Below are 135975 nucleotides of genomic sequence, written 5' to 3'. Positions count from 1 at the left end.
GAGATCCTATATATGAGAAAAAATAAAAAGGGCTTTCTCGACCGTCATGTTTTCTGTGGTATATAAAACGATAGAAAAACGTTATAGATCCTTCCCCAGATATCCTGCGGGTCCTATGTAGCGGGAGGAAAAATCCTATAGAGCGAGGGAGCTACACATGGGCAAGTCCTGCTATGAATATAACATGAGCAGGAGGAGGAGGAAGCCAGAAATGAATTCTCTTTGCGTTGGGGTGTCGAACCTGGGAGTTCAGGATCTCTGTAACCTAGCGAAAAAAAGAAAAATCTTTTGCAGGTGTGTGTGTGTGTGTGTGTGTGTGTGTGTGTGTGTGTGTGTGTGTGTGTGTGTGTGTGTGTGTATGTGTTTATAACCTCATCAGTAAGGTACAGACCTGCGATCATTATTCAAGCTTTAGCGGAAATTGGTTCATAACAGACAACACAATTGGCCCCAAAACTCGTCCTTCCGTGAAAGCTTAGCCTCAGCCGACGTTGGCAGGTGGTGGCAATATATATATATATATATATATATATATATATATATATATATGATAGTGTAACACATTTACCCCTCACATCATGTGAAAATAGAAAACGTATTATTTAGTGTTGCAACCCTGTAGCAGACATGATAGAAAACGGATGCTTCAGGATTGACTCTTGATTAATTCTTAACCGAAGATCTGGCTTGATTGTATCATTCGTGGCTTCACTGTAAGTAATGTACTTCGTTTATGAATGCAAGTAAATGTTAAACGTACAATTGTAACAGAAAATAAAAAGAAGCCTTTCCACAGACAATTCACCTTCACTACAAAATGCTGAGACAATTATATACGTTGCATTACTTTTCGTATTCAGTTGATCTGTCAGTGAGGTTCATTATTGTCCTCTTTTAGAAGATAATTAGCCAAGACCACATGGACAGTGTGGGCCTGTATGGTCTTAGCGTTATACTGAACCCTTGAAGAAGGTCTTCAACCATTTTACTTTCGAATGGTAGTTAAAACCCGGTCGTTGTCGGCGTTAATGACCCTGGTGGTGGTTGATGATGGGCCTGAATTATCACCATTACCCTGTGAACCACATGGTCTTACTTACGGGTTATTGCTCCCTGAGGTTCAACCAACAGCGTTGTTCCCAGAGGCTCAACCAGTAAGGTTCAGGATCATGGTTGTTCCAAGGATCACCCAGGAACTCCCAATGATTGGTCGACACACACAAAAAAAATGATGCTATAAACGAAGCTCCTTGAGAGTCAAGATTTCTCGTAACCACAGTTAAGACGTCAATAAGGAGACGAGACCTGGACCTGGAGGATCGAGTCTTATGGTGGACCTGGAGTAAGACCTGGAGACCAGGACACCAGCAAGAAGACGAGACCTAAATTTGGAGACTCTTATCAAACATGATATGATTACAAGCACTGGACTCACGTCTGGGATGACTTGTTGGTTCCCTGAGGGAGAGGGAGAGGAAAATGGAACGAGAGGAGAGAAGATGGGATGAGGGTTATGACTGCCCCCCAGACTTTAATCTCCAGAAAGAAGGGAGAGAAAGAGAGAGAAAAGTATTTGAAAATGTGGTGAATTAGCCTGATAGGTTCAGAAATCTAGAGAGAGGAAGGAATATACAAGACATCGTCTCCACATCTGATATAGAGAGTATGAAAAAACATGGCATAAAGGTTTATAAGAAAGAAAGAATTACATCTGCAGTAACTACAGTGGATGTTTTTTTCTGCAATGTCTTTACGAGTTGGAAGGTAAGGAGGCGTTGCATCCACAACTAATGTGCTGTAATTACACTAATGAACTCATCATCAAATCTCATCTTCATTTCGTGTCATGAATAGAAAATCATTTTCATTTTATGATGGTGTCATTACCCTTGTTACTAGTGAAGGTAAGGATTACCAAACTGCAAGAGGACCTCGAAGATTATGACTTGAGGAGGACGTACTGAAGGTAACACTCGAAGATGACCTAAAGTCAGTAGCACTCAACAACCACTAACCTTGAGTAGTCGAAGGAGAGGACGATCAATGGGAAGCATTACTCGAGGACGACCTTCAAGAGGCCCATACTTGAGAACCACCTTCAGGAGGTGATACTCGAGAACGACCTAAAGGTCGTCGTACAGTGCTCGAAAACCACTATCTCTCATAAATGAAAGGGCGAACAGCGGAAGGCAGTATTCAAGGACGACCTTCAGAAAGTTAGGACAGTACTGGAGAACCACTTTCAGGAAGCAGTTCAGTACTGGAGGAGGACCACCTCTAACCCGAAGAAGGTGCAGATGAGGAGGACGAGTGGGAGGAAGTACTGGAGGACCAACAGTGACATTGTGCAGCTCCAGCGAAGTGATTCTTGTGGCCACATCTCGGCAGAGGAAACAATATATATATATATATATATATATATATATATATATATATATATATATATATATATATATATATATATATATATATATATATATATATATATATATATATATTTATAGATAGATAGATAGATAGATAGATAGATACATAGATAGATAGAGAGATAGAGAGATAGATAGATAGAGATAGATATATACCGCGGGGGAAAAGTAACCCTTAAGCAAGGCTGTGTCATGGGGAGAAGAATCTCGTAACGGAACTTCTCACTCCAAAGGAGTCTACATTTCCTTACTGCTGGATGCAGCGCAGCCTGGCGATTGGAGGAGCCATCACAAAGGTCATGTATAACACAGGACTCTTCTATAGCACTTTGTCCTGGGATAATCATAAACGAGTAAGTTTAAACAAACGAAAAAAAGAAAAATTTCGAGGTAGTGAAACATGGCTGGCCGGCACCGTAGAGTTTTGCGGCGTCTCGATAGAAAACGGGAATTTCTTCGGAGTTTGGCACATCTCACTGGATGGGATGGTTTAATTAAGGTGAACTTTTACTGCACCTATGAAGATTCTTCAACATTTACCTCTGTATCAAATTTGCTCAGTAGAAATTATGAATATGTCTTATTCTATCTTATTTTTTCTGTATGTTAAGATTTTTTTTTTTATACTGAAAAGAACCTCACTTGTGAGGTGCTAAGTGTTGGATGATTTACCATCTGAACTTTCTGCGATAAACTCTCTCTCTCTCTCTCTCTCTCTCTCTCTCTCTCTCTCTCTCTCTCTCTCTCTCTCTCTCTCTCTCTCTCCTGTAGTTCTCCACACACACACATACACACACACATCCTGAGTCTCCATCTCTTCACCCCTCTCCCACCACCAAAACCATCCCTCCTCCCCCTTTCTCCTCCTCTCTGACGACCCAATTCGAGACGAACATTCAAATGAGCATTTTCAACCCATGTCGCCTGTTTGCCCTGACTACAACGACTGATTGAACTTCTCTTTTCTTGGCGAATGAACCGTCTTTCGGACGGAGCTTGACTGTACCCAGAGGAGAGAGAGAGAGAGAGAGAGAGAGAGAGAGAGAGAGAGAGAGAGAGAGAGAGAGAGAGAGAGAGACCCTTAAGAGCTGTTCTTGCTTCTGGCTAATCAGGTTTAAGAATAGAGACAATATCGACAACGAGCCAGGAACTCAAGGGAAAAACTCTGTTTATTCACATGGCCGTGACCCCGAACCCCCACCTCCACACCCCACCCCTCCACACACACACACACACACACACACACACACACACACACACACACACACATACACGTGAGTCAACACGGGCTTGCTCTGAGTCTGGACCTGCGTGGGTTCGAATCCTTGGCACAACAGTTGGCCCACACACAACCCAGGTGTTCATCCTCCTCTCGGGGCCGGTCGATACATGAGTACCTGACTTAGGTTGTTGGTGGGTGTGTGTGTGTGAGTCTGTGTGTGTGTGTGTGTGTGTGTGTGTGTGTGTGTGTGTGTGTGTGTCAATATACACATAAGATTAAAGACATGTGTGTTTTACACGAGTGTAAAACTCTTTCCCCGTAACAAAAAAAAAAGAAAGAAAAAAGAATTGTAATCAGAAAAAGACAGACATTCATGTCGCGTCTACAGAACACTTCCATCTCACAAATTACCTTTTCACAGTAGGGACCTGAAAATGTTCGTCCTGTAATATCAAGCAAGATGGTTCTCTTCTCCTACAATAGGAATTACATTACCGAGATAGAATTACACTCGTAGAAAAGATATATGTTCAAACTAGATTATGTCACAATTACAATCACAAAGGCACCTGGAATACGAGAGAAATTCGTATAGATCCTTAAAAGATTCTTCAGATACCTTATACGGATATCTTCGGATAATTATAGTTGATATCATGTGTATTTTTCAACATAGATATCCACACAGGTATGTATATTAATGTGCCTACATACATACGTTGGTTAACTGGACCTCACGATGTCAGGGAAAACTATTTCGTTTTGAGAGACTTTAGATTCCTGGTAACGCGTCTGACGTCATCATCATTATGGCTCTTATCTTTCTTATCCTATTATCCAGGAAGCTGTCAGTCAGTCGCCATGTGTTGTATCCTCTCTCTCTCTCTCTCTCTCTCTCTCTCTCTCTCTCTCTCTCTCTCTCTCTCTCTCTCTCTCTCTCTCTCTCTGTATATATATATATATATATATATATATATATATATATATATATATATATATATATATATATATATATATATATATATATTCTCTTTAAAGGTGTACGAAAACATTCCTAGCATACACGAGGGAAAAATGTCACTTGGATAACATCTTAGCGCAGGATCCGATTCCCTTCGGACTCCGTGTTAATCTTAAGGATACATCTCCGTGAACCCGATAACTTCCCGCCTCTCACACGGTGGAATTAATACATTTTTCAACGCATGTAAACACTTCATATTCTCACTCCTCTCGTGACTGATGTAACATACGCCTGCGGGGGGGAAAGAGCGAGAGTAGACCCGTTTAAATTGAAAACATCTGGTATGAATATTCATCGGATTTTCAGAATAATAAAGTAAATTTTTCCTCTTACTTTAACGCCCTGAGAATTCCCGAACGACCGTGAATCTCTCGTGGAGACTTGAATGTGGGTTGGGGTTAAAAGGGTTCGGACGAAAGAGCAGAATATATGGTGAACGTGAATGAGGCCAGAGAAGAGGCGTGGGAGAAGAGGCGTGGGTGAAGAGGCACGTGGGGAAGCCAGGTTGAGGATGGCGAGGGGTGGGAGTGGTGGAGGGTGAGGAAACTTAGAGGAGTACTGAGGGAAGCAGTGTTGACACAGAGGCTGCTATAACATTCACACCACAAACATACAACCTCTCCATCTGACACGCAACACTTAACAACACAACCACTCGTTCATGACAGCTCCATGTTTTTCTGAAGTGAACGTAAAGTGCTGGTTCTGTCTTTATAGTAAGAATCTCGTCGTAAATATTTCTGAGTAAGTATGAGTCCACGGGGAATATATATATATATATATATATATATATATATATATATATATATATATATATATATATATATATATATATATATATATATATATATATATATATATATATATATATTTCAATCTGTCTCGCAAATGTTGTTGATGAATCTCTAACAACGGGTTGTAATTGTGAACAGTGAGCCACCCAACACTGGACGGTTGTTGGAGAGAGAGGTTCTTTTCTTGACATGATGGAGCTATTGAGTTTTTCATCTTGCCTCCGTCTGTCTATCTCTATCAGCCATTCCTCCATTCAACCATCCGTTCGTCCATGAAGCATTGTTTCAGTGTTATGTCAAGGTTCAGTTCTCTGGGTCATAAGGTGCTCAGAAATACGTATCTTCCACTTTATTTCCTGACGAACAGCTTGGGTTTGGGATTTTCGCTTCGCACTGGAGCGGTTTGCTAAGTCTTCGTTAACAAGATTCAGAATATCTAAGCCCCCCAAAGAAAACTAATGAATGAAGCGCTTCCACTCCCCCCATTGACTTCATAATCTGATTCCAATTTTTCTTCAAGGATTCATTCAACATCAAAACTCATGAAACAATATTTCGAAACTAAGTTTAAAGTGAGACAGAGCTTCGGCACTCCATTTCGCGTCAAACAGACTTTCGAGACCGTTTCAAATGAAGCTTCGTTGACACTGGGCGTTACGAGAGAGGCGGATTCGAAACTTCGCGGGACAGTACTTCAAACGTCCAAGGCTGCAAGTGGTTCATCTAAGGTTCTCTGAGTCTTATTCTTCCTGAGTTTATAGTTATTTTGTGAATATATATTGGTCATTACAACATAGGCCAATAACTTCCAACCTCTTACCATCTAATTACAAGATTCGTTTAACTTTAACATCCAGTTTATCCTAGGGAAGAGAACTTACTTGTGACCTTTGATTGGAAGTTTGGAAGTGTTCTTGTAAACTTAGGATTGTTGCTGTTCGAGAGTTCTTACCTTTTTGTATCTCAGCTAAACAAGCCAAGCCACGAGAGCTTCACTAACCTAGCAGTGGCACACGGCTTGAAATATCGAGGTTCTGTTGCCGAGTTGCAGGTAAGCGAGCCTCGTGGTGATGTGGACCATCACTTGCTTTGAGAAGGTTGAGGAAAAGGAATATATAGCTTGGAGGGTGACATTATAGCTTGGAGGGTGACATTATAGCTTGGAGGGTGACAGTTTAGCTTGGAGGGTGACATTATAGCTTGGAGGGTGACATTATAGCTTGGAGGGTGACAGTTTAGCTTGGAGGGTGACAGTATAGCTTGGAGGGTGACATTATAGCTTGGAAGGTGACAGTTTAGCTTGGAGGGTGACAGTATAGCTTGGAGGGTGACAGTTTAGCTTGGAGAGTGACAGCAAAGCTTCCTACTTGATGATGGAATTGTTGATCTAATCTTCCATCTAATGTTGTTTAGAATACCAGTTAGTTTTAGAATTTCCTGTCGGGCTCTTGTGTTGGTTTGCCTTGATAAACTAGGTAAAAAAATGTAACTATAAGCCAGAGCACTCAGCATGAAGGGGACGTATAGGTGTTGTGAAGATCATGTATAGATCATTATACAATAGGGTTTGTCGTAAGACTTACTGAATGGAATATGTTTTCAAGCCACGATTTCGTCAAATATATAAAAATGGTAAGTGGAAAGACAGCATCAGGGTAGACATGCTTGTTCGTATACGACTGAATTGCTTCTCTGAGATCACCTTTCCCAGCCTAGTATTTAAGTCCACTCCATCAGATATGAATCGATCTGAAACTATATCCCTCAGGCATATACGAGTTACACTTTCTCGTCTGCAGTCTGGATATAACATTACAAACAACCGATTCACCTTATTACAAAGCTCCTCATACTTACTATGTAACTACCTTAGCGATAGCACAGAACATTGCCTCCGAAGTTATGATAATGTTACCTCATTAAAGATATATACGTTGACCTCTGACCTCGCCCAGAGGATGTGGCCAAACTTTCTGAACTCTGCGGAAACCCATCAGAAAATCCTGGGGCAGGAACGGAATATGTGTGTGTGTGTGTGTGTGTGTGTGTGTGTGTGTGTGTGTGTGTGTGTGTGTGTGTGTGTGTGTGTGTGTTCAAAAACCAAACGTTTAACAATGGTTTACATACATTATGTAATCACATTCCCAAACCTTCCACTCCATAAAGACCGTCATTGGAACTTAAATTCGTTTCATGTTTGTCCCGACAGTAAAGTATTAGTAAACGTATTAGAATAACCTGATAGAGGATGGGGAAGACATAGTCGACCAGTAACTCCATTTGTTAAGGGAAAGAGTAACAAGATCAAGTGAGAAAATTGCTTTACAGAGCCACAAAGGAGATCCAACCGTCCTTAATCGGTTTATAGTGTGTAATGAAGACTTTCACAGTCATTATGCCTCTATGCCTATTGTTCACGAAGTATTGAAGTAATTATGGTGTATCGGGAAACACGATTTAAATCTGAGAAATATTTTGTATCACTTTGACATCACAATCAGAGAGTAGTTTTATGGAACATATTCGATAAAAAACTATATTGTTTTCACTGTAAAATGAATCTATATTCGCTGTAGTTCATTTGATTATCAATTGTTAAAAATATGAATGAATAACAGATAGTAAAGAACGTTATTTCACTGCAGTGTATTTCATCATCAGATATTAGAAATAGAGACGGCCATGAGATAATTAAAAACCTGCATTTTGCGATCCATTTAATCATGAGACATTCAAAATACCTGGGCAATGTCCCGCCTACGTTCCCAGCTGGGCTATGGCCTTATCTCGGCTATGAACGCCCCCTGAACGGTCCACTATAGCCACTTGCTGTCAGAATTGAACGTTAGTAAAGTCGTGGAGATGTTTACGATGCGAAAATCTATTCAGAAACTGCAATTACAAAATGGCTCAGAAGCTGTGAAGGCAGTTACTGAATCCTTTTGGGAAATATCTCTTACGGAAAGTATTCAATATCGAGAGACGGTGGCAGAGAGACATAATGGTTTTGAGAGATAGTGGGGAGAACAGAGGATGAGGAGAGATAGTGGGGAGAACAGAGGATGAGGAGAGATAAGAAAGAGGATGAGATAGATATACACAGAAGAAGTAGCACATTATGTTTAATTTTTCCATTTGATCACTCAAGAATTATTTCTTCTTTCCACCAGTAAAAGTAAGCTAATTCGAAGCAACTTCTGAAATTATGTGGCTCAAAGTAATTGTTAAAGTAAACGCATTCAAATGAATTGTTGTATGAAATTGAGACAAAGAAATTGTTTATCATTATTGTTATTATCATTACTATAATTATCATTATTATTATTATCATAATTATTATTATTATTATCATTATTATTATTATCATTATTATTATTATCATTATCATTATCATTATTATTATTATCATTATCAACATTAGAAATATTAAAGAGAACATTTTATGTTCTACTTTCCTTGCTTATATCATCTCTCATTACTCGAAATAACTGGATGAGAACACATTATTCCCTGCTGTGATGTGGCATTATTGGTTTCCATTATGAAAATCCGAATTAGGTAAAAGTACGAAAAATACTTGTATATGAAATGGTTACACACACACACACACACACACACACACACACACACACACACACACACACAACAGAAGTGCTAGAAATCGCTAGAAGTGGATCTAGAGCACATACCGAAGACACCGGAGGTCTGTACTAGTGAGAATATGGAAGCCAGAGAGGACGTGAGGTGGAGAACATAACTAGAACTGTGATGAAACACAACAGGAAGATAAACAACCGAAGGATCAGCTGCGCATGGATGATATACATGTAGGACAAGACTAACAAAAGCCAAGGGCATGATTCTAATGACGGAAGATCACTGGACGGCGGAAATGATTAGAGAACAAACCACAAGAGTTCCTTAGAAAGGTTCTTTAATGAAGATAGGCAGAAGGAGGTGAGTGTAGCCACAAAGAAGTGGCTTAACCAGCCAGAGACAAGGAGGGTCATGGCCCCGTGTGGTACAATGGATTAAGATGATTAGAACGTCCAAGACGGCTGTCATGTGGCAGTAGAAATGCAGGTATCTAGACGAGGTGGAAGACAAAGGTAAAGGACGCTGCGTGACTGCAGGAGATAATAGGAAGGTGGGTTAGTATGGAAATAAGGGAAGCCGTGTAAAGGGGAGATAATCAGAATGAGTCTTTTGTGCTCAAGAAAACCATCTTCCAAACAGGGTGGAGAGAGAGGGAGGCCAGAGAGAGAGAGAGAGAGAGAGAGAGAGAGAGAGAGAGAGAGAGAGAGAGAGGGAGAGGCAGGTCCGGGTAGTTGCTGAGGCACTGAACACGACAGATGAAAGGTGTAGAAGTGCAGGACACCAGGAGGGTTGGGGGAATACAAGCACGACACTAGGGGTAGCCAAGGGGTCTTCGAAAGGGGCAAATAGACTTGGCAGAAAAGAGGAGATTCAAAGGATCGTTTCTGATAGATGTTCGAAACCTTCATCGAACACTTCATTGCTGTTGCTTCGACTTCCTTCCCATTTTCTATGGGGGAGACCTTGAGACTCGATGTCCGTTGTAGATAGAGGGGGGAGGGAGATCCTTTCTATTGAAATAGATGTAGATAGACACAACACGTTGATCATCCTTAAACACTGTGTTGCTATAAGAATCATAGCCTCTGCCAGATACAACATCTGAGTGTGGGAGCGTTCTGCTAACTCGAGGAAGATTGACGAACGTTTTCTATTATCTGCAGGAGAAGAGGAGGAGGGTGTGTCCTTGCATCTACAAGGCGGGACGTGAGTGTTGCCTAATAGCTACCACAAGGAGCGTAGGTGTGTCAACAAACGCCCCAGGAGGAGGCGTGGGTGTGTCCCATTACTGTAGAGAAGGGCGTGGGCGTGTCCGATTAGCTACAGCCGTGCGTGAGCGTGTGCTGTTTTGCTACAACGTGGGCGTAGGCGTGGACGTGGGCGTGTCTTATTAGCCACCTGGGAAGAGTCCCTCAGGTGATGGACAGTACCAAACTCATTATTGACAAATTTCTGAGACGAAGATAACTCTCTCTCTCTCTCTCTCTCTCTCTCTCTCTCTCTCTCTCTCTCTCTCTCTCTCTCTCTCTCTCTCTCCATATTTCTTCCTCTATCTAACTGTGTTCATGTGTATGTGTGTGTGATTAAATGATGATACGAGCACATTCCTCAACATACATAGTACAAACACCAAAGCATTATCAAATGTTCATACAAAGCTGTCGTCTATAAGTAACTTTATATGTACAAACAAACGCAAATAGGACAACCCATACACGCATATACACGCTTGTTCACTGTCTATGTGATCAGTTTGGTTTAGAAACCCAAAGGTTGCGATCAGGTCACCCATCACTCTTCTCTCTTCCAAGATGGGTATGATACATCTAAAGCCTCTTGCCTTTCCCTTTGTGTGTATGTGTGTGTGTGTGTGTGTGTGTGTGCGTGTGTGCGTGTGTGTGTGTGTGTGTGTGTGTGTGTGTGTAGGAGACGGGTCAACACGAGTGTAAAACTCTCTCCCCGTAAAACATAAGTAATCACAAATAGTAATCACAAGTTGTAATCACAAATAGTAATCACAAGTTGTAATCACAAATAGTAATCACATACATACGTTCATGAAATACTGAAGTCATGGATGTTTAGTTTAATCCCCCAATGCGGGCGAAATCCTGTAATCTCTCTCGTCATGATTAACTTTGTAATCACATCAGCGTTCATCCTCACTTCACTGTGAGCAAAACTTTGGTAATATTCTCACTATCTTTTTATTTACATTACTTTTTCTTACTTAAGGAATCTCTTCTGATTCCCTCAGTTAAGCAAGTGACTTTAACTCCCAATATCCAAATCTCTTGCTCTGCCGGAATCACTTTACGTTCAGTTTGCTCGTCTTCCTCCGTTTCATTTTTCTTTCCTCTAATCTCATGTGCATCCAATCACCTTCGTCCCACACCTCATATTTTCAGTATCATCTGCACCCAATCGTACGCTACCAATCTCTGCCTATCCGCAATTCATACCTCCAATACCCAGTCACTAATCTAAACCCATGATTGTTTAATCTGAGTCTCTTTTCCAATCACTTAAACCACACCTAATATTCTCCCATGTCAATTACCTCCCCAGCATCTTGGTGAAGTAATGGCTAAATAAATACGTAAATCAGTGTATTGGCTCATCTCGTCACAGATAATACAGTAGCGTTACAATCTTTCCCTCCAGAGATGAAGTAACCTGATGCAAATAATGTAACGAGAGAATTCGGTGCGACTGTAGAATTATGTGTAATGTACATGTGATTATCAGCTCGCGTCATCTGGGTAGGGGGCAGGGGGGGATTAGGGAGGTCAGAAGCACCACCTGCACTACACCCTCACCCTCACTGAACGACGTAGTCCTCCTTACACCCTCACGTTCACTGACCTACATCCTCACTACACCCTCACCTTCGCCACACTGCCTGCGTCTCTACCACACCAGCAGGAAACACTGGGTTGCCGCTACCACCGCCACGAGATGGTTACGGCCGTCTAGACTGACCCCCTGTCACACAGAGCAACGTGACCATGTAACGTGGCCAGTAGTGCTGTGTGTGCGCACCTCAGAGACCCAGGTGGTATGACATGATCGCTGACCGAGGTGAGCGTCAGGGGTCGTCGTGCTGCTGGTCCACCGGCCACAGTAGCGATCACTATAGCCAGCGATCGTTGTTGTGCCGCCCGTGTTGACGTCCCTGTAGCCAGGCCATATGTCTGTGTGTACGTTGACCATCTTCCCTCGCCCACATGATCTTATCTTATCAACGTTCTTATCATCATTTATTGATAAGTTTCACAACGTTACCGTCAATAATTACAACAATAATCAATTACTTTCCCAATACGATCCAGTACAATTCCCGTCGCTTGATGATCAAACTGCTTGTTAGCAGACCTGTGCCAACATACACACAAGTAGCCTCAGTATTGGCCAGACTCTGGTGGTGACAACAACGCTCATTCTCACTCTCTTACCCCCTGACTTACCGTGTGACTTACCGTGTGGCTTGGCTTACCGTGTTACCGTGCGACTTACCGTGTTACCGTGTGACGTACCGTGTTACCGAGTTATTGACTGTGTCACCACGTGACTACGTTACCATGTGAGTGACTATATTATCATGTGACTGACTCTAACATGTGTGAAGTGAATCTATCAAAGTGTTGTGGCCGGCAGCAATATCCACGTTACAACAGTGTGTTGATATCTGGCCAGAACTCTCGTACAAAAGTGATATTTTGTTCAGAAAAAAAGAGTCTCATGAAATACGAAATATATTGGAAGCATTCACGTACGTTGTAGATGTAAACAAACATAATATGGAAACGGAGATCAAGTGATTTGTTGATGTTTGTAAAGTTAGTGAGGCATATTGCGATAAGTTGGGTATGACTTTAACCTTCAGTTTTGTGTGTGGTCAGTGAATGATACAGTGAATGTATTGGTATATAATCACTATACATATATTGACCGGTGACCAATACTTGAGAAAAGTGAGAAAAATGATAATAGTGAAAAGGTAATGAAACATTGTGATATATAGCAATGATAATGACTTCTGTGCATTACGAATATTATCATCATATACAGAACTTAAATATTATGTAACTGATTGTGATAATTTGTAAAGTGAACAATTACCTGTGTCTGACCTCTCGTTAGTGATGACCTCTCGACCCTACACCCTCCACAAGGTAAGTGACGTAATGACTACCCATCATCATCATTAACCTGTCTGGTCATAATTAAAGGTCATGTGTTGTTTGGCAATCATGGGTCAACTGGTCGTTAGTTAGTTAGTCAGGTGTCGATAGATGTTTGCCTTTAACGGTTCCAGTGTTGATAGATGTTTGGCTCTAATGGTTTGGGTGATTACAGGTCATATAACAACATGAGACAAGATAACACACCACCTGGGCGTCTGGTCCACACTAGACACACACCACCTGGTCGTCTGGTCCATACTAGACACACACCACCTGGTCGTCTGGTCCACACTAGACACACACCACCTGGTCGTCTGGTCCATACTAGACACACACCACCTGGTCGTCTGGTCCACACTAGACACACACCACCTGGTCGTCTGGTCCACACCAGACACACACCACCTGGTCGTCCCCCGTCACTGAACTGGCTCATGACGCAACGCAGCCGGCGGGGTAACCCAACACGACACGACCGGCAGTCCGGTCTGGTAATGTTTGGCGACCGTAATTAACACAAGACTGAACGCGGCTCTTTCTAAATCGTGACATAGTTTAGAATTTGACGGGAATATAGAAATGGCTGGTTTGATATACTGTGAGTCATAGCTGTCCCTTTCTTCGTTGACTGACGGATGATGATAAATTGATATTCATAATACATTCTTCATTTTCGTGCACAAACTTAAGAAGATGATTCTCCTTCCATAATTATTTTGTTAGCCTTAGATGTAATATTGATAATCGTTAATTACAAATTGTTTCCTTATGATTGACTGCAGTTAGCTATATCATATGCCTCTTTTTAATATTCTAATATGACTGTTCCTATTTAGATTGTATAATATATATTCAAGGCTCACTGCATCTCATTTATGTTACTCGCTTTGCATGTGAATATATTCCGTTATTCCTCGTGTTATTCTTACGTTCCCACAAACCAGGTTGGTTACAATGGGAATTCAAACAGCAGAAGACTATGATGTCCTTGCGAGGTGGTTTGTCACAGTGGAAGACATTACAACCCCAGAGACTAGTGTAGGAGTGGGGCATACTGCCTCTTGTTATGTGGTGTAACAATATTCTCTCTCGACATATCAGTCATGTTTGTATATATGTGAGAGGCTTTGTAATCCTTAACTACAAACCTTCCTCGTTAAGCTACATTTTCTCTTTACATACAAAGGATCTAATCATTTTCTTTTAAGCAGACACTGAATACAAGTGATCAAACATCATCGGTTCTCTATAGCACAGCTCTTTTGCTTCCTTCACACGTCTTATGTTTCTACTATTAGCCAGCTACGTTGTCCAACACACACGTGCGCTTCATTCTTCATTCATCATACCCCCTGAATTCCTTTATGGCGGAACACACCTGCTATCTTCGGGTTTCTTTCATGATATACTTCAAAGGTGTTATTCCCACGTTCTCTAATTAAAAAGGGGTGGATGATCCTCTCAACGTGAGGAATTTAATTACGAAAATCGTGTATTTTCAGCCATGTCGCATAGAAATCGTCCTCCTGGTATGGATTATTTGCTATGTTAAACACGAATTACTGCGTTAAACCCGAGATATTTGCCATGTTAAACTCGAAATACTGCCTTAAACCCGAGATATTTGCTATGTTAAACTCGAAATACTGCGTTAAACTCGAGATATTTGCTATGTTAAACACGAAATACTGCGTTAAACCCGAGATATTTGCTATGTTGAACTCGAAATACTGCGTTAAACTCGAGATATTTGCTATGTTAAACTCGAAACATTCACTGCGTTAAAGTCGAGATGTTTGCTATGTTAAACTCGAAGTAGGTGGTATGTTAGACTCTGAGTATTCGCTGTGTTGAACTCGAATTATTTCCCTGGTGGAACTCGAAGTGTTCACTATGTTAAACTCGAAATACTTTCTGTGTTAACCTCGAAGTATTTCGTATCTTAATCTCCATACCTGTATTTGAGATTGAATTATCTTATTCACATAAAACTTAAATTACTTTTCTTATATATTTCTAAAGTAGTTCATCTGTCTTGTTACATTTCCATGCAAAAGAGACGGAAAATAATTCCGTCATGTTTGTCTAGTGACAGAACAGAAGCGAGATGGATATGACAGAGAGATGCTGGGTTGAAATGATATCATGTCTTCAAAAAGACGTGTGATGTGTGACACCACATCTTATGAACCTCCAACTTTTATATACTTACAGGTACATGAGGTACAGACTTACACGCATACATGATTCACGCACAGAACGTCATGCGTGCTTACAGACATAACCTAAGACACACACACACACACACACACACACACACAAACACACAAACACACACACACACACACACACACACACACAAACAAACACACACGATGTGTGGGTACAGGCTTAGGTTAGGGTGTGTGTGTGTGTGTGTGTGTGTGTGTGTGTGTGTGTGTGTGTGTGTGTGTGTGTGGTTGTGTGTCTGTGTCTGTGTGTGTGTGTGACATATTCGAGGTCAAGACACGAAAACCAAGTATCGAATCCCATCCAGATGATATTCCCTATCGAACTCTGACCCCAGCCAAAGTGGTAGTCTCCCCCAGCCAGACAATTACCGCTAATGAGGTAGTTTAGGTTAGGTTAGATAGACAGACAACCCCCCCCAACCCCACTAACACCCCCCTACCCCCACCCCTCTCCCCCTGTGAAACTTCTGTGATTCGTAATTGATGAATTAATCATTAACTCGCCACATCCGCAGCCTAGCAAGATGTGGAGTCAGTAGTGTTGACCCTGAGGTGAGCAGAGTGGCTGACGGCTCGGTAATTTGAACATTCCTTGAAAAACTAGTTTTTTTTTTTGTTTTCTCCTGTATTGTGGTTGTTCATGGCTTCCCCTGAGCCCTGAGGGCTGGCTGGTTGGGTAATTAAATCCTAGCAATGTTTAAGAGAGAGAAAGTTTATAACGTAATCTTTTGAGAAATACATTTGAATTAAAGGGATTGGATCTTTTTTTCTTGTCTTTTCTTTTAGACTCGGAAACCTCGTACAATTGACTCTCTCGATCCTTGAAGGTTTCCACTTCCCGTCTAACGGGATCTCATTCAATGTGGCTTATACTCTCCAGGATTGGAAATTTTCTGGCCTAATAGCTCAGCACGTGGCCGGCAGGAGGGAGAGAGAGAGAGAAAGAGAGAGAGAGAGAGAGAGAGAGAGAGAGAGAGAGAGAGAGAGAGAGAGAGAGAGAGATGTGTTCTGGGATGAGAGAGAGTCAAAGGCTGCGGTACATATAAACATGTGACGGAAAAAAAATTATTTGAAAAAAATAAAAGGATAGTAAAAGGATGAGAGAAAGTAACATTCTCACAATGTTACTGGAACGCACACACACACACACACACACACACACACGTAATGCGTTGTCAGAAATCGTGTTAAACACAGTTTCAACTTGTCTTCACTTTGCCTCCAACAAACACAACTCGTACTTTTCGAGCAGGGAGCAGAGCGCTGCCCTTCATGCTGGCGTCAGGTCAACATCTGACCATTTCTCGTCGTTTTCCTGAACCAATTTATTCCTAAAACAAATCATGAAAAATACAATTATTTCGAACCAAAAGTAATGGATTTTGTTATTGTCTTTATCTCAGTATTTCCTTTGTGACTTTGTACCATAAGTTTAACACGTCTGTAAGTGGGGGAGCGACCCTTTTTGTAAATTGCCTAAAGGAATGGTAAAGCCAAAATGAATTAGGTTGTAAAACGTCTATAATTTGTTCGTCCATTTTTTAAACTAGCGTAAAGGAACGATGGAAATGAGTGTTCATTTGGGTAGCATGTTGTTGTTGCTCAACGTAAACATCCAGTTAGCAGTGAAGATGTCGACAGAGGTCATAAGGAGGGATGAATAAATGTAAAATGTAAAACACGAAGAACGGGAGGCAGGAAATGCACTAACTTGAATAGGAAATGAGGCAGGTTTTGTGAGAGATCTCGTGGCACTCGCTGTGTGAGGTCTTGAGGCATTATGAGAGGTCTTGAGGCATTATGAGAAGTCTTCAAGCATTATGAGAAGTCTTGAGGCATTATGAGAGGTCTTGAGGCATTATGAGAAGTCTTCAAGCATTATGAGAAGTCTTGAGGCATTATGAGAGGTCTTGAGGCATTATGAGAAGTCTTGAGGCATTATGAGAGGTCTTGAGGGATTATGAGAAGTCTTGATGCATTATGAGAAGTCTTGATGCATTATGAGAAGTCTTGAAGCATTATGAGGAAACTGTAATTTACGTCGTGTTTCTTTGGTCCTTCTATATTTAGGATGATTAATCATAACATTTCAAGGGGAAGTTGTAGGTTGTGGAGAAATGTAACAATTTTCGTATTCGTTTGCATTGCTATGACTTAGCTATGGCATAGAAGCAAGTCCGATAGATTGATGTTAAAGTATCTTCTGTCAAATTTGTCATAATCTATTGTCTCGAGTTATTTAATGACTCTTTATTGTAGAAATATCTTGTTTAAGATAAAATACATTTTTTCCCAGTTACATGTTTTCGAATACACATGACTTCATGGCAAAGATTTGTCTTTTCTACATTAAATCAATATTCATTAAAGTGACAGTGAAACATGAGCTATTGTCTTGCTATTCATCTGTCAGAGTGAATCATATTCAGTATGATCTTTTCTCAAATACACCTCGTATGTATGTATGTATGTGTGTATAGCCAGCGCTTTAAAGTGCCTTGTATATTTCACCTTATATTTGGAAACTAAAACAACATCATTTGTTAGAGCAACATACGAAATGCGATTCCATGGAGGAAATATGCCCGACATTTTGTTTAACATTCTGCAAAGATTAGCGAGTTGAAATGGTGAAAGCGACATGCAAAATTTCCCTTCACGATGCCTGATTAAAAGCCGCTGTTGGCCTGTGTGCGTCGGTCGAACATGAGGCACAAGTTAAAACTAGAAGTTTGCACATCACGTCTCGAGATGTGTATCTGCACTTCTTGGAATGAACTGGTAAAAATATTGAGGAAACAAACGTGCATCTGGGAGTACGTGGGAAGGACAGATGATAGAAGACATGGTGGTCTGTAACGAGGTTATCTACTGGAGGACAGTACATAGGAAGACCAGGTAACAGAAGACTTTATGGTCTATGACGAGGTTATCTGCTGCAGTAGAATAACAGCGTCTTAACCTCGTAATGTCTATACATGGAGCAAGACTGTAAACAGAAGGCTCCTCCCCACCCAGTACAAGAAATGGCGTTAAGATAGTAAAGCCGATGGCTTCTCCCTATCTGCCACCATAATGGAAACATGATGGTAAAGTAGAACGCTTAATGAAATATCTTTTCATGTAATGATAAGATCCAGAGATTGAACCTATGAACATTCTCAGTCGTCAGTTGATCACTGTTCTTCAGCGATGGCCAGATAAAGTTGACTGATGTAGAGACAGAGGAAAGTAGAAGTAACCCAGAACTTAGAAAGATATTTACTCGTAAGGTGGGGAAGCTATGATGGAAGCACTGCGTCTGTTGTCATGCACTCAATTTCCTGGACAGTATTCGCGAACGACGTTCTCAAGGTTCCTGGGCGATATATTGAGGCCAGAGTAAATATTAACGTTGCCAAAAAAAAAAAAAAAAAAAAAAAATTCCGGAGAGATCAGACACAGACCAAACCAAACATTGAACTTTCACGGTGAATTTTGTTTCATCATTGAAATGTCAAACTGTTTCGGATAAAAACATTTTTTTGTCGTTATGTTTAGACAAAGAACCACTTCAAGAGAAAGACCTTGAGGCAGGAGGTCTGCAAAGTTGCAGACGATAAATAAAACGATTCTTGTGAGAGACACATCAACAATAAACTACACGTCTTTGACTCGACGATCAAAAGTTATCAATAGTTTGTTGTTTTTATCATCTTTTTGTTTTGCTTATTTGGGCGGGGGAAACCTTCGTGATGGAGTCGTGGCTCCAGTTCCTCTGATCAGGTCTGTGATGTCTGTGATTACAGTAGTACAACTGTAGAAATATGTAGTGTCTACGTCGTCTTACTGGTTAAGAGTTGAGATTCATAAACTACAAAAACAAAATTGAGAAAACGTGTATCAGAAAGCCACTTTACGAGGCTCTGGGTTGTGAAAACAACGTGACACACGAGTTGGTGAGGATCTTGGATAATATGAAGGCGAGGAGAGATTCATGGAACTGTATACATTGTTTGTAGAATCGTGGAGAACGAAGATGATTGGATGTATACAATACTAGAGGAGATGACTGTGTCTGTACCTGATGTGTTGCGTGTGTGTGTGTGTGTGTGTGTGTGTGTGTTGCATGATGGGTGGAGAGCATGACAGTTCTGTTGGTTAACGTGTCAGTGTACCAAGTGACTTGTTATGTATCACTGTTTCAGTTAGTTGTGCAGAATTTTTGTTAATATTTTGTTACAGTGAAGTTGATGAGATGCGATAGATGAGGCGCTTCCGTTTTCACAGAATCTCATAATTCACACATAACAATTAACATAAAGCATTTTCAAGTTTTATAGAAAAGTTTTTTCCTGTCTACTTACAGGTATAGAGACATTGCTGTTATACAGATGGAAGTTTTTTCTTGTGTATAGAAAAGTTTTTATCTTTTACGTGGGATCTTTTCCTCGCCTGTATTGAGCCTTTTCTCCACGTAGAGAATATCAGTCAGTCATAAATGATATAGTAAAAAGATCTTCTCCAGCATATAGATTACTGATACTTGTTGCAATACTATTAAGAGATTCCATTTCCGATGCTATCACGAGTTTGGGAAGAGAAAAACAGGATCGGATTCCTTTGAAAATCCTGTCGTGCTCGAATAGAGTTCAACTCCACCTCTCCCGCCTCTTGCTGTGTATGTCAAGCATCACATATGTCAACACTGACTCGTGTCGAAGATTTATTCGAACATTCTGTTGCTGCTTTCGAAAGCATCGCCTCTCCAGGCACACATTCCTATCAGCTTTGACTGATTTAGTGTCAATTTTCGATTACATATGCGATTTATCCCATGATAGACGGACGCGTCTGAGGTCAATGAGATACGCGCACATTTCAGTTTCATTGGGTCGTCAGTTGGATTCATAAACAAATGAAACGTTTCATTCGGTGAGTCGATGTGTCTCGCAAACCTTCCGAATCCACGATAATTCGCCGGGAGTGGAGTCGGCAGAATAAGAGGATGATCGACTGGCGCATATTGTCTACGATGTAGACATATTTTCATTTAGTCGAGGCAACGCAGAACCCTCATCCATCCCTCTGGTAAAACGAACGCACTCCGACAGAGAAACATGTTTTCCCTGAGGCAGCATGAGGTGATGTGGCCACCATGCCAGGGTACAGGGGAAGAAAATAAGGGTTTCTCTTGAGGGGAACAAAAGAAGGGAAGTTCTGCTGGGAGACATGCGACACATTCCGCATACAGAAGACAGACGAGTTATGTTGTAGAAGGTAATATGTAGCCACACACATGATGGTTCCTTCCGTGCTTCCCAAGACGAACGATGGCCCGTCCTGTTGACCACTGTTACATGACGTCACTAACCAAACATGACGTCACTAACCATCCACCTCCATTGTGTAGTGAGCCGCTAGAAATACGTTCTCTCTCTCTCTCTCTCTCTCTCTCTCTCTCTCTCTCTCTCTCTCTCTCTCTCTCTCTCTCTCTCTCTCTCTCTCTCTGTATGTATGTATGTATGTGGCTCACTGAACACCACATGATATACACAACATCAGTAGTTTGTCTTAACTGCCCACGTATTTTGATTGTTTGTGATACACGTCTAAGTGGTTTATACTGAGAGAATTGGGTGATTTTACATAAGTAGTAAAGACTTTGATTAACTAATCTACATGTATGGGTATTAGAAATTGTAAAAAATATATCTCTTACTTACTCGAGAGTACACAGTCTCTATATTTTCCTAAATGATTCGTTTGGCCACGTAATGATTCTCCTATTCCTTCGACTTCGTTCTACCTCTAACACTTAACTCCACTTTCGTAACTCTAGATCCATAGATGAATGACTCTTGTCGACGGGTTCACTTCCGTCGTTCGCACATTATAATGACGATGTTTAACCAGGTAGATGTTTATAAGTCGTCGTGTAGAACTGTATGTATATTACTGTTCACTGTCGAACCCGTTTCGTTAAATGAATCATTGTGTGTTGTTCTCTCTATCTTTTCTCTCTTCTCTCTTGTGCTCCTTCACACATGACTTCTGTCTCGAGGAGCACCTTTTGCTGAGTCACACTTCGACACTTGTATCAGCCCACAACACAAGGTGTTCTCTGGCCCTTTCGATTCGAATGTAACCTTAGACCGTCGAGTGTTGATGGATGGGAGGTGCGGGGCGGGTCGTGAGGTCTGGGGGTAGGGGAAGGGTCGTGTTCTGGTCGCATCTTCTGTAACGAGGTCACAGGCAGTCCACCAGGTCATAGGGAGGTCGATGACCTCTCTCACCCCAACCTGCAGCGGGAGTGTTCGGCGACGGAGTTCCCTGGGAGAGGGGCTGGCTCTCCCTCCCTCTCACACACTCCCCCTGCCTCCAGCTCTCACCCAAACTCCACACACACACACACACACACACACACACACACACATAGCAGCAGCCAGCCACAAGCAACACCCTTCCTGCCAACATTCAGTGGGACCACGACTCTGCTGGTCTGTTTACACTAGTAGTAGGAGGGAGTGGATGACGGGGAGAGGAGTCCCCTGTGAATGAAGAAGGTTTCCTGACTACAACATTGATGTGTGCCAGGTGAATGCGAGGGGCAGGACAACCAGGACGTTCATACTTACTGGATCGAGTTGTTTGGTGCGGTAAACTAGAGTTTTATGATATTGCTTTACGGGAGACTGTGTTAGCCTGGCGGGAGCTATGATGTCCTAGCTTATTCTGGCATATTAAAGATAACTGTAGATGAAACTATAGATAAGGTTGTTGTTGACTGACTGGAGGGACGGGTTTTGAGAATCGAAGACTTGGGAAAGGCTTTGTGAATGAGTTGTTAGTGAGTGTTGTCTGTAGGGACGGGTTGTGGGAGCTGTTGTTTGACTGGGTCAGTGTTGGGACGATTTGTGGAGAACGATCAGTGAGGAAAAAATAAGATGATAGAAGAAATGCAGCGAAACATTAAGGATAATGCCAGGTACGTCATCAATGCTTTATGAAACCTGCCACCTGGCATTTAACATGGTCTATCAAGACTCGACTTTATCTTAACCTATCAAAACCTACGTAGCCTTCGGCGTCTTGCTCAACCAGGAGCAAGCCTATCGCATTTCACTATATCAGGCAAGAAACTATCGGCTTAAAACGATATACTATGCAGTCAGTTACAGGAAACTGATATTGGAAATGTGATTTTACAAAGGATAGGAAACGTACATAAAGGCTTGTGACGACGGTTCTTAGCGTGCAGATGAGAAAATCATTTACACACAAGTTGCCCAGAGAAGCAACCCAACAACCCAAAAAGTTCTGTCATATAGCGAGGAGAAATAAAATGTTTTCTGTTGGATTACCTGTCATAATCTGTTGATGTCCTGGCCACAGAAAGTTATTATGTTTACCAGGCAAGAAGTATTCCATCCAAAGGGCCTTCCTAGAGGAAAAAAAAATGAACGAGAGTGGAATTAGTGGCCATTTTTTAATCATCAGATATGATGGAACAGATGATTGAAAGCGGAAGTTATCAAAGACAGCCACGTTGAAGGATTGTGACATGAATGTTGATGACGTCCTCCTTGGCTTTCAAGCTTCATAGGTAGAGTCTTCGATTTCAGGTCTAAGAAACTAATCCTTCCTCCTCATACTACACTGGTGTGTCCCCACCATGAATGCTGTGTTCGTCTTTGTTCAGCCTCCTTGAAAGAATGATATGAGCAAGTTGGAGAGAAAAAGTATTGGAGCTGCCAAGATGATATCCTGGACTGGGAAATATATCTTTATGAGACCTAAGTAAACAGACTTATTTGGTTTAGAAAAGATATGGTCAAGGGAAGATTTGATATAGGTTTACGAAACCGTCAAAGTCATAAATAATTTAAATCTAAACAGCTTTTTGAATGCTATATTTGTGTGATTTCACTCGTAAAGATGTTAGATACAAACTCGTGGACGATCTTCTTACTTCGAATGAGGCAAACAAATTGTTAAAGTGTGAGCTGCTTTATCTCGACCTCGCTGGTTGGGAGGCCTCCAGCTGTGCTGACCGTATAGCAAAGATTACTTTGAATGGAGGTCTTGCATCCCATTTGCCAGATCTTTCTTCCCACGACCATGGTTTGCTCGCTCCTGTTTCTGACGTCTGGCGTATCAGGGACGGTCGCTTATCGAGCATTAAAACTCTGCTCTTCCCCTGAATTCCACTCTGCTTTCATTTTTCCTCAGATTCACGACAAAGCCTGTTCTTGGTAAAGTTAAGCTCACCTTCAGAAAAATAAAAGTCTATTGGTTTGAATTCCTCTTCTACCGACAGATTTCTCTGTTCCTTACCCAGAATTCAACTTCTCTCCATGTCCACCGACCTGACCAGTCTGCAGCTAACTCTGCAAATGATGAGGCGTTCTCTGTGGTATATCAGTTTCCTCTGTTGAGTGATTCCACGTCTAATCCTCCTTCCTGGTTTCCTTTTACTGGTTCTATCTCCACATCCCACGTTTTCTTCCTGCAGGGTCTTCTGAGTGCTTTCCCATCTCTAGATGGATGAGCAATGTGGCCCAGATGGCACAACTCCTCGAGACTTAAAGGAATGTGTTCCTCTCAGCTTTTACCGACCGTTCCTTGCTCGCCTATTTCGTCTCTTGTCTTTAAACCTCCTTTGTGGCCCAGGTGGCGGGAAGGGCGCCTTACCTGGGGATTCGAACCCTACCCGTAGTCCTGATCGATGAACGTGGCCAGCTTCCTGAGAGCCGCAGGAGCACCATAAACATAGAAGGGACTCCCGGACCAGGAGCGTAGGTGTTGATGTATGCCCACTGAAGACAACCATATTGAGAGACAACAGAAGCCTTTCAACGTCGTGAGTACCACATTATTTAGACACATTCTTCCCCCGAGCCACCGGTGATGCTGATGATAGTCCAGCTAACTCACGAGATCCTTCACCTCTCATCTCCCCTCATTTGGGTGACCTTGGAGGCAAAGTGATACGCAATCTGCCTGTGCAATTAGCGGTGATTTCCCGGTTCATCTAGCGCAGAGTTAGAGCTCTTACGGTCGAGTTACGTCTTCCGAGATATATGAGGGGCAGTGAGGTGACTCATTACCTCATTGCCTCACAGTAGGGCGAGGTGACATGATGAACTGTTCCTGTTTCATAGACCGCAGACAGATGACTGACTCATCAGACAAGGCATCCGAAGGAGATCAAACTCTCCTGAAACCACGAGAGATGCTGATGCCATACTCATATAGATTCACTTAAGATCATTCACGTCCACATTTCATATTCCTGGCTGATAACCCCATCAGCGAGGCGTCTCAGTTGACTTGACCCGAATTCTCGGAATATATTGCCAAATGAATCGACTTAATCCTGTAATTTGGAGTCTTGGCAGATGATTCATTCTGTGAGGATTAATATCATGTTCAATATATATATATATATATATATATATATATATATATATATATATATATATATATATATATATATATATATATGGCTTAAGTTTAATCAAACATGAACGTCAAGCTAATTGGACGTATGTTGTGTCCTGAGGAGCGAGCATGTACGGAGGCGTCAGTGAGCAGGTCTTCCTCCCGTTAGCATTAGGTTGGATCAGGTGGTCTGGGTGTCCGGGACGGCCGTTCACATCCACATCACTTGCCTCACACGTTACCTTGTGCTCAGAGCTCGACACTCCACCACAACTCTCACATCAGGCTCACTCCTGCTCCCTCCATCCTCTCTACTTTTGTGTTAAAACAAATAATTGTTGGAGTGTGAGGGGTGAGTGTCGCCCTCCGCCTCGTGTTCCAATATTGTGCACATCTGGAGGTCGAGGGGGGATGGGGGGGTGGGGGGGAATGTGGCATTACCCTTCCTCCTGATCTAATCATTTCCATCCAGATTTTGAGAGGAGACGCAATATCGTCTCGTCGTCTCGGTCATACGATGGACAGGATCTTGAGCTTCCAACATTGCGTCTGGAGGAAGATGTGATGAATGACCTGAGAATTTATTGAAAGATCCGCATCTGTGAGGAAGGAAAGTATTGGACGTTTGGCTGTGACCGTCTGACTATAACATACCCCCCACCCCCACCCCACCCCCAGGACTGCCAACATTACTCTCTCTCTCTCTCTCTCATAGTGTGGGCCCTTAGCCGTCTGTCTCAGTGTCAGGACTTTTAAAGCGTCTGTCGTCAGGTGTGAGGTGAGGCACCACTGTGTGAGGTGAGGCACCACTGTGTGAGGTGAGGCACCACTGTGTGAGGTGAGGCACCACTGTGTGAGGTGAGGCACCACTGTGTAAGGTGAGGCACCACTGTGTGAGGTGAGGCACCACTGTGTGAGGTGAGGCACCACTGTGTGAGGTGAGGTGGCCACCATCACCACGTCGTCAGTCATCATGGTGTCCAGGTGATGAAACCCGTTCTTAACTGAGCATCGTCATTGGCCTCAGGTATTCCGCTGGCTGGTTGTGCTCTGTCAAGAAGATTCTGTTTTTTCTTTGTTGATTTTTATGAGTTAAATATTTTGTGTCTGATATTTCTCCACTTTTGAGGAGGAGGAGGAGGAGGAAGAAGATGGTGAGGGAGAGGGTTATGACCACGATGATTCAGATGAGAGGAGTGAGAGAGAGTGGCTGATTCTACAGTGAGATTACGTATCCAGTAACTTGAAAGGGAAAACATTTTCCCTCCATATTTGCAGGACAAGGATTAACGCTGGGATAATCTACGTGGAATGATGATTGCATCTTAGAGACTGATGACGTGTCGTAAACATTTACATAAGTAAACAAATTACTTGAATAAGTCTAAGTACTTAATGATGAATGAGTTAGTTGTAGTAAGCTCCAGTGGATCTGTAGAAGCGAAGCTTGCGTGTCATCATGTGTTCCTCAACGTCGCTCACCACAGCTGGTAACAGAGGCGCCTTACAAGGGGGAGGCCCACAGCCGCACACGGCCATGAGAGGAGCCACCCGCCGAGGAGGTCATGAGAAGAGCCTACAAGTGCGCGGGTCATCAGTAGATGGAGGAGCAGCAACCTCATCCTCCACCAGGTGAGGAGGAGGTTGGTCAAGGGGGAGGCAGATGTTGGCATGGCTTGCTCTCACACGAGGCCAGTGTACTCCTTCCAGGTGGCCAGGCATTCCTTCCAGACGAGATCCTTTCCCTTTCATGAGAACATTCCTTCCAGCAGGTCATCCCTGAGGTACAAAAAGCACTGTAAAAGTGTATTTGCCTTGCGGCGAGGGTTCGATACCCACATATTCCAATCCATTTACTACAAGTGAACTAACAAGGTTGTCCCCCGCCGACCCTGCCAGAGTTGGTGAATAAGACGACGGGTGGCCTGGAACCTGGAGAGTCTGGGAAGATAATCTTTCATGTCTGCTGGATTTCGAGAAATTGTTCACAACTTTTTTTTCAAGTTGTCTTCGTCTAATATCATGCTATGGAGATGTGGTTGTTATGTCCTTCCACTGTTCGAAGCGTTATTGACCACATCATCAAACTGGTTAGGAAAATTAGACGTTATGATTAGATCGCCTCTTAATGGTGAGTACTTAATTGTATCTTAGAGGGAAAGAGATGAAAACTCATGTTTCCTCATCTCTTAACCTTGTATATATGAACCATATCTTTAATCCTGTGTGTATATGCCCACACACACTGTATGTGTTGTGTGTGTGTGTGTGTGTGTGTGTGTGTGTGTGAGAGAGAGAGAGAGAGAGAGAGAGAGAGAGAGAGAGGAGAGAGAGGGAGGGAGGGAGGGAGGGACGGAGAGAGAGAGAGGGCATAAGTAACATACACAAAATGAAATATAAACATAAGGTTTTCTATATTAAGATTTCGAGATCCAGCTCATTAGGCTCTGCTTTGCAAGTTCTCCTCAGAGAAAAGACCATTGTGTATCAAAGGCTCCGACTAAAGGTAATGGTGTCAGGTTGAGAGAGAGAGAGAGAGAGAGAGAGAGAGGGGGGGGGGGGTTATAAGGTCTCCTGTTTGTATGTGTGTGACTGCTTTTTGTGTGTTTGTGTGTAGGTTTCTATTTGTTTCTGGTGTTGTGTTCGTGTCGCAAGGTTCTCATTACGCTGCCATATTTCCCACAGTTCCCCCACCTTCTCTGCTACCAATCCTCTCGTCTAGCAATGCCCCACATTCCTCTACGTCATCATCTTCACTTCACGTCACACATGCAGGACGTCTGCCTCACTAGCCTTCAGGGGTTTACATCCTCCCACTCAAGGACGTCCAGCAGACACACAAACAGTAGGAGGACAATGCTTGGCCTCACATGTGTACAGCATTTGTATCTATGTATGACTTTACGAGGTGCGAGAGTTGCATTTTTTCCTCCACCTAAACTTCCAGTAAAAGAAGAATGTTTAAGCTTTATTCTACAGCAGTTGTGTATAAAATACCTGGAGCCTCCATTGTTCCAAAGTGTTTAGAAAATTCCTATGGTCTGTGTTGAGAACGTTTCGCCCTGTGTCCTTTCTCCTGGCTCGATGCTTTTTACAAAGGTGTTCACAATGGCCAGTTTTTCTTACCTGGACGGAGAAGGTCCTTTTGTCCAGCAGGAGGGTAAGGCGGCCTCCCTGCAGGAGCTTTGATCCTTCCTCCTCTGGAGTGACTCAAGTTGGTCGAACACTTGACGGCCAGGAATGGTCAAGTATCAGTCTCATATTATCACATATCGTCCACACGGACCCGTTGGTGTGTGTGTGTGTGTGTGTGTGTGTGTGTGTGTGTGTGTGTGTGTGTGGTGGCCGCCTACATGTATGTTTCATCTCATGGTAATATCCAGGTCTTCCTCATCCTCCTACCTCCAGGGAGATTAATGCTTTCAGATGCACCAGCAAGTTGGCTCAGACGAAGGTGAATCTTGTTGAGGTCGTCCCAAATCCTGGCGAGCAACGCTGCTGTTGTCCTGAGAGATGTGGAGGCTAGATCTGTGTTCCCTAGCAGTTCGATGTCCAATATATACCTCGTGAAGGTTCCAGAGAAACTGGATGTTCCAGGTATATGAACCAAGAGGCAAATAAGACTGAAAGAAAGATGAATGTACACCATCCATCTTACAGAACGGGTAAAAGAGGGACGACTGTCTCATCCAAATATCGTCTGGACCAGACGACCCCAGAACTAACATTATGACACCGAGTCCCTCCGGCGTCCGCAATCCAGATTCCCCCGAGCCACTGTGACACTCCAGAGGGACGCCACAGCAGAGAGAGCTGAGGCATAGTTGCCTTTGAATATATAGCGCGAGACGAGATTAGATTCACACGGGATAGGGGCGCTAAAACGTAAACAACAGCTTGTTTATGACTCTGTTGCCATGTTTAGGTAGAGAGTTGTGAGTCATAGTGTACGTACGGTCGGTGTGAGGGAAGTAGATGACCATGTTACTGGTCCTCGATGACAACAAACTAAGTACTTAAGTCAGGTTCTAAACCTTCCCGGATCTCTCTGTTGATTCTACTAACAAAAATGATTCCGGGTAATATATTCAATTGAAAGGATTTCCCTCCGCGTCAGCGCCGGCCTTCAACAACCTGTGTTTGGTGAGGGCTTAGTAACGAGTAGGAAGTGGGGACTCACAGGGCGGAACCAACACAAGAACAGGAGTAAAGTTGTTCCTTTTATAGAAAACAGAAGAGATTATGAGGCCTCAGGGGTATAGTGAGCTCAGTGTGGAGGATGTGAGTGTGGCGTGTGCTGGTTGTGGCTCGGGAGGATAGGAAGAGATGGGGAGATCACGTGGAGTCGGGATAGGGGATGGGACGTGATGATGAGGTTGGTGATGGTGTGTTTGTAGAGGAAGGTAGAGAAGTAACACCAGTCAAGGGTAGGGAAATGTTATCAGATTTTTATATGAATGTATGTTTTGGTGGAGTGAGAGGAAGGAAGGGGATGCTATAGGTGCACACACACACACACACACACACACCATCATCCTTGATCTTTCCCGCACTCTACTAACACATAAAGTTTACTTGGAAACATAATGAACATTTGCTCACCCTCGGCTGCCAGTCTCCTCCCCGTTTCCCTCTTCTCCTGCGTCTCTCTCATCTCGGCTCCTCGCCACCTTCTTCCGGTCGGCCACATCTCATCACTTATTCTTTTCCTAAGACGTCGCAAGTAATAGTCCCCAACAGTTTCTTTTTCTTTCTGTTGGAAGTACATATCATCAGGATGCGTCAGATCAGATGATATACTTCTTTAGTAACCTTTTCTCTCCTACATTCCTACAGCATCGGGCGCGTTTTCCCTCATACAAGATCCTTATTTCCCAGCTCTTTGCCATGTACCACTAAACCATCGGTCATTCTCTACTACATTGCTCACCGTCTGGCATCAACGTGACAATATTATTTCCGGCTTTTCTGCAGAGTCGGTGGGGCTGATCCGTCGTCTTCTTGCCCCATTTGGTGACTCCAGTTCTTTGTCATCTAACTATATTCTTTGCCTTTCTTCCTCTCTTCCCTTAGTCTATCACGTTTGATGAATACCTCACCTATTCCCACCTTGTTTGTACGTGTGTGTTTGTTTGTACGTGTGTGTGTGTGTGTGTGTGTGTGTTCGCTTTCTTACAGAATAATATCATGATATCCGACATTTGGGCGTCAGTCGCTGCTAACATTTGGACGTGAGGTCAACAATATTGGATTCCCCAGCGACACGAGTGAAGGCAGAGGCGGCTGACTTGGAAAGGCAGGTTGGTCTACGACGCCCCTGACGGGGACTAAGTGTTTCACACGCTCAGGAGGAGTCAGTAACCTTCATGAGGACGAGATTCGATTTGGCCGTGTGTATCCGCCCGGGAAGGTTGCTGTGGGAGGGTTTGATCTGAGAGGGCTGCTGTGTAAGGTTGCTGTGGTGGGATTGATGTGGGAGGGGTTGCTGTGGGAGGGTTTGATCTGAGAGGGCTGCTGTGGTGGGATTGATGTGGGGGGAGTTGCTGTGGGAGGGTTGCTGTGGGAGGGGTTGCTGTGGGTACAGATTTCAGAAGAACGAGCTGTGGACTATGAGAAGCCATCCTGGGATTCTGCAACACCTCCAGCAGGAGAGAGATGAGACCTGACCAGGTCCTAGGACCTCCGAATGGACCGACTTGCTTGAACAGGTCTTGAGAACTCCTTGTGAACCGACCGGTTTGACCAGGTCCTGGGACCTGTGTCTGGACCGATGGTACATAACATAGCCAGATGACGCAAGACCTGCTGCTCCACGACGAGACGACCCCCAGAAGGATAATAACAGTCTCTTACAACATTCCTTCCCTGTCTTGACGGAGGGAGACAAGGATGATACGTACAGCAGTAGGGTATTGTCTGTTCCCTGGACTGATAGAGCGATCGTCTTCTTCAGTGCCATTGTGGTATAGGACAATACCTTCAATAAGGACTTCAAGATAGCGCTGCATACCTTGGTTATTATTAGGTCATGACGGCTGGTATTCCTAATATTAGGTTTAGCTGTATTGGACCATTTAGATGTTGGGTTTATAACATGGTCAGGTAGGGGTTGAGGGTGAGCAGGATGACTGGATGAGAATTCTGCTGTTCGGGGGAGGATGGGAGTCGTGTGTGTGTGTGTGTGTGTGGGTTGATTTAGCTGTGTTGACGTGTTTCTGGTTTTTGTCTCGTTTCCTTTTGTAGGTGTATCTACTCTCTCTCTCTCTCTCTCTCTCTCTCTCTCTCTCTCTCTCTCTCTCTCTCTCTCTCTCTCTCTCTCTCTCGTGGTATGTGCCTCTCCATCGTGATGAACATTTACTGCTGATCTACAAAACAAGACGTGGAGGAGACTCCCCAGGAAGCAGAGGCTAGAGTGAAGGATCGTTGCTATGACGACCAGGGTCTTCCAGGCCCATCCTGCTGGCTTATACAGATTGCTTGCCTAGGCATTACTCTTACATTACTGGCTGGAGACATTGCTTGTGCAAGCATCACTCTTACCTTACTGGCTGGAGACATTGCTTGCCCAAGCATCGCTCTTTACTTTCTAAAAAAAAAAAAAAAAAAAAAAAAAAATTCTCTTCGTTTCTGTTCTCGTCTTTATCATTTTGTCTCTACTATCCTGTCTTCCTCTATAGTGGCGGGTGGGGAGGAGCAATATCCCCCTCCAGCCCTCCTGCCTCAACCTCATCCTCAAAAGCACAAAAACTTCCTTCACAAACTTGCCTCCCAACCACCACTCCCGCTCGCGAGCTTACCGGACCTGGTGCAGCCGAACATCTCTCCTGGCTGAGGAGATGACCAATCCCTCCAGAATCCTCCTCCATAATAAAGGAGTGTGTGTGTGTGTGTGTGTGTGTGTGTGTGTCAGTTGCACGCCTATTCTGTCGTGAGCTGCGGTGCTTTCGTCTGTCTGTTAGTCTATATTTCTGTCTTTCTGTCTGTTTGTCTGTCTATCTATGGGAAAAGTTACATTGCCAGACGAATGTCATGAACCCTGCAGTGGACGAATGAGGCGTAATGATGATAGCCCAGCGATAAAGATGAGGGTATAATGAACACAAGGGTGCAGTGAATATGAGGGTATAGTGGACATAGTGAACACAAGGGTGCAGTGAATATGAGAGTATAGTGAAGGCCATAGTGAAAGTGTGGTGAATATAACGGACGCAACAGTGAAAAGAAGGATAAATTGAAGAAATGGGTGTAGTGAAGATGTAGTTTACTGAAGATAAGGGTACTGTGAAGATGGCATTTGACCTTACCCCTAAAAATGCTTTAAGCTTAAGTCAAGGTCATTGCACTAAGCTTAGGTTCAATCTTGAGTTAAGGCCGGCTTATTACGCTTAGGGATGATAATGTTTATGTGCGCAAGAAAAGAAATTTCACTTTGCATAACGGGAACTACACTGCATTTATACAATAAAACCTACAAATCTAAGTCATCAGTAATCCATAAAAAGAACATATTAATCAAAAGGATTAATGAATTCAGGCACCGATCAAATATCGCTTAACGAGGTTATATAAGTTGAACTCATCCCTAAAAACAAATATCAGATGATGAAACTAGATTTTAAAACAACAAATTGGTTTGAATCTGGATGGCGTAAATGAAATCATAAATAACACACCTCACGGCCTGCCATTAATCAGAGGCAGCTCGTTCTGATCAAACGACCTCTAACACTAAACCTATGTGTACCATAGTTTTGTTAAACTATATTATTAATCATATACTATACAGGACGTAAATGACCCGTGACACAACACGGGTAGCGCAAGGAAACAGACGAAAGAAACGGCCCAACCCACCCCCATACACATGTATATACATACGTCCACACACGCAAATATACATACCTACACAGCTTTCCATGGTTTACCCCAGACGCTTCACATGCCCCGATTCAATCCACTGACAGCACGTCAACCCCAGTATACCACATCGCTCCAATTCACACTATTCCTTGCCCTCCTTTCACCCTCCTGCATGTTCAGGCCCCGATCACACAAAATCTTTTTCACTCCATCTTTCCACCTCCAATTTGGTCTCCCTCTTCTCCTCATTCCCTCCACCTCCGACACATATATCCTCTTGGGCAATCTTTCCTCACTCATTCTCTCCATGTGCCCAAACCATTTCAAAACACCCTGTTCTGCTCTCTCAACCACGCTCTTTTTATTTCCACATATATATATATATATATATATATACATATATAAATATACTCATTATACTTAGTTGCTGTCTCCCGCGTTAGCGGGGTAGCGTAAGGAAACAGACGAAAGAATGGCCCAACCCTACCACATACACGTGTATATACATAAATGCCTATGTCCATTTGTACTGTAGAGGGAGTGAGACCCCATCTCTTGTACTGTAAGTGGGAGGGAGTTCTGTGCCTGTGGGGCCCCAGTCTTTTTAACTTTCTCCGTTATCATACAGCTTTTTCTCAAATTCATCACTTAAGCATATATCATTTCCATTCATCTACAATTTTGATATTGCAAGAGTACTTCTCCAGATCCTCTCCCACATGAAGCTCTGATTTGTGAATGGTTTTAATGATTGGTTAACAGTTCCTGAAGTATTTCATCTGGTTGACATACTGGCCATGTACATCAGTCCACTAATTGTGTGTACCATAGTAATGCACACCACCATAAATAAAAAAAGCCCTAGGGAGGAAGGCAAGATCTTTCATTGCTGTAGTTACTAGTTTTCTTCTTTGGCTTCTGCCTTTCCCCTCCCTCCTTTACCCTTTTTCCCTACCTGTGGGCATCCTTCAGTTGTGGATTTTCATATTTCTTTCTCTCTCTCCAATATACTCATCGTCCATCACCGCACTATTGTCTCCACATCATGTCTTCTCCCCCTTCCTTCACCACCCTTTCTTACCTCTTTGATACTCTAGTATTTCAAGATAATGTAGATTTATCATAGTTGACCTGATTAAGTTTCTTCAAAGTTCTTTCCTTCCAAAATGGAAAGTTGGGAAACTATCAAAGAAACTATATTCACATAATACTTGGGTTTATCTGTGCATCATAAGATTTGAAACATTAATCAGAGGATCTAGTCTCTGTAGTTTTAATATGAAGTGTCTCCTCAACAGATCTGATGTCTGTGCAAAAGTAATAGAACAGAGGGAGTGTGGCCTCTTCCGCTTGGTAACATACCTCAGACTCTAGTATTTTCACACTAAATTTGTTTGACTGCCACAAACACATGTCCATGCTTCATCACTCCAGGTTGCCTTCATGATAAATACAAGGGGTAAAAGAATACATAAAGGAAAGAATGGTTACAGAACTTTATTCAGCTTTTAAACACAAACAACAGCAGTGTGCAAATGATTCCATTATCGGTCAAGTTAACTTTTTCTCTCTCTCCTCCTTGAGGCTCAGAAATCACAGTATGTTCAGTGAGACTTTAGACTAAAAAAACCTATACTGAATGTTATGCTGATTGACTAGACCAATTCTATCTTCATTCTCTCGGAGCTGTAACTCCAGGTCATTGTATACAGTAGAAGCATAATCAAGTAACTAAGCCACACTTCAGCTAAGTTAAAAGTTTTGCTCATCTTTTCCTTCTGATCATGTGCTGTATTGTGTTTGGAAATCCTCCCTTATGTTTTACCTTTCCAATAGAAGGAACAGAGAAGGGTGCCAAGGGAGGATTTTCTCCCAACACTCAATCATCTGCTCTAGACGCTACCTTGCTAATGCGGGAAATGGGGAATGTGAAAATATATATTTTCATACATACATACATATTTGCTATATATATATATATATATATATATATATATATATATATATATATATATATATATATATATTTTTTTTTTTTTTTTTTTTTTTTTTTTTTTCATACTATTCGCCATTTCCCGCATTAGCGAGGTAGCGCTAAGAACAGAGGACTGGGCCTTTGAGGGAATATCCTCACCTGGCCCCCTTCTCTGTTCCTTCTTTTGGAAAAAAAAAAAAACCATATATATTTTTTTTTTTTCTATACATATTCATTCCCCACATTAGCGAGGTACGTTAAGAACAGAGAACTGAGCCTTAGGGGGAATATCCTTACTTGGCCCCCTCCTCTGTTCCTTCTTTTGGAAAACTAAAAGAACGGGAGGGGAGGATTTGCAGCTCCCTGCTCCCTCCCCTTTCAGTCACCTTCTACGACACGCAGGAAACACATGGGAAGCATTCTTTCTCCCCTATCCCCAGGGATACATATACTCATTCTATTATACATAATCACTTTTTCCTGCATCAGCGAGGTAGTGCCAGGAAACAGACAAAGAATAGCCTATCCACTTATATACACATATATATATATATATACACTCAAAGGGAAAAAAATCCCTACTACTTTAACCTTTGGGAATAATCTTAAGGAAAGGAAAGACTGGAACAAGAGCCTTGACTCTTAATTTCAAGGATAAGAGGATTCTCAAAAGGGACAAAATGTGTACCAAATGGGACCTGAGGAGACCTAGGAGAATCAAAAGCTAATTATATGATGTAAATTGAGTTCGTAGCCTGTATATGAAGACTACATAATTTACTAGGAGTAGGTAGGCTACATTGGTATACAGTGTGTGGATTGTAAATAAGTGGATGGTAGTGGTGGTGTGTTAAGTGGGTCACTGTGGTGTGTGGGGGTGTGGTAGTTGGGTGGTAATAATATCTGGTGTGGTAGATAAGGATTGAACCATGCAGTTATATCCCTGCCCTTTTGACTAACACCACCACTTCCAATTTCCCCTACCCCTCCAAACTAACCCCACCCCACCACAGTAAGTCCATCGAACCATTCCAATGCCCCCAACCCCTCCTTAACTATGCCAAATTTTCATATATACAATCCTTTGCCATTGAAGAGTTGAAAAAGAAAAAGAAAAACCAAAATAGTTTTCTCAGTTACACAAATGGAGAGTTGACAGCAGGAGTGTGCCTCCAGCAAAATCTTGCTCCTCACTGCCTCTGAAATCTCAAGAATTAAACAGATCAAAGACAGAATGCCTGGAATGTTTACAGAATTGTTTTGCTCTAGGTGTGCATATGTTAATAAAGAATACCATATGTGAGACTGATGAATGTTGGACACAATCAATGGCAATAGTTCCAACAGTCTGTTGAACCAGTGACAATACAGATCTCATATTTCAAATGTGATTATTACTGTAATCATCCTAGAATGGCAACTTTCTTTACATTATAACCATATAACTCAACATGGTTCCAATTTTGATCTTTCATTATCTACTCAAGTACAATAAACAGATATTAATAGTCCTGAACACCATTAGTCCCAAGAATCTTATTCAACAATGAAAAAGCAGGCTTCATTCAAATTATATATGAAATCTAATTTTAGAGGAAAAAAAATGGCACTTTCTGTACTTCAAAGTCCAGAAGCCTCTCATTATATTTCAGATTCCAGAGAAAACAAAAAATTATCTGAAAACACAGAGCTGTGCTAAATGGGAAAGCATCTGACTGACTTCACTTACCATGGGCATTACACATGACAGCTAGAATGTATGTGAGTGAATGAGACCATTTCTTCATCTGTTCCTGGTGCTACCTTGCTAATGCAGGAAACAAACAAATATGAATAAAAAACTTAGAAATGTACTTATTGGAAAGCTCAGTAACAAAAACTACTGCATTACACATCATTTCTTCTTATGAAATACTACAATAACAGCGAAGTAAGCTGTTACTTTCTCTTAACAAACTCATTTGTCCAAGTTAATTTTGTTCCTTCAACTTCAACTTTTTCGTAGTACCATTTGCGATTTATTCTGAAATGAGAAAAAATTTAGCAGTAGTATAAGCAAATGCTTGCATAAATATTCAGTCTGGTTATCCTAATTGTGCTGAATACCAGAGAAACTGTACAATGATCTCAGTTTACCATATTAAAAAACCATACTTAAAAGCATAACTTTCAGAGACATTATCAGAAAAAAAATTTCAATAAAATATTAAACTGAAAATTTAAAATACATTACTGTTGTAAATACTTTACATGGATGGTACTGCTGTAGATTTTCTTAAAAAAAGGGATCATTGTGCTGATGATTGGTTAGTTGGGATTTTCAATTTATATGGATCAGAGTAAGATGCCTGAGGACTGGCAAAATGCATGTATAGTGTCACTGTATAAAAGCCAGGGTAACAAAGGTGAATATTTGCCCTATAGAGATATGACTGCTAAGCATACCTGGTATGTTTTACACCAGAGAGGTGACTGAAGCAGTGAAAGACTGGAAAGACTATGGTTTCAGGAGTGGTAAAGGATGTATGGATCAGGTTTTAGTTGCACAAGTTCTTCATTTTCATATACAATGCTGGGTACCCTATACTTATCAATTATACCCTCAACAGGTAGATCACCTTTTCTTTCGTTACAATTGCCTATCACTGGGGCTCCATCCCTCACATTAAAACTCCTGACATCTTACCCAGCTCCTCCAAACACTAGCCTGTCTTCCTCACTCCTTAGTTTCTAGGTGCATAAGCACTAACAATCATCCACCTATTGTAATCCATTTTCTTTTCTACTCATAACAAGTCTGGGGCTCATTTTCTTACACCCTTTCACACATTCCTTCAACTCCTCCTTTAGCAGAAGCACTACCCTTTCCTTAGTTTTGCCCTCACACTAACTTCTGACTTTACCCCTCAGACATTCTTAAAGCATTCTTCCCGTATCCTCGAGCTTATTTTCACTAAGAGCTGGAAAATTCTGGTACCTCTTCTCAACCATACTACTTATCTCCCCCTTATGCTCATCCTGGATGCACTGTCTCACATTCAAAGATCCCAGCCTGAGGCTTTAAGGATGATAACACTCCTCACTTGGTATCTTCTGTTCCAAGTTCCAGAAACTGAAATACAAAGGAAGGGTTTCCTGCATCCCTTTCCAGCCCCTTTTAATCATCTATGACAAACAGGGAAAACATGTGAAATATTCTTTCTCCACTATCATTATCATTATTACTATTATCATATTATCATTAAAATTATTATCACTATGATCTTTCTTTATATTCTTATCACTATTACATCCATAAACACACACATGCATGCTGACTTGTTGAAAATGGGCAGAAACCATGCTGTTTAAATGATACTGAGATGCAATACTGTAAATAGAATTAAAAGGTCCCAGGATACAATGCCATATCTACATAGTTGGATTTCTGGTTGCATATTTTTGTAATTCTGAGGGTTTTAATATTTTCCTTTCAAAAGACACAACCTCTCTCTGGAATATCACATCCTAAATCACTCAGTTTCCACTCCACCTCTTAGCAATCTGTGTCAATACTCTTCCTAAGCTGACAGCAATGCAGAATCATATATGATATTCTATTTCAAAGAGTAAGACTAGGTGAGGTTGGACGAGGCCAATGATATAAGTAGAGGTCGATCTAATTCCTACCAGATGTACTGTCTTCTTCAGGCTATGTAAACCTAGGAAAATACATTGTGCATATCACACATGTAAAAATTTCACTAAATGTAAAAATTTCACTAAAAATGTTACAAGCACCAAAGTCGAATCTACAATATAAGAATATGCAAACATGTACAGCAACTATAGTGTCTGAATGAGTTTAGTTGATTGAAGTATAAACTTTTCGTACCTGCATTCAGTACCACATTTCCCAGAACCACATTTTGGGCAAGGATAGTGGCACCCAGGACAGTCACTTTGCAGGCAATCACAAAGATTTTTGCCAGAGCCTACAATTGAGCCATCAGCTCCATGAAAGTATGGCTGTGCCTGGTTTTTGGTTCTGAAAGATTGAAATGCTGGTATCATAGAATATCATAAAAAGCAACACTAGATTAATCATGCAAGGATGGATGGTGTGATAGCAATCTTAACTGTAGTAAGTGTTAAAACTAAAACAAAATAGGGACTGAAATGAATAACGAGACACATCAAACAGGGATAAGTGGAGAGACTTTTGCTGTGACCACCAACTTCATGGGAGTTCCTGAAGGGAATGGGCATTAGAGATATAGATACATACATATACAGACAAATAATCATTTTCAAATTCATCAAACCCATCTGGGAAAATACTTTTCATAACACATGTACTTGAGTCAACCTGCAATAATGAAAACTGAGTAAATACTAAAAGACTGAGAGGTAATGAATTTCATTTTCTTGTGCTGTTGTTAAAATATTCCCACAGCTTACCCTTCTATGCTGCTCTTTAAACATTCATAAAACTAACCTTCCCGTGCTGCTAAAGTACTGAACTTTCTTTTTCTTCCGTCTGACTCTTTCACTAGTTTTGGGATTGAAGTTCTCCATGAATTTCAACTGATGATTGAGCTGTAATTCCTCCATCAATGATGACACAGCCTAAAAGTAAGTAAGACTGAGTATATGATCTTATACAAACAGCATCAACTAAGACATTTTCAATGCACATGTTCTTAGAATTAATCATATACTGTTTGGTATGGCAAGGACAACAGAACAGCTGAAATAAACAAGCATTCACTTTTTCAATGATATTATCAGGGTAATACCTAACATCTCAAGTAGAGAAAAAATACAGAATAGACAAGGGATGTGTTGCAAAATGGTAAGAACGTGCCACTGTGTATGTGCACAATCACTCCAAAAACAATCTACAGCTTCTCCAGAGACTTGACAGGAAAATAATTTCAGTACTATCGTAAATCCCTAGACAGCAATACTGTTTTCTGTGTTCATCCACATAAGTGTAAAAAATATAAGAATTTTAAAAGATTTTCCTTTGTGAAATCAGATATTCGCATATAGAAGTACAAAAAATACACAAATACAGCATGATAATTCTCAAAAACATCATTTATCTACCTTAGTTTTGAGATGCTGGATTGGGAGTAAAATGCAGTAGAACTCGATGTTGGCAAATTTAGTGGGTGTTTCCTCACACAAAGATGAAAACGGTGAACATGGTGGTCTGATCTGAGCTTCCTATCACTTTTTGTCACTTTACACAGATTTCTCAAACAGGCAAAGCATTGGTGGTACAGTGAATAATATTTACACTAAGCCACACTTACATAAGTTCATCATACATTCTACTTTTATACAAACTACAAACTACATTATTCTATACAATGCTCTTGTTTATATATAAAGGATGGTGTTACTGGTTTTAGTACTTGCCGTCAGAGTGAAGGTCTCTGGTAAGCTTCTGGTTTCCCACATTATATATTTGTAACACTCCATAAAGCATCTCTATCAACCCTATAATGTGCTGTACCTAGATCCATAATCAAGAAACAAATCCTCCTATTTCACTCAGTACTTCCCATACACATTCTTCAAAGGAAATACCAGATCCACACATCCTCATGCACTCCTGAAGCCATATTGTTCCTGCCTGATCTGATAATATTTGCATGTGACCACTCTTTCAATCACCATTCTTCAATAAACTTACCAGACAGGCTCCACAAACTTATACCTCCTTAATTTGAACATTAACTTTTGTTCCCCTTGCCTTTGTACAAAGGCATTTTACTGCCATTCTACCCAGAATTTTGTAAGAATTCTTAAGATGTAAAGATAAATCTAAAGATGTTGACATACCCCTATATGTCTCATGATGAAAAAGGGTTTTGTCTCATTTTATGCTAATACCATCTCGAACAAGTCAGTCGTCTGCCTACAATCTCTGTCCAGAAAATGACTCTAGTTTCCAGTAAATGACTATACATACTCGTTCATCAGGGTCAGCATCAGATTTTGCACCCTTCTTGCCTTTCTTCTGTTTTGTTCGATTACTCTGGGTTTCAGAACTTACAGTGGAGGTACCCTCAGATGCACTTGATTCTGGCACACCCTGCCGTAAAAGAAAAACAACTTATATTATTCACTTCTATAAAGTGTGAGGGTCTACAATAATCCTAATGACTGATGGTCTCTATGTGCATCTGTGGACATTTTCCTTTCTAATGCCTAGCTTCTGTGCTGTGAAATCTTACAAGGATATTGGTCTAGGTAAAAACTAAAGCATATATATATATGGAGTGGAAAGATGGAGTGAAAAAGATTTTGAGTGATCGGGGCCTGAACATGCAGGAGGGTGAAAGGTGTGCAAGGAATAGAGTGAATTGGAACAATGTGGTATACCGGGGTCGACGTGCTGTCAATGGATTGAGCCAGGGCATGTGATGTGTTGGGGTAAACTATGGAAAGTTCTGTGGGGCCTGGATGTGGAAAGGGAGCTGTGGTTTCAGTACATTATTACATGACAGCTAGAGACTGAGTGTGAACGAATGGGGCCTTTGCTGTCATTCTACTAGCGCTACCTCGCACACATAAGGGGGGAGGGGGTAGTTATTTCATGTGTGGCGGGGTGGCGATGGGGATGAATAGAGGTAGACAGTATGAATTGTGTACATGTGTATATATGTATATGTCTGTGTATATATATTATTTTATTATTATTATACTTTGTCGCTGTCTCCCGCGTTTGCGAGGTAGCGCAAGGAAACAGACGAAAGAAATGGCCCAACCCACCCCCATACACATGTATATACATACGTCCACACACGCAAATATACATACCTACACAGCTTTCCATGGTTTACCCCAGATGCTTCACATGCCCTGATTCAATCCACTGACAGCACGTCAACCCCGGTATACCACATCGATCCAATTCACTCTATTCCTTGCCCTCCTTTCACCCTCCTGCATGTTCAGGCCCTGATCACTCAAAATCTTTTTCACTCCATCTTTCCACCTCCAATTTGGTCTCCCACTTCTCCTCGTTCCTTCCACCTCCGACACATATATCCTCTTGGTCAATCTTTCCTCACTCATTCTCTCCATGTGCCCAAACCATTTCAAAACACCCTCTTCTGCTCTCTCAACGACGCTCTTTTTATTTCCACACATCTCTCTTACCCTTACGTTACTTACTCGATCAAACCACCTCACACCACACATTGTCCTCAAACATCTCATTTCCAGCACATCCATCCTCCTGCGCACAACTCTATCCATAGCCCACGCCTCGCAACCATACAACATTGTTGGAACCATTATTCCTTCAAACATACCCATTTTTGCTTTCCGAGATAATGTTCTCGACTTTCACACATTCTTCAAGGCTCCCAGGATTTTCGCCCCCTCCCCCACCCTATGATCCACTTCCGCTTCCATGGTTCCATCCGCTGCCAGATCCACTCCCAGATATCTAAAACACTTTACTTCCTCCAGTTTTTCTCCATTCAAACTTACCTCCCAATTGACTTGACCCTCAACCCTACTCTACCTAATAACCTTGCTCTTATTCACATTTACTCTTAAATTTCTTCTTTCACACACTTTACCAAACTCAGTCACCAGCTTCTGCAGTTTCTCACATGAATCAGCCACCAGCGCTGTATCATCAGCGAACAACAACTGACTCACTTCCCAAGCTCTCTCATCCACAACAGACTTCATACTTGCCCCTCTTTCCAAAACTCTTGCATTCACCTCCCTAACAACCCCATCCATAAACAAATTAAACAACCATGGAGACATCACACACCCCTGCCACAAACCTACATTCACTGAGAACCAATCACTCTCCTCTCTTCCTACACGTACACATGCCTTACATCCTCGATAAAAACTTTTCACTGCTTCTAACAACTTGCCTCCCACACCATATATTCTTAATACCGTCCATAGAGCATCTCTATCAACTCTATCATATGCCTTCTCCAGATCCATAAATGCTACATACAAATCCATTTGCTTTTCTAAGTATTTCTCACATACATTCTTCAAAGCAAACACCTGATCCACACATCCTCTACCACTTCTATATATATATATATATATATATATATATATATATATATATATATATATATATATATATATATATATATATTATCCCTGGGGATAGGGGAGAAAGAATACTTCCCACGTATTCCCTGCGTGTCGTAGAAGGCGACTAAAAGGGGAGGGAGCGGGAGGCTAGAAATCCTCCCCTCTTTTTCTTTACCAAAAGAAGGAACAGAGAAGGGGGCCAGGTGAGGATATTCCCTCAAAGGCCCAGTCCTCTGTTCTAAACGCTACCTCGCTAACACAGGAAATTGCGAATAGTTTGAAAGAAAAAAAAAAAAAAAATATATATATATATATATATATATATATATATATATATATATATATATATATATATATCCCTGGGGATAGGGGAGAAAGAATACTTCCCATGTATTCCCTGCGTGTCGTAGAGGTGACTAAAAGGGAAGGGAGCGGGGGGCTGGAAATCCTCCCCTCTCGTTTTTTTTTTTTAATTTTCCAAAAGAAGGAACAGAGAAGAGGGCCAGGTGAGGATATTCCCTCAAAGGCCCAGTCCTCTGTTCTTAACGCTACCTCGCTATCGCGGGAAATGGCGAATAGTATAGTATGGATATATATATGTATATGTTGAGATGTATAGGTATGTATACTTGCGTGTGTGGACGAGTGTGTATATACATGTGTATGTGGGTGGGTTGGGCCATTCTTTCGTCTGTTTCCTTGCGCTACCTCGCTAATGCGGGAGACAGCGACAAAGCAAAATAAATATAAATATAAATATATATTCTATCTATCTATTTATCTATATCTGATGCCCATTTCCTTTAAGAGCTCCCTCAACAGGGTGGCCATGGCAAAATAGTCTCCATAACTGCTGAACTCCAGGCACTGCTTCTTAGCCTGAAGTACCTTACCCTTAAAGGGCTACTGGCATAGGGCAACTCTAGCAGTGCTTTTAGAGGTTTCTGCCTGATGCTCCTACCAACTACTCTACTTCTACTTAATATGTCTATCTAATGTTCCTGCCTAATGCTACCAGCTAATGCTCCCAACTTCTAATTCTACTAACGTTTATTATGCACTCCTTGAAGATACTCCATGTACCCCAAGTAAATGCCTGTACCAGTGATTCAACAAGCCTGATTTGCACCCTCAATGATCTCGATACCAAACAACTCTATAACAACCCAAAAGTCTTTACTAAAGACAACCAAAATAACCTTAGAAAAAATTAATATAAATCCTAAATTCCTGCAAGATTTCAACACAAACATGATAATTGAAAAAGGCAAGATGTACTTACTGGATCATCCACTTCTTCTTCCTCAGCCTCAAATTCCATATCCAAATCTGGTTCATTTGGTTCATCGGTGTCATTTCCTTCCTCACTGCGCAATAATGATTCCACCTCTTCCTTGTCTGTTACATCTACCCAATCATTACCCTTGTAAATTTCTAAGCCAAGTCCTCCACGTTCCTTCTCAGGTACTTCATCTGCAGTTGGTGGCTTACCTGCCATCTTGCTCTGCAAAAATCATAAAGAGTAAACTTAAGAATCAAACACTAGATAATCTAAAGTTCTAAGTTAGCTACAACAGATATGACAGGACAAGATGGTACGCTTAACAACCCATGTTCTCTGATTTTCATTAGTGAACCCTACTGTTTCAGCACTTAAATACAGAGGCCTTACAAGAAAAGAAACAAAGTGAAGAACCCAAATCTAGAGCAGATACTGAGAACAGAGTGCTTTCAAACCAGATAATGAGTGAAATGATATCGAGGTCAATTGCAACAAGAGACATACACGCCTGCAGGGCGAGGGTGGCATCGGGAATGAATGAAGGCACGCAAGTATGAATATGTACATAAGTATATATATATAAATGTCTGTGTATGTGCATGTATATGTGTATATGTTGATAAGTGTATACATATGTATATGTACGTGTATGTGCATTTATGTGTATATGTACATATTTTTTACTATACTTAGTAGCTGTCTCCTGCATTATCAACGTAGCACAAGGAAACAGATGAAAGAATGGCCCAACCCACCCACGTACACATGTATATACATAAACGCCCACACACGCACATGCACATACCTATACAACCAATGTATACATACATATACATACACAGACATATACATATATACATATGTACATATTCATACTTACTGCCTTCATCCATTCCCATCACCACCCTGCCACACATGAAATGGAACCCCTCACCCCCTGTGTGCACACAAGGTAGCGCTAGGAAGACAACAAAGGCCACATTTGTTCACACTCGGTCTCTAGCTGTCATGTGTAATGCCCTAGAACCACAGCGACAAAGTATAATAAATAAATATATGTATATATATTTGTTTTGTAATTTTTTATATTATTCACCATTTCCCGCATTAGCGAGGTAGCATTAAGAACAGAGTACTGAACCTTTGAGGGAATATCCTCACTTGGCCCCCTTTTCTGTTCCTCTTTTGGAAAATCAAAAACGAGAGAGGAGGATTTCCCTTCCCTTTTAGTCACCTTCTACGACATGCAGGAAATATGTGGGAAGTATTCTTTCTCCCCATCCCCAGGGATAATATATATTATATCTATTTATTTATTATACTTTGTCGCTGTCTCCCTTGTGTGTGTGTGTGTATATATATGAGTGGATGGGTCGTTCAAATCAACATTAAGCAATAACAAATAGTCAGAAAGAAAAAATCTTTGTCAATACTTGAATCTAACTAACATTCAGCAATGCCAACCTTAAGGTCTGTAGGAAGGTATCCAACAAGATGATTATATAAACTCATTGGAACAGGACAGCGGCATATGATATGTGCCACCCAGCATGCTTTGCATTTGTTCTTTGGAGTTTCATCTAGCCCAAAACATCTGAAAAAAAGTGATATTTCTGATGTGCATTCAATCAAGACAACCTAATTCATAGGAAGAAACATTCTGTGAGAAAGAAAATCTATGGATATGTTTAATACAGATCCAAGCTCAGGTACTATCATAATGTTTACACAAGACCTTATTCTTCTGGTCAGTAACAGCATGAGAGAAGACAAGAGTACGTGTTTCCTGCTGTCGGTGAAAAATAAAAGAATTACTAACTGATATTAATAATTGAGAAGGTTGTGGCATGCATATGTAATCTACTTAAGGAACAGCAACTTGGCTAGAAGACAATGTATAAACTAAGTGTTTGCTTTGAAGTATTTATGCGAAAAATACTTGGAGAAAGACAGAATTAGTCTTTGGCTTAAATGAAAAGTCACCTTCAGCAAGGTTGTATCACCAGAGTAAAATCTCATCAAAGACCTCCCTCCACAGGATTCCTGGTGTCTTATAACAATATTAATAACAGACCTGAAGAAAGCAGATCAAAGGGTTAACAGAGCTGTCTTTTGGAAGGCATTAAGAGCATAAAATGTAAGAGTAAAGCTTCTAAATGCAGTGATGAGCTTTCACCAGGAGAGATGAGCATGTATGCAAGAATGAAGGGAGGAGGTGAAGTGTTTCCCGGTGAAAAGGTTTGTGCCAAAGATGTGTGATGGTGAAAAACGTAACAAAAAAAATCATCTTGGACCAAGGAACAGGTCTACAGCATGCTGAGTGTGGAAGAAGCCTGGAAGGTGTGACAGCTACTGTTCACATATGACATGGTTTTGAGGGCAGACTCAACAGAGAAACTGCATGCATTAAGGAGAGCATGGACGGAAAAGTAGTGGCTGTTGGAGGAAAGATGGGTACGTTTGAAGGTACTGCCACCCTAAGAGTGTTATGTGGGTATGAGACTTGTGTCTTGAATGTAAAAGATAAAAAGAGGGTTAACATGTTGGATATGACATGCCAGAGAACATCATGTGGCATGAGGTTCATCGATTCCTTGAGATAACTGTGCGTAGTAGTAACTGGAGTCTGATTCACTGAAAGCTGATCATGGTGTGCTACAATGATTTAAAAATATTAAGAGGATGAACAAAAGATGACTGGTCATTAGGATCTACTTATCAAAAGTGGAAGGAATATAGGGAAGGATAAACAGAGAAAGTGAGGAAAGGATGAACTGATTGATTTTGTGATATTTGTAAAGTGCAAGAGCCTAGTTGTTATTCAGCACTCTTAAAATGAAAAAAGATATCTAAATTTTAGTTTCCTTTAAAAGTCAAGAAAATCAACACTATTACAATATACAAAATAGGTATGTATAAATATACGTATAAAGAATTAAATCACATTACTTCTAATCTAAAAAAATAAAAAAGGAAAATTTTCATACCTGCCCCCTTTGTTGCAATTTAAAACCCATGGCTGCTTCTTGAACCGTTGATAAAATTGCCGACATGCTTCACATGCCACAACTCCTGCTATGCGAGTAATTCCTCTGTGAATTGAATAGAACCGTGTTGCCTTGCACACCCCACACTCAACACGTATTCTCTTCATAGCTACCTTCCCCTCTTCTGTACCTGAATAGAAAGTGCCAAAAAATGCATTAGAATCTGAAAACAGAAAACTATATAGAGATCATAAAGATAATCTAAGAAGAGCTGATGCATGGCACTGTCAATTTAACAGCAATAATCTCAAAATTGATAACTCCCCATTATTCTAATAATCTAATATCAAACATATCACCAGCATCACATAATGAAAAAGCATTTTAACAAGATGTGGAAATGATGTCTACTTGACATATACAAGTCTGCATAAAAACATTTTCTGCATATTTTCTCAGGGTGAAGGTGTATGAAAAGAGAGTATTTACCAACCTCCCAGTTGTATGACATTTTGCCAAAAAGCAACACAAAAGTATGCAGCTCATTATGCACCCTGTTCAGTTCAAAATACTGTTACTCTCTTAAACCACACACATAGAATAATATTCTATCTTGGGTTAATCTAGAACAGTTTTTGGCCATGTGCTTAGCTTTTCCTTACACATTTCAGTACTCCTTCCAGATTTAAAATTTCTTTGGGCAAACCATTAAATCTCCATATTTGTTGTAATTCTCCCAAATGTCTTGTTCAGTGCCTTTTAGATGTGTTCAATACTTCTAACAACTTTCCTCCCACACCATATATTCTTAACAATTTCCACAAAGTATCTCAATCAACCCTATAATATGCTGTCTCCAGGTCCATAAACATAAATTCTTCAAAGCAAACACTTGATCCACACATCCTCTATCACTCCAAAGGCCAATCTGTTCCTCCCGTATCTGATGCTCTGAATACGCCATCACACTCTCAATCTCCACTCTCCCATATAAAATACCAGGTACGTTCAATAAACTTATATCTCAGTCATTCAAACATTCGTCTCTGTACCCCTTATCTTTATACAATGGCATTATGCAAGCTTTCCATCCATCCTCAGTTGGTTCACCATAATCAATACATACACTGAAAATCCTAAATAACTTATCAACAGCAGTCTATCTATGTCTTAATGAATTCAAAAACAGTACAGTCCTCTCCAGTTGCTTTCCCACTCTTCATTTTAAGTATGGCTGTCAGTGCCTCTTCTCTTTTCACTCACCATGGCTTTCTTATCTCACTTTCCTCCATATCCTAAATACTCCACATTTGCCATCCTATCATCAAGTACTTTCAATTCTCCTTTAAAATACTTGCTCCATCTCCTCTTCATCACATCACTTCATCCCATTTCTGCCTGCTGCCACTTCCCCATCTGCTCCTTGCATGATGCTCCCATTTGTTCTCTTCTTTCATCACACCATTATTCTCTTTCCAAAACATTTCCTTAAGCTCCTTAAAGTTTGTTGATACGCAGTCACCACAACTTTTATTTGTCCTCTTCTCAGACCATGCACCTTCCACCACTTTCTCTTGTACTAGTTGTAAAGGGCTTGGAAAGGTGCTGGATTTAAAGGATGCTAAGCAGTCTCCATTGCTAGTTAATGAGCACTTATCAAAGCTAAAGGATATCATTATCACATATCTTTATTTATGCATTACAATACATAACACACTCGTAACAATAAAATAACTGTAAAGGATAAAAACAGATTAAGGTAGAGACAAGGAAAACAGGAATGAACCTGCTGCACAGGTCGTAATGGTGGCATCAGATGATGAAAAGCCACTTTTGTGGTTGGGATCTTTAACTTGGCACAGGTAGATGGCACCACCTAGTGAGTGCTACTGGCATCCCTATGACAACCAAAACTTACCAAAATTATGGTTTAAACAAAGACAAAAAAGAAAAAATAAATAAATGAGAGAGTGAATCAGTCATTATTGCGTCTGGGAGGTTTAAACATGAGCGCTGTCAGACAGAAAAACTATCTGGGTTCCTGATGCCATTTTCTGATCAGGAAACTGTTGGCCGATCATGCCAGTTGTTCAAATAATTTTCTAAAACCCTGTGACTCTTGTTGCTTCAGCGGTGAGCTGTAGTAATTTGTATATTGACTTGATCATCATAGCCATAGGGTTAAAAAAAAATTGATTTTAGCCATCATCCTTACGGTAAACATCATAAGATGCTGATGGCCTTTTAATAGTTATTGGCAGATACTAATACAATGGAGCACCTGCTACAGTAATAGTTCATCCTGAGGTATATGGATGACTGAACCTATATACGTATATCAACATGAGGTTGGGAAAGGCATTAATGTGATAAAGTGCAATTACATGATCCTGTTTGTAGGTAGTTTTGTCAAAACCTTCCAATTCACATTGTTTAATAAGGAATTTTTTCATCAAGGACTCAGGTTGTAAAGCTAGGGAAAAGGCTTTCTAGTCAATTTACCCAGCCCAGGATATTCAGTAATCCACACACCAGCATTTTTTTCCAATGAGCATAGATGCTGTTTAATACGTGCATTGGTTATCAAAAAAGATCCAGAGCATATTGTACTTTGAATGAATTGGTGATAAAATATACAAGTCGTTCATGTCTACTTACTGATTAACCTGAGATATGATGGCATTAGCACACCAGGTATACGTATATTAGACTCAGTAGATTCCATGGTTTGTCACGCTAATGCATACAGTTGACAAGCACTGTTCCACCTTATCGGAGGACAACTACTGTAAAGATATGCAAACCTTGTATTCTTTCACAAAATATTCAAGGTAACTTGGTCACTCTTTAAATACAGTAATTTGTTAAATACACAGAAATATGAAAAAAAAGATTCGATAATGACTAGAGCAAACCAGTTTTTTACAATTGAAAATCTTAAACACAAATAAAATCAACTGGAATATTGATAACCTGCTAATGAGAAACACAACAAAGAATGACAATAATAAAGAATAATAGTATTTTCGATGAAATTTACAAAACATTTCTAGACTGGATATTTTGCCTTGTGTAGCATAAAGCATAACAATCACAATAACCTTACCTAATGCGAGATACTTTTTTTAGTCATATGTATCAAATCATTACAAAGTTTTCGTTGGTTTTGTTGATTCCTTATAAATGCTTTATGTATGAATGCGTTAATCAAGCAAATCTTTTCCCTAGTATTCATAACCCTCACCACAGTGTTCTAAATCATGCGCCACATATTATATTCACTACACACGTAATGCCACTGCAAAATAAAATTACTCTGTATCCAAAGCCAGTTTCGATACATAGAATAAGTAACAATTTATCAATCAATTAATGCTGAAAGCTAGTTTTGATGCACAACTAAACTGGCAAACTACCATACCATGTATCATAACCTCGAGCCTAAACTAACCTAACTTCCTTTAAAGTGGTCAAAGCTCATGGAACCGAATTTAATAACTATAATGAATCGCTGCACCTCTAAATCAGTTAAGCACTATGCAAAGATCTAGTTTAAAGGCACCACAGACATTAATTATGAATTTAGATGGAATGCACATTAACAGACTCCCTTTACTTAGCTGAAGTGCTCTCGAATGAGGAACATGATTGGAAATTTAACCCCCCCCTCCCCTCAAGAAGTGACACATAGGCTTTGATGTTCTGGTAAAATGAGAGGTAAAAGTACGTGAAATTCAAGAATAAATTAACCTGTTAAAATTTTACCTAACTTCACTTGGGGGGTCGAGATTTACATTGCTTTAATGTTCAGTATTAGGGTGAAAATACATCACAAACATTGTCATCTTCCTCTTCCTTCCACATATACCAATACTTGGATGCTGCTGGAGGAAATACAATCACAGAATAGTAATTTATCAGTTTATAACGAATACACATGTTCTAAGTTCATAGATTTTGACAAAAGACTATGCTGCCACCTCCTGACACAGATGACAGGACGTGGGTTCTTTATAATACATTATGTCTGCTGGTAAATATACTAAAAACATGAATAAGGTATATGAAATGCTTGCTACAGTTCAAGAGGAAACTGACTTCCTAAGGATTCCTTACAGTCTGTAGGGTTGATAGAGCAGCACAGTACCACGGTAGCTGCTCATCATCCCTCAAAATGAAGTTCTCACAAAGTAGCCTGGCTTTTGCAGGAGAGAACTGTACTGTAAAAGCATTCTATACCAATCGTAACAGAGTATAGGGAATCCATTCGTTCCACTTTCCTCAAAATCCATTACATAGATCATGTACATGCAAGAGGGACGCCGAACAGAACCCATAAGTTAATTTGCTCATAGCATCACACAGGTGATACTATTCACAGACTCTCCAAATGCTAGGATGATGTATGCTGTCAGCCATCCACAAGATCCTTACTTTGTTAAGTAATTATACTTTATTCAATGTTACCATTTGTACCGCATGAGGTAGGTATTTACACTCATGGACCCCCACCTCGAACATCCCAGACCATCACACAACCTCTTAAATTTATGTATGGTGTCTCCAGTAACCACGTCCTACGCCATATCATTCCATTTATCCACCACTCATATACAGTACTATAAGGGTATAACACATGGAGCAATGCCCAAGCATATTACTTTTGCGGTTGTGGTTCACCATCTCTGCAGTGGTACATACAACTTCACGTCTACGTAAATACTGAAAGTTTGTTATTGTTTATGCATTTACAACTGCGGCAACGATCGTCACGTGTTCTTCTAGGATTAAATACCACACAACATTTGATCAATAACATTTTATTAACATTTTATACAAAAGATATGATTTGTAAACAATCAATTATAAATAACAAGTGCTGTCATTTTTCCCCTCTTCCTTAAGATTACCCAGAACGAAAATGCACAGTGCAAAATTATATCTATCATTTATCAAATATACAGAAAAATGGTAAACTTACGATAATCTACATCTTTATTTTCATATCCGGTAGATTTAGTCGTTTTCTGGAGGGGAGGGTAATGATTTATAAAATTGCTTACACTTTATTTCTTAACTTGCTTAACATCTTTATCAAATGACTATGAGTATGTCTCAAAGCTTAACATCTTTATCAAATGACTATGAGTATGTCTCAAAGCATTTCACTATGGAAAAAAGGTGAAGATTGTGATTACACCACAAATTTTGATTATATGATCAAGTTATGTAGGTTATATCATCTGGTTCAGTATCTTGGTGTGTGTGTTATATTGTAACAGCCACAGTTAGAATGTCTCATGGTGCTAAAAGTAGTTTTCTCAGGCTTCAAATTTATATGCAATGCCCAAGCAAATTATGGATCCTACAGGCTGCTGACAACGTACAACCATCAGGCAATTCATATTCTATTGATTTATGCGGCTTGTAAATTGACTTACCAAATTAAGCCTTAAAGGATCTGAGCAAATCGCCTGAAGGATGTATTTTGTCACGTTGGCAGGACTCGTAATTTGCTTGGTACAGTAAAGGATTCTTAAGTCGCCATCAGGCGTCCCTCCTGTATGTGCTATCATTGTTTTTTGAGAAAAGTGGTGTCAAATTATTCCTTACACTCCGCACAGTTGATGATGAGTGCTTTGGTCCCACAAATCCCCTCTACTTCAAAGCCGTGCTTACTACGTGTTGTATACAATTGTACAACAACTCAAAGGCAATGAGATTAGTGAAAGAACGTGATTGCCAGGAGTGAACGTGAGAAAATATGGTAGAGATCAATAGTGGACAAAAAGATCACACTAGAAGCTTATAGTAACGAGTCATCCTTAGGTTACACGATGTTCAAGATAATTTCTATCTTCGTACTGTGATTACGTATGGTAGTAGAAGACATCATGTTGAGATGAGCATGAGTGGTTCCAACACTAACCTTAAGTCTTACTCGATTGCTTGACAGTTGGACAAGCTTACTCCAATAAATGTTAGGTGTCATGTTTGTAACAGTTTCACTTAAGTTTGGCATCAATGTTATATGTTGTAAAATTGTTAGAAGTGGACAAGTGCTAGTATGGGATGTAAGTAATCTGTTATTTGTTTTCATTACAGATATTAGTACGGAATGTAAGCATTTCGTTAGTTGTGTTAGGTTAGTTATATGGATTAGGATCGTTTTCTCTTATTATCAATGAAAACTGATAGTAGAGCCATAGTTTAGGGGTAACTGCTTTAACTTAAGACAGGTATACTAAGATATACTAAGAGAGATTAAAGGTGACCTGCTCCTCAGTTGGAGAGATGTGAATGGAGACAGAGTGATCTTTCTTCAGTAAAAGTGAGGGAGAACAATCACCCTCAGTGTAGAACCGCGTCTCTCTCTTACCCTTTCATTAATCACATCACATATTGTCCTCTAGTATTTCATTCCCAACACATCCACCCTCCTCTGCACATCCTCATCTATGGCACATGCCTCATATCTATATAATATTATTGGAACTACTTTACCCCCAAACATACCTATTTTTGCCTCCTACATAAATCTTTTTTCCACACATTTTCATTGCTCCCAGAACCTTTGCCTCTTCACCCACTCTATATCTCACTTTCACTTCCATTGTTCCATTTGCTGCCATGTCCACTCTAAGGTATATAGAAGACTTCACTTCCTCCAATTTTTTTCCATTCAAACTTACCCCAACTAACCTGTCCTTCAAACTCGCTGAACAGTAATAACCTTACTTTTATTAACATTACTCTCGACTTCCTCCTTTCACACAATCACCTAAACCCAGTCACAAATTTCACCAGTTTTTCTCTTGAATCTGCCACCAGTGCTTGTATCATCAGCAAACAACTGACTCACTTCCCAGATCCCCTCAACTCTGACAGACTGCAGACTCGTCCCTTTCTCCAAGACCGTTGCATTTACCTGCCTCACCACTACATCTAAACAGCCATAGTGACATCACAAATTCCCTACCACAGAGGAACCATCCCTTGGAACCACTCGCTCTCCTTTCTTCCTACCCATACACATGCCTTATACCCTTACTGAAAACTTCTCACTGCTTCTAACAGCTTTCTGCATACACCATATATCCTTAAGACCTTCCACAAGGCATCACTATTAATCCTATCATGCATTTCTCCAGGTCCATAAGTGACACATGCAAATCCATCTCTTTCTCTAATTAATCTTTGCACACATTTTTGATAGCAAACACCTGATCCACTACCACATCTGAAGCCACACTGTTCCTTCCTAGTCGGATGCTCTGTACATGGCTTCATCCTCTCAATCACTGCTGCCCCATAAAACTTACCAGGAAGACTCAACAAACTTATTCCTCAATAACTTTTATTATAGGAGATCAAAGGCAGCATTCTTTCTCCCCAATCCTCAGGCATACAATGTTTAAATTGTATTTTGTATTATTCTTTTCATGGAGTATAAGAACTCAATAATAACAAAATAACCGAGACAGATATACTGAGAGACTGAAGGTGTTCTGCTCCTCATACTCAGTCAGGTAAGCAGATGGTCAGGTGAGAGGTCACATTCATGCTGCATGAGTCAGGTTTGGCTATTGTCAACTCTAATGTAGAGATGTAACCTAAGTTACTGTTAGCTTTCAGTTATCTGTCACATGTCACCAATCCTGGTACTGTAGTGTGATCAGGCCTTGACTTACAACTTTAATATAAGTACAACCTAAGTTACTATATGTTCTTGGTCTACTATGTTTTTGTTGTTCAAATCCTAGCTCTGTATTATGATTAGGTGTGTGCTAGTTGAGTAGTGAATTTGTGTAAACTAGAAAGGAGTAAGAATGATGCTCTTACAATAATGGAACAAGCATTAGAGAGAAGGAAGATACAAAGTAAAGGGAGAGAAAAGACATTACGATTAAACCCTAGAAAAAAAAAGTGAGGCTGAGCTTCACAAATGGGGATGGAGAAGTAGGAAGGAACAGTCATTCATTTGATATGCAATTATGTAGAATTTGTACCTCCTTTTGAAGTGGCCTTGAGTAAATGGTCATTACTTGCCTAAAGGGTATAAAATGGCATAGGTCATGCAATCTAATTATTTGTCTTATTCATGCCTAGCCAATTTGAAATAGTTGAGGTTATGGCTTCATTGTTACAAAGTAAGCTGTTCATGAGCAGAAGCAATAGTTAAAAGCAGCTTTTTTTTTTTTCAAACTAATGAGTCTGGAGTTCTCAGTTCTGAAATTCTTGGAGTTTTGGAAGTTCTTCAACAAATGGACACTGTTTTCTTCTCATGATGAAGTTTAATATGGTTTTGGAAAAGATCTTTTATGCTTCTCCTGGAGTTTCTGAGGCTAAACCCAAACTCACTTTTCTAAAGGAATATATATTTTATGGTACATTTGAAGTGTTTTCATAACATTTTCATAATGGCCATATTAAATGTACACCAGAGTTTTGAATGATTATACAGGGGTCTAGGAATGATACTGAATTGTGTAGTAAGATCTGACTGACTAGTTTTTCCTCCAGTACCAAATATTTGAAATGTCAATAGAACTTCATATGTTACAAAATCAATGTTATACAAATCAGTTGAATTATTGATGAATGAAATTTATTTGTATGTTAACCTCCTCGACTAAACATTCCTCCAATATATCAATAGCAGTTCTACAAAAAAAAATACTTCCTGCAGGTACTAGTAAACTGGAAACACATGCCACCCTCCACTGAAAATTACCATCCTGGGGTTGTATTTGCCAATCGTCGCATTCTCCTGCAAAAGCAGAAAGTTCTTCATGTTAAAAAGCACAATATAAAACAAACACATGCAATGAAGAAAAGTATATACTCAAATCTTGTTTGAAATTAAGTGGTCTTGCTTCAGCAAGGCAGCATCAGGATCAGGAAAAAACAAGCAATGGCCTTATTCGCAAACATCCAATGTCTAGTTTTTACACAATGCAATGGAACCAGAGACTACCATCTACAGCCAAGCCCCACAGGTTACTTCAAGGTTTAACTTGGTTACTTTATATGCTATGATTTGGCCCTGTAAATCACTCCCATACACACAATGGTCCTCCTCATCCTAACTAAAACATACTTCTTGTCCTTAATTTTCAGTCCTGGTACCTTAAAGTCTCCTTCACCACCTCATTGGTTTCCCCAACTTTCATGCTTCTACCACTTCTGACACATAGATGCACTCTGTCAGTCTCTCTTCAATCATCTCCATGTATCCAACTCATTTCAGCATATCCTGAGAGGCCCTTTCAATCAGTCTTCACTCACTATCTCATCTTTCTCTGACAATGTCATTCTTTACACGATCAACTAACTTCACACCACATAATGCTTTCTGGCATTTCACTTCCATCACATCCACCCTCCTCCTTTATTTCTCATTCATGGCCCTACTTTCATCCATAAAACACTATCAAAACTACCTTACTTTTAAACATACCCACCTTTGCCCTTAAAGACAGTAACATTTCCTTCCATATACTTCATAACATGTGTTAATACAGGACCTAAGCTCCATCTTCCAATTAGTAAGTTGTTACTTCTGCCCCACGTCACATCCACTCCTAACTCCCAAAAGCCCTCAGCTTCCTCGGGATTCTCCTCATTTAGATTCACACCAAAACCACCCTGACTCCAGCACCTCATAACTTTACTTCTGTATCGATTTACTTTCAACTTTCTGGACTTTTGTCTAAAGCCTGCCACCAGAGTTTTGTCACTAGCAAACAGCTACTGATTCACTTCCCATGCCCACTTTCCCCCAGCACACTACAGAGCAGCCTTTCCCCAAAACCCATGCATTAATCTCCCTTACCACTTCATCCATAAACAAATCAAAAAGCCATGGTGACATGAAACACCCCTGATGTAGACCCATGTTCATTAGAAATGACTTTCTCTCTTTCAAGTAGTAACTTTTATTCACTCTACATATCCACAGCACCTTCTAAATGGTATCATTTGTCAACCCTAACCACGCTTCCTCTAAACCCATAAATAACGTCAAATAAAATACACTTTCATGTAATTCTCACGTACATTGTTCAGACCATTACTTGGTTTACACATCTCCTACCCCTCCTAAAACCACACTGCTCCTTCCTAGTTAGCTGCTCTGTGCATGCCATTACCCTTTCAATCACCACACTCCCATACAGCTTACCAGCTATGCTGAACGGGCTTACCACTCTATTGCCTGAACATTTCTTTTTGTTCCCCTTGCCTCTGTACAAGGGCAATAGAAATACACTGTCAATTCTCATGCACCTCATCTTGGGCCATATATATATATACGTTAAATACTGTCTAACTAATAAAATCATCACCCCCTTCTTTCAAAACTCACCAGCAATCTCATTCACTCATGACACTTTCCTACATTCAATCTAAAGCAAAGCTTTTACTAACTCTTCTCTTTTCATCATCCTATTTACCACAACTCTGACTTCACAGGCCACCTACTCCCAAGTGCCACATCAGCATCCCTAGCACACAACATAGTCAGCAATCTGTATCATTACTAATCCATCTTTTTTGGGTCTCTATCTGTTAAAACTTCCCCATCAGGGCTCCTCTCTCATTCCCATTCGTTTTCCTGTATTCTTCAAAATGTTCATCTTCCAAAATATCTTCTTATTCTCTCTGAAGTTCATCAACCTTTCTCTTGGACTAAAAGTGTCTCACCAAGGAAGGGTAAACAATTCTGCATTAATACCTTGAAAAATACCAAGACTCCAGCAAGAAATAAGAAACCTACATGGGATACGCACAGACACATTCAAAAGAAAAGGTAATAAATGGCTAAAAACTGTTTCAGTCAAACCTTCAAATGATAATCTGGCAATGAGTATGGTGACAAAGACAAACAGTATAGTTAAGTAAGGTATCTGGTAAGCACTATTTGCTTGCCCTGACTCATGACACCTTTCTCCCTATCACTTACCTAACTTCCTTGCAAAAACCATCTACACATCACCCTTTTCTTTTTCAGTAGTAATCTGCCACTCATTACCCTTTCTCATGCATCTACATCCCACCTTTCAAATTCCATACACTTCCCCAGCACACTTCGCCAACACACTTCAGCACTGCTTCACTAAAAACCTCAAATATGAAAAATAAAAAGTCCATTCCCTCCATAGGACACTTTTGTAAGTTAAAAAAAAAAAAAGCCAGTCTGATTAAGGGAATGACAATTCATTAATTTTACAAGAAATCATATGAAACAAGCATCAAGATCTCCCACCTTGTGTTTCTATCCTGGTCCCTGATTTTCTTCTCCATTTCAGCATCAGTAAGTGTCTCAAGAAAGGGTGACCATTGTTCAGCTTCACTTTGTGACCGAAATGGCACCTCCACACATGGAAGAGGTGATTCACTGCTTTCAAATCAGAATCATTAGTTAAATTTTTCATACTTACATGATGTTTATTAAGGATCTTACCATACCATACCCTTAGAATATATATACAGATACAAGAAACTTTCAACATTCAACTGAGTGAGAGTTCTGGTAAATGGTAAAATGAAAAGAGAGGAGGTTGTAAAAGTGCTGCATGGAAGGAAGTGTGATAAGAGGGCATGGGATTGCAGTTGAGTTTCTTAAGAAAAGGGGTGACAGAGATGTTGACTGGCCATTCAACTGACCTTTTATATGGCCAAATGCAAGGAACCTGGAAACTGGCAGAATGCCCTTATATAAAAAAGGCAACGGGGATAAAAGTGAATACTTGAATTACAAAAGTATAAGAATGATGAAACCATGGGGGCACAAGTGAAAGGGAGTTAATGTTATAGGCGTATTCGGAAGAATGCGGGAAAAGTCAGGGTCTGTTATCACAAAGACAGGGAGGTCTGAAGGTATAGGAGTCCTAATAGTGTTTTATGGAAGTGAGAAGTGATTCTCGGGTCTTGAATGCATAAGAAAGAATATAGACATGATGAAATAAAAAACCTTTGAACTAGATAAAGTGTGAAAAGGTTCAGAGTTAATGTAAACAAAAATAAGTGATGAGGTGATGCAGAGGGTGAAACAAGATGGTGTACATGTACATTTGATTTGGAAGGACCAGTAGAAACAGTACCATCAGCACATCTTGGTTGGCATTCTCAAACAGACTATACTAACCACCACATCTATCTTATACATTAATTCCCATGTGATCAACCCATTACATGCATTATATAATCTTCATGTTCCACTTCCAGCATATCCATCCGTTTCCTTTTCTCTGTATTCAAGGTCCAAGACCAATATCCATAAAAATATATCAGAACTATTTACCTTCAAACATCAATGTTTGCTTTTATGGACACTGAACTTTCCTCCTTCACACCTGCTATTGCAGTTTTGAACCTTAGTCCCCTCTTCCACCCCATAACTTACTCCAACCCCCATGATTCCATCCACTGCCATTTGCCTAAAGGACTCCAGTTCTTCCAGCTCCTCTTCATGTAAATGCACTCCCAACATTCTTTTATGGAAAGATTATTGGTAAAGTTAAAATCAGCTCATGTTACTAATGATCTTTCTGGCAAGCAAACTTTACTGTAATACATCATATACAAAAAAATTTCAAATATGATTTTTGAAGAACAAAACATTACTGATTGTCTTTTATAATGTTGAAATAATAATGACCCAAAGATGTTCAAAACTTTGTCTCACAATTCCTATGCATTTAGACCCATACAAAGAAAAGCTCATAAAACATTTAATAAATATATGACTACATAAAAGACCGTCAAACATTAAACAAACCTAAAGGCATAAGTGCGTTGGTGCCAGAAAAGCTGTCCTCGAATAGAATATGCAATTGCTGTTACAAATTCACCCCCCAGGCCAAGCTCAGAGCATAACTTGGAAGCAAAGTCTTCTGGTGAATTTTCAGGTTCCGACATGTCCCATTCAAACTGATCATTTAGAGATATATTGCCAACATGGATATTCAGCTGCAAAAAAAATTAAGAGAAATTTAGTTGTAATAAAACTAAATCAATTTTCATATTAAGTTTCCTCTTTCCTCAACACAGCATTTTAATCATTTGAGCAACTCACCATCTTCATATTCTTTTGTGCCTTCACTAACACAGCTACTAGACAGCCAAACAATCGACCCTCCTATTAACTTGTTAAGCTGGAACTCTGCTTTCCAGAGGCTGATATTTCAGTGGTGGGGTAAATTCCATTCTTAAATGCAAGTAAATTTTGTGGATGACTCTCATGAGAATATTACAACAGACCTTGGTAACTTTCTACCTACATACTGTGTGATATTTTACCTTATTTACAAAGGAAAGCTACTGAGAAAGTGGCTGCTAGTTGTAATACCATATATGACAAATGAGATGAAACTGCCACAATTTGTATGAATGGTTACGATCAGCTATTTGGTACCTGCTTCTGCAATGCCTTTTATTACCTATGATAATAAGGTCTATGTTAAGCCTTGTCAAAACCTAACCTGATCCATTCACAATGATAAATTTCCAGTATCATAAACTTAACCACTGAACTCAATACACCACATACTGTTTTCATGCATCTCGCTGCCAACACATCAAAATATCATTGACAAAATCTAATCTAAATATCCCTTTTTTTCAGCTAATCTCATACATATCTCCCAAATATCTTACTCACCGGTAAAAGATTCATACAAACTAGCAACACTACAAAATTAATGATACTCATAGTTAGCCACCTGATTATAAAAAATAAAAGTAGCTATTTCTGACAGTAACCAACAATGAAGCAAATAAACTACATGCATACCTTGATAACTATTCTGGTGTCTGAATGATCTGAGATAATAATCTGAGAGGGAAACTGATCAGCTTGCTGCTTAATAGAAGTAGATATGGCTGGAACAAACATTAAGGGATTCAGATCCAGGTCATCACACAGAAGCTCTGCAAACTGTTCTGGACTCACGAGCATCTCTGTGGGAAAGAAATATAAATCTGGATTATAACAGTTTTTTTATCAATACTTGAATGCTGTTTCATGCGTTATGAAGGAAGTGCCAGGAACAGGCAAAGAAAGGCCACACCCACTCACAACCTATTCTCTTGCTATCACTAGCAATCATGTGTTATGCCCTGAAGACCAAAGCTCCCTATCCCCAACCAGGTCCTATAGATCTTTCCATGACTTACCCCAGATGCCTCACATGCCCTGGTTCAGTCCACTGATAGCACATCAATCCCAGTATACCACATCATTCCAATTCACTCAATCCATTGCATGGCCTTCACCACCTTGCATGTTCAGGCCCCGAACACTCAAAATCATTCCCACTCCATCCTCCCATCTCCTTTTTGGTCTCCTTGTTCCTTCCACTTCTGACACTTATATCCTCTCTGTTAACCCATCCTCACTCATTCTCTCCATATGTCCAGACAATTTCAGCACACCCTCTTCAGCCCTCTCAACCACTCTTTTTATTAACACAAATCTCCCTTTCATATACTTGATCAAACCACCTCACACCACATATTGTCGAACATTTAGTTTTCAACACATCCACCCTCCTCCACACAGCCTCATCTATAACCCATGCTATACGAATGCTGAACAAAATCAAACTAGAGATCCACTTGAAATTGGCAGCCTCGAAAATCCAACGAACAAATGACTTAGCATCACAGTAGGCATAATCCCTTGACACACTGAAAGGTTACAATAATATAATGGCCACCAGTAATAGGGTTCTACTAGGGGAAGGGAATTACTAATTTCTAGCCAATGTTTAGGCAGAGTGAACCCCAATTTAGGACAAAAATAATTTAACATGCCTATTACTTCTATTTCAGTGGCCATGAGTGCTTAGCCAACACAAGACACCTGTTGAGGGGAAGCTCATACCTCATATGGGTAACTTGGCTTCCTATGTAAGGGCCTAAATGATTTAAATGTACAGGATACAAATCATGCATCCTTTAAGCTACCTCAATAGAAAAGATGCAGTTACACTGACTTGGCAGTCTGAATGTCTAAGTTTTACATAAAAGAGGGAAACATAAATGTTTCAACTATACACCTGTGTGTACCATGCCATACCATTTTTATTCCATGTAAATGTATCTCGCAGCTTCTGACCCTCAATTTCCATATCCAACCTGATGGGTACCAATTCTTCTCTCTGGCAAGAATTCTCATGGATTTGGGCAGGGTCAAGATCATCATAACTGTGAAAAGCATGAGTTCATGAGGGGTCATGATAATCAATGTAGTCAATCTTAAGTTTTTCAGTTTAATAAGGTGTATCATCTGGTCCTCTTTGCTTAAAATATTTCATATCAAATATCAATGCAATCTCATAGGTTTATCTAACTATTCTCATACAGTTATAGACATCTTCGATGTATGCAAGTATACATCACATTCTAAAGTGGATAAATCAGAAATTTTTGTTTCTTCTACAATAGAGTAGCTCACCACATGGGGAAGGTACGAATCTTCTTAGAGATAATACGATTCCGATTGATTGGTGTCGCTTGAGGCACAGCATCGAGGTGAGATGAGTTAGAAATAGTTGGGACCCACGGGGCTGCAGGTTTCTTCACAGTGCGCTCAGCTCTGAAATAGAAAATTGCAATCAATAAATAGTTCATTCACCATCTTTCTCCCAGTATTTCTCATTCATATTCTTCAGAGAAAACAACTAGCTGACACTTCCTCTACCTCTCTGAAAGTCACACTGCTCCCCTCCTATTAGATCCTCTATGCATACCTCCTCCCTCTCTACCATCACTCTCCCATATACCTTACCAGGTACACTAACCAGACATATACCTTTGTAATTTAAGCATTCATTTTTGTACTCCTTGCCTATACATAAGAGCACTATACATGCATTTTGCCAGTCCTTAGACACCTCATCTTAAGCCAACAAACATGCATAGCCTGAGTGATCAAGTCACAATTATGTCTTACAAAATTCATCTGCAATCCCACATTAACTTCCCTTCTAATATCAATACTATCTATTGTCTCATGAACTTATTCTTCCGTGCAGTTTTATTATCTTTTTTTTCCAAACAGCTAGTTGTAATTTCTCTGAAAACTTTCATCAATATAACTGAAAATCTACACAGGCAGTTATTCATTGTTCTAAAACACTGAATACTCTATGATAAAAATGATACTGACAATTAATTGGGAAATGGCTACAAATAAAAATATAACTTAATTGCACTATAACATTATCTGCCTGAATGAGTCATTTGAAAAACAAAGAGTTTACCTGGCAGCAGCAGCCTCTGGATCCTGCTGCTGACGTACTGATACTGCTTTATATCTATCCTCATTCCCTTCAATGATGTCCTCAACCTCAGATGCTCGTAACAGTGAAATGTTGGATGCTAACACATGCTGAGTCAGGCCTGTATAATAAATATTATACATGATAACTCAAAGCTTTCTTTTAATCTTTTTAATCATCCTAATAATCACAAATCCTGATATGACTCAAAATCAATTAATAAAAAAAAAGAGGAATTGAGTAATTCAAAAGGGTCAAGTCTAGTATGGTCTATATACTTACAGAATCAACCAAATAACTATATATCATTTCTAAGTGAAATACGGTATATCATATACAGAGTACTTTAATAGCCGGTACTCCAGACAAAGTAACTCAAACGAGTAAAAACATGCAAGGGAACTTAATCTGCAACTCACCAAGTTCCATCAACTTCTTTCTTTCATCATTGGTGATTGAGCGCCTGTACATACCAGGAAATTTTTTGTACAATGATCCACGAAACAGTCGCAGATAATTTCCAACCTGAAATAAATCAATATTCATGGATAATACCAAGGACATATCTGTGCTACACAAAGTTTACTGTGTTGTCTGTGCATCATGGCAGACTCTTCGAGAGGACTTTGTTCATTATTGTCATCCATCCACCCATCTGACACTGAAAATGTTGTCCCTCAATCCATCTCTTGGAGTTATACTTTAACCTTCAACTTAACCTTCGTCACAACTTCAGAACTCTGAATCAGACACAGCACTATGGTTTCAATGAAACCCAAGGCAAATGGCTACACCAATAGCCTAAAGGAGACAATTATAACAAAGACTTATGTAAAAACTTAACACTGGAAAGAATACATCACACCCAGGGGAATATAGTTACATCGCACCCAGGGGAATATAGTTAAGGTTTTCACAATGGTGAATCTTATAGTTACATAGAAAATGAGTAAATGTTAAGTTTCTGCACTGAATATGTACACATAATTATGACCCCACTTCATCATTAACTTCTGTACCCCTCCCCATAGTCATTTACTGTACACTTATAAATATGACCCCACTTCGTCATTAGATTTTGAACCCCTCCCCATAGTCATTTATTTATCACTATATAACAGATTAGAAAATAATGATTTAAATCATGCTGCACAAGTCTACCCATATGCATTTCTTCTAAATACATATAATTTCTGTGGTGCCTCTAAAGTCATTTTCAGCTAATAAGTTTTTTCACTGGTTCTCTTTATTTTTATAATTTTCACCTTCATTTATATGAATTGACCCCACACTTTCCACGGTCTTCATACCTAGTCCCACTAAAATCTAGCCATTCATGATCACAGGATATAAAATAATGCTCTACATTATGGTCATTCTCTGTATCAAATTGCGCGTACAGAGTCCACAGATATGCTTCTGCCAAATCCATGTATGGTAACCCTAAAGAGAAATTTTTCTGGAGAAAAAATAGTCAAGATAAGACAGAGGAAAAGTTCAGGTCTCTTCAATTTGATAGCAGCTTTGTTTTAAGAGTAACTCTGTTTTTCAGTGCTAGTCCAGTGTCTAGAAAATGCATAACTGTTACAGAGGATAATTTGTAGCAGTCTTTTACTGAACAATTCCGACGGTTATGTATGTAATTTATGTAATACTAGATAAAACACTAGTAGAAAAATCAACAGAACCTATGAAAACTTCAGTAAACCTCTTCAAATAGCAAAACTGTATGAGTACAAACATATCAACATTGTATGGAGCTGTAAATCAAATGGCTGTTCAGCCTATTATTTGTTTTGTTGTTATTCAGAAGCATTTATGCAATGCTCAGTCATGGGTGCGACTGGTACAATTTGACCAAAATAATGAACACTGACTTAAATCTCAATGATATGACAGTCAGACGATGTTTTCATGGTTTTCGTTGATATTTAAAGGGTATATTACCTACTTTTACATTAAACATACCAAAATTTTCTTTGATACATGTTATATAACTGTGCTATTATTGCCCTAAAGTTGTCCAATAAATCATCATACAATCTTCCTATACAAGTATTAGTATATTCTCTAAACAATACAGTAACTTTATGTAACAAAATCACCAATATCCAAATTTCATAACAATGTAGTTATATTAGACTTTTACTGAATATCAAACATTTACATAAATCTCAACTGCTAAGGAGGTTACAAGAGAATTTCAGAGATTCTGATGATATTGTAAAGAGAATCAGTTAATTACTTGTACATCTATTAACCACACATTTTCCCCACATCTACAGAACTCATTTAGTTTATATCATCCCATACAATAACATGCTCCACACTTTTTATTATATTCTCTAGAAATTACATTAACATTAAAAAAAAGGTCTCAATACAAAGCTTCTCTCAGCGTAAGTGTACAATGAACAATCTGAGCAACGATGCTTACTTGCTTACAAAATAATCACCGGGAACACAGTAAACCATAACTTGTAAACTACAGTTCCATCAAAATGAAAGTACAACTCTAAAAACATAAGAACTAATTTCAAACTTGCACCAAGGTATATTCTTTAAAACAATTCTGATGAACCAATCTGGTGGGGAATATGGCTAGATGACATTCCCTTACCTCCAAGCGACATCCCTGGTCTCTGATATTATACTTCCTTCTACATCAAAAATAACATTACACAAAGCAGCCTCAATGCAAGTTGAATATCTTAGTACCTCAGATCCAATACACCAAAATTCCCCATTTTCTTCTAGCTGAAAGCTAACAGGCTTATCACCGTATGTTTTCGCCATTTTGAATGTAAACAAAGCGGTTCTGTTTATCTTTAGGTAAAGATTACATATGATTTTTTGAAGACTCTAACTTTTTATGTATCTATTCCAAAACCCCATAATACTTTTCTCATTTCTTGATTTTTCGAAATATCGAAGTAAAATTGATAATTCTGCCATATAGAATGTAGAAAACAGCTCCCTTCATAATGCATTATAACCCGGATACATGGTGGCATATTTTGGTCCGTTTGAGTAACAATGCGACAATATATGGCATAGCACCATGATTAACTGATTTCATGATCATATAATGCTAAGGTTTAGAATGTCTCTCAGCAATTCAGTACTACTATACTATAAATATGAAGATCACTTTCAATACTCTCTTTTCTTTCATACATATTCGCAGATTCCCACGTTTGTGAGGTAGCGTCAATAATAAATCATGGAAGACTTCGTTCATTCTCATTCATTGTCATGAGTAATGCAACGAAACCACAGCCCAATATCCCCACATCCAGGTCCCATAGACCTTTCCGTTGTTTCTCCCCGTTGCTTCATGCACCCTTTCAATATAAAATTTCATTCAAAAGAAATGGATTTGAACCTTATCAATCCTTAAATCCTTTGGATGTTTTTGTTTCAACAAAAGATTTTAGTCACACCAAATTATCCCTAGATTACATTTACTCTATTAAGTATCCTTGCCATTTGTCCCCTCTGCCGCCAGTATCTGCTTTATTTTGAAAGTAAATACCTTTCCATTGTTCCAATCAACACTGCTCACACAGTTTGCAAGTTTCTCAGGATCCTTGGTTTCCCTTTCCCTCTAGATTGTTTTGATAACTCATAATTTTTCATGATAACAGAAATCCTGGTGTGGCTGAAAGATCTAAGAGAGATGGAAAAAATTAACCATTGCACCCAAATTTGTTGCATTTCTGAAAGACCTGCATGTCTACCCAAAAATGTTTTCTCCAGAGTCATACAAATGCCACTCTATCCAAGTATTTTTCATGCAAATTCTTCAAAACAATGTTATTTCACAAATCCCTCTACCTTTCTAAAAATGGCATTGATCCTTCCCAATCAGACGTTCAGTGCCTGCAAGCTCACTGTTCCTATTGCCACATTTTAGAGCAGTTGTTAGTAACTAGATACATTTGGTTGTTTCATTATTTTTGTTTCTGTGCATAATCCTTGTGCAATTTATATTTGGCAGGATGTTATATAGTCTCTTACATGATTCTGCTAGGCTCTTAAGTATATTTCATTCTTTTTAGATATACTTTAACTGGTAAGTCAATTGCAGTGTCTTCCAAACGTAAAGTTCTTCGTAAAATTTCTTTACTTTCTTGTAATTTATTGTTAGTATCTTTCCTTCTTTCTAGGGCAAATATTTTAAGATCTTTGTGTTGAAAATGGAGTGGGGGCTGTCAAAAATGGTAGTAACACAACTGATGAGATATTTATTTTTATAATATGTACAAGTTCATTTTATGATGCATAAAAAGAACATTAAATTATTCACAAATCAATTTTTCACCCAAAAGCTACCTTAAAAAATACCTGCAATCAAACAACAAATAATGATGTAACAATGCTAAAATTTACTTACATAAAATGTATCATTTCAAGCAATGATTTATTCACTGTTAACTTGGGGGTCCAGTTTAATATGAATGCTAGCATTTGGATACTTGATGAACGAACATTTATAAAAGCAGCTAACTGAAAAACAATATCAGGTATCAAATAACTATACCAAAATATTAGCAGGGGTGGAAATTCTGAAATTCTATGCTGCATTCTTTAATATAAAAATGCAACAGTGCAAGTATTACCTGAGCATACCTGAAACATGGCTCTTTAGATATAAGTGACAGTAATTGCCATCAAAATAAGCAACTGAATAATCTTTCTTAAAACTTGGGTGAAACCTTAACATTATTTATATATATTTACATACAATGATTGGGAATGAGAAATAACAGCTTCTGTAAAAAAAAAAAAAAAAAAAGTGTCACCCAATAATATTAAAAGCAATCTAGGAAATCTACAGGTTGCACAATCTATTAGCCTCCCTATAACTTCCAGAGCAGCTTCACAGCATTGACGATGCCTACATCTGTGTAGATGAAGTAGCAGAGGCCTCCTAATGTTACGAATGAAAGAACATAGACAGCACCTACTGCCAATTTTGGGATGATCTTCCCAAATATACTAGGACGAACATAGTCTACAACAATAGCCTCAACACCCCTGAAAAAAAAAGAAATCAAAATAATGTACAGAAATAGCCACTGAATTACTTGAAAAGAAAAAATCTTTATCAATCAATCAGACAAACAATCCCAGGACCCCTTTGGCAGAGCTCCTGCAGCTTAGTATATGCTAAGGTTGACTGAGATGCACTGTGGAAGTTGTTACAAATATACAGGAGGAAAACTGCTGGAAGTAGGGAAAGTTTATATCTAGAGAGTAAAGTGTTTGCACAAACAGGGTGAGTGGTTCCAAGTGAATGTGGGTCTGTGGCCGGGGTGTTTTATGTGTTTATGGATGAGGTATGTTAGGTCTGCAGTCTATCAAGAGATGAGGAGATCAGGAGGCGATTCTGTTATTGTCTGTTGATGACATGACTATTGGCAGATTATTGTAAGAAACTGAAAGAGCTGTTGTCTGGCTTTGGAAAAGTTAGCGAAAGGAGAGGGCTCATAGTGTATGTAAATAAAAGAAAGGGTATTACGTTTAACAGTGGAAAGAAACAAGTTAGTTGGAGTACGAGTCTGAATGATAAAAACCTGAAGTGAGTTGCTTCAGATACTTGTGAGTGGATATAGCTGTGAATGGAGCCATGAAAGCTAAGTGAGCCGTAAGGTGGGTGAGGGGACTAATAAGGTCCTAGGAGCATTAAAGAGCATGTGGAAAAAGAGGTTACTTTAAGTGGATTGGTGAGGGGACTAATAAGGTCCTAGGAGCATTAAAGAGCATGTGGAAAAACAGGTTACTTTAAGTGGGTTAAGTTTAGTGGTATAAAAGTTCCATATGAGTTGTATGGATGTGTGGCAGGGTCCCTAGATAAACAAACACACAAGAGGGTGGATGTGTAGGAAATTAGATGCTTGAAGACAATATGAGGAAGGCTGATTGAATAAGAAACGTTATGAAAGAGGGAGGAGTGGTAGTAAGAGGAGTATAAATGAGACCTAAAAATTATAAGCTGAAATGGTTTTGACATATGGATAGGATAAATGAAGAAAGGATGACCAAGAAGGTATATATGTCAGAAGGGGAGGGAACTACGAGAAGAGGAACCCAAGGAGAAAATGGAAGGATAAAGTAAATGATGCTTTGAGTGTTCAGGGCCTGAACATGCAGAGGAGTTTGAGGCATGATTGGGAGAGAGTAAATTTGGGCAATGTGGTATGTAGGGGGTAACATGCTGTCAGTGGGCTGAACCAGAGAATAATAAGCAGTCAGGGAGACCAAAGAAATATCTGTGAGCCCTGATTGTGGACAGGGAGCTTCTGGTTTCAGTGCATTATATATGACAGCTTGAGAGTGGATGTGAGTGATTGAGGCCATTCCTGATCTATTCCTGGCAATGATTGACTATCACAGGAAACTGCAAACTATGAAAATATGTGTAAATATATAAATTTTCATACCTGTATGCATTTCCCATGAAAGCAAGGTAGAAATGGAAACATACGAATAATGGCCTCATTCACTCACATCCACTCTCTAGCCATCATGTACACTGCACCAATAACATTCAAAAGCAGGCACCATTATCTTGTACAGGCAAATTAATGGTTTAAAATTTGACGTTATTTTTTTCATACTATTCGCCATCTCCCCCATTAGTGGGGTAGGATTAAGATCTGAGGACTGAGCCTTTGAGGGAAATCCTCAACTGCCCCATTCTCAGTTCCTTCTTTTGGAAAATTAAAAACGAGAGGGGAAGATTTCTAGGCCCCCGCTCCCTCCCCTTTTAGTCACCATCTACGACACACAGATCAATAAAAATATTCAAGATAGAACATAATTCTATTAGAAAATTCTCTAAAAAAAATTCTTATATCCATATCAACATAGCAAATGAATTATGAATGAGATTCTGCATAAATGATCAAGTTTCAACACATCAAACTCTGTTTCTAAATATAAATATGAAGCAAACTTTATCTAATCAACAACTCTTACCAGTGTGAATGAACAGTCATTGAAAGTGCCAAAAAGTATTCCACAGATGGGGTAGGAAAGGCTACTGCTAATGGGATGGTACCCAAGAGCACAACTGACAGAATACGCTCAGCAGTCCAATGTAAGACATGGTCATGACCAGCTTGTTCAATCTCAGGTGCCGCTCTGGCAACAGGTGACACACTGAAGGGCTTTGTCTGAAAAGGAACAAATAAACTGTCGGTGGTTCACAGAAGTAAAATTTCAGTTTTTCATGGTTTATGCACTATCAAGTATCAATTAATAAAAAGCACAATGAAGGGCTTTGAAGTGGAGCATATAAACTGTTATCATATTAAAAAATTAATTTCCTATAATATATATATATATATATATATATATATATATATATATATATATACCACTACAACAGTATTCATTATTCAAAATGATTAACACATTAACAATTCACCCATAAGAGAAGCAAATATAAGGCATCATAATACTGACGGTCAAATTATCAGAGCATCAACTCAGGCTACATTAATATATGTTCAACACAGAGGCTGTTATTGTTACTTATAACTGTGCCATCTATCTACTCATTCAAAATAGTGCAGAGATTGTTGAAAATATGATTACCAGCTTAATCTCAAGTTGACTAAAAATGTGAAATCAGTATAAAAAACTAAAAAAGAAAAATCTATTCAAAATTGATTACTGCAATCTGTTGGTTTCCATTTCAGTGGATGATAAGCCCACTTCAACTGATTCCTAACCTTTTCCTAGATTCGCAACATCAACAAGAAGCCTTACCTGATATGGAACTAGGGCTCGTGAGGTAACTTGTGTCACTGCTGGGGAAATTATACGAGAGGGAACCAGGTATAATCCATTTAACTTCAATGAACCAAACCGGCTCGCAGGCACACCTGGAAAGAAAAATTGTTAGTAATCTTCCTTTTTTCGTTTCTTCAGAGTCAGATTTCTCATTCTATGTTCATTCCAGTTTCTTTCAATTAACAAACCACAGAAATGAAAAAAATATGGATTGCTTGGACTACCAAAGGTGTGTCAAACAAGTTCTGATCTTCACAGCCCTCCATATCATCTTATTTACTATTACAGGTTTACTTAACAGCTTTACATCTTATCAACACCCCTATAAATCACTTTCAACAAAGTTAAGGCCATTCATCTGAGTTTATTTAACGTCATTATGGAAATGCTGTGGTGACATTGAAGTTAATCATTCATCAATCATAGCAGTGTAGCCAGCCTAAAGGGAAAAATAATCATTAAGCCATCATAAGCAAAATTCGTCTTAGTATCCATTTACTTTTAATGGTATGTCAATCCACCAGAGTTATAAAATTTCTTTGCACCTTTGTGTGTTGTGTGACAGGCAGTGTTATGCCAGGCTATTCTATCCGGTCACTTTCTAAGATTGCGTCATTGGTCAACTGTAAACAAACTGAACCAATATCTACCTAACCCTCCTCCTCTCTAATACCAGTAATCAGATCATACTATAACTCATGGATGAAGCAAGTCCATAAAGTTACATGTCAATCTACACATTAATCACAACTTCCAGAAAGCAGATGACTTACAATTTCTACAAAAGCTTCTTAGAGCTACTTGCGTCGCCATGTTTGTGGAAATATGACCACGGCCGAGGGAGACGTGCCTAAATTTATTACATCTAAAAGGTGAAAGTGATCATAAAAAAATCATATTCCACCAAGAAAAATACATAGATCTTTCAGATATGTGTGATTTAAATCATTTCCGAGTGATACCATACGGTTATAACATTTTAAGAATAAAATTTAGGCATTTCAGTATGACTCTGAGTGATTGATCAGAATGAAATACACGACACTATTAGTTAAATATATCGTTTATATAAATACTACGATTTAATAAATTACACTGCAAATAGTAATTCATAGGCATTGCCATGTTTAACATGGAAATGAAAGTGTCAGTGGGCTCCTGCTGATGAAACGAAACGTTGGTGACGTCACTAATACTATGAACGGAACTCATTGACTGCGAGACTTTCTACAGCATATGCATCATATGGAAAATGAGAACGGAGGAAGGGGATGAAAGATGATATTACAGAATAATGTAACATAAGTATCATATGCTCTCTCTCTCTCTCTCTCTCTCTCTCTCTCTCTCTCTCTCTCTCTCTCTCTCTCTCTCTCTCTCTCTCTCTCTCTCTCTCTCATAAATACTCTAGTCAACGGACCTAGCGACCTTAAGGAATCTGCCAAATCTATCCGGGTTGGCTATTTTCTGTACTACTGCTTGTCAAGCCTCGCGCCACAACAGAACACAACAGAAATATCATTTTCCCCAGAATACCAGCAGAGGAAAAACACAATCTAGGGATACGAGATGGAGTCAGGCGTTTCTTTACCTAATTCCATATCGTATATATCAGTTCATCTGATGTGAATCTCGCAGCTATATTGGGGGAATTCTATTTTTGTCTGGAGGGCAATTGTGCGTGAAGTGCCAGAACTACACCAGGTCGGTACGACAGTAAATGTGTGTAATTCTTTGGACATACGTACACAGGCATGCATACCCGTTTATCATGTGGATTTATGTTTGAATACCTGGAGCGTGTCTGGGTTCTGAAAATACAGGTTAGTGTCTGGGTTCTGAAGATATAGATCAGTGTCCGGGTTCTGAAGATACAGTAACAATGGCTCTTTTGAAGAAAGCTGGCCCAAGTTTGGTCAGCTGGTCAAGGGTGGGTCAGATCCAGACCTTGTGCTATACATGTGTTTCCGTTAACATTTGTTTTTATTGAACAGATACACGATACAAATGATACACAAGTACATGTAAAGACTCTTATAAAACTACTCTAGTCTCAGCTCATTGACAGATAATAGATTAACAATGTTTACATTATCGAACACATCTTACATTCACATTTTGAATAAAGCCTGATTTTAAGCCAGGAACAGAATACACCATCTTTATTCTATATACATTCTAGTTGATAACTTGTTTGTACCAGTTTACCATTCATGCTGCAGTTTTAATCTTAACCCAAACAGTCTATTTGTACTCATCATAAACTGAACCTCTTAACGTAGATTGTACTGTTCTAGTTTTGATCCCTATTAACCAACCTGTATTGTACCTAACAACTAAGAATATAATGTCATTGTCTTAATATTCATAATCCCAATATAATCATAGACTGTAATTGTACCGGAAATCTACTGTATAATGCAATAGCCAGTCTTTTGTATACTTTTGTACAAACTGAAACATATGATAATTGTATAAGGAAGTGAACTGCCAGAAACAGAATATTTTCCAACTTTGCCTAGGAATCTCAATCCAGAAATGAGCTAATCGGTGACACATGACGTATACCACATTATGATGTAGAATGTGACCATAAATATTTGAATGTTTCAACTTAGTTTCAAATATTCATCTTTCCTTATATACGATTGCAGTCTCTACGACACATATACATACATAGTCAAAGAATAAAATCAATCCTTTTGATTCATTTTAGTAACCCGATTCACAGGCTTTAAGCTACAATTCATAATAACAAAAAAAAAAGCCATGCCTCCGACTGGGTCTTTGGATTCGAATTCTGGAAAGAGAAGGGTACATATCAACTTGACATGAAGGAAGGTAATGTTACCTACATCCAAGAAGGTAATGTTACCTACATCCAGGAGGTCATATCAACTTCACATCCAGAAGGTAATGTTAACTTTACGTCGCTAGGAAGATAAAAAGTATAGGTTGCAGCTAAGGAGGGCAGCTGGTCCTGTCTTGCTCAAGGAGGAAAGAGACCTGCAAGCCTAGCCCTGCTGCGATGTGCTTGGCAGACTGGACTGTGGCAGAGTTCGGGTGTTGCTCCTTCGACAAGAACCATAGGATCTCTGTCAGAATCAAATTCATTAGTTTCAGGTCACCTAAGGACATGGCTGTATGACTACTGGCTCTAGGGTTATATCAACTAGCTCTATGGTGAGGCCAGCCCCACAGTAGGATACTGACGAGTAAGAATCTTATGTTGCTGTTACATATTTAGTCTTGGGCATACATTTTGAAGATGAAGTGTTAAGGATCGACTGAGTGATGAAGTAGTCATACCGATGTAGTTCACGTTGTTTTGAAGTTTACAACCTTCAAATGGTCAGGAGTAATTGTTGTAAACTACACAGGTTCCCTGTAGAGGGTCACTGCTCAGTGTGAGGTTGTTTCTCATAATGTAGACATCGATTTTCTTGTTCTTGTAGTAAATAATGATGCTGAGGTGATCTTCATAAATGTTGCAGGTAATGTTCCTATCTACCGTATGAAGAACGTATCATGAATTAAATAATAGATAGATAGTAACACTACTTGCAATATCCCTGAAGATCATCTCATCATCATTGTTTACAATAAGAACAAGAACACAAGTGTCTGCATCATCAGAAACAACCTCACACAGAACAACAATCCACTACAGTCAAGCAAAGTTGTTCCACAAGTACTCCTGCCCAGTCGAAGATTGTGGAGGTTATGTTGCTAAAGCGGTAAAAGCAGGTTGATATAGAAGACCAACGTTGCTTCAAGGTAAACTAAAGTAACTTTATAGCCATAACTTAATCACATGTAACTTCACTCATGTATACCAGGTAGAGAGAACAATACTCACCAGTGTGACCAAAAATGAGAGGTAGGTCTTGACACTGCCAGGCGAGGGCATATGAGGAATAGTCGGTTGCCAGGATAAGGTACTCACCCTGTAAGACTAGCAATACATGCAAACCGTTGTTATATTAATACATTATTATAGTCTCCTTTATACTATGTAGCAAACATACTGATGTTAGAATGTGTTACAAAACTTTCAGGATATTTTAGTGCAAGTGTGTAATTCTTTTGAAGAAGTGAATATGATATACATTCATTATTTGCTAGTGAAACAATCCTTATGTAGTTACTGATCTTGCTTCAAAAACTCAACTCAGATTTTGAGTTGAAAAAAACGTTCATTGATGCATATGTTCAATGCTTGCATATAAAGAGACTCGTGTGATTGTAAAGTTAATTGGAGGTAGGTTTTAAAACTCACAAGGAATGTTGGGCCTCTGGAGCACATAACGTAGTCTCCCTGGCTCCTCGCTGAGGGTTAATCCGTTTTCTATACTAAGAATCTTCTCCGTCCTGATAATGGTAACGAAAGTAAGGTGTTGCATATAATGTAAATATTCTTATTTGTTTTCCAGGGTCTTCATATCTCACGTAAGTGTAAAAGATTTTTGATATTTCTGAATAACCGTGTTAAGATATTGCATGAATAATGAGATATGAATTTTGTCGCATTTATGGTATCAATTGCGTAAATAAATAAACAGAATGAAAGATAAAAAGGTGAGGAAAAAGAGCAGAGAAGGAAAAAGCCACGAAAAAGGCGGAAGAATAAGGGGGGAAAATCTTTTAGAATAAATATTCTAAGAAGAACATGACAACGAATGACTGACAGTCGTTCTTTCCACTCGAGGCGGGTGTAGTAGCCACGGTCAGGGTCGTGTAGGTACACCTCCACCCAGCAGGTTCCCGCCGCTGCTTCGTACGAAACAAAGAACCGCTCAATCTCGTACCACCGGCCCAGGAACTGGAAGCAGAAAAATAAAATTTATGAATCACGGAACACACACAATTGTGCCTCATCATTATCATTATTGTCAATGGAAGTGAGGTTTATGGTATTCTTCCCGTTATTCGGTCGTTATTAAAGGATCGAAATACTGTCTTTATGCTTCGGGGCTTCAGCTCACAGGAACGCGAGACTAGAGTCCAATAAAGTTTATCCCTCAGTGGACAGTTGTCTATCATGCATAATGATGTCACGTTGGGGATGTATAATATCTTATTGATGAAAGCGATGCCATGAGATGGAAGCAAGACGAAGAAAAATGATTTCTTACTCATGTTTTAAGAAATGTTAAGATTTAAGATCACTCAAAATTCTGTTCAGTGACATGGTATTGTTGCGACTAACTTATATGTTTTTGGTTATGACAGTGTTATGCTAATGACACTGTAGTGGTTGTATGTAAGCCGGAGAAGCTTTTGCTGATAGTCTGTAAGTCATGCAGGCTTAAAGACGAAATATCCGCATGAACTCCATGAAAACAGTGAAAGGAACAGAATGACATGTGCACAGTGGTAAGTGAAGGGGACACACTGATAGCGTATGACTCATGAATATACGAAAGGTAGAAAATGGGACTATTGTTGTTTGTTTGAAAGTACCTAGAATTGCTTCAAAGAAAATGATGACAAACAATGAAATTTATGATATAAATGAACGAGAAAATGTCGACGTGTGAGGCACTTCGTCAAGAGAAGAATACAGGGAAAACCTCAAGACTTACAGCTTCAGGGTCGAAGTCTTTCATGGGAGGTATGTTGGGGCAGGTTCCTTTGAACAGCACCTGGGCCCAGGCTGCCTCCCGCCCAACCACCGTCAGCACCAGCAGGAGGGAAGACCACCAGCAGGAAGTTCCTACCATGTTTACTCGGGTGTCTCGGCTACTGGGAAGGGAGAAGGATATAGCGTTCTTACATACTGTATCTATATGTAATATATATCCTGTTATCCTTAACAACAAATTCATGTCACTGTAGTGTATGGAAATCTTGGTTCGCGTTCGAAGCGACATGTGCAATGGGTGTGGCTCTTGAGATTTCACTCGTGTCCACAAGGAAATGCAAGATATAACATTATCACTAATGGCGCCGTTCTCTCACTCTACTGAAAGTTCTTTCACGCACGCCATGTCGTTGTTAACGACATCTTTCACGCACGCTATGTCGTTGTTAACGACATCTTTCACGCACGCCATGTCGTTGTTAACGATATCTTTCGTCATTAGCACAGCGCAATAGTTACACCCGCAACACATCCTTTACCACAGCCTCCTGTGGCCACTCTCGCAGCACAGCACTTTGGCACAATGCCAGATCTAGACAATATCAAAATGTAACAGTTATTGAAATGGTGATACAACAAGTGTTGTAAACAGTTTCATAAACATCATACGCTCACATATAATACAAACTGTCATATGCCACATTATAATGTCTAGCTTGTTATATAATATTGTACAGTGTCATGTATATCATAAACAGTCATATGTAACATTATGAGGTGTAATATAGATTATATTGTGTCATATTCATTAGAAACTGTCATATGAATCATATCAGATTATCATGTACATCGTACAGGGACATGTAGATTATCAAGTAACATGCACACAATTATATAGTCATATAAACTACATTGTCATATGCAAAATGAACGGTAACAATATACATTATAATATGTCCAATACGTTATACGATGTCATACACACTATAGACAGTAACATATACATTACAAAGTGTTATATCCGTTATATATAATTTCATATACAATATGAATTGCCATCTACAACATTTTAAACAAAGTAATCTTTACGTTATAACATAACATTAGTTATCTCTTCCTTATTCCAATATTGCCTGATTGTATATAGTCTATGATTCTTAAATCCATAACGGCAGTCTCGAACATATATGTGAACTTTATGGTACTACTACGTTTTATTATATTCGTCGCTTAACCGATGGCTTTATTCAACTTTTCCTTCGTCAACATCCTAATAATCCAACATTTTGTGTTAACACAGGCGGAGAAAACCAAGAGAGAGTAGTTATTTTTCTCTCCCTGTGACATAAATTGGCCTACGGTCCACGACTTAAATGATATTATGGTATATCAGAAATGTGACTTTGAAACCTGGACCACCTTCCCCCAGCTCGTGTTACCAGATTCATATTAGTCAAATGTGTCATTTACTTGATAATTGATTTACTTGGCAGAATCCGAGTGATAAACAAGCTCTTGATAATTTTTGTATGAACTTGTGAGACGCTGAAATTTTGAGAAAGACAAAGTTTTAATGGTGGTAACAGATAACGTGTTCTCAGGCTAATATTAACCGATACACATTACAATGATTTTCCTGCACTTCTGACGGATTTATTTGTCGCGCATTTTCCTCTCAGTGCAAGAGATTATCAAAACCTCTCTGGAGATTTAAAATGCCCTTGTCAAAACATAGAAAGAAAATAAAAACATGAATAAATAAAATCAAAAATCGCAAGTAACGTATTATTTTCGAGGGCGAGTTTATTTTCCTTCCATTACAAGTCCGTTGCACTTATACACAGCACATCAAAATTCACTCTCAGGACGTCAGAGTACCGCTCACCGCGGACCTGCCACACACGCAGACGGACGCCAACTGCGTCAGTCTTGGAGCAGCGGCTAACCAGAGCGGACGAACTTCAGCTTTCCATAAAAAAATGGGGGCGGTATATGACACCTGTTACGTTCACATATTATTTCGTTCGTTTTCTTATATTTGTAACATTGATAGATCACATTTCCCTGATTTCACATAATGCTGGGAAGTCTATAAACTGATGCTATAATAATTCTAGTGGTTAATCATGAGGAATATAAACTGTCGTGCGTTTATCCCGTAGATAGGGTCAGTGTAGCTATACAGGATACACATAACACCGCTCAGTGTTGGGTTGGCCATCGCTCAGGTGTCCGTGCGCCGGGAGCATACAGATACATATAACCTGATCCAGAAATGTGCGCAGGTCAAGTTTAATCGACGGGAATGGGTTGAAGGGGGGGGGGGGATTTAGAAACACAGTGAACCAATAAGTGTGGAGGATGCGTTTGATGTACATATGTATTAGTTGATACATTTTTTTTTGTTTCTAACATGTAAATGCTTTAGTAAACTGCATGTGCGAATTAAACATCTCCTGTCGGAATACAAGATCTACAGTGACACACACGTTAATACCTCCCGTGCACTAGCATGTGGTGAATGGAAGTGATGACATAGAATCCCTGGTGATAAATACTTTGAAGTGCCTAGTACTTAGTCCCCTAAATTCCCTTTTGACGAATCGAAAATCCCTGGTTGACACTGTACATCTCACGGCGATATACAAACGGACAGTGGCGGTGAATTGTGAACTGCAGAACCGTCTGATTTACCGGAAGCCGATGAAAACGAAACGTGGATGATTCCTCTTATTAGAGAAAAATGACTCATCATAGACCCGCTTGGAATGTTATCGTCAAAGATGCCGATTACAACTCGAGAACACCTGATAATTGTGATTACATCATCGGCCCATGGGAGGGCGTTTGACCCGTTGAACACGACGGAACGACTCTTGAGCATGTTAGAATGATAATATGACGACCCATGAACACGACATTACGGTCACTGAGTAACGGCACGACCATTGGGTATGAGTACGAGCCTTCAGCCCAATCATGACACCCTTAAGCATGACCTTTGAGTAGACTTGAAGGTTTGAATAACATGTTATTCAACCGCTCTCATGTCACTCGGTTCTTGTACGACAGAACTAGGACGGGGTAGCGCCAGAAATGGATGAAGGCAAGCACGTATGAATATGTACACGTGAATATATGTATATTGGAAATTTGTATCGTGCTAAGGAGTTTGTCAACCCTTAGGTAAATGCGACATTGTAACAAAAGTAAGTAGACTCCAGCTACACTGATCATATTTTTCACTACCCACTTTGTAACTTTCCACTGTGAAAGAATTCGTTAAACGTCCGCTACCACTGGTACTGTTCCAGAATACGCTTTTCCACTGTGATGAAAATGTCAATAAAATAAAGAGGTTTCGGTGGTGTTTATGTGGCCGTTTGTATCACCAAGGGATCTAGCTATCTTATCAGCCTCTTCCTCATGACCTAAAGTTACCTACACTTATAGGAAGGAATTAAGTTGTTATTAAAGGGGTTTGAAGGCTTGTACCACGTGATCTGGAACCATCGATCGTTTAAAAGGTTAGCAGCCTTCGTGACGTCGTCTTTTCATTACATTAGTCATGAGGGAAGGAGCCATTTCAGATGGCTTCAGGAGAGCGACGATTGATCCCAGCCCTGCTGAAGCAGCAGGTTTGGTACGAAGTTTGACCCGGTACAACAGTACAGCCCGTGAGCGCAACGTGACCTTTTTCTGACCAGGCTAAGTCAGGTCACCATACCCAAGAATCGTAACGTCGTGCTCATAATTATAATAATAATAATAATAATAATAATAATAATAATAATAATAATAATAAAAATAATGATATAATAATAATGATAATGATAATAATAATTACATATGTTTTAACGCTTTCAGTTAACGGTGTAGTGAATTCCATCTCTAAGTATTATTCATGATGCTCAATGAAGCTGTCTTAGCAGTGTGAACAAGCTCGGATTATATAGTTTATCTGTCCGTCCCTTAACCTTGTGTGTGTGAACCATGTCTTTACACACACACACACACACACACACACACACACACACGACCTTAGCCAAGTACCCATTTAAAGACCAGGCCCAAGGGGGGGGGGTGAACACCTGGGTTAGCTGTGGGCTGATTGCCGCGCCCAAGAATCGAACCCTGGTGGTCATGTGCGTGAATCATGGTTAGCAATGCTACTAGCCACTACCCCTCTCCTCCTCTTATCGCTCCATTCCACATTTGTCTTCAATATCCAAACTCCTCGAACACTGACCCACTCTCGTCTACACAACATGGCTTTAGACCAAATCTCTCCACTATCACAGTACACACACATCTCACGCAGCACAACAACTACAACCATAGCAATTTTGAAAGCAAGAAATCAACAAAGCAATTGACACAGTCTCCTACATCTGACACGAGACACACCACCCTCCATAACAATGTGTGCGTGTGTGTGTGTGTGTGTGTGCTTTACAATGAAGCACACGGATGTTCATCCGCCACACACTCAAAGCAAAATATTTTCACTTGCATTTGTTTTGAAAAAAATGATTACCTTACACTAGATCATATCGACTCATTTAGTTACTGGTCATTCTAACCTGTCCTTGACATTTCTGCGCTATGTGCAATTCCACCTTTCTTCTTACATGCATCAGGTAAAGTCTGTCACAAGACGCGTACGTAGGGAGACAGGCGCACCTAGGGAAACAGGCAACGGCTGATACGCATGGTTATGTAACGCGTTACAGCTACGCAAGCCTGTGGGCGCGCGTACTGGAGCCGTGAGACACGAGCTTTATGGTGTACACAGAAAGAAACATCAAGCACACATACACAATTCATATATATATATATATATATATATATATATATATATATATATATATGAAGGTGAAATCGTGCTTATGTACATATATGAGTGGATGGGCCATTCTTCGTCTGTTTCCTGGCACTACCTCGCTGACGCGGGAAACAACGACTAAACATATATATATATATATATATATATATATATATATATATATATATATATATATATATATATATACCAGGACGGAGATAGTGGACTTCCTTCGTTGAGAATGCACCGCCACAGTCAGTGGATGGAAAGAATGCAGCTTCCTCAAGGTCCTTCTCGCTCCACAGGAGTCCATTTTACCCTAATCCCAGCTAGAGCGGCCATGAGGCTACAGGAGCCTCTAGGGTTGCAAATAAAAAATTCCAACCAGGACATGTGTAATGGGCAAGGTAAACATGTTAGTCAGTGGGGCTTAACTGTGGATGTCTCTGGATTCATTACATACGCAGAATATACACTGTATAATAAGATACACATATATATACACATACAATTACATACAAGTACCACCATTACAAGCCATTCAATTCTAGTGACAGATCACAAGAAGTTGTGACATAACAGGTTTTGGGCCTAAACTGTAAAACAGTAATGAATACACAAGAGTTATCCGGAAAATGGGAGCTATTCTGAATGACCAAAAAGGTTGACTGCAAGTTACTCTCATTTCCACTCATTCCATTGTTACATAAACGTTCTTGAAGTGATCATACGAACAATCGGAAATGACTGGGCGATGAGAACGATATGAAAGGAATCTTACCAGTTACCAAAGGGGGAAGTCCGATTATTCTAGAAAAAATATTTTACGAGGCAGTTTCCAACATCTCGTCATTCACGCATCATAATTACAGAAATTTTGAAATAACAATTTCGTAACAGAGACAAATCTTCCCACATTATTGATCTTGATATATTGTACAGTATTAAAACTAAGGCAATAATTCTTCCCATAAATACTAATGTGATGTAATGTACTGAAACTCAACTACTGAAACATTTTCATATCAAATATCAAGGACGTAAATGCACAGAATCAATCTGTTGCTTAATAAAGAGTTTACTGATTATTCAATAAACTGTGTAACGACCTAATTACTATATTATGATTCGATGAAGTCTTCATAGTGTAGGATTCCTAAACTCCACACAATAGAAAACGGATACCATTACGTCATATGTACCCCTCCCCTTCCTACCATCAGACCAATGGAAAACTAGAATTTACGTGACGTCATATATCCTCTGCTGCACCACACTAAACAAACCCTTGTGATTGGCCACGTGTACCACCCGAGGTTAGTCAGTCTGTTGGGAGCAGAAGAAGACGCATCTTGGTGGTGGGCGGTGACATTCATACATGATACGTGTCCTTTCATACTACATGGTGGTCGCTGTTGCCGGTGGAGCCTAGTGTGTCGCCACGCAGCCATCCGGTTGCTGGAATTCTTCGTTTTGGTATAAGTCAACGCAAGGTGTGTAACATATGTTGGTATTGTGTACAATGTAGGAGTATTTCGTTCTCATTCAGAAGACTTCAACGTTGACGAGACGTAAATGTATGAAGGTTATACTGGCATTCCATGTCGGACAATCTTTCTCGTTATTTGTGTTTTTACGTTAGTTTCATAAGTGTTAATGCATGTGGATGACAGTGATATTCTCAAACGTCGAATTGTACCATCGTGTCTCTCAGACCGGCGGCACGCAAGTTTGCTATGTTTTCGTTCGTGGCCAGAAAGTTTCGTACGGGCAAGATTGCCGGAAAGCTTTGCTTTAAACACTATTTTTTTTTTTTTTTTTTATTCATTGGTTATAATTGTTAATTTTGTGCAGGTGCAGGTAGGTCATCGCAGGATTTGATACTCAAGTTCTGGTAAGAAGCTATAGGTTTTAATAAGTTAATTTGTGTTTTAGGAATTTGTAATAGTTTCAGCGGAAATTAGGTAAGGGAATTGTTAAAGCTCGAAGTGTCATTGGTGAGGTGTGGGAGTGCGAGTATCAAGTGTGGGAATGTGGAGTGACGACCTTCGGGGATACTGTGTGGTTGGTGTGGATGTCGTTTAATCCTGTTAATAGCATAATCCATGGCAATATTTTTCATATAATACTTAACATGATCAATGGTTTAGCGACGAAAAGCTTCCGTATTTGTATCACATGGTCTTCCATTCTGTATATTGTGGACTCTAGCGCTGATTTGTTTCAATTAAGATAATTATACACTAACCCCCCCTCCCTCCCCGACTTTTAATGAAGTCCATCTCTTCAGGAGTTTTAGTTCATGATTAAATGGTAAAACTTGCACAGAATGTACGGCGAAGTGGAATGAGTAAGGGCAGTAGGTGCAAGAAGGAAAGGATTGTGATAACTGAGGACAATGTTCAACTCGGCCATGGAAGTAAAGTGCATGTGTCCATGATGAATGTAGTGAGAGGCGACGCAGGGGAATCTATCCCTTGTAGCCTTGTGGTTTATCCATGTATAACGAGTGGTTTCACTACGCCTTTAGTAGGGCAGTTTTAGATCTGAAGTTTTTGTTTTAGGTTTGGCATAAACACCACACGTATTTGCTCCCAATCGTGACGTGTATAACCCTTGTCAGTACAGGCTTTAGTACCTCCTGAAAGTCTGGTTTTACTTGTATAGTACCTCTACAAAATGGTGTGCCACATTTCAGAGTGAAGGGTGCTCTTCGAAGCTAATCTCCGTTGGTGTTGATCCTTGTAGGGTTTTTGGAGAGGGGCGGAGCTTAGCCTAATTCGGCTTTGTTCGTAATGTGTAATATTTACATTGTATTTATTACCAAAACAGATTTCCAGAGCACCGGAAAGTGTCAACCAACGTCCACTTTCATAATGAACCATCACAGGCCAGTCTTTTTGGCACGTGCTTTTTCTATGAAAATCGAATTCATTGATAGTCACTGTGTAACTAGTTACTCTTGTTTTCCTCGTGTAATTTCTTCTTATATTGATGCCTCACGTCTCGGGAGGCTAACCAGACAACTTTCTTATTACCATGATACCGCACGGTAACAAACAACAGTTTCGGTGTTCCAATTGGTACGTTTTCCTCAAGGGTCTTTGATTCTTTTTCATTTTTTGTCGATACAATTTGCCTTTTATTTCTTGCATACCATGTTTAAGACTATAGGAGTGTCGTAGACATAGCTGACTGTATTGCCCTTAGGGTACGATGCACCGTCATTTTTAAGTTAATACTCGCGCACTAGAATGTAGGGGTAAGGAGTTAGATTACAGTATATGTCCTATAGTTGTTATATAAAAGCTGCTTGACGGTTATAATGGCTAGTTTTGTTAGTTACATAACTCTTGATATGTCTTGGGTGAAGATCGACAGTCGAACGAAGCTATTCAAGGTCATGGATGTGTTGCGGCAACTTTGCCACAGTCTTGAAGTAATGCATATCGCTGCTTTGACCTTTGTCGTCCGTGAATATAACGTGTAGAGCATTGGTAGGTGGATGGCTCCTTTGGATTCGCCAGAGCTTTGGCTGACATGGGTCATTTTGATGGCCCAGTATGAAGCTATATCTAACTTAAGTTTAGCAAGTTATCAGATTGGGGATTTGATTTATTCATTCTAGGAGTTCACTTGGTTATTGTCAAATATATTTATGAAAATTTGCGGATTCAGCTCCACTTGTGTATCCCTTTCGCTGTTATAAGTAATGCACCAAAAATGTCTTTTTCCTTGAACAAGTATGACGGGGAAAGTGGAAATGTAAAAGTTTGTTGAATCTGTATTGGAAATGGAAAGCAAAAATCATTAAAAATTAACAGCGAACTGTGCAAGACGAAATAGTTTGACGTCTCGGGACGATAGGTACGTAATAGATATTTTTATGATTTACACTTTCCGTTTATCCATCGTAATATCTTTTAAGGTTGTATTTTAGTTTCCTGTCTGAGACTGCGTTCATGTTAATCATTTCTTAAAGCTCTGCTAGCACTGGGAAGAACAAGCACCATAGCGCCAGAATAATGGTGAAAAAGGCAATTTCCCACACCATGAGAAAATGTAGTGTCAACTGACTTCAGGGCGATCTAGATATCTCGTAAAATGGTCGTTACTTTAATATGAAGTTACTAAAATAAAAACTTTTATATGCCACGAAAGTATTAGCACCACACATTTGTAAATTCAGAATTCAATAGATACTAAAACCCATAGCATACGAAAACCACCAACTGAAACATTTCGAAGTTAGGTGGAGGAAGTTCAGAGTGGGGACCATTCACATTACTGGTTTTGATGGGTGATCATAGTAGCCTAATTCACCAAGAAACCTTGCATCTGTCCCTGCCTCTAAGGATGAACTCTCACGTTTGTAGAGAATAAGGGTACAAGAATTTCCAGACAAGTTGAAATGATTTGACGACTCTGAGAATGGTGTGCAAGCAAGGATAAGTTGATGTATTTGTCTAGAAAGAAAAAACATTCGACAGCCAGTGTTTAAAGTCCACGGCAATATATAAACATTGTCGATGAAGCTTGGATATTTGCAATAGTAGAAAAAATGCATTGTTCATTGGACGAAGAAAAACCAGGCATACAGGATAACCACATTGCTAAAAAGGATAAGATAAATTTCAAGACATTTGAAACAAGTTTGGTATGAATTCCAGTTGCCCAGAATAGATGAAAAAGGAGTGCTATAACTACCATTGCTGCTAACTGTCCCCAGACTGTGTTATAGGCACAATATAAATGAGTGAATGTGCTGCAGGCATATAGTAAGGCTTGGGAGGTTGAAGAAATGTTTGTACATTATCTTGGTTTAGTTCGTTTTTGATGAATACAAATAGATTAAACTACAAAACTTATCTAGGCTTAGGATATTAGTTTGAACAAAGTTAACTTGCTTGGTAAAATTACGCTCTTGTTTAAAGGGGATGGTTTTTCAAAATAATGTGGTACTAAAATAGCCTTAAGTCTAGGAGACTTTTATAACCCATTCTAAAGTATTCGTTTCCCAGTTATGATTTTGTGCGAGAATAATGAATTAGGATTCTTCATATGTATGGCGTTTCACAGTAAAATTGAGTGTTTAAAGAGAAAAATTCAATTTAACTTTTGATCTTGTCATATAGTACAAATCTTATTTATCATTATAGACTTTTATTTACTAACTATAGGAAAATATAACCTGAATGTGAAATTTGTTAGTTTTACAGAATTTAATGTAATGAAAATATTGGATACTGAAACACTGAAGATGAGAACCACCACTTGCAGGCATATTGAGAAAAAATTTAATTCTTTTTTGCTAGATTTTTCCCATAAATACCATCATTTTTAAGTATTTGAATATACCAATAAGAAAGCAGAAAAATCATTTAAACAAATTGTGTAAAACTATTACTTTACCTGCAGTACAGAATGGCTGGAATCTTGAAGGGTATTCGTGCAGCCTTTGGAGATGTGGAGATGGCACCATATACTGTGGTAGCTGAGAAAGATGTAAGTTTTAATATTCATTGTTGCATAATATACCCTTTTATAAATATGTCGGAAATTTGAAATACTTTCTGATAAACCTTTTATATTAATGACTTATTGAACAGCTAATTTTTTCTCTGCAGTCTTTTTCCTACATCTTTCAACTCTGGACTTTTTGCCAATTTTTGGCCTTTTGTCATATTGCTGTTCCTGCTCTGAATTTTTTTTCATTCCCATCACCTCACCACTTGGCAACTTTTATCTTCTCAAACACCCACATTCTTGCTTGCATCCTCTTCCAGTTGTTTGCTTCCTTCCCTATGTCCCTGCTGTCTTGAATTTTCCCTTTGCAATTCTTTGTGGAATTCCATTTTCATGTATGCCTGTGCATTCTAGTAAAACCTTACCTTTTCAATCCATACCGTGTTATTTAAGAATATTGAGAGGACGAGAGCATAGCCACACATGGTAGAAAAGAAGGATTTTCTATCAACAGTACATGAATTGGTCCAGAATATAGAAGTATGAAGGTGATTTAGAATGAATTAAAAGCTCATTTATCCATAGGAGTGTGATGGAGAATGAATTCTCATTTACCCATTTGCTATTACCATAGCATCACATAGTTTGGTAATGGTTCTTTGATATCTTGCGGCCTCCCTAAGTCTAAATTTGTAAAAAGATTCCCCCCCCCCCCTACTTTTTTTGCGGTTGTAATTGAGTAATGATTTACTTATAAAGCCTTTGACATATTTGAACTTGAAGGCACAAGTCCTGGAATGAGTTAAGGAACTATGTAACTATGTTAAATTTTATACATTTGTAATAGATTTTCAATAAAACATTTTTCCTAGGGTTATGAGGAGCGGCTGTACCCAGCCAGGAAGTGGGCATGTACAACAATGAAAGGAACAAGTCAACAGGCACTAGTCAGTCCTATGTTTCGTGCACTCTTCAATTACATATCTGGGAAGAATGACCCAAGTGAGTAAATGTTTGAGGAGCATTACTGTGATTTGTCATATAGTATTATGATTTAAGATCCATTCCTCATATAAGTTTTATCCTATAATGATTGGAGAAGTATGTAAAGAATGAATTACTTTCCAAGACAATAGAAAGCTGGCATTAAAAGTTTATTATACTGTCATGAGTTTCAGTGAAATGTTTTAAGATAACTGTTTAACAGCCTCTTTGTTATTCAACCAGAATTTTCCAAATCTTATTTTGTGCATTGAAAATTGAGATTTCCCCTTCCAGACATAAGAATTGATATGACCTCTCCAGTAACGACATATGTGGAACCTGGTGCTGGTCCCACGTGTGAGTCTTCCTTTACAATGGCATTCTTGGTGCCAGAACAGCACCAGGAAAACCCACCTTTACCATTAGACAAAAATATCTTCATTGAAGACCGTCAAGAATTAACAATACTTACAAGGTAACTATGTGGTTGAATACTTTTTCAGTAGGGTATGAGATGTACCTAAAAGTATGTAGTAGAAAGATTGTTATGGTCATTCTACCTGTGGTAGTGGTCTTAAGAATTTTTATATTTTTTGATGGGCTATAATATAAATTGTAGCATGCTTGCCCAAATTGCAATATATAGTCATCTTGATAATGTAAAGCATTTCATCCCCTTTCCTCCTTTACAAAAGTCTTTAAGTTTTCTTAATGTTTCCTCTGGATTATTTGTCCCTAGTAATACAGGACATTTGTTGATTCATAGGCAATACTTAACATCTTACCAGATTCCCAGCTGGATCATAACATGTACGATGTATCTTTTTCCCCAGACTGAAATATAATTTTGACTTGTGCCACAATTGTAACTTTTCTTAATACCCATATCTCTTTGCACAGTTTTTCGATATATTTTAATGTCTTGTGACTTTTATAACTTCCTTGCTTGTATTTTTAAGTGCACTTTTACATTTGCCATTAAATACACTTTGTTTCCCCTTTGTGTGCTAATTGCTCTTTGATGCATAGTTCATTGTTGTGTTAATGAATACAGTACAGTGTGACTTTACTTGCAGACGGTTTGGTGGATACACAAGTGAGGAAGTTATAACAAAAGAAGGTAAAGAACTTGGAGAAATGATAAGGAAGGACTGTGAAACTGGAGTAAATTTTGATCAGTATTATATTGTTGGATATGATCCCCCTTTTAAATTATTTGGGCGACGCAATGAAATTTGGTTTGTCAAGACAAAATTGGATATAGCCGAGAAAGAAAGTAATGAAGTATCCGAGGAAGTAGAGAACAGAGAAATTATTAAAGTTTCTGAGGAAGAGAACAAAGAAATTATTAAAGTGTCTGATGAAGTGGAGAAAGAAAAAGTGCCTGAGGAAGTGGAGAGTGAGAAGGAAGATAACAAGAAAAAGGATAGTGAAGATGTTAAGGATAAAGAGAGAGATGGTGGTGTAGGAAGTGGAGAAAGTTAAAATTGTAAATCAAGCACTATATAAAGTAGTAAAAAAGTAAAGGTTCACCAAGAATCTGTAAGGTGGACTGAAGGTTACACAAGTTGCACACTAGTAGACTAAAATCTTTGAATATGATCACTGTCCATGTCAAGGACACAGGAAAACATTATCTTGTTCACATTTTGATAAAAGTTAGGGTGAAAGTTTATTTCCACAGATGAATTATCTAAGGGTAATTATACAAGCTATATATATTACACAGCATTTTTTTTGTAACTTGTGAAGTCTTTTCAGCAAAAGCCCGCCTCTGTAGGAAGCAAGCGTTAGGTACATAGAGGAAGATATATTGGTCTTGTCACTGACTGGACCATTGATATAATTGCTGTAGAGTCCTTTTGAGATTTCCCATTTGAGACTGATGTGACTTTGAGTATCGCCACTACTTGGCAGTAGTTCATATTTGCTGAATTTAAAAATTGATAATCAAGTAGCTGGACCAATTGATCTTGAGATTTGATAGAAATTAGATCTTGACATTTAGGTTTTATGTATTGATTGCAAACTTGATTTGGTTTTAATAGAAATTTGAGAAAAGAAGACTGTAAAATTAGTTAATCAGAGAAATAGTATGAAGATAAGAAAATTGTTTTGCATTTTATGTGCAGATCCCAGATGTAAAATGAGAATAATAGGCTTTCAGATGGACTGAATTTGGCTTTCAAACAATTACCTACTGATCTGAAACATGATTTCAGTGTGGGATAGACCTTGGTTCATTTTACCATGGCATTCAGTATGACCATAAGGTAAGATAATCATTTGTTAAAATCTGTTTCATTCTAAACAGTTTTTAATATCTTGTTTAGATTTTTAATATTTACCGTTAAGGAATACTTGTTCGTTTCAGAAAGCATTTTCAATTTTCAGGGCTGAATTTTTGTTAAGACTTTCTTGAAGATATTTAAGGTCTTTTGAGCAGTGCAGGCACTGGCTTGGGTTATTTGTTTTCCCCATTACAGATAATTTGTCCTGGTAGCTTTCTAACAACAAAATGCCATGTATTATATAAAGTATGTGTAGTTGCATTTTGTCTTTCAAGAAAGTGATGTTGGGAAATTCATGTCTGTGTGGTCTTTGGAGTTATCGAAACTAAGATATCACCTTGGCAGTTGATATAGGAAGTGATGGGATAGAAATGTAGCTTCACTTTTTCTCAAGCCGCTATTGATATGTAATGGTATTTAATAAGTTTTTCATAAATATTTAATGAAACTTATAGGATTTAAAAGTTCCTAGACATTCTAATATGAATTGAGGCTAGCTAATAAGCTTCATTAACTTGCAGGAATGGTGAAGTATATATAATTGTGGTGAAGGGTTAACACTGTGTGGTTCTAGAGGCCTTCTTACAAGGTAGTTATACATATCATTTGCTAGTGGTTGTGTATGGATCACGGGTGCTAGCCTTAAACATGAAATCTCCATTCTTCAGTAAGCATCAGATTACCAATAGCATTGTGGAATTTGATAGTGTAAAAATGTATGTGCATTAACCTAATATATTAAACCATGGTATATTTTTTCACTGTACAGTATTCCGCCCAAAATGTATGTAAATGCTTGCTCTTGGATCAACATTATATTGCCTTCATTTTCACCATTTGTCCATGCAAGATTTTCATCATACTCTGTCAGATTTAGATTGTCTTGATTTTAATTGAAATTAGATTGAGTGTAACAACATTTGTAAAAGGTTTCATAATTTGCTCTGCATGTTTGTATTTGTTGTATATAGATATAACCTATTGAAGACATCATAATTTTAGAAAGTTTACTTAGATATTTTTATACATTGATAATTTTGATTAATGTGATTTGAAACTTTAGTATGAACATTGCTTTGGGAGAAGTTGGGCTCTTCTCTGGATAATTGAGATTGAAGTTGTTGTTTAATAACTTTTGATTGTCAGCTGTATGGAACTTTTACAAATACCATAGATTTTCTTCCCCATACCATTAAGTTCTGTGCAGGAGTGGCTTGGTTATGTAGTTCCCAACTAAATATATAGGCAGATGTCTCATCTCCCACAAAATAGTGGCAAGTGTATTCAAGAACCTGATCTTGTATAGGTAAATTATAAGTTTGAACTCTCTGGCTAGAATGACATATTATGCGTTTGTACAAGAACCAGGCAGTTGAACTCGCCATCTTATGATGTCTGCATAAGGCTCGGACTGAAATTTTCATTCTCACTATGCTGAGTAAATATGAATTGTCATTTCAGGATCTTGGACTATTGAATGAGAACTGCAGTGCTATCTAGTGATACAAGATACTTGCAGTGTAAAAGACTTAGAATAAGTTCTTTCCAATGTATTTGCATGCTTTTGTAATAGGTTTGATGTATTTTATGTATCTTAATTTATTCAAATTTTCATTAAAAGTTTTGCTTAAAAGCTTCGTTTTAACTAGACCTGTATATTTGATCATGTTTTATTGTATAGGTAGTAGTTGGAAGGCAGCCTCCAACGAGAGGTATACTATTCACATTTTTGGATGGGGGTACGTTAGTTATTATTGTTGGCTGAGTAGTGAACTAACACAACACTATAGTGGTTGTCAAAGGGTACTCCTTTGACCCAGGTAGCTGTTTAAACTTTCTTTGCCCACGCTTAGATAGCTGCCATTCTGTCCACAAACATATCTCCTCGTCACACATCTGATAACGCTTAATGCTACAAAATCCTTGAAACTAGATTTTCCTGCAGTGAGTGCTATGTGCTATCCCTGCCTTTTCGCAGAATGGAATGAGAAAGAAATAGAACATTATATATGAGCATAAGGTATAAGTAGGGGGGAAGGACCATTAGCTGGGACTATAAGGAAATAGTAGTAGGCTTGACTCATTTTGTAGTTGGTAGGAACTAAGGCAGAAGCCCCTTAAAACTGCTATAGTATCATTTGCCAGTGGCCTGTTAATGGTGAGGCACTAAAGGCTACTAAGTGGCAAAGAGTTCAGCAGTTATGGAGATAATTTTACTACGGCTACCCCACTCGGGAAGTTCCCAAAGGAAATGAGCATCGGTGATATAAGCAGGAAGTTTTGTCATTCAGAGGTTAAGAAAAACTGGATACTATAACTGCAAATACGGTATCTTGTAAGCTATGGATTTTCGAAAAGGGAAATTATTAGCCAATGGTACATTTATTACCTTTAAACGATATAGAAGGAAGATGTAGTCACTGAACAGCAAATGTGTGTGAATGCTTCAGTTAATGTGCAAATTATGAAAACTATGCTCATGGTTCATAGTATTCTTTAGTATGGACATTTTAGCTTTATATGAAACTGGTATATGAGAGAAATTGGTCTCAAGTAAAATTACTATAGTTACAAAAGATGCTACTGACAGTATGTTTTAATTTGTGCACACATTTACTTTAGACACCAAAATTTTATAATACAATTCACGACTCTACACGTTCAACAGGATTCATTACCAGTGCATCGAAATTCCAAGGTTAAAATTTGGTATGAAATGCTGGTTGTCTAAGCACATTCTCAGTAACATTCTCTATTGGATATCAATAATAAATACGTACTACCAGACTAGAGCTCCTCTAACTCAGGAAACCTGTCATTTGCCTTTTTTTGTACTTTTCCTTCGATTTGATTGTAACAAAATTCCAAACATATGCTTGTTTGTATTGTAATATGTCTAGAAATCCTTGATCGCCAATTGCGCCTTAGAAAAAACTGCATGATTGAGATTCCCTCTTAAGGACAGTATTCGCTATTGATATAATTTACTTATGATAATTCGTCTGTCACAAGATACAGAACAAGTGGTCGGTCTTCTTTAAGGGTATTTTGGTTATTCTCTGAGTAAGCGGCACTAAATACGCTCATTTTTTTCACTCGTATATGCATCATCTTAACTATACAAGCCGTTGTTGTGTATGTATAGTTAAGATTGCCAACTCAAACTGCCATCTATATTCAGGCTTTCAGGTTTCGGTCTGTGGAAACAGAATTGGGTGGAAGCCTGCAAGTGCACAGAGTCCCTAAGACTTTAAGAAACAGAAACTTCAGTGGTCAGGAAACAGAAACCATGAGGGACGCCCTTATTGATGGGAAAAGAAGTTGGCCTGCCTGGCACCAGAAACTACGAGAGTAAGGACAACGGGAAACCTTTACCAAACTCCATGCCACACCCTATCAAAAGCTTTCGATATAATATGAATGGATACATCACTGGATTTACTTTTTTCATAGAGAAAACCAAACATTAGTAAAATAGAATATGGTTAGTCTCGCAATGCGAAAAATATTAGAAGCTGAGTAGGTTTTACTCAAGTTTTTAACGTTCCATCATAAACGAACCCTGTGCAGCTCAAAATTAAGGAGACTATTGATTCGCACGAAAAATATGTACCCAAATAAATTAATCCGGATTCTTTGACCGACTCTCTCTGTAAAATGACGAGATAAGAAGCCTTTAGCATTCATAACAAAATAAAATGGTACTCAATGCACAAAATCTTGAGATAATGAAATTTTCATAGGAGTGCTTTTCTTATTCAATAATAATCAATTAATATATATAGGATTTAGTTGCTAAATAACGTATATATTTTAAACTCGAATGTAAGACATCAGCTGAACATTGTCCGAAAGTTATAGAGAGAATTAGGTTTTGAAATCATATATAGATGCACAAATATTATTGACATCATTTATATTATTCTATAAAATATATTAATTACTTATATTCACAAACTAGATAAAGCATCTCATACACTTTATAATCACTGTAAGAAAGAAGGACTCATTACCTGCCCTTGGAGGATATTCGGACGGGTTTCTCCTGTGTTTTTGGGGCTGGCAAAGCATTTGTCAATCACATATGTTTCTTATGTGTTTTTCAGGCTCAGGTCCGTATAATGTCAGGCGAAAATTCGTCAGAGCCAAAACTATTGAACTTCTTCATTTTTAACTCCAGTTACGGACAAAAGGAAGGATATGTGAGTAAAAAAAAAAGTTATTGGTGGAAGCTGCAAAGTTGGGGATTGTTGTGGAAGTCGGAATAGTGTGTTATTATTATACCCCTCATGTCATCATAGATTATGCTTGGAGGTGGCACATTTCAGTCTAATTGTTGTATAGGCCTGGCACAACTAGGGCGGCTGCAATAGATTCAATCTGTGATCGGCTTTACCATGAGAGGTGCTTGTTGTGTAGTTAGTTATAGCTGGAGGGCAGTCTGGGGATTTAAGCAAGGTAGTTATTCCCCAATCAAGGTCATCTCAGGTTGAAAGGAAAAAAATATATGAGAAAGAATGAAGAAATTAACCAGGGCTCAGCAGTTGTTTGTAGACATGACAAAAGATGGAATAGAATTCCACAGTCTAGCTATTTGAGAAAAGGAGGTATCATTGCACTCACTCCTCATGTAATTCATGTTCACGCAACAATGTGAGAGGCATCAGAATTGTGCTGTGCATTTAAGCCTTGTGGCAGATGACTCATGAGGGCAGTGGTGATGTAGTTTATAAGAAATTCGTATTTGGTTTACTATCAAAGGCTTTACGTAGATCAACTTAAATTCCACTCGTATGTATAATCTTTGCTGTTTAGTGATGAGCATGTTGTCTTCCATCATCAGAATGGTATCATTAGCAATACTGTAGGACACAAAATTACACTTGATTTAGGTTGTTCCTTGTAATATATTTACTATATGTCAGCAAATCTACTTTAAGATAGTCTTTACAAGTACCTTAGTTACTTTTAACAAGTTAGACATTGATCAGCAGTTGTTAACATTATAGAAAGCACTGGTTTTTATTAACTGGAGGCACTTTTTAACATATTCAGACAATTTTGATGTAACATAAAAACTGATGTCCAAAATGAAGCTCAGACAGGAGTTTTGAGCATATGGGACCTCAACTGATCTCTCATGTGTTAGAAGTCTTTGAAGAAAACTAAATTTTCTTTACTCATTCTTTAAGAAGTTTTTGATACCTTTTAGTGGTTGAAGGTAGTTTTAAATCTATCCTTGTCAAAATTTTGCTTTCCAATTAACTTTTGTTTGCTTTCTAGGAACATGAGAAAATCCTGTATTATCATCCTAGTTCAGCTGATTTGGACACACAGGTTCGACAAGTGGGCTTAGCTGAGGCCATTACTAGATTTTCAAGGTAAATAAAAATTTTACATTGTGATATGGGAGATTAGGTTTTGATCAACAGAATACAGTGTAAAAGGTATTTGATGTATTCAATGCATTTAGAATTATGGCTATGTTCTTTATAGACTATTGATTGTTTTTTAAACACGCTATTGACTTTATCCATTACATTCCTGTACTCTTTGATTATGATTATTTGTTTAGTGATGTTCTATTGCCAAGATTTCCTCAGTAATACTGCATACAATATTTCAACAAAAACTCTGATCTCTACGTATCATTAGATATCCATACATGTACTTCCAAACATAAAGCATCCTTCAATCTTTCTTTCCATTTAAGTTTTTGTTTTTCATTTGAACTGTTTCCCATCTAGTATTCATAATCTTCTTTGGTCATCATCATTTTCTGTATCCTCCACCTATGAATGATAAAAGGTTTTAAAAGGATCATAAGTGAGTGTAAGGAGAAGCCAATTGTGAGATAGGGACTGAATGAGGCAGTATATGGATATGAGGTAGGAAAATGGATGAATACATGTAATGTCTTAATTACTTTATGTATGTATATGATGTTTGTGGTGTCTCTGCTTGTCTGTGCATTTTTTTCTAAATAAGCTTATTAACAGCTGATCATAAGATTTTATAAGTACTGTTCATATGTACAATTTGGACTATCTTGTTTTATACAAGCACCATTTTTCAAAGATATAATGAAAAATGAGAGGGTCGTATGTCAAAAGGAAGTTGTTATTATCATTATTATTATTATTAGTAGTAGTAGTAGTAGTAGTAGTAGTTGTTGTAGTAGTAGTAGTCCTGTAGTAATATTATTAGTTTTTGCATGAATTTTTCATAGGATGTATGTAAAGCAAAAATTTTCATATTTGTTGTTGGATTGTCTAAGTGAATAGGATTTTTTTTAAATTAAACATGTTAGGTTTTTTTTAAGTATGTGTAACTTTCACTAAAGGACTTTGACATGTACCATGTTGAGAAACAGTTCTAATTTTGACTATGCTCTTCAGGACTTTTCAGAAAGATGGGGATTGTGAAGGAGTGCATACACAGAAGACAAGGCAGGTGTTCTATCAACCTGAGCCAAACATTTGGATGGTTATGGTACGTTTAGCTCTCTTTCATATATTTCATGATAATATGGTGAACTACTGTGCTACAACTTCTCGGCTTTAGTCATCTGGTTACTAGGGAAGTGAAGGATGGAGGGGTTGCTCTAGCCTCCAGACTTCATTATTATTCACTTTTTAAGACCAACTCCCCATTCCATCTTAATGGTGTTGGGGCTATATTGCTGTAAACTGTAGACACACTTCTGACCTTTTCAATCAGTTTCCAACATATTCTTGCATCATCCACTACAACTTTTCCCTCTGAATTCCTCAGCCTGATTAGCTGCTTTTTAACTGACAATTTATTCCTGAGGAATTTATGTGTAAAATCTGATTTTTCTCATGAATTGTCTGTGATATTCTTTTCAAAGTTTCTTTGTTCCTCCTTTCACATCATGCTGAATTAGTTCCTTACTCCTTATACTTTACATACCCTGGCTGGCTGGAGCACTAGCTGTATTTTCATTATAGCACATCTTAAGGCTTCTCTGCCTTTTTGACATCTTTTGTTGAACCATTCTTTCCTCTTTCTTATCTTTCTCTCTGTGTTTAAGGCTAGAGTTACCCATGTTCTTTTTCCTTTATTGTAAGTTTCATAGAACCTCTCACCTCAAGGCCCACCCAGGTTCCTTCCTACTGAACTCAATTTCCCTATTAAGTTACAGTAGAAATTGCTGAGTCATATATTTGAAATTGTAGTTTTTGTTCTCTAACTTAAAGAGTGTGTTAAATGTTGTTCATTCTTGGTGAGATTATTCATTTGCTGATTACTATGACAAGGGCAATGTTGTGTCCCCTTTGTACCTCAAATTTGGGGACATAAACCTTTATGTCATCTTCTCTTAGGTTTCTCCAAATTAGTAGATTAATTTCTTTCTGATGATATAGAGAGTAAGTGCTTAACATCAGGTTTTCAGAAGTGTGCAAAACTGTATGCTTTACTGGGATCAGTTGGATTTCCTGGTGTGAATTAATTATTCAGGAAAGATTATGCATGCATCATGCTACCATGGAGGGGAAGTGGTATATTCTTTTTCTCCTGATGATTAGACATATGAAAGATCCTACTATTTAGATTATTACTCTTAAAACAAAGAAACATCTGGCCTTTTCAGACAGTTGGCATAGGGTGGATTTCCAAAATGCGTGATTCAGGGCCAGTAAGAGAATACCAGAGTGAAGGTGTGCAGGATGTGGTGTTGCGTGCACGACTTGTCAACACGTACAGAGCATTCACTTTGCAATATGCCTCTTTTGCCAATGTTATTTTGTCATCTGGAATTCAAGGTCTCAGATCAACACTCAACACATTTGTAAATTCAGTAAGTCTTATAGAATGTCTGTCAGTATTAAAGAGTAGGTAAAATATACATAAATGATAGTTTTTTGTACTTTTTGGATTATTTTTGGAAGTACTTGTCAAAGAAAAACACTTCCTCTTTCAAACGAAAGTTTGCCATTTGTCTTGAGTTCTTTGACCTGCAGATAGTAGTACAATGGTCATTGATTCATGCTTGATACTCTGTAAGTCAGTAGTACTTGAATATGGTCTATAAAATCCTCTTATAAGTCGAATATTCTCAATGAAATGACATTGATAACAGTTGTGGTTGGATTGTAAAAATCAGATTTCACCATATATGCTGATTGTCTATATATTGATCTTTCTGGTATTAATCTTAATATTTCTATAATAAAACTTTCCTTTTTCTTTTGGCAATGCAGCTACTGAATCAACAATTTCCTTAATATGCAAGGAGGCTGTAGCCTTTGTATGATGAATATTGTTTGCATCAGTGCACTGTACTTTGTTTATGTTTGTGGTAGTGTCATAATTAGTTTCTAATAGAATTATAATGAAAGTGCTGACAAGAAATCAGTTTAGATTATTCATAATATTGTTTACCTGCCCTTATTACAGTTATTTTTTAGTGCAGTGCTAAATCTTTTATCACCATTTTTTTAATATTTGTTGTTACTTTCAAGGAATTAATGATAGACTGTCATGTAGTGCAAGTACTCAAAGATTATCAAGCATTACTGAATGCTCAGTTTGAAAAGAACAATGGAGAAAATGAGAGCATCAGTGAAGGGAATAGATGAGACAGTGATATAAGGCAAAGGAAAGGTGAAGAGGAGATGGAGTGAGTACTAAAGGACGCTTGAATTTTTTGGATGATACACTAGCATATGTGGAATGTTTGGGATCTGGAGATGAGCAAAGTAAGAGTCTTGGCCTTTGGTTTGATGAGGTGCCTGAGCATTAGTGAAATGGTACTCAGTATAGGGCCATTGGACAAAGGTAAGGGGGACGAAAGTGGATGTTCACAAGTACAGAGGTACAAATTTGTTGAGTGTGCTTGGTAAGTTGTATTTGAGAGGGGTGACTGAAAGGATGGTAGCATGTACAGGGTATTAGACTGAGAAAAGACAGTGTGGTTTCAGGAGTGGTAAAGGTTGTGTAGGTCAGGTATCTGCGTTGAAGACTTCATGTGAAAAATACGTAAAGAAACAGAAGGATTTACATGTAGCAGTTATGCGGCATTTATAGATCTGGAGGACATGAATGGTAGGGTTGATAGAGATGCTTTATGTAAGGTGTTACAAATGTTTAGTGTGGGAAGAAAGCTATTTGAAGTAGTGAAGAGTTTTAATAAGAGAGTAAGATGAGTATGAATAGAGAGAGAGAGGAGCTTGAGTGGTTCTAGGTGGATGTGGATCTACAACAGGGATAACTTTAATGTATTTTTGGATAGACTGTTGTGGGAGGTGACTGTGCAGGTCATGAGAGAGTGTGTGAAAGGAGGATGAGAGTTTGTGTGAAAAGTTAGGTTATTGAATTTCTCAGTACAGAGAGACAGGTCTGTTGGAGTGTGAGTTTGAATGGAGAGAACCTGGATTAAGTGGAGTGTTTTAGATACCTGGGAATGGATATGGCAGCAGACGGAACCATGGGAGCTGAAGTGAGCCATAAGATAGGTGATGTGGTCAATGTCTGAGATGGCAAAATTGGGTGTGTTTGATGATATAGAGGTTCTAACACTTTTGTATGGATGTAAGGCATGGTTCCTAAAAAAAGAAATGTATGAATGTAAGGCATGGTTCCTGAAAAAGAAAAATACAGGTGAGGGTGAATGGTTCCTTAAAAGGAAAAGTAGAGATGAGGATGGATGTGTATTGAAAATGAAATGTTAGAGAATGATATATTATAAGAAGGTTAAGAGAGATGTGTAATAGTGAGAAGAGTATGTAGAGAGAGCTGGAGAGGGTGTGCTTAAATGGTTTGGAGAGGCTAAGAGGATATTTATGTTGGAAATGGAGGAAACGAGGACAAGGAGGAAACTAAGGTGGAGTGAGTGAGTGAGAGTGAAGCTGAGTGAAAATGAAGTGAAATGGAGTGAAAGGTGCTTTGAGAGGTCAGTGTCTGAGTATGTGGGAGGCTGTTAGATATGCAAGGAATAGAGTGAGTTGGAGTGATGTAGCACAGTAAACAAGGGATGATGTGTTGTTAATTGGCTGAAACAGTTGTATATGAAGTTGTCCTGGGGAACCATGGAAAGGTCTGTGGGTCTTGGCCATGGAAAGCAGGCTCTTGTTTTAGTACATGTATGTGACAGCTTGGGATTAAGTGTGAGCAAAAGAGGCCATTTTATTTGTTCTTGGTGTTACCTCTATCAGGATAATATGAACTCACATGTAAAATTAATTCATTTTATATTTTGTTCATACTTGATTGCTGTTTCCTACATTAGCAAGGTTGCACAAGAAATAGATGAAGAAGGGCTGTAGCTGCTCACATACATTCTGTAGCTGTCATGTGTAATGTACCAAAATGACAGCTTCCTATCCACAGCCAATTTTATTATTATTTATCATTTTTTATTATCATAGCAGTATAATTATAAATCATGCCTCATTAGGTTTTTTGATAGCCATTTTGTTTCTGAACCTATGAATAAACTAACCCATTACTGTATGCATATGATGAGAGATTTCAGAGTAGTTTTATTGGATTGGTTTATGACTAGTTTAAAACCACATCAGATTTGAATTAATTGTTTTGTATGTGAATGACTATTGACACTTGGTTGACAGCTATATTCCCAGAGTATGCTTATTTTCCTTTTCAAGTATAGCTGTTAATTAACATGTATATTACATAGTTTTGTTTTTGTTTTTGAATTTTTATCTTTACTTGTCTGTAGCTTTTGTCAATATTCTTAATGCTTTTTATGCGGTATTCAAATCCAATATATTTATTGTGTAACTTTTCGTATTGAATTTTTATCCTGAAATTGAACTTCACCTGGTATTACCATTCTTCTTCAACTTGCACGTGCATAATCAGAAGTCCTATTTGTATTACAGAATTTCCCAACTTCTCTTTTTGAGTGCACCAAAGTAGGTCTTCATTAATTTCTTCTCTTTTTGTATCATAGAATTTCCCCTTCCAGTACTTATCATCAGTGGATTTGAGCAGTGGGGACATCCTGGCAGTTTGGTCGGGGGTTTCCTTCTTGCCACTCGACAGACAGACATTCCTAAGGATTCACTGCTGCCTCTCTCTTCTTCAGGCATCCTTTCCAAATATCAGTCATACAGCTTTCTTCTACAATCATCATGTTGTCTGGTGTGTATATTAATAGATTAGCATTTTGAAAGTTATGCTTAGTATTGTGAACCTTGCATTTTATAACTGTTCATGGTATAATCATATTGTAAAGAAATTGGATTCTACTAAAATATCCAATGATTGAAGACATGGTCACTTCTTGTGTATCCTGACATTATTTATGTAGATATCTATCTATCTCTTTAAATCTTTGATGTCTGCTTCCACCTGGAGCTCCCTCAAGGGGGGTGGCCATGGCAAAAGATATTCCATAACTGAACTCCAGTGCTGCTTCTTAGCCTGTAGTTTGGGGACACATTATCTTTTATTCTGTGGATCAAGTTTCTAGATCATCTCACTTCATACATACAAATCTTCAGTGTAGTGTATAAGGCTTTGCTCAAAGATGGGAGGACTGTTTTTACTTGTATGATTACTGTTATGATTGTTGTAGCTATTTGCTGAGCTTCACTCAAAACAGATGACTGCTCAGTTTGAGGTTATTGGTACCTAGTTCATAAGACTAAGGATTCAAAAGCAGTCAGACATGTCAGCCATGATACCAGAGTGTTGTCAGCTGCAAAACTACAGTTCTCTAACCATGCCAGTACATCACCCACTGTAAAAGGAAAGCCTTTTGGTTTTTATATTGGCTGTTGTTAGCATTAGAAAATGTTGACATTTTGTTTTTAGGTGTTTTATTTTTTCAATTCCTTTCACCATGTGACTGCAAGTTATGCAGAACTTTGACTTGTGACAAGTTTCACAGATTTGAGAAAAAGAAGCAGTTACACTGAATAATTTTTGCAGGTGTGGTTTGGGCATGGAGGATCTTCGATCTCTATTTCAGTACCTGAATAATCAGCTGCTTCCAGGATGCTTGGAAACTAGCGCCCACAACTCTTTGTCCATGCCCACCAGCTATCTCACCAGGTAAAAGAACACAATGTGTAAATTATGATTAGTGTTTTATATCAGCGTAGTATTATTCTGGCAGCTTCACCTTTTTATAAGATGGAATATTTCTTTACAGCAAATAGCCAATTAATTAAAAGAATATGTGTGTGCCTGTTGGAAATAAAAACAATAAACATGATTTTACTGTAATGGTTATTTTTATATTGAGGTAAAGCTTGCAAAGAGTAACTACGATTTTTTTGTGTTGTGTTTGTAGAGATGGCATGGGCAATTAGAGTCCAAATCAAAGCCATTTCATGAAGGTGCAAGGATTGAAAAAGAGGGCAAATGAGAGTTATTGAGAGAGAGTATCATTAAATTTTAAGTAGAATAAAAAGATTTTTGGAAGGAGGTAAATAACATGCGTAAGACAAGAGAACAAATGGGAATATCAGTGAAGGGGGCAAGGGGGGGGGGGTAATAACAGGTAGTGATGGAGTGAGTATTTTGAAGCTTTGTTGAATGTGTTTGATGATAGAGTGGCAGATGTAGGATGTTTTGGTTGAGGTGGTGTGTGAAGTGAGAGGGTCAGGGAGAATGGTTTGGTTAAGAGAGAAGAAGTAGTGAAAGCTTTGTGGAAGATGAAATCCGGCAAGGTGGCTGGTTTGGATGGTATTGCAATAGAATTTATTAAGAATTGTTGATTTGTTGGTAAGGATATTCGCTGTATGTGTGGATCAGGGTGAAGTGCCTGAGGATTGGCAGAATGCATGCATATAGTGGTGATGAAGAGTTAGTGGACTTTTTACCTCTAATCATGTGCAGCTAAAGTTTTTAATGTCTTTCAACCCACTGAATCACCAGTGCCCAAACTAGTGCACAGCAACCTTAATGAGAAAGAAATAAATGAAGTCTCTCTTTCACATGCTATGTTCAGACAAAATAAAGTTGATCGGTGACATAATTGCACTTGTGGTGGAAAACCTTATGGAATTGAAACTTGCTTAAGTTGTTAGAGGTCATGTGTACTTACTGATAACCAAGAATTTACCATGCTGTTTTTGTTGTTTGTTTTTATATTGGGCCCTTGTCCAAATTTGTTTAGTTCCATTATCTGTAAATTAAACTTTTGTTTTAAATGTTGTGACTTTCATCTACAGGTTTGTGGGTATTGGCGTAACTCCTAGTATTCAGATTCATGTATGCAGTGAAGATGGTAAGCTACAGTCATATCATCTACTAGTCTACACGCTAGCTGGAGCTACTGTTTGCCTAACTCTCCCAGGTAATATCTTTTCAGAAAGAGGGAAAGAAGTCATCCATGACTGCTGTTGTTGTAAGGAATGTTTGTGTCAGTCCTCAATTTCTTCATTTAATTTTGCACTAAGTTCTGATTTATATTAAGTCATGAGGAATCTTTCAGATCCTTAAAACTCATGTGACAAGCTACTCAGTAGTTAGATGCCACTATTTTTCATAGATATATACAGAATTCATGAGATCAGGTCAATATTTGATACTTAAATTGCACTGCAGCATGTTCATAACCCAACTGCTTATATGAATAGGTCTGTGCTGCTAATATTTTGTCATATTTTGTTGTTATGGACTCCAGGTGTGAACAGTAAGATTACTTTCTGTTGGCATGGATTGAATTGTAGTCTGTTCTAGGAAAAAATCTAATGATCACAACTTCTATTTGTGAATGTCAAGTTGAGTTGTGTGACATGAGGAATTGCTGGACTTTTTAAGGAGTTTGTCAATTTGTGTAAGAAGAGGAAGGTGAGAGTATTAGTTTTTGACTGGAGACATAATGTAAGATCAAACTTTGTATTGAGAACATCTGTAGAATTCTTGGACATGGACATGTACTGACTGCACATCAGAAACACAGGAACATCATCATGCTTATGTAACTAGAGACAGTCTTCTTATTAAATCAGGATACCTCAGTTAAGAGAGTAGGGAAAATAATGGAAATCTTGATTAACTGCCTGTAGTAGCTTTTTCCTCCAGACTACTGTGTACTCCTCTGTGACTCAGTCGTTTTTTTCAATTCATGTTTTATCTCACATCAGTAATTGTTGCAATTTTTTTTATCAATGTATGATTTGTTTCTTTGTAATTGCAAAATGGAAAAAAAATGGATGTAGTCATTTCGTGTTATTCAAAGAGAGATGAAAATTAACTTTGCCACACTTTTAAATCAGCTTGTTAGTCTCATGCCTGAATTAGAAGTCAGGACTTAACTGTTATAAATAATTTAAATCTAGAGTGCCTTAAGGCAAGATCGTTCAGTCAGATCGGGGGAGTCTGAGTTAATGAGTTGGGCCAGGATGATGTATGGCAAGAATCATGCTCTTTTAAACAGTAGCTTTTAACCAGGAAGAGCAAGTTCATTTTACTTATATTTTTTCTTCAGAAAGAGAAAAATTATCGCCATTACTTTATGAGAAAATTGACCGAGTATTAGAAGCCAAAGTGTCACAGTTAGCAAGTGACATAGGGGAACAAATCAACAAGAAAAGCACTTCTGGAACAAGTTCTGATAGTGGAGGCAGCTCTTTTCGCTATGTATACCACAACCATATGAACCTCGCCACAAAGACAACTATGCATGGAGCAAGCCAGTCGTTACCAGTTGAAGTAATGAGAACCATAGGGGACATGTACACTGATATGAAAAGGTAAGTAAGTTTAGCCAATTTGTCAATAAGGTAGTTTTAGATTTCCATGAAGGCACTGTTGTGTGAGAAGTTAAGTGTTGTCAAAAGGAAGAATTTTTTTTGTATTATTACCTTCTCTTTTTAACTTATGGTGTAGTATTTTTAGTAGCATCCACACTGGAGCTGAGCATTTTGTAAGTTTATGTAACTACACATTCATAGCTATTCCATGTTCTCAAAGGTGTCCTTGTAATTGTAATACTTTATATATGGGATGTGTTATCTCTGTCTATTGCCCAGGGATTATTCAGAGGCAACTAATATTTCGTCTGCTATTAGATAACTTCATACTCTATCTGATAAAGGGAACAACTCATTTCATTGGAGTGTAAAAATGCCATATAGATGAAAGTTCATGAAATATTTCTTTCATCATATCTATAGATAACTATAGATAACTTTTTCTGTATACACATAACCAGTACTCAGTATTTTACTGTCCAGCAGATGTCTCATGTAGAATCTACCCTATGCATCTATACACTTGCTCAGCGTAGCACACTCCAGTATCACCATATTTGTTCAATCTGTGCGTCTGCTTTACCTATGGTCTCCCCATTTAACTACTATTGCTGCTCCCAACTCAAATGCAGTTTTGTTATTCTTTCATCACCTATCCTTTACACTTTCTTCAAACATACTACCTCTCTTCTCACCATGGTTACATCCACACAAATTTAGACACCCCAGCCTGAGCCTTCAAGGAGGATAAACACTCCCTGCTTGGTTCCTTCTTCTATCCCATCTTTTAGAGACTGAAATACAAGGAGGGGTTCCAGTCCCCTACTCCTGCCCCCTCCAGTTGCCTTCTACAAGATGTAGGGAATATGGAGGAAGACTTCTTTCTCCCTACCTCTGGGATGAGGTGCATAGTGAGAAAAGTGTCAGAGAAATCAGTTTTTTAGAAATAGATTTTCTTTAAACATAATTGCTTCTCCTGCCATAACAAGGATAGTATCAGGATCAAACAGACATCAGCCTAATTTGCATACATTCACTCTTTAGTTGTTAGGAAACCTGAGCCCATTATTCACAACCAGCCCCATTGGACTATACATATATTTACCTAGATAGAATCAGTAAAGTTTTATGTCCATTGCAGATGTGAAAGTGGAGAATTAGTCGTAAAAACATCACAGGATCACTGGGTTGTGGGACGTAGTGGTGATGGTAGAGAATTTTACGTTGTTGTTAGCCACAAGAATGCCAACCTTGTTGAAGTTACAGGTGAGTAGCTTTTACTTGCAATGAAGTACATTATCAGTGATATGGTATGTGCATAATAGTTCATTTTTCTCTTCAGCACATCTTTAGTTTTTGTACATTACTTGAATGCAGTGTTGAGAGACCAGTAAACTGGTATAAGTTAATGAATAGCATAGTCAGATCTTTGTACACTCAGAATACTTGAACTTAGGTAGAAAAATTCAAATGGCAGATAATATGCATCCAGGTTGTCTTATACAGACACTCTCATGCATGCATTTTTGCCTGCACACACATATCTACAAAAAGAAACAGAATACAGTAATAAGGAGGGAGAGCCAGGTAAACTTTGGGATGTGTATTGTAGATGAAGGTAAAAGACAGTCTTATGCTTTTTCATGAGTTCATGTCAGGAAAATTGTTCATTAGATATCAGCATATTAGGCTAAAGGATTCAGAGGGACAAAACTCTTGAGGATGATGAGGAAATATGTAAAGAGCTGAATGATAAGTTTAATTTAGTTTTTACTGTGGAGGATGATGTTGACAGTGGACAGTTCTTCACAAGATGCAATGACAGATTAACCAGATGCCATATCAAGGAGCTAAGAAAGGTATTTGTTAGGAAGAATGTAAAGAAAAACTGAATTAGTGTAAGGTTAGTGGATAGTTGGGATAGACTAAATAGTGAAAATATGAGTGTTGGTGATACATAAATGTATGAGGCTACTTTGTGTAAGAAAAAAGCTCAAGAGATGGGGTTCAGTGAGTGTAGAACTCTATCCCATGCTGTACAAATATTTTATAACAGAGAGAGAAAGTAATCTGTATGTGATACAGACATTATTGCAATAGATTGGTGCATAAATTGAAAAAGTGTGGAGGTACGTTGATAGGGTTTTTGAAGAAATGTTCATATATATATTAAGAGTAAATGTGAATAAGAGCAAGGTTATTAGGTACAGTAGGGTTGAGGGTCAAGTCAATTGGGAGGTGAGTTTGAATGGAGAAAAACTGGAGGAAGTAAAGTGTTTTAGATATCTGGGAGTGGATCTAGCAGCGGATGGAACCATGGAAGCGGAAGTGGATCATAGGATGGGGGAGGGGGCGAAAATTCTGGGAGCCTTGAAGAATGTGTGGAAGTCGAGAACATTATCTCGGAAAGCAAAAATGGGTATGTTTGAAGGAATAGTGGTTCCAACAATGTTGTATGGTTGCGAGGCGTGGGCTATGGATAGAGTGGTGCGCAGGAGGATGGATGTGCTGGAAATGAGATGTTTGAGGACAATGTGTGGTGTGAGGTGGTTTGATCGAGTAAGTAACGTAAGGGTAAGAGAGATGTGTGGAAAATAAAAAGAGCGTGGTTGAGAGAGCAGAAGAGGGTGTTTTGAAATGGTTTGGGCACATGGAGAGAATGAGTGAGGAAAGATTGACCAAGAGGATATATGTGTCGGAGGTGGAGGGAACGAGGAGAAGAGGGAGACCAAATTGGAGGTGGAAAGATGGAGTGAAAAAGATTTTGTGTGATCGGGGCCTGAACATGCAGGAGGGTGAAAGGAGGGCAAGGAATAGAGTGAATTGGAGCGATGTGGTATACCGGGGTTGACGTGCTGTCAGTGGATTGAATCAGGGCATGTGAAGCGTCTGGGGTAGACCATTGAAAGCTGTGTAGGTATGTATATTTGCGTGTGTGGACGTGTGTATGTACATGTGTATGGGGGGGTTGGGCCATTTCTTTCGTCTGTTTCCTTGCGCTACCTCACAAACGCGGGAGACAGCGACAAAGTAAAAAAAAAAAAAATATATATATATATATATATATATATATATATATATATATATATATATATATATATATATATCCCTTTGATCGAGTAAGTAACGTAAGGGTAAGAGAGATGTGTGGAAATAAAAAGAGCGTGGTTGAGAGAGCAGAAGAGGGTGTTTTGAAATGGTTTGGGCACATGGAGAGAATGAGTGAGGAAAGATTGACCAAGAGGATATATGTGTCGGAGGTGGAGGGAACGAGGAGAAGTGGGAGACCAAATTGGAGGTGGAAAGATGGAGTGAAAAAGACTTTGTGTGATCGGGACCTGAACATGCAGGAGGGTGAAAGGAGGGCAAGGAATAAAGTGAATTGGATCGATGTGGTATACCGGGGTGACGTGCTGTCAGTGGATTGAATCAGGGCATGTGAAGCGTCTGGGGTAAACCATGGAAAGCTGTGTAGGTATGTATATTTGCGTGCATGGACGTATGTATATACATGTGTATGGGGGTGGGTTGGGCCATTTCTTTCGTGTTTCCTTGCGCTACCTCGCAAACGCGGGAGACAGCGACAAAGTATAAAAAAAAAAAAATATATATATATATATATTATATATATATATATATATATATATATATATATATATATATATATATATATATATCCCTGGGGATAGGGGAGAAAGAATACTTCCCACGTATTCCCTGCATGTCATAGAAGGCATCTAAAAGGGGAGGGAGCGGGGGGGCTGGAAATCCTCCCCTCTCATCATTTTTTTTTTTTTTCTTTTTTTAATTTTCCAAAAGAAGGAGCAGAGAAGGGGCCAGGTGAGGATATTCCCTCAAAGGCCCAGTGCTCTGTTCTTAACGCTACCTCACTAACGCGGGAAATGGCGAAGTTTGAAAAAAAAAGAAAAAATATATATATATCCCTGGGGATAGGGTAGAAAGAATTCTTCCCACGTATTCCCTGCGTTTCGTAGAAGGCGACTTAAAGGGAAGGGAGTGGGGGGCTGGAAATCCTCCCCTCTCATTTTTTTTTTTTTTTCAAAAGAAGGAACAGAGAAGGGGGCCAGGTGAGGATATTCCCTCAAAGGCCCAGTCCTCTGTTCTTAACGGTACCTCGCTAATGCGGGAAATGGCGAATAGTATGAAAAAAAAAAATATATATATATATATATATATATATATATATATATATATATATATATATATATATATATATTGCCTAAATCTGTTCCTTCTTTTGGAAAATTAAAAAAAAAAAGAAAAAAAAAAATTTTCCAAAAGAAGGAACAGAGAAGAGGGCCAGGTGAGGATATTTCCTCAAAGGCCCAGTCCTCTGGTCTTAACGCTACCTCGCTGTCGCGGGAAATGGCGGATAGTATGAAAAAAAAATTGCCTAAATCAAACGTATGTATAATATCTTCATGTCATTTTAAGTAATTATATGCATCAGCCTTACATTTTTTGTGTGGGAGATGGAACTTCAGAGGGAGCATTAATAGGTAAGCAGGTCCCAGAACTTGTGTAAAGTTTTGCAGGTCATACTGAAATGACCTATTAGTAAGGATTCAGAGATGCAAAAAACAAAAAATCTTGAGTTGTTTGCTATTAATGTAGCAGGGAGCATAGAGTAATGAGAGATGATTTATGAAATGTAAACATCAAAAATGTATTGTGGTTATTATCAATCTGTTTTCATATCTGTAATGATATACTGTGTTCCCAGTCCCATTGATCAGATCAGGTACACACAACATTATCATTCACACCTAAGCATCTTGGATGTTTACCATGTCCAGTGTGTTAAATTGAACATGAACCTCCATAGTAAGGCTGTAGTTCTTTTTTATTTTGTACATGGGGATTATGAGTCAAATGAAACCATAGTCTTCATTGGCTATAATTTTTTTTAATTCAGTACAAGAGAAGCTGTGAGGAAAAAAGTATATGAAGAATAAAAGAAAAAAGCATTATAAAAGTATGAATGAGGCAAGGTAAATTTAAGGTATATGTGTGGATAAAGTGATGGTTATCACAGGGTGAGATCTAAAGTAAGAAGAGGGATAATGTACAGGAATATATCAAAACAAGTTTTGGTAATGGTGCATCTATTGATTAATGACAAGAAAATTTTCTGTTACATATATCGATAATACATTATTTCACATACTCTGAAATGACACATTCATTTACCCACACCCTCAGCAGAGCACTGAAGTAAATTTAATTAAAAAACATTTTTCTTGCTATCTGTTGGTAACTTTGGTCTGTTCTGATGCTCTGTACATCAAACAATATCTTATGTAGAGAATGCAGTTACCTGTTTTTGCAGATATAGATTTTTTTCAGTGTATAGGAAATGCCATGACTTAGTTTTTTGTAGAATTATGTATTCACGTACATATATGCATGTGTATTCTTTTTTCAGATGAGGTTAACCGGATGTGTGCCAGCCATTTCAGCAACATATTCATGGTAGAATGATATGGGTAGGGATAGATTAGATCACAATTTTTTAAACTTATGGTTGCATTGATCAGGTATTTTTGATACTAGGTCATATGTTTTGTACAGTTTCAGAGTTATGATTGCCAAAGCTTAATATTATAATCATAATAGAGTAATGATGCATTAGTGTATCTTCGTTTTTGTATATATATTTGACTGTGTTGGAAAAGAAGCATTTTTGTATTTATATTTGATGATTTTGTAAGAGGAGCAATGTACTCAACATACTGTTGAGAAGATTAGCATGTTGGTAAGGATGATTATTCGAGACTCGGAGTTAAACCCCATAAAATTACTGACGCATGTATTTTTCATAATATGTTTATAATTTGCCAAAACAGACCTGTTGATTGCATGGAATGAACCCACAACAAACATTCTTGCTTTTGGATCAGATGATCATAATGTGAAATTAAATAATGATAAATTTCACATTTCAACATCATTGTCTTTGTGGATGTAGGTTTCATTGTCAATATGATCTTTCAAGTACGCCAATGAATATGGGCTTTGTTTTCTTTAAGCTTTAGTCTCTTGGTAAAACTTAACTTTGAAAGTTTATTTCTATGAATATCAATGTGTGCAACTGTGAAAATTGCAGCTAGAAAATTTATTCTTAATGTTGAGGTATTTCATGCAAAAGCATGATGGTAGCCTCAGATCTTCAGAGAAACCTTTAGATACTGAAAAAATAGAATGTGTGGAGTAAGTATATAAGAAACCATCCATTCACACCATTAGATTAAGTTGTTTCTGGTATCAGAATTCTGATTACCAGATTAATGCCCTTGATATTTATCAAACCCTTCATGTGAAAATTCATACAGTTCTTAATAGTTGAAGTGAATTATGTTACTGATGAGCTGATTCATTTTAAATCTGTAGGCTTGCCTGTGAGAATATTTCTTTTCTATGTTGACATTTAAGAACTTTGTATATGATGTTACACTTTAATGCCTGTCTGATTGAAATAATGTTCCTCCAAATATAATGAAACATTTGTTCATAGATTTGTTAAATATGAATGCAGAACTTAATACTGTTTGTCATGCATCAGGTGTACATAATTATACTGGAATAACTGAGAATGATTCTGGTTTCAGAACTGATTTATATACAAGTGTAAAAAGTTTTTATCATTGTTTGAATATACTGTGATTTTACACATTTAATGTTTAGAATACTTTAAATTATAAATTATTTAAATTTATGTAATTTTTTTATTTTCTAATGATTAAACAATTGAACCAAAAATATGTATTTACTATATAGAAATTTTGCTAAATCTGAAAGACCACTGGAGAGACACGTAGACGGCTTTGATGTATATTTGTAGATAGATGGTGAAGGTAGATGTGAGTAAAAGTATGATTTTAGTATGGTTGAATTTAGGTATTTGCGAGTAATTTACTTTAAGGTTGTTATAGGAAAAGTTGAAGTTGTAAGTTAAGGCTTTTAAAGGAGGAAAATTGGAGGTGAACTGAAAGATGTAGTGATTGGAAAAAATTCAAATGTAGAGTGTAGAAGATGCTTACATTAGGAAGTATATATTGCAATTCAGATGTATGGTTGTGAAAATTAATTTTATATAGGTATGGATATGGTAATACAAAGTGGTAGAGGTGGGTAACTTGCATAACAAAGATGGAATTTGGAAGATGAATAGAGTAAAGATTAAGATGGAAGGATATATGTTGGGATTAGATTATAAGAAAGGTACAAAGATAAAAGTCCTTTAGTTGGTTTGGTCATGTAATCGTATGGTCATGCATGAGATGAAGTAGATTAATGTGGTATACAAAAGGCAATTTGCTGTCAAAGGTCAGAACCAGGGCGTATTTATGGTAAATGCAAACCATGGAATAATCTGTGGGGTTTGGTTGTGGATGATAGGCCTTGGTTTTGATGCATTATGTGTGACAGCTATGGTTTTGATGCATTATGAGTGATATCTAGAGAGTGGGTGTCTACAATTGAGGGTGTTTCTCATCTGTCCCTAATAGCACCATTTTAGATGTAAATAGCAATAGTGTAGGAAAAAAGATATTAGTTTGGAAGTTCATGTTTCACTATAACATGTGGAGAGTGGGTTGAGAATGTTTTAAGTGATTTGGAAGACTATATTTACCTGATCCATTCCATGAAATTGGAAATGCAGTTATTTATGAGTGATAGATAGACAGATGGGTTGTAAGGTACACTGATAGATATAGATACACACTTCTTCAAAAAAAGAAATGATGAGTCAGAAATTGGATGCAGCAAGAAACTGAGTAAGTCATGTTACAAATGAAGTGATGAATTGATTTTACAGCTACTTAGTTGTAAACACAAGAAACAGGCTCAGCAAGAAAACTGTAATGTAGTGTCCATATTTTCAAAAATTTGTGGATCAGGGATAGAAGCCACACAAAATATAGTGCTCGGAACAATCACTGATTGCCCAGTAACCACAAATATTCAGAAGCTGCTCAAAAAAACAAATACTTTAATACAGTTCTTCCTCATCATATTTGCAACTGTACTAGATTAGCATCTTGTACACTGAAGGCCCCCTTCCTCCAATGAATACAGCATTGATGAAACATATTCATAATGACTCGAGAAGCACTGATCAGTCACCTCCTCAACTTAAGACATACACTCCACTCTACCAGATATACACCTTTCAGAAGATACATTCCTTAGGAGTGCATGAACTGCACTTTATTGTTTGTTTTCTGGACACCATCATTGTTACCAACATTTTTTGATGAGGTAGATATTGATCAACTTTTCTTTGTAAGAGTAAACATCACCACTAAGCAAGAAATGAATTAGGAAAAAATTAGTTAATAATTGAAAGCTGTAGCGAAGCTATGAATATTAAATGTTTTGAAATGTTTAAAAACTATATGTTTATATGTAAAGATCAAGAGATGGGACCCTGTGGGTATAAACCTTGGCTGGATATGCAGTTTAGGGTTTAGGCATTATTGTTTGTCAAGACTATTTAGGCCATCTCGTTAGTTAAAACTACCATATAGAAGTAGAATAATTAGAGGACACAACATGAAATTAAAGAAGCTTTTTTGAATACATGTGAAGAAGTTTTATAATGTGAGTAGTGGATGAATAAACTGAATGAAGACATAGTAAATATGGACAGCATTAGAGATTTAAAAAGTAATGCAATAATATTCAAGAGATGGTGCCCTTTGAGTGTAAAAGAATGTCCCATACAGTGCAAATAGGTATAATAGCACAACACACATACAGACACACTATTCACAGCATAAAGTGAAACTGGATTATGCTTTTCAGATCTGGGCATTAGGAAACTTTTGAAAAAGTTTTGAGATCATTCAGTATGGCACTGCAATTACAACTTAGTTACAAAGAAAGGCTGAAGGCTGTACAGCTGTCCACCTTAGAGGGAAGAGCAAAGAGGAATGACTTGATAATAGTTAACATCAGGAACTGAGAAAGATGATGGTTAAGAGGGATGTAAGAAATACTGGTCTAGTGTATGGTTGGTGGGTGGATAGAATGGTCAAAGCAAGGAAACTATGTATGTTGCCAATTTAAAGATTTAAAAGTCTCCATGATGGTACAAATTGGAATAGATTGATTCACTCAGTTTTATGGAAAAAAAAAACAATGTTACAGAAGATGTAATGAGACAATGGGTGTAACATACAAAATAAACAATGGATTTTTCTTTATATACTGAAATGGGAATTATATAAATTTCCCATCTCGCCACCCACGTGAAATGTTGGTTTGGAAATCCGTAGATATTGTATTAATGAAATATGGGTTAGTAAGTTCTAAGATCGAGTAAGTAACGTAAGGGTAAGAGAGATGTGTGGAAATAAAAAGAGCGTGGTTGAGAGAGCAGAAGAGGGTGTTTTGAAATGGTTTGGGCACATGGAGAGAATGAGTGAGGAAAGATTGACCAAGAGGATATATGTGTCGAAGGTGGAGGGAACGAGGAGAAGTGGGAGACCAAATTGGAGGTGGAAAGATGGAGTGAAAAAGATTTTGTGTGATCGGGGCCTGAACATGCAGGAGGGTGAAAGGAGGGCAAGGAATAGAGTGAATTGGAGTCGATGTGGTATACCGGGGTTGATGTGCTGTCAGTGGATTGAATCAGGGCATGTGAAGCGTCTGGGGTAAACCATGGAAAGCTGTATAGGTATGTATATTTGCGTGTGTGGATGTATGTATATACATGTGTATGGGGGTGGGTTGGGCCATTTCTTTCGTCTGTTTCCTTGCGCTACCTCGCAAACGCGGGAGACAGCGACAAAAAAAAAAAAAGTTCTAAGACAGGTAGCGAATTGAGGATTAGTAATGTTTTAAGCTTTTTTAATGAAATGCAAGTAGGTAATCCCCAATCATCTTCCTAAGCTACATATGTCAATTCGTAGTTTTCGTTTTTGACACCTTTATTATAAAATTTACGTGGATTGTGGGTTGTGATTTCGTAGACATTTTTGTATGTGAATATTTTTTTTTCATATCGCCATTTCCCGTGTTAGCGAGGTAGCGTGAAGAACAGAGGACTGAACCATAGAGAGAAAATCCTCACTTGGCCCTCTTCTCTGTTCCCTCTTTTGGAAAAGTAAAAAGTGGATGGGAGGATTTCCAGTCCCCTGCTCCCTCCCCTTTTAGTTGCCTTTAACGACACGCAGGGAATATGTGGGAAGTATTCTTTCTCTCCCATTGTTATCTCTATTATGAAAGTAATTTCCATACCCCTCTAAAGGTCACACTATAATTCCTGCAAGATGTGAAGCAGGAGATATTGCTTAGGTCCCATGGTGCTGCTGCAGTAGGAAGGAGGCATTGTTGTGCTGTAGGTGTGCTGCAGTAGGAAGGAGGCATTGTTGTGCTGTAGGTGTGCTGCAGTGGGAAGGAGGCATTGTTGTGTTGGTGTGCTGCAGGAGGGAGGAGGCGTTACCGTGGTATCGAGGTACTGATGGTGGGGGAAGCTGCCAATGATCAGGTCGTACAAAGCTTCTGCTGGAGAAGGTAAACATCGCCCGTAATATATTGCAATGCTGCTGAAGACGGCCATGACCACAGCCGAGGGAGTAAACTGCTTGAATATCTATATAGTTGTCTGTTTTTGGACTTAAGGCATATCGACAACCAGGGCCATTAATACCGCCAGGGTCAGGTTATGCCCATCACTGGGAAAAATACTTGAACACCTTCTTCAGGTGTTCAAAATGATTGTAAGACCACACGCGTTCATTACATCCTCAAGGCGTCAGCGTGCGTCAAGTTATGCTAAGGGGGAACTCTTGTCTCTGTACAAGAAAGGCCAATGAAGCGTTGCGTCACTGAGATGTGAATCACAGTCGCTGGAGGAAGACATTGTGGCTAGGCGTGGGAGTGTGGGTTCGTAGGGCAGCCATATCCCTCCCGTCAGGTTCCTGTCATGGCGAAAGTTTCACATGCACCTTGACTGCGGCCTGGATAAGGTCCTGGTGGGAGGCTGGAAAAGGTATATATATACAGATGACAATAAATCTGTGATGATAATTTATTACATATCCTACGGGAAGCCTATACATGTAGATATAACTTGTTTTGAATGCTTCACTTGAGTCAAACAACATATAATCAAAATGTCCGGTGACAATCAGCCAGATCATTGTACTACACGTCTGCCTCGTCACTACATTGTGTCTATTGATGGTCAATAAAGAATTGATCTGATAATCATGATCATGGGAGTATTGGTATGGTACATTTATGTTTATTAAATGTTTTCTTTGTATTGTGGATTTCACCTAAACTCAGTCAATAAATAGATTGATTTTAAAAAATCACATAACGTAAAATTTGCATATGGAAGAATCTTTGTGGTTAACAGGTCATTTTACACTTTAGTTACGTTATATTTAACATGAAAAGTTGTTGGAAAAGACTGCAAGTTGAGATTACCATTAATTTTCTTTTGTGAATATAGCCAATATTCTTGAGTAGCAATAAAGCATAGGTCCTTAAGCATACATGCACTAAACGTCCAATATCTGCTGTTCTCCCGACGATCGGATAAATAGTCCATACTATAATAAGACTGTAAATCTCGTAAAATATTTCTTCACAAATCAAATCGTAAAGTCATCGTCATGCTTCCAAGGTTTGCTTAAAAATAAGTTATTCTTGTAACCATCATATCAAAAATCGATCATGATATTGAAATGAACCGCCTGATATTAGTACGTATTTTTATACTGTTTCATGGATGTATCCGAAAATGAATGAATATGTGAAAAAGAATGTTGCCGTTTTCAACATTCGGAATCCCCTCCCAAAACTTCAACAACCTCCCGCCATCTTTGTAATTTGCATCATCAGGAAACATTGGAATACCCATAGAAACACTTTTTCAAAAACCTACTCTATGTTTTTAATTTCATTAAGGCTCAAACATTTCCAGAAACATCTAAAAGGGGCTATCGATTGCAGTATTGCGCTTGTCGTCGCTCACTTGTTACCCAACAGCTGTGCGTGACGTCACATACACAACAGAAGGAGCTCAACAAACTGAGAGTTGAACAGTGGTGCGACCTGACCCGTGATCGTAGTGTTATTATCACCCCGAGCTGGGATGGGAGATCAAATTAACCAGGATGAGGTAGTGCAAGACGTTCCTTCGATGGCTCTGGAGTATAGTTTGTAGCGTAATTATATATATATATGGTTGGGCTGAAGCCAAATAATATGACGATGCAGATTGACCCCAAGTGCTTTGTTTGGGTATTAATAAGTCACTTATTAACTGATGGGTTAAGTTTGCTTAAGTGTAGTAGTTAGGAATTGTGGAAGTGATAAATTTGTGTAATAATTCTTTGAAGTAGGTACTTAGTTTTTTGAGCTTTAGTTCTGTTATAAGAGTCAGTATACATGCTTATGTGGTATTATACTCTAGTTAATGTATTTCAAAACGGAAGCTAGAGTGGATTACAGAAACTTTTGAAACAATTTCTGTTGATATAAATGCAAATTTCTTTCTGACTTAGAGTGTATTATTAGATAAAATATGACAATGCTGGCAGTGATGCTTAATACTGATGGTATGAAAATTATGTTAGTGTTATTAATTTAGGAGAGCCATTATGTTCCTCTGTAGAACTGAAGGCAGTGGTGTGAGTGCATCATTTATATATGGCAGATTTAATTTACAGGATCTCTGCATGACTTGGAGCATTTGTGGATAAAGCTCCTGTTTAAGCTCACCACAGAAATTATTCGTATATTTGGAAGAAATGCTCATTAGGCCTCTTCCATTGTAGGTATGATATAGACTGGAGGAGCATCGTTATTATCCTGTCGTCGTGATTAATATTAGTGAGAAAGCATAATGATTTGTGAATATGTAGGGTAATATAAAGTGAAACACTTCCAGAAATCAACAGAACCAATGAAAATTTCTGAAAACTCCCCATAGCAAATGTAACTATTTAAAGAGTATTGCACACAGCTCAAAAGCTGGTAAAGCATCTGAATCAGTTGAATATAGTTCATATTTTAATAGTTTGGTTTTGGTAAAACATTTTTAGTAAAGAATGTACTGATTTTTTTTGTAGAGTTGTACTTCTCTCACATATTGATGCATGTGCAGCAGACTAAAGAGTAGATAGTTTAGGTCGTAGGGCATGTAAAAATATTTCTTTATTCCAACAGAAAACAGTATGGCACTTGTTTATCTGTGTCTAAGTTATGGGTTTGAGTGTTAACCATGCTAACATATGATGTATCCTCAGTACACCCAGTTGTTCTTGATCTTTGCTCTATCCATACAGATTATTGTAATGATGAGCATAACTTCAGTCAGTTTATGTTTCAAAGACGTTTGTGTTTAGGGCCTCTGTTAATTGGTAATTGATTGTTGAAGATATTCAACACATTCCAGATTCGAAAGAAGCGTTTGGCACGGTTAGGAGCAGGTGCCAGCAGCAGTAGTAATAATGGGGACACATCCCAGATACCTATTCCTCAATCCCCGGTAAGTGTGAGGAAGGATGCAGATTAGTCCAGATTTCTTTTAGAAGTCATTAGTTTTTTAATAGTTTTTAGGCTTTTGAGACGAGAGTGGTGGAAATGCATTTGAAGAGGTAGTCCTACCATATTCTTTGAGCTTTAGAGAATGTTACTTCACATAAGATTTTTTGAAGTGTAGTCCCCAGGAGTAGTGTGTTGAGTTGGAAAACTTTCTTTTGCCTAATGAGTGAAGGTTATTGAAGATTGCAAGGTTAGCAGTAGAAAAGAGTGTGTAGTCAAGAATTACGAGGAGGGCTGTGTTAAAGCAGAGGGATAAGTGATTAAGTGAATTAAAAGACAGTAGGCTAAAGGGAGATTGTAAGCAAGAAAATCGAGCTCTGATTTGTAGAAAAATGAGACATGAACATAAAAGAGAAACTGTGTATGATCTTTGTTCACAGGAGGAGTGTCATGAAATCAGGAAGGATGTATTTGTTAGGTAGGGGAAGATTAGAGAATCATGGGTATTATGGAAGTTTTAGGCATGAAGGAAAGTACTGAAGATGGAAAAAAACAAAGAAGTGGGAAATGATAAGAGGGAAGGAATGATGAAAAGATAAGAGTCAGATTGAAAAATATTGGAAGTTAAGGAAGGGAAGGTCACTAAAGGTTGCACATGAGATGTAGGAAAACAGCTTTGGAGTTTTAAGATTGGCCCAAAATGTATACTCATATATCTCTAGAAAGAACTCCTTTATTAACCCTTTTGCTGCACCAATCCCTATATCCAAGGCACACTGTGTGCAGGATGTTTTCAGATTAAAGAAATTATCTACAAGTTTGTCATCATGATTAGCTAGAAAACTTTGCTAAATTATGATTTACTATAATGCTTTTGGTTATAATACAATATTTTTATTGTTGACTTTCCATTATTAAACTCACAAGAAACTCTTCTTCAGATATACCTTGCATGATTTGTTGTATGATGTTTACTTTTTCTTCATGACTGAGTATCTTCCTTTTCCTATTTGTGATTTATGAGGAACTTGTTGAAATTATGACAGTGTTCTTGTCTGTCTTTGAGAAGGGGATGATCCAACTTTTCAGGATACAACCAAAAAGCTCAACTGGAGGCAGCCTATACACTTATTTGATGAGTGCCAACTAGATCCAAACAAACAGTGATACACTGGTTGCCAGCTTACTGTTTTTTTGGTCAGAAATTTAATGTACAGTACATTTCTGATGAATTTGAGAGTTGTGAATGCACAAAATTTTTCTGAAAGTGAATTTACAGATTTGCATTATTCTCATGTATTATTTTATTGCATATAATTTTTTTCCATTTATCCATTTTTCATTTTTAGAGATATGTTGTCCATGCAGAATTATAATCATTATCTGTACCTCTGTCCTGTCTTCTTTTAGAATGATTTCATGAACACTTAGGACAAGGTTATATGTATGGAATCTATGTATCACAGAAACTGAATATTAAATATTTTTATAAAATGTGTAACATCATTAGATCTCTGGCAGGGCCTACAGTTGTCCACATCCCCCCCGATGTCTTCTATTCTTCCTTCACCTTCCAAGAGACAGCCTCCACCTTCACCACTTGATATTACACCATGTAAAAAAGGTAGGCAAGACATTCTCTAAATAGCTACGTCATGACACGATTAGTTGGAAGTCATTCAGCACAAAATTGTTACACAGATAAACTGGACTGGTTCAGAAGGAAATTTTTTTGTTTACCTTTGGCACATCATGTGTCCATCCTTCCTAAAATATCAGATTGCATTGATTAGCTAATGCTAAAGTTTGCTCATATGATGTTATTTGATTAGATATAAGTGAAAAACAGTGTTTTATATACAGATGTATTCCTTGTAAAGTTTAGCAAATTGTTAGTAATATTCCATGGTGAAATACTGCAAGGATGTCTGCATATAAAACAGCTGTTCATTGTATAAACTGATGGTGTAATTGATTTAGATATGGGCTGATGAATTAGTGTAGTGTATAAAATGGTGACTTTGTTGTTGATTGGTTGGTAAGGATATTCATTGTATGCATGAGTCATTATGAAGTGCCAGAGGATTGGCGGAATGCATGTATAGTGCCATTGTACATATGCAAAGGGGATAAAGGTGAGTATTCTCACTACGGAGGCATAAGTTTGTTGAGTATTTCTGGGTGAAGGCATGTACAGAGCATCAGATTGGGGAGGAACATTGTGGTTTCAGAAGTGGTAGAGGGTATGTGGATCAGGTGTTTGCTTTGAAGAATGTGTGCGAGAAATATTTAGAAAAACTGGTGGATTTGTGTGTGGCATTTATGGATCTGGAGAAGGGATATGATAGGGTTGACAGAGATGCTTTGAGGAAAGTCTCAAAAGTATATGGTGTGGGAGGTCTTAAGAGCATATGGTGTGGGAGGTAAGCAGCTAGAAGCAGTGAAAAGTTTTTATCATGTATGTAAAGGCATGTGTTAGAGTAGGAAGAGAGGAGAGTGACTGGTTCCCAGTGAAGGTTGGTCTGCGGCAGGGGTGTGATGTCTCCATGGTTGTTTAATTTGCTTATGGATGGGGTGGTTAGGGAGGTAAATGCTAGAGTTTTGGAGAGAGGGGTGAGTATGCAGTCTGTTGGGGATGAGAGGGCCTGAGAAATGAGTCAGTTGTTGTTTGCTGATGATACAACTGGTGGCTGATTCAAGTGAGAATTACAGAAGTTGGTGACTGAGTTTGGAAAAATGTGTGAAAGGAGAAGGTTGAGAGTAAATGTGAATAAGAGCAAAGTTATTAAGTTCAGCAGGATTGAGGAACACGTTAATTGGATGTAAGTTTGAATGGAGAAAAATTGAAGGAAGTGAAGTGCTTTAGATATCTGGGAGTGGACTTAACAGTGAATGGAACCATGGAAGTGGAAATGAGTCACAGGTTGGGGGAGGGGGTGAAGGTTCTGGGAGCGATGAAGAATGTGTGGAAAGAGAGAACATTATCTCGAAGAGCAGAAATGGGTATGTTTGAAGGAATAGTAGCTCCAACAGTATTATGTGGTCGCTAGGCATGGGCTGTGGATATGGTTGTACAGAAGAGGGTGGATGTGTTGGAAATGAAATATTTGAGGACAGTATGTGGTGTGACATGGTTGGAAAGGGTAAGTGTGGAAATAAAAGAGTGTGGTTGAGAGAGCAGAAGAGGATATGTTGAAGTGGTATGGACATATGGAGAGAATGAGTGAGAAAAGATTGACAAAGAGGATATGTGTCAGAGGTGGAGGGAACAAGAAGTGACAGACCATATTGGAGGTAGAAGGATGGAGTGAAAAAGATTTTGAGCGATCGGGGCCTGAACATGCAGGAGGGTGAAAGGCGTGCAAGGAATATAGTGAATTAGAATGATGTGGTATGCCGAGGTCGACGTGCTGTCAATGGATTTAACCAGGGCATGTGAAGCGTCTGTGGTAAACCATGAAAAGTTCTGTGGTGCCTGGATGTGGAAAGGGAGCTGTGGTTTCAGTGCATTACACATGACAGCTAGAGACTGAGTGTGAACTGATGTAGCCTTTGTTGTCTTTTCCTAGCGCTATCTCATGCAGGGGAGGGGGTTGTCATTTCATGTGTGGCGGAGTGGCGACGGGAATGAATAAAGGCAGCAAGTATGAATTATGTACTTATGTATATATGTATATGTCTGTGTATGTGTATATATGTGTATACGTTGTAAATGTATAGGTATTTATATTTGCGTGTGTGGACGTGTATGTATATACATGTGTATGTGGGTGGGTTGGGCCATTCTTTCGTCTGTTTCCTTGTGCTACCTCGCTAATGCGGGAGACAGTGACAAAGCATAATAAATGATAAATAAAAAATATATATCCCTGGGGATAGAGGAGAAAGAATACTTCCCACGTATTCCCTGCTTGTTGTAGAAGGCGACTAAAAGGGGAGGGAGCAGGGACTGGATATCCTCCCCTCTCGTTTTTAATTTTCAAAAGAAGGAACAGAGAAAGGGGCCATGTGGGGATATTCCCTCAAAGGCTCAGTCCTCTGTTCTTAACGCTACCTCGCTAACATAGTAAATGGCGAACAGTATAAAAAATAGAAATATATATATATATATATCATTTTTTTTTATTTTGCTTTGTCGCTGTCTCCCGCGTTTGCGAGGTAGCGCAAGGAAACAGACGAAAGAAATGGCCCAACCCACCCCAATACACATGTATATACATACATGTCCACACACGCAAATATACATACCTATACATCTCAATGTACACATATATATACACACACAGACATATACATATATACACATGTACATAATTCATACTGTCTGCCTTTATTTATTCCCATCGCCACCTCGCCACACATGGAATAACATCCCCCTCCCCCCTCATGTGTGCAAGGTAGCGCTAGGAAAAGACAACAAAGGCCCCATTTGTGTCTGTGTGTGTGGATATGGGTGGATGGGTCATTCTTTGTCTGTTTCCTGGCGCCACCTTGCTGATGGGGGAAACATATGATCAAGTATAGTAAATGAATAAAATGATTGAAATATGAGTTGATGAAATAATCTGAATGAATTCAGATGAATTTTGGTTCTTAAGATATTGTTCTATACTGTTAAGAAAGTTACCACAGTAATGCCTTTCATACTAGAATGATGTAGCTGAAGGAAAAGTCTTGAATCTAACATATGCCTGAAATGGTAGAAAACAGAAAATGTAGATGCTCTATTATTGGTCATTGTTTTCACTGGAGATAGGAAGATGATCCTGGTGTATTGATTGAGCGTGTGATCAACTTATTAGAGAGATTTTAGTATTGTTTACAAACGAGTCTTACATAATACACTTTTTATTAGCTTACAGTTTGATTTCTCACTTTGTGAGTTTTATTGCCATTATTTTTGTATGACTCATGCCTGCCTATTATAGTGTGATAGCTCCATTTTTAACTCATGCTTGTCTGTGTTGATTTTTTAAAATTTGGTTTTCTGTATGCTGGTTTTACTCCTGGGAAGAATTCAAAATTGATAATGGTCATGATAACACAATCTTGGGTCTTATATATAGTATTCCAGCACCCTCTGTATGGATTTTACTGATGCTAACAGGTTAGAATTTAAGAATTATTCCAGTTCCTCTTTAGTGGGTTATCTAACCATTTAAATGTCAGACTTGAAAATAATCACTGTAGTAGTAACTGAATCTCCCATGTATGGGTTTTACTGTTATTTGTCTCACACTGACTGTATTCCATTCTTCAAAAAACTATTATATGCTAATTACTGATTCCTTGGGCAGGTGTAGAACCCATGGAGGTGGAGAGCAAGATAGAGTCTGTCATGGATTTGGAGAACAGCTCACACTATCGTAGTGATAACAAAAGACAAAGGGTATGAGGTTTCCCAGTTATATTAGCAACTACACTGTATGTTTTTTATGTTTGTTTGCTGTTTCCCCATATTAGCAAGATAGCGCTATGAATAGGTAAAAGAATGGCCTCATTCAGTCACATTCATTTTCTCTCTGTCATGTATAATTACTAAAACCAGAACCTCCTCTCAATGAACTGACTTTTAAGGCCTTTCCATGGTTTCCCTTGGCCACTTCATATTCCTTGATTCATTCTGTTGCCAGTACATCAACATCTTGTGTATCACATTGCTCCAGTTCACTCTATCCTGTGCATGCCTGGCACCCTCCTACCATATCCAGGCCCCTAAATATGAGTCCATCCAGAAATAGCTGCCCATCCTACCTTCACTCCCACTGAAACAGTGCAATTAAAACTTTTTGAATAACTCCCAGGAACTGGCCCTAATAGCATATCATAACTTCATATTTAACATTTTGGCCCAAGTTACAGTCCAAGAACTTGCAGATATCTTCAGCTGCTTGTGGCTGCATAACAAGTCCCTAACATTTGAAAAGTTTTCATCATAATACTATCCCTAAAGCCCTCCAAACCACCCAACTTACCTTGCTCCCATTGCCCTATGTTACTTTTGTGTTTAGTATCTATGCTCTATGAAAAACTGACCCACAGGAGAATCATTTACGTATACAACAAAGCTTCAGATCCAACCACTATCTGTATCTCAGATGCCTGTACCCTTTGGGAATTACCTCAAGTGGGTGACCATGTCAAAAGATTCACCATAACTGGTGAACTGAAGTGCCCTTAACTGGCCACTGGCAAAGGGCAACTCTAGTGCTGTATTACCAGAGGCTCCTACCTAATGCTCCTAGTTAATGTTCTTACCAACTACTTTTACCCAATGCTTCTGTCTAAAGTATCTACCTGCTTCTTGTATCTATTGCTCCTATCATCTTGCTAAAAGGCACGGCTAGTGCAACACACATAGGAACATTTAGGGAGGAGTATTAAGTAGAAGTAGAAGGTAGGACCTTTAGGCCGAAGCATTAGGTAGAAGTATTCAGTGGGAACATTAGGTAGGAGCTTCTACAAACACCATACTGGAGTTGCCCTATGTCAGTGGCCTGTTAAGGATGAGGCACTAAAGGCTAAGAAGTGGCACTGGAGTTCTCTAGTTATGGAGACTCTATTGTCATGGCCACCCTCTCGAGGGAGTTCCAGGTCAGGGGTGGCGGTAGCTTCTAAAACGTGGAAAGGCTCAATGGACCAAGAGCTTTCACAACATACTGCATTTCTATACAACTAGTCACAAAATGGGAGACTGAGCCCCCCTGATTTTCAAAGTTAGGGTGGCCTCGGCACCCCTTGTGCTGTCGCCATAGCGGGTGGGAACAGGCACCAGAGATATGAATAGATAGATAGGGCTAGTGCATAGCACTCACCACAAAAAGATCTAGAGATGGGAAAAACCACTCCACCACCTCATTATGCACAGAACTCAACATATCATATGTGGCTTGAACCAGCCATTACCCTTGGTTTTGAATTACCATCTAAAAGTCCAGTGTTTTCTAATTCACACATTCTGAAATTGAAATTTGTTGTAGGAGTACACTTCAAAATCATGTAAATTACATTGGTATGACTGATACAACTTTATTGTTCTGCTTTGGTAAATGATTACAACACAATCCTGATGAAATAACTGGAGTAGAAGGTACAAAGATTCTTTGGTACTGCACAGATGTCAGCCAACTGCAAATAATGGAAACCATTTACGTTAACGAATTTTGTAGAATACATTGTAGTTTCACATCTTTCATCACATAGTTCTATTCTATTTAATTTTCTTGTATTTGAACAATGTGTGTGGCAAAAGTTTGTTATAAGTTATATGACATGCAAATATAATGAATGCTACTGTGTATTGGCCCTACTTTGATATATAGTATGTGCTCTTATCTTTAGGGTTTTCTGTGTTGATATATTGCTGCATCTTATATGCTGACATTTTTCTTTTATATTTAGAGTGTCAGTACAAGTGAGGTGACAGAAGAGTTGCTTTGGACAACATTATCCAATCTTCTACAGTGTTCTTGGCAAGGTGTTGACACATGCTGTCCAGTCACAGTTGAGGTAAGGCATTTGAATTATTATTACATGCTGTAGCAGTGATCAAATGCTGGCAGTCAGAATTAACTCAGAGTGATAATCATAATTAGGCCACTTTTTTGTTGCCCTTCTACATTAGGTCAGGATGAATTTCATGTCAGACCAAAGCTAGAATTTTTCAAAGTTCTTTGTGTGTTCCTCTGATCTTGGAAATTCCATACTTCCCTCAGAATTTTACCATCATCTGCCAAATTTTACGATAATATTACCATCATCTGGAAAATTATTTGATAGATCATGGTGGAGTGATCAGTGTTACTGATCTTGAGTCATGCATGAACCCACCCAGATTGGGCCTGCCTGGTCAAATCCTGAATGTGGCAGCCTGCCCATACTCAACCCAGATATTCATTCTCTCCTCAGGGATGTCAATAAATGGGTACTAGTCTTCAGCTGGGGTATATATTTATATGTTTGTAGTGCATACAAGATGGCCATGATTAGGTCATTAGTTGCCTGTACTGTCTTAGCTACCATTAAAAGAAAAGTTGCCCCAGTCTAGTCCTTTCGGAAGCCACAGGTTTATTTCACCCCATTTTGAAGTCAGTCCTAATAAGTGTCCTTTGTTTATTTTGTTTTTGGTAACTTTTGATCCATTAAAGGAGGCCTGTCTTATGTCTTCCTGAACATCTAGTTATTTATGGGATATGTCTTTCTTTTAGCAGTCCAAGAACACAAAAGTCACCTTTCAATTTTCCTAAGGAGTTGTCAGAATGTCATAGAAGTTTCGAAAATTTTTATGGATGACCTTTTTCCTTTTATATTTGCTGCTTGTCATGTAATTGGATTTTTTCTTGCAAGTATTCACCATTTACCTTTCTGTTTATCTGTCTGTTTATCTATCTATCCAACTGTCTATCTGTCTTATCTATCTATCTATCTATCAATCTATCTATCTATATCTCTAATGCCTGTTCCCTCCGGGAACTTCCGCAGGTGGTTGTCATGACAAAAGTCTCCATAGCTGGTGAACTCTAGTGCTGCCTCTTATCCTTTAGCACCTTGCTCTTAATAGGCCATTGGCAGAGGGCAAATCTAATGTAGTGTTTGTAGAGGCTCCTACCCTGTGTGTCTACTGACTATGCCAGTAGATGCTCGTCCGAGACCAGTCTGATAATTTCTTCTCTACATCCTTCTCACATCTTTATTTTTAATTTTTTCTGTCCTCCTGATTTCAGCTATTCTGTGCAAGTTAACCATCTCTGCTGTTCCTATTTTTGATCTGTACTGGTCAATAATGAATTTTTATTCACCAGAGTACTTCAAAGTTCTCCTTCATGAAAGCCTCTAGCACAATATACATTTATGTTTTCTTATTCACCAGAGCTTTCATTTTGCATGACCAGCTTTCCCACCATTGTGCTTACTAAACTCTACTCATATCTAAACTGTAACTTACTGTTCATCACCATGCAAATTGATATTGCACTGTTACCACTCATTCGTTTCAGTTTGCTTCAGATTAGATATAAAACTAAATCAGATTATTATTTGTATTCTGTCATTTCTTTTTGATTTTCTTACTCCGTCATTTTACTCATTTATTACTTGTGTTTCTTGCTATGTATCTGTCTGTCTTATCTAACCGTCTGTATCTCTGACACCTGTGCCTCTCGGGGAGTAAAAATTCATGGCTAAGAGATATGAATACCAATGCATTTGCTTTTCATTGGAGATCTGCATCACTTTGGTATTTTTTTTCACTAATGACAAAAAACTTTGATTTTAGTCTTAATCACTATGAAACACAGTGAATTAGCTAAACAGTTGTTCACAAGCTGTCACATGACTGCTTCAAGCCTGCAAGTGCAAAGCTAGGTCTAAGTGTCTGGTAGAAAAAAGAAATATGTGGAGTCTAGATGAATAGGGGAAACTTGATGTATATAAGTCTGCTTTGATATGAATTCCATGCCTTTAACTGTGCCTTGTCTTTGTCTTAGATGCTGTCTGGATAGTTTTGAAGCTGTATGTTCATGAATTGTGTTTATCCAAGATTTGAATTAGTGTATAAGACAAATAATTCTTTGCATGTCTTTTTGCTGTCTAGAGTATGTGTATTTCAATTGTTTTCCTTGAACAGGTAACACCAGGTGCAAAACAGAGTGAAGTAACATCACAAGTATTAATGGATATTACACTACAGCTGTGTGCTGGTGAGGTTCTGGATGGTCTAGTGGACCCCAACACCAATCTCTCCCAGTCACCAGAGCTCAGTGCATCACCTACAGGTAACTTTTTATTCTCTGTTATAGTGTTGCATTTGGATTATCACTGATGCTCAATTCCTCTCTTTCATGTGATTCATTATTTCTGACATTTTGATTTATTATAAAGAATATTTGTGATTTAGGATAGGTAACTGAATTACATATCAAATGAGGGGGAGAGAAAGTTTGTGTCAGTATACATGGTTCCAACAACCACTGTTCATATGAGGCAAAAATGGAAGAACATAAGATTGGCCTGGGAGAGGAATATGATAGCCACTGTAATGACTCACTGTGTTGCTGTCACTACTCCTCTGACACCCAAGCAGTAGTGCCTCTCTGGTTGGTGCCATCTTATTACCAAAAATCAGCAGGAATTTTATCTTGAGTTACTGTCTGAGGTGTTTTTGGCTGTCACTGTTTAGTCAGAAATGAAATGCAGATTCAGAATCCATTTCTTTAGATTAATATTTCCAAGAAAATTATGTGTGTTTTTTTGTTTCAGGTACTAGCAGTACAACAGATTTAACAGAACTAACTAAGCCCTCTGAAGGTGCAGAAGCCACTGCTCTCTTATATCTTCTACAGACTTATGCTCGTGTTAACAGTGAAGAAAAATCACATCCTAAGGTAGGTTAATTTCTGGGAAGACATGTTATTTATTTGTACATTTTCATACTTGATCGCCATTTCATGCATTAGCAAGGAAGCACCAGGAACAGATGAAGAAAGACCACATCTGCTCGCATCCATTAGTCATCCTAACAATATTATATGGATGTAAGGCATGGGCTATAGATAAGACTGTGAGGAAGAGGGTGGATGCGTTTTTTGTGAAATGTTTGAGGACAGTGTGTGGCGTGAAGTGGTTTGATCAAATGAATAATGAAAGGGCAAGAGAGATGTAATAAAAAGAGTGTAGTTAAGAGAGCTGAGGAGGATGTGTTGAAATGCTTTGGACCTTTGGAGAGAATGAGTGAGGAAAGGTTATTATTATTATTGTTATTATTATTATTTTTTATATTTTATGTTATACTTTGTCGCTGTCTCCCGCATTAGTGAGGTAGCGCAAGGCAACAGACGAAAGAATGGCCCAACTCACCCACATACACATGTATATACATAAATGCCCACACATGCACATATACATACCTATAAATTGCAATATATTTATTTGTTTATTTATTTATTTATTATTTATTTTGCTTTGTCACTGTCTCCCGTGTTAGCGAGGTAACGCAAGGAAACAGACAAAAGAATGGCCCAACCCGCCCACATTCACATGTATATACATACACGTCCACACACGCAAATATACATACCTATACATCTCAATGTACACATATATATACACACCCAGACATATACATATATACACATGTACATAATTCATACTGTCTGCCTTTATTTGTTCCCATCGCTACCTCGCCACACATGGAATAACAACCCATTCCCGCCTCATGTGTGCGAGGTAGCGCTAGGAAAGACACCAAAGGCCCCATTCATTCACACTCAGTCTCTAGCTGTCTTGTAATAATGCACCGAAACCACAGCTCCCTTTCCACATCCAGGCCCCACAGAACTTTCCATGGTTTACCCCAGACGCTTCACATGCCCTGGTTCAATCCATTGACAGCACGTCGACCCCGGTATACCACATCGTTCCAATTCACTCGATTCCTTGCACGCCTTTCACCCTCCTGCATGTTCAGGCCCCGATCACTCAAAATCTTTTTCACTCCATCTTTCCACCTCCAGTTTGGTCTCCCACTTCTCTTCGTTCCCTCCACCTCTGACACATATATCCTCTTGGTCAATCTTTCCTCACTCATTCTCTCCATGTGACCAAACCATTTCAAAACACCCTCTTCTGCTCTCTCAACCACACTCTTTTTATTTCCACACATCTCTCTTACTCTTACATTACTTACTCGATCAAACCACCTCCCACCACATATTGTCCTCAAACATCTCATTTCCAGCACATCCACCCTCCTGCGCACAACTCTATCCATAGCCCACACCTCACAACCATACAACATTGTTGGAACCACTATTCCTTCAAACCTACCCATTTTTGCTTTCCGAGATAATGTTCTCGATTTCCAAACATTCTTCAAGGCTCCCAGAATTTTCGCCCGCTCCCCCACCCTATGATTCACTTCCGCTTCCATGGTTCCATCCGCTGCCAGATCCACTCCCAGATATCTGAAACACTTTACTTCCTCCAGTTTTTCTCCATTCAAACTTACCTCCCAATTGACTTGACCCTCAACCCTACTGTACCTAATAACCTTGCTCTTATTCACATTTACTCTTAACTTTCTTCTTTCACACACTTTACCAAACTCAGTCACCAGCTTCTGCAGTTTCTTACATGAATCAGCCACCAGCACTGTATCATCAGCGAACAACAACTGACTCACTTCCCAAGCTCTCTCATCCACAACAGACTGCATACTTGCCCCTCTTTCCAAAACTCTTGCATTCACCTCCCTAACAGCCCGCATTAGTGAGGTAGTGAGGTATATTTATCTATATATATATATTTTGCTTTGTTGCTGTCTCCCGCGTTAGCGAGGTTGCGCAAGGAAGCAGACGAAAGAATGGCCCAACCCACCCACATACACATGTATATACATACACGTCCACACACGCAAATATACATACCTATACATCTCAATGTATACATATATATACACACACAGACATATTCATATATACACATGTACATAATTCATATTGTTTGCCTTTATTCATTCCCATCACCACCTCACCACACATGGAATAACAACCCCCTCCCCCCTCATGTGTGTGAGGTAGCGCTAGGAAAAGACAAAGGCCCCATTCGTTCACACTCAGTCTCTAGCTGTCATGCAATAATGCCCGAAACCACAGCTCCCTTTCCACATCCAGGCCCCACAGAACTTTCCATGGTTTACCCCAGACGCTTCACATGCCCTAATTCAATCCATTGACAGCACGTCGACCCTGGTATACCACATCGATCCAATTCACTCTATTCCTTGCCCGCCTTTCACCCTCCTGCATGTTTAGGCCCCGATCACTCAAAATCTTTTTCACTCCATCTTTCCACCTCCAATTTGGTCTCCCACTTCTCCTCATTCCCTCCACCTCCGACACATATATCCTCTTGGTCAATCTTTCCTCACTCATTTTCTCCATGTGACCAAACCATGTGTATATATGTATACGTCTGCGTACGTATATGTACCTGTGTGGGTATTTATGTATATACATGTGTATGTGGGTGGGTTGGGCCATTCTTTCGTCTGTTTCCTTGCACTACCTCGCTAATGCAGGAGACAGCAACAAAGTATAATAAATAATGAAATTATTATTATCATTATTATTATTATTCTTGTTGTTTGCAGAGAAGCAGCTTCCCTCCCATGTTTACATTGTTAAATGATGTTCGACATCAGTGTGTAGCTCACACCAGTTTACTTCTCTCAGGTGAGACATTTAACTGTTTTGATGTTATTGTATTAAAAGCTGAATCCTTATCATTGTACTTAGTAACTCCTAAAAGTGTGAAAAGTTGAAGGTAATAATTTCCGGGACATTTGTATTAGGGTATTTTCTGTCTTAGTTTTGAAACTCAGTACTGACATTGTTCATAATATCTTCCATAGTGTAAATGGAGTTTTGATACATGAGCAACTTTTGTTCCTATTTATTCTTTTGAATTTTAGTTACCAAAACAATGTCAGTGGAAGGAGTTATAGGTATATTATTTGCCGGAAATTTCAGACAGCTTATATGGTACTGCATAGTAATTGCATTTTAAGAGTTTTGTGGTATTACTAGGTTGTTTGACAACATGTGAGTTGCCAGCTCCGTCCCTTCTTCTCCATCCTCTACTGACTGAATCTTTGCCTCGGGGATTCCTCTGTGACCTTATACATCACACTTCAGAACATCAAGATATATTTGTCAAGGTTTGTTATTGGTCATTACTGACTGGTTGATATTTGCTTATTCTGAGAGTTTGTATAAGCAATGTTCTTCCATGATAATATGAATAAATGAATGAAATAGATTTTAAACAAGAGGGAGATACTATGAGTTTGAGAAGGATGCTTTTAGAAATGCATAGAGTTTTGCTGAAACTAAATGGAATGGGTACTCTTGTATTTCTTTTAAATCAATTTAGCTTAAATTGTCAGATAGTTAGCCACTTGTTCTCACCAGTTAGGTCACATAAACCAACTTCTACTGCATTGTGGCCTTTGCTGGGAGGAGAGACCTAAATAAAGTTGGTGTCATCTAGTAATGAACTCGGACAACTTTTTTCATGAAATTGCTTACTACCATTGATCAGTAATTAGTCTGATATTGAAACAGATGAGTTTTTGTTTTTATTCATATTGAGGCAGATGATTTTTTGCTCTTATTCAAAGGGACATCTGTGTCCCCTGGACACATTTCCACTTGTTATGTATTTGAAGAATTACCGCAACTGAGGGATTATCATTATTGATATGAATGTTTGTCTCCTTAGGTATTTGGAGTGCTTCTTCAAGGATTAAGCTCAGCTATGAGAAACTGTAGTGTTACATCCCGTACATATATGAGAGTAGTTGAGTCACTGGATCTGCTAACAGAAATTAAAGCTGTTAACTCCTCATCTCGACCAATCTGTAGCCTGATGGTTTCAATGGTAGGTTTGTTGTGATGTTATCATCATCAAAGAATGACTTAAGGTTGTTGTGATTGGAGATGTTGGTCTGACTTGTTGAATTAGCTGAATATACGAAATGGAAATGGAACAACCACTTTTATAAGTATTGAATAGCATGATTCACTTTGACACTGGGTATGGTTTAAGGATGTAATTAAGTGATTTTAAAGGGTATGTACTTGATCCACCTGATGGAATTGGAGTTAATGATGATAGATAGACTTTTAAATAATTTGCTGTTGTTATTAGATAGTGTCTTTTTCCTTTAAAGGAAATTTATTTATCTGACAATAATGTTTATTTCAGAAAAGATATATATATATATCTAATGAAAATTTTGTTTCCATTTATTAAAAAAATTGTGACTCTCCATTCAGCATTTACTCTACATAATTTTTCTGAAATTTTTTTTATGTCAGTAGGTTGAGTTAAGAAAAAAAATTAACCCTATAGTTTTAGATATATCTAGTGATTCAGTTTAGAAGAAATATTTGCTTGAATTTTCAGTTGATTTTCGTTTTATCCAAAGCTTTGGTCTTATTTTCTATACAATAACTCTTACCACCTGATGGGGTAACATCAGGAACAGATAATTGTGCCTTCAAGGAAAATTCTTCACTTGACTCCATCTTATGTACCTAGTTTAAGAAGGTGATGTTATATGAGAAGAGGATTTCCAGTCCATGTTCTTAGTCTCCATTAGTGATGTGTAAGAAGTTCAAGGATATTATTCTTTCTCCCCTGCCTCCAGGTATAAATGCTGTAACATTAATATCCTTTATCCCTGGCGATAGGGGAGAAAGAATGCTTCCCACGTATTCCCTGCATGTCATAGAAGGCGACTAAAAGGGGAAGGAGTGGGGGGGGGGGCTGGAAATCCTCCCCTCTCGTTTTTAATTTTCCAAAAAAAGGAACAGAGAAGGGGGCCAAGTGAGAATATTCCCTCTAAGGCTTGGTTCTCTGTTCTTGACGCTACCTTGCTAATGCGGGAAATGGCGAATATGTATGGAAAAAAATGGATATCCATAGTAAATAAGTATCTCAAATTATTCTAGTTTCCATGAACTTTCTGTGAGTAGTATACTATTTATTCCATATCCATGTGACATGCATTGTAGCATACATGCTTAGAAATTGTGTAATATGTCTTCTTATCCAACAAAGTTCCTAATGGTGCTGATCTTTCTCATCATTATTTTCCCCCCATTGTACACTGATAAGAACATTTATCTTTAGGATACTTTGTGAACTTAGAAAGAAATCCTCCCCTCTCGTTTTTAATTTTCCAAAAAAAGGAACAGAGAAGGGGGCCAAGTGAGAATATTCCCTCTAAGGCTTGGTTCTCTGTTCTTGACGCTACCTTGATAATGCGGGAAATGGCGAATATGTATGGAAAAAAAATGGATATCCATAGTAAATAAGTATCTCAAATTATTCTAGTTTCCATGAACTTTCTGTGAGTAGTGTACTATTTATTCCATATCCATGTGACATGCATTGTAGCATACATGCTTAGAAATTGTGTAATATGTCTTCTTATCCAACAAAGTTCCTAATGGTGCTGATCTTCCTCATCATTATTTTCCCCCCATTGTACAATGATAAGAACATTTATCTTTAGGATACTTTGTGAACTTAGAAAAAGTACAAATGTGATTTGAAAAGAAAGTAGTTTTTGATATGAAGGATAGCATACTATAACAGTATGGGCATGACTTGTGGCATGTGACTGGTTACTGCTTCCCATAGTTTCAGTGTGCTTTCTGTATGGAGATCATCTACATGAATGTTGACAATCATGTCATAGACCTCCTCCTTTCCTTTCATATTAGATGACCTGGAGTTGTGTATGTTTTTGCTACTTCCATATTAGCTGCTGTTAAAAAGAAATGTGGGCAGCAAGTATGAATTATGTACGTGTGTATATATGTGTATGTCTATGTATGTATATATCTGTATGTATATGTTGAAATGTATAGGTATGTATATGTGCGTGTGTGGACGTGTATGTATATATATGTGTATGTGGGTGGGTTGGGCCATTCTTTCGTGTGTTTCCTTGCGCTGCCTTGCTAACACGGGAGACAGCGACAAAGTATAATAGATAAATAAAGAATGGAAAGAAAACAAAAGATGAAAGAGTACTTATGATTAGGGTTATAATATATAGATAATGACAGGAATGAGATAGAGACACATGCTCTGTGTATTCTAAAAGCATGGTGTGGTTTGTTTTATAGAGATAGGACACTTTTGCTTGAAAGTGATATAAAGTTAGCTGTGGATCCAGGAAATATATTTTATATTGGCTTAGGCTACAGTATATATATGTATAGCATTAATGGGATGGCCTTTATTAGAGCCTCAGCTGCCCATGCCATCTCAGCTAACATAGAAAAAAAGATAGTTTGATTCTCTGGAAACACTATGTTAGAGTTGCCCTCTACCAGTGGCCTGTTAAGAGTGAGGCACTAAAGGCTAAGAGGCGTCACCAGAGTTCAGTTACAGAGACTCTTGCTTTGAGAAGTTCTAGGAGGGAACAGGTGTCAGAGATATAGATAGGTACTTTGTTGAAAAAAATGTACTTTAGGGCATACTCTAAGTTAAAAGTTGTGACTCTGATACTGTGATATATCAACTAACATTCATCTTTATTTTCCCAGAGCAATTGGTGTCCTAAGAGTGAATCACAAACAGTTGGTCGGGAGATTCTCTTCGCTACTCTTCTTGGCCCATTCATGGGGCTCTCACTTTTTGCTGAGGATGATCCTCATGTGGTAGAAAAGTTTATCAAGCATCAAAGTAATGGGCGAACAGTTCCTGATGGCTTGCAAGACTTAGCAAGAGAGCTGGACCACATGCGAACTGTAAGTGATTTTAGTTCAACAAACATCTGCATTTTCTCTCAAAATAGTAATTTTCTAATTAAAGTGAAAATCTGATTTTTTTTTATTAATCTTTCAGACTATACTCCA

The 135975-nt window shown here is 38.6% G+C and overlaps 7 protein-coding genes across 11 annotated transcripts in view; 3 read left to right on the top strand and 4 right to left on the bottom strand.

The window, feature by feature from the left end:
* Nucleotides 1-34790: 34790 nt before the first annotated feature.
* LOC139758306 (uncharacterized) lies at nucleotides 34791-51885 on the bottom strand. Of its 2 annotated transcripts, XM_071679533.1 has the most exons (9): nucleotides 51743-51874; nucleotides 49740-49867; nucleotides 47082-47271; nucleotides 45559-45688; nucleotides 44095-44316; nucleotides 40702-40824; nucleotides 39217-39347; nucleotides 38614-38766; nucleotides 34791-36762 (listed from the first exon to the last, which is right to left on the bottom strand). In XM_071679533.1, exons 2-9 carry the CDS (start codon nucleotides 49804-49806, stop codon nucleotides 36678-36680), a joined length of 1101 nt encoding a protein of 366 aa, XP_071535634.1. In that variant the 5' UTR covers nucleotides 49807-49867; nucleotides 51743-51874; the 3' UTR covers nucleotides 34791-36677. The 2 variants fall into 2 exon arrangements, with proteins under 2 accessions (XP_071535634.1, XP_071535635.1); XM_071679534.1 differs by lacking the exon at nucleotides 49740-49867 and having other exon boundaries at nucleotides 51743-51885.
* Nucleotides 51886-55442: 3557 nt separating this feature from the next.
* On the bottom strand, nucleotides 55443-66182 carry Snr1 (SWI/SNF related, matrix associated, actin dependent regulator of chromatin, subfamily b, member 1). 2 transcript variants are annotated; one of them, XM_071679531.1, is made up of 9 exons: nucleotides 66086-66182; nucleotides 63787-63892; nucleotides 63350-63488; nucleotides 62542-62682; nucleotides 62164-62291; nucleotides 60877-61043; nucleotides 59863-60053; nucleotides 58348-58482; nucleotides 55443-55851 (listed from the first exon to the last, which is right to left on the bottom strand). In XM_071679531.1, the coding sequence occupies exons 1-9, from the start codon at nucleotides 66161-66163 to the stop codon at nucleotides 55812-55814; spliced, it is 1125 nt and encodes a 374-aa protein (XP_071535632.1). In that variant the 5' UTR covers nucleotides 66164-66182; the 3' UTR covers nucleotides 55443-55811. The 2 variants fall into 2 exon arrangements, with proteins under 2 accessions (XP_071535632.1, XP_071535633.1); XM_071679532.1 differs by having other exon boundaries at nucleotides 58348-58479.
* Nucleotides 66183-67593: 1411 nt separating this feature from the next.
* On the bottom strand, nucleotides 67594-72016 carry SdhD (succinate dehydrogenase, subunit D). The gene is made up of 4 exons (XM_071679530.1): nucleotides 71944-72016; nucleotides 71147-71262; nucleotides 70352-70548; nucleotides 67594-68407 (listed from the first exon to the last, which is right to left on the bottom strand). The coding sequence occupies exons 1-4, from the start codon at nucleotides 71981-71983 to the stop codon at nucleotides 68230-68232; spliced, it is 531 nt and encodes a 176-aa protein (XP_071535631.1). The 5' UTR covers nucleotides 71984-72016; the 3' UTR covers nucleotides 67594-68229.
* Nucleotides 72017-73084: 1068 nt separating this feature from the next.
* On the bottom strand, nucleotides 73085-78675 carry LOC139758552 (apolipoprotein D-like). Of its 2 annotated transcripts, none has more exons than XM_071680074.1 (6): nucleotides 78640-78662; nucleotides 76756-76912; nucleotides 75859-75992; nucleotides 75450-75541; nucleotides 75030-75125; nucleotides 73085-74265 (listed from the first exon to the last, which is right to left on the bottom strand). In XM_071680074.1, exons 2-6 carry the CDS (start codon nucleotides 76891-76893, stop codon nucleotides 74132-74134), a joined length of 594 nt encoding a protein of 197 aa, XP_071536175.1. In that variant the 5' UTR covers nucleotides 76894-76912; nucleotides 78640-78662; the 3' UTR covers nucleotides 73085-74131. The 2 variants fall into 2 exon arrangements, with proteins under 2 accessions (XP_071536175.1, XP_071536174.1); XM_071680073.1 differs by having other exon boundaries at nucleotides 73086-74265; nucleotides 76756-76915; nucleotides 78640-78675.
* A 4208-nt stretch (nucleotides 78676-82883) lies between these two features.
* On the top strand, nucleotides 82884-91953 carry LOC139758302 (heme-binding protein 2-like). Of its 2 annotated transcripts, none has more exons than XM_071679528.1 (5): nucleotides 82884-83072; nucleotides 86998-87084; nucleotides 87918-88047; nucleotides 88324-88504; nucleotides 89106-91953. In XM_071679528.1, the coding sequence occupies exons 2-5, from the start codon at nucleotides 87004-87006 to the stop codon at nucleotides 89512-89514; spliced, it is 801 nt and encodes a 266-aa protein (XP_071535629.1). In that variant the 5' UTR covers nucleotides 82884-83072; nucleotides 86998-87003; the 3' UTR covers nucleotides 89515-91953. The 2 variants fall into 2 exon arrangements, with proteins under 2 accessions (XP_071535629.1, XP_071535630.1); XM_071679529.1 differs by lacking the exon at nucleotides 82884-83072 and adding an exon at nucleotides 85318-85446.
* A 2391-nt stretch (nucleotides 91954-94344) lies between these two features.
* On the top strand, nucleotides 94345-111796 carry Ccz1 (vacuolar fusion protein CCZ1). The gene is made up of 10 exons (XM_071679527.1): nucleotides 94345-94522; nucleotides 95604-95701; nucleotides 96719-96812; nucleotides 97936-98142; nucleotides 101275-101450; nucleotides 102243-102365; nucleotides 103490-103614; nucleotides 104752-105016; nucleotides 106158-106282; nucleotides 110463-111796. The coding sequence occupies exons 1-10, from the start codon at nucleotides 94442-94444 to the stop codon at nucleotides 110516-110518; spliced, it is 1350 nt and encodes a 449-aa protein (XP_071535628.1). The 5' UTR covers nucleotides 94345-94441; the 3' UTR covers nucleotides 110519-111796.
* A 5244-nt stretch (nucleotides 111797-117040) lies between these two features.
* Nucleotides 117041-135975, top strand: part of LOC139758299 (ubiquitin conjugation factor E4 B-like) — a 53981-nt gene continuing 35046 nt past the window's right edge. Inside the window, exons 1-12 of the mRNA XM_071679524.1 lie at nucleotides 117041-117176; nucleotides 118455-118547; nucleotides 120065-120167; nucleotides 123841-123932; nucleotides 125945-126052; nucleotides 128169-128316; nucleotides 128801-128925; nucleotides 131691-131772; nucleotides 132127-132257; nucleotides 132821-132979; nucleotides 135664-135867; nucleotides 135965-135975. The exon at nucleotides 135965-135975 is cut by the window's right edge and continues 178 nt beyond it. Of these exons, the coding sequence (XP_071535625.1) occupies nucleotides 117150-117176; nucleotides 118455-118547; nucleotides 120065-120167; nucleotides 123841-123932; nucleotides 125945-126052; nucleotides 128169-128316; nucleotides 128801-128925; nucleotides 131691-131772; nucleotides 132127-132257; nucleotides 132821-132979; nucleotides 135664-135867; nucleotides 135965-135975 (1283 nt within the window). The 5' untranslated portion in view covers nucleotides 117041-117149. The remainder of the gene's footprint in view (nucleotides 117177-118454; nucleotides 118548-120064; nucleotides 120168-123840; nucleotides 123933-125944; nucleotides 126053-128168; nucleotides 128317-128800; nucleotides 128926-131690; nucleotides 131773-132126; nucleotides 132258-132820; nucleotides 132980-135663; nucleotides 135868-135964) is intronic.

This window comes from Panulirus ornatus, chromosome 30 (assembly GCF_036320965.1).
Source record: "Panulirus ornatus isolate Po-2019 chromosome 30, ASM3632096v1, whole genome shotgun sequence".
Taxonomy (NCBI): domain Eukaryota; kingdom Metazoa; phylum Arthropoda; class Malacostraca; order Decapoda; family Palinuridae; genus Panulirus; species Panulirus ornatus.
Note: the sequence above shows the minus strand (reverse complement) of the source record. Positions and strands in the feature narration are given on the sequence as shown.

What these genes read in the sequence shown, in the direction of transcription:
- SdhD (XM_071679530.1), bottom strand. Translation starts at nt 71,983, where the DNA reads ATGGCGACGCAAGTAGCTCTAAGAAGCTTTTGTAGAAATT. An exon ending in AAGAAGCTTTTGTAGAAATT is followed by an intron (nt 71,263 to 71,943) that starts GTAAGTCATCTG and finishes TTTTCTTTCCAG; the next exon opens with GTGTGCCTGCGAGCCGGTTT. An exon ending in GAGCCCTAGTTCCATATCAG is followed by an intron (nt 70,549 to 71,146) that starts GTAAGGCTTCTT and finishes GTTCCTTTTCAG; the next exon opens with ACAAAGCCCTTCAGTGTGTC.
- Snr1 (XM_071679531.1), bottom strand. Translation starts at nt 66,163, where the DNA reads ATGGCGAAAACATACGGTGATAAGCCTGTTAGCTTTCAGCTAGAAGAA. An exon ending in ATTCGTACCTTCCCCATGTG is followed by an intron (nt 62,292 to 62,541) that starts GTGAGCTACTCT and finishes TGCTTTTCACAG; the next exon opens with TTATGATGATCTTGACCCTG. An exon ending in CAACGCACTTATGCCTTTAG is followed by an intron (nt 58,483 to 59,862) that starts GTTTGTTTAATG and finishes CTGATTTGAAAG; the next exon opens with CAGTGAATCACCTCTTCCAT.
- LOC139758302 (XM_071679528.1), top strand. Translation starts at nt 87,004, where the DNA reads ATGGCTGGAATCTTGAAGGGTATTCGTGCAGCCTTTGGAGATGTGGAG. An exon ending in CTGTGGTAGCTGAGAAAGAT is followed by an intron (nt 87,085 to 87,917) that starts GTAAGTTTTAAT and finishes CATTTTTCCTAG; the next exon opens with GGTTATGAGGAGCGGCTGTA. An exon ending in GAATTAACAATACTTACAAG is followed by an intron (nt 88,505 to 89,105) that starts GTAACTATGTGG and finishes CTTTACTTGCAG; the next exon opens with ACGGTTTGGTGGATACACAA.
- LOC139758552 (XM_071680073.1), bottom strand. Translation starts at nt 76,893, where the DNA reads ATGGTAGGAACTTCCTGCTGGTGGTCTTCCCTCCTGCTGGTGCTGACG. An exon ending in CCAGAGGCCCAACATTCCTT is followed by an intron (nt 75,126 to 75,449) that starts GTGAGTTTTAAA and finishes ATGTATTGCTAG; the next exon opens with TCTTACAGGGTGAGTACCTT. An exon ending in TCTCATTTTTGGTCACACTG is followed by an intron (nt 74,266 to 75,029) that starts GTGAGTATTGTT and finishes TGATTCTGACAG; the next exon opens with AGATCCTATGGTTCTTGTCG.
- Ccz1 (XM_071679527.1), top strand. Translation starts at nt 94,442, where the DNA reads ATGTCAGGCGAAAATTCGTCAGAGCCAAAACTATTGAACTTCTTCATT. An exon ending in CAAACATTTGGATGGTTATG is followed by an intron (nt 96,813 to 97,935) that starts GTACGTTTAGCT and finishes TGGCCTTTTCAG; the next exon opens with ACAGTTGGCATAGGGTGGAT. An exon ending in ATGTACACTGATATGAAAAG is followed by an intron (nt 105,017 to 106,157) that starts GTAAGTAAGTTT and finishes TGTCCATTGCAG; the next exon opens with ATGTGAAAGTGGAGAATTAG.
- LOC139758306 (XM_071679533.1), bottom strand. Translation starts at nt 49,806, where the DNA reads ATGGAATCTACTGAGTCTAATATACGTATACCTGGTGTGCTAATGCCA. An exon ending in ACCTTCCTACAGACCTTAAG is followed by an intron (nt 44,317 to 45,558) that starts GTTGGCATTGCT and finishes TGATTTTTGCAG; the next exon opens with AGCAAGATGGCAGGTAAGCC. An exon ending in ATGCTGACCCTGATGAACGA is followed by an intron (nt 39,348 to 40,701) that starts GTATGTATAGTC and finishes ACTTACTTTTAG; the next exon opens with GCTGTGTCATCATTGATGGA.